Genomic DNA, 144,179 nt, shown 5'->3' with positions numbered 1-144,179 from the left:
AAAAAATAAGAAAGTGTAAGACACATGGAAAATACCTACTGAAATCCACAGAACTTTTCTCTAGAAGTGTTCATAGCAGAGAGACTCTCGGTTTAGGCTCTTTGTCACAACCATTATCATAGTAAAATAACGTGGATCCTTATGATCCGTGAATATAGAGGTTGTATTTGTGAGTTCAATGGAGAAGCTGCATGGAGAGCCTGTGTGGTGAGTCTGTAGGACTTGGAAGTTCTGTATATCCTGTTATATAAATGACACATGGTCTGATGGTATTTTTAACAACAAAAGGACATAACTGTGTTAGCTGAGATTGCCTAAATTATAAGAATACTATGCAAATAGCATTGCAGATAGGGTGAAGAGTGAAAGTGCCATTTCTAGATAACACCTAAGTAGTGTTATTACAATATCCATATCAACTGTAGAAGTGGGTGATCTGAATAATACATTTTTTGAAGATATGTGCTGTTTCCTCCCCAATATTCAATTCTTGGGAGACATTAACAGACACCAGGCTGGACCCTAGTCCTCTACTTCCTCTAGAAGCAATAGACCAAGCAGACAAAAGAAGCCTCAGCCTGTTCCAGAGCCCATCTGCTATTTCAAAGCTTGCTGCTTTTCTATCCATCCTTCCAAAGCAGTGGAGAGACAGAAAACGTTAAGCAGCACGGAATGGGCTGCAAATCTTCCTGTGCTCATTTTATACCATGCACTGGAGAGGTAAAGATTTCTTGCTGCCCTTCCATCAGCTGTAAACCAGAGAAGACCATCTTCTTTTTCATCCTTATGTGGTCATAAAGCAATTCACAATATCATACCCCACAGGGAGATTAAAAGCAATTTGGTCACTCTAAATCAAGAAGAGTAAATGAAGGGGAAATGCTGGTTTTGAGCAAAGATGTAGAAGCTACCAGGCAAAGCTTGGCAGTTGAGGACCAGCAGAGGGTCTCCATGCCTGGAAGAAGATGCTTTAATTAAGGTGCCAGATTTAGTGTCTGGTTGGATACATAATTAAAAGATAATATCATTTATAATGGAATAATAAAATTAAATAGTAGATTTTTTAATTACTTTAGGACCAAGTTAGTACTTGATACCCCATAGATACGCGTCTGAGATACTGATAACTGAGCTTGCCATGCAGAACAGATGCACCCTACGTCTATGATAAGTACAGCTAAAACCCCCTCAGATGTAGTTGTTTTCTATTGAGAGGGAAAGGAGCTCTTCTGCTGATGGCAATTGTGTTCAAATACCTTTTACCCTGGTGGCTAGTTTACTGGGTTACAGCTTTGCTGGCTGCTCAGCAGATATCAGAATGAAGCAATTCAGAGGAATTTAAGGAAAACGTGAATGATTTTATGTGTTCTGCTTGTTTTCCTGCCCACTCAACCTGCCCGCAAGGCAGTTCTGCAAGTGGGGTGACATCTGTTTAAGAGTAAAAACAGGATTAAACATTGCTTGGACCTGGGCTTGGTGGGCCCCTCACTGAGAAGAAGCTATTGCTGTCCCTCTGTCTGGAGCTGACATTCTCATAGAATCCCCGACTGGTTTGGGTTGGAAAGGACCTTGAAGCTCATCCAGTTCCAACCCCTGCCACGGCAGGGACACCTTCCACTAGACCAGGTTGCTCCAAGCCCTGTCCAACCTGGCCTTGAACACTGCCAGGGATGGGGCAGCCACAGATTCTCTGGGTAACCTCTGCCAGGGTCTCACCACCCTCACAGGGAAGAACTTCTTCCTAATGTCTTACCTCAATCTCCCCTCTGTCAGTTTAAAGCCATTCCCCTTGCCCTGTCCCTTTGTCAAAAACCCCTCTCCAGCTTTATGTCAACCCATTTAGGCACTGGAAGCTGCTTTAAGGTCTCCCCTTAAGGAGCCTTCTCATCTCCAGGCTGATCAAGCCTAGCTCTCTCAGCCTGTCTCCAGAGCAGTGGAGACATAGCTTCATCCCTCAGAACACCTCCATGTCCTCCTCTGGACTCATTCTTACCAGAGTTTCTTTCAGAGGTTTTCTTCCTGCTCTACCCGTGCACTTGGCAGACAAAAGGCAATTTTCTCCAGGCTCATTATATGTGTCTCTTACTTCATAGAATAGAATCACAGAATAGTTAGGGTCGGAAAGGACCTCAAGATCATCAAGTTCCAGCCCCCCTGCCATGGGCAGGGACACCTCACACTAAACCATGTCACCCAAGGCTCTGTCCAGCCTGGCCTTGAACACTGCCAGGGATGGAGCATTCACAACTTCCTTGGGCAGCCCATTCCAGTGCCTCACCATCCTTACAGTAAAGAATTTCCTCCTTATATCCAAACTAAACTTCCCCTGTTTAAGTTTTAACCCATTACCCCTTGTCCTATCACTACAGTCCCTAATGAAGAGTCCATCTCCAGCATGCCTATAGGCCCCCTTCAGATACTGGAAGGCTGAGGTCTTCACTCACCCTTCTCTTCTCCAGGCTGAACAGCCCCAACTTTCTCAGCCTATCTTTATATGGGAGGTGCTCCAGTCCCCTGATCATCCTTGTGGCCCTCCTCTGGACTTGGTCCAACAGTTCCATGTCCTTTTTATGTTGAGGACACCAGAACTGCACACAGTACTCCAAGTGAGGTCTCACAAGAGCAGAGTAAAGGGGCAGGATCACCTCCTTCGACCTGCTGGTCACGCTCCTTTTGATGCAGCCCAGGATAACGGTTGGCTTTCTGGGCTGCAAGTACACACTGCCAGTGACTCATGTTCAGTTTCTCATCCAGCTGTATCATAGCATATCTGTAGCTTGTCATCTTTCAGGGACTTACCCTACTTAAAAAAAATAAATAAAAATACAACAACAAAAAAACACCAACACCAACAAAATACACCCCCCAAAATTGTTTTTCTTTTGCATCTGTAGGAAAAGGCTAATGCCCTCCTTCTTATGTCTTAGGAAATGATATAATCGGGGCATGATGTCTCAGTAAATTCTTCCTGTTGTGCTGTCTAACCCAAACACTGTGTGCCATCCGCGTTAATGCACCTTAGGGTATAATCCTTTGTCTGTAGTTCTGGATATAGCTGGTGACCAAAAAAATAAATCTCATTATCTTGCTCTAGATAGAAGGCTTCTTATATCCCAGGTGACAAATACAGTTTTACAATAAGCTGTGTGAAATGCCTAGCTGTGACTCGTATGAAAGATGTACTCGTTACTGCAGCACACAATGCTGCTTTGCTTCTGTGTGTCTGGGACATGTTAAGACAGAAACACATTTTAGTGGTTCTGTGGTTCAAATATTGGAGGGGCGTGTGAGAAACAAACCTTGCAAGTCAAGATCCAGCCCTCCTTCCCCCTTTCCTCCAACCTACTCCAGTCCTTCCCTAATAGTCATCATTCTCAAACTGATGTGGTCATTTTCTTTCTCAGATCCCATAGACTTTCCCACTCACATAATTGTTTGTCTCAAGACAGTTTCTCCAAGCAGAGAACCACTTTGTTCTGCCTCCCTCTGACAAAATCCTTCACTTCTCAAGACATCTTCAGGCAGTTTCCCCATCAGCTTGTTCCTCCCCATAAAGGGTTGCTGGAGAGCAGTTGCAGTGTAGCCCTTCTCCTCCATTCTCTTGCCATTTGAAACAGAGGACTTTTTTTATCTTGAATATAAAAAATTAGGCTAGGATTGCTTGAGGGGAAGAAAGTTCTTAACAGCGCCATGTTAAATCTGATTGTCTATTCAATAAGATAAATACAGACCATATTGCATGTTAACAGTGTTTAATACTGATTCTTCATGGGACTGGGATTTATCTATTAAGATGGCATTGTACCGTGAAACATCCTTGTCAATAATTGAAGTAAATCAAGTTTAAGTAGTGGATTTAGTTTGGTTTTAGGTTGTCTAAGCAGGTGAGTACACGTTTTCAGTCCCAGGAAGAATGATATATTATCAGCTTTAAAGGACTCATCAACTCAAGGTTAGGTAGGAAGCTGTTTATCATGTTTTACCAGGAACAGAAAGATTACACAGGGGATAGGGAAACTGAGTGTGTTATATGGTTTCAGCATAAAAAGAGAGGGAAACACTAGTCAGTCATGATTTAGCAGTGATCTGCTATGGAATAGATTTTCCAGCTGTTGCAGCTGGCATTGCTTCTAAATCTGGGTTCAAGTATATTTAACCCTGATAATCCTGGCAAATACCCAGCCCTGAGGAGCAGAACTTGGGAGTGTTGGGTGATGAGAAGCTCCCCACAACCTGGCTTCAATGTGTGCTTGAGCCCAGAAACAACTGTGTCCTGGGCTGCATCCCAGCAGTGTGACCAGCAGGTCGTGGGAAGGGATTCCCCCCTGTGATGTACTCTGGTGAGAATCTGACCTGTGCGCAGCCATGGGGCAACAATACGAGGGGCATGGCGAGGCCCTGGAACAGGTTGTCCAGAGAAGCTGTGGCTGCCCCATCTCTGGCAGTGTTCAAGGCCACTTGGAGCAACCTGCTCTAGTGGAAGGTGTCTCTGCCCATGGCAGGGTGTTGGAAATGGGTGAGCTTTAAGGTCCCTTCCAACCCAGACAGTCTTGGATTCTGTGATAATAAATCAGCTCTTCCTGGTGTGTGGCAGAAGGGTCAGATCACAGCTTCCTTTTCTCCTGCTCTCAGCTCTGAGCCCGTTCCCTCCAGCACACCAAATGTTGTGCAGATCAGAAACACCAGCTCCTGTCATGTTGCAAGAGATAGCCCTGGTTGACACAAGGGGTTAATGTCACCTTGCTTCAGCATGTCCTCAGTAAGGGAAAAACTGGTTTTTGACAGTCTGAATATGACACTGGAAGGCATGCTAAAAAGATGCTACTGTCTCGGCAAAAAATAGTTCAGGAAATTTGGAGCCTGTTAGGTTGGTATTTAATTTTTGTTCTTAAGCAGTGCAAGAAGGGCTAACTAAAAAAGGGGAAGAGAAGTATTACTCAAACATTCTTCCCTTGGCCTCTGAGAAAAATGTCCTTATCTTTTCATGAAGTGTATCCAGCAGCAGTGATTTGGCATCGCATACTGAAAACGTATGGGTGCCTCCTCATTCATTAACACTTGGAAAATTCTTTATGTGAACCATAACTCGGAGCACTGTGGGAAATAAATTAAACGTAAATTGTTACGTCCTCTAGATTCTAATTTTATGATAATGTGCTCTTAGCAATTTGGGTAAGATTATGGGGTCACCTCTCACATTCTCTAGATGGATCTTTTTGTAGGGACAAGGTTACTCGATTCTCCTGTGTCGTGTTTGGAACCTCAGGCTAACAGCCCCTGTTTTGTGAAGGACTACAGCAAACCAAGCAGAGACTTTGTACTGGTAATTTGTAGCATCTAAAAAATTGAAGTCTGATTCACCACTTACTCGTGTCAGGGCTTCTCATCAGTTCCAATAAACCAGGGTGAGCATTTCTCTCATCAAAGATGAATTTTCATGTTGTTTTGTTTGGTTTGGTGGGTTGGTTTTTTTTCTTTTATTATTTCCTTAAACAAAGAACATGATGTTTGGGAGGTTAAAAAAAGGCATCCTGTTAGTTTTGTCCTTTGGATTGTCCATCAGAATGAATTCAGTAAGTGCTTGGGAACTTGTCAATGCCTCTAGCTTCAACATGCTGTTTACTTCAAATATGTTCATATCTGTAAGATACCTACAAGATGCCAACAATATGCAGAGCAGCAACTCAAGAGTCTTACCTGCTCCTTAGTTTCAAGAGGTCTTAGCAGCAGTCCTTTTCTCAGCAAAAGCCCTGGCTGCTCAGGTGCACTGCAGCAGTGAAATGAGCTTGTTCTATAGGGCTGATACAGGGTTAAACTGAAGAGGTGCAGCTGATGCAAATGAAAACAGCCCCTTTCCATTACTAACCTGGGAAATTACTCTTTTTCCAGTGGGCAACCAGTGTGTAGTGAATAAGGAGGAATGTGATGAGCAGGAAGAAACATAATCTTTTCTTTCATCTTGATTCCCCTTTGGAAAGTGCAAAAGCTACTGAGGTGATTTGTTGCTTGGGATCCACTCCCGTGTTTTTCAGAATGATTTAAAGCAGCAAAGTGTGGGTTGAATATAAATGTGCTCTGACTATAATTGTGAAACAGAACCTTCCTCAGATGTAAGCAGGCTTTGTTTCACATCTTAGCCATCATCTTCCTCAAGACAGCAAGCAACTCAATGCCTTGTAAAAGTTTTAATAGATTAGAAACGTGCACTAAGGTGCAAGTTCTGCTGGGCCACTGGAGAAACAATCATATTAATAGAATAAAACCCTTCCACCTCCTTCTTAATGAGGTGACTTCAGTACGACTTGTAATCCTTATCTGGGTGCTCAGCTTTAGGCATGTAAATATTTTCCCAGGGGTATAAGCCCCTTGCATGCCTATGCGTGACAGTCAGGGACTTACTGGGTCAGGGCCTGTGTGGTTGAGGTGTTCACCACAGAGGCTTGGGAGAGAAGTTACGGATGAGCCTTGCAGGCATCATGCCAGCTCTTTCCAACCCTGAAATACCTCTTTTTCCCAGGAGGGGTAGAATCAGCCAATATCCCCAGATAAGGAACAAGCTTTACACTCTCCATGCACAGGGTATAAACTGCAGTGCTCCTCCGTGTGATGGAAGGAACTGGTGAGCAACATGTGAACTCCGAGGCTGGGCCGAATATTTCTATTTTTCCTTTATAAAAAAAGGCCACTGAAGTAATAGGATCACAGAATCCCAGGTTGGAAGGTGCCTCAGGGATCATGTGGTCCAACCTTTCTAGGCAAAGTGTGACCTAGACAAGATGTCCCAGCATCCTGTCCAGCCAAATCTTTAGTGTCCGACGTTGGGGAAATCACCACTTCACTGAAGAGGTTATTGCACTAGTTGATTGTTCTCATTGTGAAAAATTTTCCTCTTGCATCCAGTCAGATTCTCCCCAGGCATAACTTGTGCCTATCGTCCCTGTTTTTTTCCATGTGACTGCTTGTAAAAAGGGTGTCTCTAGCTTCTTTGTAGCCACCCTTTACATACAGGAACATGGTGATAAGGTCTCCCCTGGGCCGCCTTTTCTGAAGGCTGAACAATCTCAGCTCCCTCAGCCTTTCCTCACACACAGTCCATAATAAGATTCTCACAGACTTCAGTGGGTCTTGCAGTAAGCCCATACTTTCCTTCTGTACGTTTTTTAAAAATCCTGTAATATTTATTCCAAAAAGGTCCAACCAAAGTACCAAAGTTTAATAGTAACATTTGGTTTCATGTGGGCATTTCTACCTGGAGCTCGGTAAAACTGATTACAACTTGCAGCAAGAAAACAGAAAAAAAAGGACTTTCTGACTTCCCTATGTATCAGTGTTTAAAAAAAACGAGTATTTTCTGCTTCACAAACATGCTGAATGAAATGCATGTCCCATTTATCACTTAAATAGTAATAACAGTGTCCGCTGCATGCTGCAGGCTGGATTCTGACATGGGTGGATTGACAATGCTCGCTCAGCGGAAGCAAAAAACAGATCAATAACAAAATGTTGCCTGGGGGGCTTGAGGTGTGACAAGTCAACCATGATTTCGGAGTCTTGCTGGGACCCTTATTAAACTCATTTGTACATCTGAAAACAACAGTTGTCTCAGTGGGTTAAAGGTAGCTGCGTGTATTGGTCTGAGGAAGGCTTGAATCCTCTTTGCGTCCCAGAGGAGCACGGCTGCCCAAGAGCAGCCTGATGCTCTTTTGGAAGAGCAAGCAGCAGTGAACTCTAAAATATAAAATACTTAAAAGGCAAGGTTTTGTTTTATTTTGTTTCCTCTGCATAACAGTTTATTTGCCAGGGATGGTATGGATGAGCACTGAGGCAGGAAGGAAAATTATGTTTACCTGTCCTCTCTTCCTTCTCTTCCTCTCCACTTACTCCCCACTAAGTGATGGCAAAGAACCACCTGGGTGAAGGAAATAGTTTGTTCCTTCTCGATATTTTGCTGGAGGAAGTGATAATGAGAGAGTGCGTTGCCTTGTTTCCTGCTGAACCCAGGAGCTGCATGACTGCAAAGGTGTCGGGAGAAAAAATTTGCTCTCTTAGGGCAGCAGTGACTCAGGTTTCCATGTTTTCCCTTGTTAGGGCTGTGTCTCAGGTGTGCTGCTGGGCAAGTGACCACGCTTAGGTCGTGGCTGCTGCCTTTTGCCAAGAGGTGTCCCTAAAGTCACAAGGTGAGTCACAGGTCTTAAGAGAATTACCAAATATCTCAAGTTGGAAGGGACTCATTGAGTCCATATCCCTGCTCCTCACAGGACTACCTAAAAGTAAACCATATGACTAAAAGTATGGTTCAGATGCTCCTTGAACTTTGACAGGCTTGTTGCTGAGACCATTACTTTTGGGAGCCTGTTCCAGTGGCCAATCACTCTCTCAATGGAGAACCTTTTCCTAATGTTCCATCTAAACTTTCCCAGACAGAGCTTCATTCCATTTCCACATATCCTGTTGCTGGTCATCAAAGAAGATAATATAAATGTTTTTCTCATCTTTCAGGCTAGACATGGAGGAGTGTCACTCATCTGAAGATCAGGCAAGATGCCTTGGCTTCTAGGCTTGAACACTGGGTGCAGGCAGAGGGCTGGAGGAAAGGCTGAGTGAGTTTGGGTTGTTCAGCCCAAAAGCTGATTGAGTTTGGATTGCTCAGCCTGGAAAAGAAAAGACCCCAGGGAGACCTTATTGCGGACCTTATTTCAGTTCTTAAAAGGGGCTTATGAGAAAGATGGGGAGAGACTTCAGCGAAGCCTGTTGCAATATGACGAGGGGTTTTATTAAACTAAAAGAGGGGAGATTCAGGCTGGATGTGAGGAAAAAGTTCTTTACAATGAGGGTGGTAAAACACAGGCTTAAGTTGTCCAGAGAGGTGGTGGATGCACCATCCCTGGAGGCATCCAAGGCCAGGCTGGACATGGTTGTCAGCGATCTGATCTAGTTGAAAGTGTCCCTGCTCATTCCAGGGGAATTAGACTAGATGAGCTTTTTGAAGGTCTCTTCCAATATGAACTATTCCATGATTCTAGGAGCAGCTCAGAAAGATGCTGAAGTGCTGGCAGAGGCGCCTGTGTGGGCTCGTGCTCCTTGAATGAAAGTGTCTCACCCTTCTGGAAATGCTGCTGTAGTGTCTGACACTCAGCATGCTAAAACGAAACATGGGCTGCTCTGAAATGCCTCCCTCGAGCAGGCTGATGGGGAAGGGTGATGACCTCCCTTTCACATGCTGTTTCTTGCAACAACTTTTTTTTCTTTCTTTATTTCAGTGCACAAGGGTAACAAGTGACTCTAAGGAAATAATTTACTAATACTCAATATTAGCTCCTTGCTGGATGTATTTGGAACAGGCTGCCCAGGGAAGCAGTGGAATCATTATCGCTTGAAGCGTTCACAAACAGTGTAGATGAGGCCCTCAGTGACATGGCTTAGTGGTGGCCTTGGCAGTGCTGGGGAACGGTTGGATGTGATGAGCCTCAAGGTATTTTCCAACCTTACTGATTGTATGATTCTATGATTCTAGCAGCTTTTCAGTAAGGAACGTTATGGGTAGAGTGGAAACTCACAGGGAGTAAAGTCTTTATATATGGCAATGAAGAGATGATTTTGCCTGTTTCTACCCAAGAAAGCACAACTCAGAAGTTGAAATGCTCTGGGCAGAGCGGCTCCAATGGTTATTATTTTTCAAAGTATGGGGTGATAGACATTGATCAGTCAAAAGGAAAGTCAATACAATTTGAATAGCGGGGTATGTATCTCTCTAAAAGCAGTTGGCAGGGATATGTCTGGGATGTGTACATTAGCTGAAAGAAGCCTCTGCATTGTGGGAAGCTGTCTCATAATGTGAGATGCTTCCTGCACTCACACAAGAAGGATCCACTGAGTTCTTGCAAAACAGCATGGTTGTTATCTGCTACCTGGAGCTGCAGTGCCTCAATTACCAGCATCCCATCTGTAACATCTGTGACTCAAGGTGAGCTGGACTGTGCACAGAAACCCATGGTTAGTGACTGAAGGGAAGTGAGAAGGATCTGGCTGTAAATTTTACAAAGATTATTTTATATTTACTGAGACCACTTCAGAGTGCACGCAGATACTGTCACAAAAGGTTACATTTGCAGAAGCACTTAATTCCATAGGGTTTAGGTATTGATTTACGTTTGAGTCACACAGTGTGAGCTTTGAAAACATAGGGGGACAATTCAACTAGGAGTATGACATCAAAGAGAAATAAATCAAATACAGGATAGCTTGAAGATGACCCAGAAAGGAGCACAACTTCTTTTGCTTTAAGGGAACAAATCTCTTAGAAAATAAAAAAATAAATAGCAATTAGGAAAAGAGTTTATGGTCAGCAGTACTCTGTGTAAATATATAAATAGCTTATCCACAGCATTTAACTTGGAGAGATGGAAACTTAAAGGGAGGAAATGGTAAGGAGAAACAGTCTTCACCCTAGTGGTGGAGTCATCAAATGTATTCTGGATACAGTGAGGAAATAGCACAAAGTGGCTTACTCCTAGTTTTTAGTGACTATATAACAGGTTTCAATTGACATATAGAAGAATTCCCAGTGGTTGTTTTGGAACTTCCATGCAGTTACAGATAGATAAGAATATATTCAGATCTGTATCTTCATATCTGCATACATAGAAATAGGATAATTGTATACTATATCCAAAGTCCATCGTTATCTCTTACTGATAATCGGTTCCTTAATTCAAAGTATAGTTTAGTGTAGTGTATAGGAAGTCAAAAGTTGAAAAGAAGAATAAAATTAATAAAGTTTTGTCTTCTATGTCCTAAATAAATTTTAACTCTTGATCTTATAATGGTGGAACTTAACAGCTGGAATATCTTCACCAAACAAATATATGCAGGAAGTCCCGTTTTCCTACTCAGAATTAAGGTAGATGGCAAACATGGTGCCATCCACCTTGTGCAATGTACATAGCTGAGAAGGAGCTCTTTTATAGAGAAGTCTTTAGAGTTCTACAGTTACCAAAGTAGTCAGTGCTGCAGCTTTATTACATACTATTCAGTATATTTGTATCCCTATTGATTTCTGGTAAATGAATGTTTTGGACATTACTAGAAATGTAGAAATCTCTCCAAATTTCACAAAGTTGCTCTCCATTATCTTAACCCTTCTCTAGCTAAATTGAAATAATGATTTTTTTTTTCCTGAGAGAAATTGCACAATGGCATTTGCAGTATCTTATCTTACTTTTCACTTTGTAGTGCTATCCTGGTGCTTTCTGTTCTTCTTCAGCATACTAAAGGACAGTTACAAATAAGAAATAATCGTATTCAATTAGGTTTTTAAAAGCAAAAGAAAATCTTATTTTGCTACAGAAATAATCAAAGAGTTGTAGCAATCCAAGAATTGCAATATTCTCAGAACTCTGGACACTTTCACAGACGAGGTGGGTGCATCTACACCTATAAATCTTAGCTATCAGAATAGATGGATAGATGAATGGATGAAATTGGGCTATCTATAAATAGATGAATTGGCCTTTTCCAGATGTCACCTGGAAAGACATTACAAAGAGTAATCATCAAATCACCAAGTAATCACAAAGAAATTATCATTTTGCTTCCAGAATAATGCCTTGGTACTATTCGGAAGGCAATTTATACAGGGAGCAACAAATGGTCATAAAGAACAGTGATGAACTGCATTTACTTATTATTTTCCTTTCCAAAGAATTCAGATTCTGTTTCTTTATCATGAGCCTTAATTTCCTAAACCATGTTTCCTGGGTTGCTTCAGCTAGTAAGATATTTTCATCTTGATTATTTGAAGTGATCACAAACCAGTGCAAACATTATATTACAGGAAAATATTTAGTGGAAGAAGAAAATAATTTGCTGTTTAAATTGAATGTCTGTGTATTGAATAATAATCTGCTCTAGTAATTAGCTTTCAAAATGGATCTAGTAAGATGGATAAAGTAACAAACTAAAAATAATTTGTTCTGCCAACCTTCATGTGATTTTAATTTCCAGTATGTTATTGGAAGGAATATTTGGTGAGAGGGAATTTCTGAAGGATAATTCAGCAGGACACGTATAAGACAGAAGAAAGAAATGTTATCCTTTAAAACTGGCAAATTGTGTGTGGAAGGTTACCTTATTTTTCTTCATCTATTCAATATAAACCACCTAAATATTTTCTTTCTGTCTTAAGTAGAGTGAGAGGTGTTATCATCAAGATTACGTGGCAGAGATTATAAATCTCCTCATTTTACTTTTGCCAAACTTCAGTCACGGAGGTGAAATTTCCTGTGCTTAAAGTCTTGTGAAGGCTGTTCCCAGCATTAGTTGGGAATAGGTCAAGAAGAATGCCATCAAATGGAGTTGCTTGTGCCCTCATCATCAAATTAATTAAGCAGTCCTTGCTTTTGTGTCTGCTTAACATGTAATTTCTGACATGAGAAATCATCAGGTTTAGCTTGCAGTATACTAAACTGTTAACCCTTACAAAGATATTTTTCTCTTTTTATGGAAAGACTAAGTCAAGAACTACTTTGTGTAAATTAGCATGATCCCAGTTATTTCAATAATGAAAGCAAACCTACTTCCCTCCCTTAATTATTTATACTGTAATATCCATTATAGCTATGAATATTGTGGAATTAATGATGCTTTTCTCATTTATACCAGCAAAGGCATGATATACTGCCCAATATACCTAACTTAATTGGTATGGAGTGAATGTTGCTCCCTTTAAACAAAGGTAAACTTCTTGCTGTGTGATTTATTACAATACGTGGTGTGGCTCCTGATTGCATGTAGGACCTCCCTGACAAAGCATCATTAACAAGAAGCCCCACATGTGGTTTAGCTCAAAAAAGGGAACTTGTTCTCTGTCCAAATAATTCCAACCTTATGCTTCCAGTCTGCACTGAGCAAAGTACACAGCCAGCTACATAGTGAGCAAGCACGTGTGTGCACGTGTGTGTGCAGGTGAGGAGAAGGGCTAGAAGAGGCAAAAGAGAGAGGGTTGCAATTAATTTGAACACAGCTGCTATGGGAAGTGAAATTACTTCCTTTTCCTCAACAAGCAAGAAGTTAAAGGCAAATTATTCCAAAAAACCACCCCAGTAGTAATTATGAAATCTTCTAAACCGAGTGCAAGCCTCTGACCCTCTTGGCACCTCTGAAGCGCAATAAATATTTTATGACTGTGAATAGCATTAATAGCATGTAAACCTCACATGCACGCACACACACACTATTCCTCAGAGTGAATCAGCTCTCGAGCGTACCAGACTCCAAGGCACTATTCCCATGCAGGAAGCCTGTGTGCTTATGGGTGTGTGTGAAGCAGTTTTCAGGCTGGAGGAAGAGCTGTCCATAGCCTCCCCGGGTTTGAAGAAGATGGGCATTTCATTGGAGAATTTGGGCTAATTCAGATGTGTGCCAAGATGTCAGCACTGCTGGATTTTAATGCCCCGTACATGATGAATAATTTCATTAATCAAGCACTGGCTGTTTACTTCCATTAAGCAATAAGGGACTCTGAGAGCGGATTTTAGTTGAGCATTATTCTGCCTTTTTTTATTCCCTTAGACCTTGGCCTGATATAAAAATTGAGGTCAGTTGAAAGGCACACACCGATTTCCACAGGCTTTGGATGGGACTCTGTAGGGACTGAACTGAATTTACAGATACAGTGATAAGGAGTCCTGAATCCCTTTCACATGCCTCTGACCCTCAGAACAGAATCTGGCTCTACATGTTATGTTCATTAGCCATCTTATACCCCTGTGGGAAATCTTGTGGACTGAGAGGAAATAGGACATCAGTTCAGGAAATATATGGGGCCAGAACGGAAAAGCTCTGTTAGATAGAGTGAACGCACTCTCTTTTGTAGGACAATTACAATTATTTGCCTTGTACAACAATTTCTTTACAGGGTCATTTAAATGGTTAATTAAATTGTAAATGAATACACTTATCTTCTATTTATTAGTACAATTAATATAATTGAGGGAACGATGCAGAAAAGAAAAAAAAAGATAAATAATGGAATTAACAGTTTGATGAGGAAGGATGGTTTTGTGGTTAGAATCTCAGCTCTACTTCTGCTCTGTTGCAGATAGTCCAGATAGTCATGGATTACTTCCCTCTTTAAGATGGGTGTAGTAATCTTTGCTTTTCAGGTATTGTCTCTTTGGATTGTAATGTTTTAGTACACCTTTGGCTTCATGCTTGTAAAACCCAAGAAGATGCCAGCCGTTCTTGGGACCCCATCAAGAAACCTGCCATAGTCCTTTAATTTCCCTCTTCTGTTGGAAAAATTAAGGGATTTAGGGGATCTCATGGAGCCATTTTTCAAACTTTCTATGGCCAGTGTAAAAGGGAGGAATTGGGAAGGTTTCTACAGTCTCTTTTACAATGGAAAAAAAGGAATCAGCTGCCTTTCACTCCTAGTTTGATGTGGTTAAGGAGCAGAGCAGTCAGGCTGGACATGCCCTGGCTTTCTGACTGCTCTCTAGACCAGGTTGGGGTTGATTATTTCCATTCTCACTCCCTTTTGCCAGTTTAACGGCTGTTTGTCATAGCCAGCTCCACTCCTTTGGAGTTCTCTCACCTTCTAGATGTTTTTTCCCACCTATTATGCTGCTTGTCTGGTTTTGATTTGGGACTGATATGATGTTAGAAATGAAAATGACGTGTCAAGCTACCAGGAGGAGATAGACACCTGGAAACCTGCATAGTTTTTCTGTGTCTTACAGGAAATATCTCTGCTTACTTCTAAGATGCACATGAGTAAAACTTAGCTTATTCATGCCAGAGTTTTCTGGGGCTTGGACATTTTGGGGTTTTGGGGGGGATTTTTTTAATAATTTGCAAATAACTGTGTCATATCCAGTGTTCATATGTGATGTTGGAACTGTTTTAACTCATAGTGTGGCACTGGATGCTGCATTATCTTGGCTCTGGAATTTTTAACAAGCTTTAACTTCTCTGGTTTCCGTTCCAAGAGGTCTGTACTTCAGCTAAGGCGAGCCATGCAGAAGGGAACTGAATGGCTTTTTGTTAGTGTCCGGGTCACCTTTCACTAGACCAGGTTGCTCTAAGCCCCATCCAGCTTGGCCTTGAATACTGCCAGGAATGGGGTAGCCACAGCTTCTCTGGGCAATCTGAAAAATGTCTTGCAAGCATACTTGTCTAAATGGTTTAGTGTATTTGTCTAAATGGTTTAATATCCATAAACAGTGAATGAGAAATGGAACCAGAGTTTAAACGCAGATGTTGGGGTGTGATGAGGTGATGGAAAGGAATTAAGCCTTGGAGCTGGGCCTTATCTCAGGGCACCCCAGGCCTTGTTATGAACTAAACATCACACCGTGGCCCTGGGGCAACTGGTGCCTCTTAGCTTCTGCTCTCCTGTCTTCTTTTCTCCCACCTTGAGAAGTCCCCTGCTCTGAAAAGCCATGAGGTTGCAGGTGCCCTTTCCTCTGACATAGACCAGCAAGGGCAGCACCATTAAGAGCTGAACCCTGAACACTGTGGAGCAATCACTGTGGCTTTGTATGTAAGGGGGCAAGGGAAAACCTTCTGGTGGTGTTTGCAAGGATGTGCCTTGGGGTCTGGATTATGAGCATTAGGCAATATGCAGAAGAAGCCCATCTCTTGACCATAAATGCTGAATATAAGACTGGTGCCAATTCTTTCCCATATGCTTAAGGATAGTTCAGGGTGTAATCAGGACATCTCTTTGACTGAATGGGAGAGCTAAGAGTTTTTACCCTGACCTATTTAAAGACTAAGGTTGTTGCCCTAATTTCCTATATGTTTGTTAATTTGGTTGGTTTTGGAAGGATTGCAGAAATCTCTGTGGTTGTACTTGCCAGGTATGCATGGTTGTGGATAGGGCCCAACAGTTGCTATGCATTAGATCATGAGCTGCCTGTTCCAGCAGTTGTGAAGTACATAGGGTAAAAGTGATGGAGGAGGAAGTCTAAACCACCCCAGCTTATAGTTATTAGAGTTCTGACTACAAAAATAAATATAATTAAAGACAAGTAAAAGGCTCAGAGTAGCTTTGGCTGCTGAGTGTTTGCCCCTATCAGCCAGATTTGTATTACACATGATTACAATGTAATAACTAGGCCAAATGCTTGAAGAACCAAAACCAATCCTGTATGGCTCAAAGTGGTAATACCTTGATGGATTTTAGGAGAAGCAGCAGTAAGGACACTTGTCTCCTCTATTGACTTGCGCATTAATTAATTTATGAGTGGGTTTCACATTTCCACATGGTGTTGCAGAATTACAGTAGAATTAATTACTTGGTAATCGGTGAGTCCCATTAGGTGAAACAATATGGACTTGTTCAGTAGCTTAAACATTATTCAGCGTTAGCGTAGCAATTGTATACTCATTACAATGATGATGCTTTTATTTAATATACCTTCAATTAGTTCTGGTTCATTTTGATCTCTGCCTCCAAAAAAAACATTCAGTCAAGAGCTGTGACAAGAGCAGAATGATGAATATGCCAGGGCCAGCACTGCTCAGTCCTTCAAGGGTGCTGCACAGGCTATATGAAGGTGAACTTTAGAACTGTTTGCCTTAGGTGGTTCTTTTCCTTGAAACATCATCTATAGAGTATTAGCATGTTTTCATTCCTTAATAGAAACAACATTCATGATTCAACCATTTACAATATTACCTTTGGAGCTGCAGCACCAAATTAAGGTGAATAGGGCACACAAAGTCTTTCCCATATGCTTCCTCATTGCCTGGAATACTCAAAGGAGTTTGCCTTTGTTATAGGAGAAGAACTCCATCCTTTCAGCCAGTTTCTACCTCTCCAGGTTTTGGAGGTCCAGCAGACCGGGGGCATAGTGGTGGGGTGGGGGACATGTCCCCAGGTGGGAGCCCAGAATCCATCCTGACAGCAAAGGTTGCTCACAGGGATGGACCAGGCGGACTTGCCTGTTTCTGCCTCCACTGGAGACCACTCTGTAGAGCTGGACCACAGCATCTAGGCCTAATAAAATCTGCAGTTCAGCTCCTGTGCTGAGACAGGTTGAAACTTAAACATGGAGGATTTAGGTTGGATATTAGGAAGAAATTCTTCACTCTAAGAGTGGTGAGGGTCTGAAACAGGTTGCCCAAGGAAGCTGAGAATGCTCCATCCCTGACAGTGTTCAAGGCCAGGTTGGACAGGGCTCAGAGCAACCTGGTCTAGTGGAGTTTTCCCTCTCCATGGCAGGAGGGGTTGGAACTGGGTGATCTTAAGGTCCTTTCCAAATCAGACCATTCCATGTTTTTATGATTCTTTGTGTGGGTCACTGGGGGGCTTTGGGTCACCTCAGAGCAGCATTGTATTGCCAGTAGCCTTATAATCACTTCTGCTGTGCTGATACCACTTTGCTGCTTGTCTTTGCCCATGTTTAAATCAAAGCTATCATTATTAGTCTGAGAATTAGAAAAACGAATAAAGGAACCAGTTCTTATTCCCTGGAGGGTGTGATTTTCAGAGAGGCAGTAATGGATACAGAGCCTTTCCCCTTTCAAATCCCAGCAAGGGCAGCCATGACTGAAAATCATTACCATATGCTATTGTGTCTGTCATCTTTGTGAAATGTGTAAGTATACTGGACAGATTCCTATTACATAAAAGAATATTACAGGGGGCATGTTCAGAGCCTCTGCACGCTAGCTGAAGATAGAAGAGAGGAGCACGGGGAAAGTGAGATCTCCTGAGAAAAACTCAGTCCTACACTACACACTTTTCTGTGTGATGTTTTTGAATGCCCAGCCTAGAAAGCTGCACTTCATACTCACAATCTGTGCATGCAAACTCTTTAATATAGCTTCTTCTGGGCTCTCAGGACTGATGCAAATGATGTGTTTCTGATTAATAGCACTCTGAAAAACATGGATCTCAATTTCTTGTACCCACTCGACTTACACAGTGACAGTGTGAAGTTCTTCTCGGTGACCTGCCCCAGAAATGCCACCTACTAATCTGACAACTGTTAACCCATCTGAGCATAATGCTCATGAATTTATTCTCTGTTCATTTGAGTTCTGCTGCTGTAACACACAGATGAAGAGTTTCTTCATACACTTCATGCACACTTGTCCTAGGAGATTGTGCGAGTACTGTGTACTTCACATTCATTTGCTATGTTGGTTTCTCTGGCAACTAGAAGGTGCCTTTGATCCCTCTATACCATCACTTTGTTTTTTGCATTTTGATGATTTTATCATGAATTCATATTTAATTCATGCTGAAGTGATGCAGTAAGTGGCAACACTCAAAGAAAAGATACTTTTTGCAAAATCAAACTATATTCATTTGAACTCTGGATGAACTACTCCATGCCTTTGAAGTGGGATATATTAATGAGGACAGATATTAAGAAAAAAGGTACTTACTCTTAAGTCACGTTTGTATTATCTGAGGTTGCAGTGCAGGTAGATCTATCAGATAAAAACTAGAGTGTGCTTTTAGTAAACTTCTAGTTGAAAAACACTGACAAGTGACTAATAGTTTTGTGTTAGCTTTTTGATTCTTTTGGCCATTTTTATCTCTGTTACTGCTGCTTCATTATGTACTCACTGATATACACGAATTTTATGGACAAAACCACATGTATAATTAACATGAACTGCACAAATGCAAGACACATTCAGTGGAGTGGTAACAAAAGCTGCCCCATCCCTGAAAGAGTTCAAGGCCAGGTTGGATGAGGCTTGGAGCAACCTGGTCTAGTGGAAGGTGTCACTGCCTGTGGCAGGGGGCTGGAACTGGGTGAGCTTTAAGGTCCCTTCCAACCCAAACCAATCTGGATTCCGTGACTCTTGTGTCTTGTTTTTATGAGCCAGCTTGAGCTAGCCTGAGAAACTTAATTTTGTAGGAGGTAGAGGACTACTCTTCTTTAAAAGCAGTCTTCTTCCCCATGGCAGGGGATTGGAATTAGATGATTTTTAAAGTCCCTTCCAACTGACACTGTTCTATAATTCTATCGTTAAAATGATAAACAGGTATTTGAAAATTTTTCAAAAGTTACTTTCTGACCAAATTTGCCTCCTGCAAGGCATATCAAGTGGATTAATACCTCCTAGCCCTTGGCTATGGATTAGATATGTTGTGAAAGCATGTCTCCTGTTGCTCAGAATTCGCTCTGATGGACAAGTGTGGCATGTGTGCAAGAGAGATGGTAAGAAAGTGAAAGAGGGAGAAAATAAAAACAGGTGGCAAGGGGCCCAGAAACAGTAAAAGTCTGAATGAGAACACCTCTATCAGTTCTGCAACAGCAGCTTAAAGGCCCAAGGAGAGAAATAGATTTTGTAAATCAGCCTGAATATTTTTTACAGGGTGCAGTATGCAGCTTAAGAACCCAGGTGGGAAAAATAGCTTTTGCAGATCAGTGAAGAAAATACATTTTACTGGCTACTGTTTAGGAGCAGGGAGATGTAGGATAGGGAAGACCTTTTACAGAACAAAGAATGAATACTTGTCTATGTGGGAGGGAAGGGGGTTGTTTTGGTTTAGGTTTTTGGTGTGGGTTTTATTGGTTGTCCATAAAAAGCTACATGAAGGAAGCCACCAGCATTGTATAACCCTTTTTACTGGTTCCTATAAAACCCATAAGCCTTCCTTATGTTTAAAACATTATTTATTGATGTGTATTTTTCTATTAACTAGTCATTTGTGCATATAAAGCATCTCTTTGTAGAGCAGGCCTGTTACTGATTCTGCTATATGGTGATTTTGGAGATGCCTTTTGAAATAACAGAAAATAAGTAAATACGTTGGGTGGCAGCTCTTGTTTTTAAATGAGAAACAGAAAGATCAAGCAAAAAAATCTTCAGACAGCAGAGGTTGGAGCCATACAGAAGACCCAGCAGTTTTGCTGTTATGTGACCCTTTTGAAAAGCACGATGCCTGCCATCACAGGCCTAAGGAAGGTCCTGCCCTGAGAATATAGAAGGATAACAGTGGAAGTGCAGCTTTACCAGATGAGAGGGGGTTTTTATTACTAGTCAAGGGAATTGGTTAATAGGTCTTAAGGAGCACTGAAATTGGAGGGAGATGTTTACAAAGTTGTAGCATTTTTTGTTTGTCTTGTCTGATCCATCTTTCTTCAAGATGGACAGGAACTGTGCACAGATTGGGAGCAAGATAGACTGGCAAAGAACATACTGAATCTGCCCACTCGTTTCTTATGTCAGTAAGAAGCTGAATAGAAAAGATCAGAACATTGAGACATTTTTCATCTTAAAAAAAAAAAAACAAAACACCAAAAAAAAGGACAAAATACTCATTTGGGTTTTTTTGGCAAAACTGCATGTGGGGATTTTCCAACCTCTCTAAATTACTCTGCCTTGGAGCAGGTTCTCTTGTGCTTGCTTGGAAGCTGGGGCAATTTTTGTGAGAAGGGAATTGTCTTGCTTCTGCTCCCCGCAACATAAGTGCTGCAGGAATAGTCACCATGACAAATCAAATGATCTAATACTACTGTCAAAGGAAAACATTATATTAGCCAAGATATTTCTGCCTTCTTTGGGACAGGTTATTGATGGATTGTCTAGGTGTCTGGTGCCAGGAAGGGGTTTGGGAAGCCATATATATTCCTTCTCCTTTCAAAAGGATGTTTTTTTTTGTTTTGGTATCTGTTGTCCTGAGGTCTGCCCATTTTCCTACATCAGAACTGCTTTTGAGAATTAACCTGGTATTTCCAGGCTAATTCGTATGGCTTCGTTGAAAGGAGAATTTCACCTAAAAAGTGGTTTTCTCAACAAGTGGCTGTTGTCATCCATTGAGGCCAGCCCTACTCAAGTATAAGCGCAGCAATAGTTAAACCTGTGTGCACTCAAACCTGTGTGCACTCTCTTAGATTTTGGAATGGATGCAGTGAAATATTGCACTTTACCTCTTGAAGAAAAAACATATATAGTCTGAAATCTCAATTTCCAGCAAAACAGCCCGTTTGTGGTGGGTTTCAAAGGTTTTATTAAAGGTTTACCACCCTTTAGTAAAAAAATAAGATACCCACTTAGAATCATAGAATCAACCAGGTTGGAAAAGACCTTCAAGATCATCCAGTCCAACTGCTCCCCAGCACTGCCAAGGCCACCACTAACCCATGGCACTGAGGGCCTCATCTACACAGTTTGTGAACACTTCCAGGGACGGTGATTCCAGCACTGCCCTGGGCAGCCTGTTCCAATGCCTGACTGCCCTTTGGGGAAGGAATTGTTCCCAATATCCAGCCTAAACCTCCCCTGGTGCAGCTTGAGGCTGTTTCCTCTTGTCCTGTCCCTTGTTCCTTGGGAGCAGAGCCCAGCCTCCTCCTGGCTCCATCCTCCTTTCAGGCAGTTGTAGAGAGAGCAATAAGGTCCCCCTTGAGCCTTCTCTTCTTCAGACTAAACCACTCCCCTCCCCCCAGGTCCCTCAGCCGTTCCTCATCGCACTTGTGCTCCAGGCCCTGCACCAGGTCTACTGCCTTTCTCCGGACCCACTCCAGCACCTCACTGTCTCTCTTGTAGTGAAGGGCCCAGAACTGGACACAGGATTTGAGGTGCAACCTCACCAGTGCCCAGTACAGGAGGATGATCAATGTCTTTGTCCTGCTGGCCACAATGTGGCTGATGCAGGCCAGGATGCCATTGGCCACCCTGGCTGCTGGAAAGTGCTGTATGAGCAGAGAGCACTTCCAGTAAGGGCTGACCAGCCCAGGAGAACAGCCATGCTTGAGTGACTCCTGTTCTACTTCCAGCAGGAGAGGCAGAGCTTGGCTTTAAAACAACATGAATCTCAGATTCATGTCTATGTTTCTTAGGCATCTTTTACATAAATGTAAATTTTGAGTAATTCTTTTATTTTTTTTCTTGCACCTTTAAATTGTGTACAAGGTTATACTGATCCAGTTAGTTACAGAAACCCCACATTATTGAACTGGGTAGCTGATTAAAAGAAACTGCAAGAAAGTAACTCATAGGAGGCATGGGCTGACTTCTCGCTTGCTGCAGTACCAAGGACCTTTTTCAGCCCTGGTTAGAAACAGGAAGGTACATTTCATTTGTTTTCTTTCTGTGCTTGTGGCTAGTTGCCAGCTTGTCAATGAGGTGCTCTAAAAAGGACATTGAATCATGACAAAAACTGTCAGTACAGCTGTGTTTTTCCATCAGAATTGCAGGAAGCAGTCAGCTTCATGTGGTTTTGAAGCAAAACGGTATTCAGGGTCTTGCTGGCTTGAATTGGTGCCTAGGTTTGTTCATAAAGTTCTAGAAACTTTTTGACTAATGTTCAGATTAATAGTTTGCTGGAATCATGGAGCCTGGATGCCTTCATGTTGTTCAGATACTGATTACCCTAACGACTACCTTCACATGCTCTTCTATGTACAGGGGTCCTTATGTCATGTCAGATCATAGCATTGGGAGATAAGAGAAAGGCTGTAGGCTACTTCATTTGCAGCTATTTAAATGTTTTAGTCTTTTTGGTTTTTTCCCTTCTCTTCAATGCAGAAATGGGACTTCAGGCTTGTCTTCTCTGCAGAGCTAGATAAATGTTACGCCTTTCAGTATGTGGTAGCTCTTGCTGCAGGTAGATTTACATGAGTCGAGGCAAGTTGATTTATCTTCATAAGTGGCTACTCTTTAGAGTTCTCTCCTGTGGTGGTGCTCATGCCTAATTTATTTGGAGTTTGCAATGCTCTGACCCCTAGACGGAAAATGATACCAGCGTGGAAGTCACGTAATTCAATCAGCTATAGTCTGCAGCAAGGCAGGATCCTTCACATTGTCTGCACAAGTCTGCTTGTCACAGGCACTGCTATGATAGAAATAGAAGTAGCAGCTACAGCTGAGGAATTCTTTAGGAAAACGAGACAATGATTTCATTTCTCTTTTTGGCAGGGTCCAGCAGGGTTCAGAGAGATGTGGGAAACCTTTAATCTTCATGTGTTAAAATATTCTCCTTCAGCACGTTGTTGGCAAAGCAGGGAATGTGACACTTGCAGGGGATTCAGGTGTGGCTGAGGACAGAACAGCTTCAGAGAGAGTATGAAACGGCTCATCTTCTGGCACTGTCAGTCATGCAACCCACCGTTTTGTAAGCCAGTCACATATCACTGGTGATGTGTATTAATCCACTTTCTGCCTATGCCATCACCTCTCATATTTGCTATTCCAGTTTCATTCCTTTTTTTTTTTTTTCGGTTTTTTTTTTTTTTTTTTTTCAGAAGACCACAGGGGAAATAGATCTCAGTGACAGTAGATGATAATTTTGCTCTATGCACTCTAGCTCATTACACAACCTGTGTCTTTCTAAACCAGAAAGGATTTACATCTCCTCCTATCGTTTCTGCCACACTCGGATTCAGTGAAAAAGCTTTGGGATGGCTTGGAGTAAATTTAATTTTCCCTGCTGTTCCACGAGGTGTGAATCACTTTCCAGCAGATGATGTCACTGCCAGTTTACAAGTTTTTCTTCCTGTCTTTCTCTGTAGGAGGAATCCTAAGGACTCTCTTTGTCATGGTAATGCAGTTAGGTGTAGAGGGTTATGCAGGGCAGGAGACAGTCTTCAGACTGTTTTATTCTTGCCAGCACAGTTAAGAAGCCAGGTTTGAAAGGTGGGACATGAAGTGCCACATTCAGCCTCTGGCTAATGGAGACTGGAGGATTTGTCCAGGTTCGGTTCTGGGATACTGTGAAGGCTTGCTTTCGGTGGCACCTGTGAGTGTAGGTTGAACAGTGAAGAATTTTGTTTGGTTTTCTTTATTTCTGACACAGAAGTTGAATTACACTCTGGGAAGCTCTTCCCAAAGAGCAGAACATTTTATTCTGTTTAAAAAAAAAAAAAAAAGTGCCTTTCAGTGTTAAGAACATTTCATGCCCATAAATTTTGAACTGTGGGTTCCTGTGAATTGTTCTTGACTCCTTGCTCTTGATGTTTTACTAGGATGATGCATGTGATTGTTTCTGCTTTCACTAGCTTCCCCAGCTTTTCAATAGGAGGAGAATAGTTGGTGAATGCTGCTTATTCTTCCCATACAACTGATCTTGTAGAAAGAATAACAGCATACAAAACGAAACAGTTCTGTATGACAAATGGAATTCATGTAGAGAGGGACATGTATATAGAAATGGGAAACCAAAGTATGCAATCCTAAAAATATTAATGCATATCACCTCTATAGTCTCTTTGATGCTCTAAGTACCTTATTAACCCCAACAAAGAATTGCTGGGCTGAACTCTTGTCTCTGTTTTATAGGTGAGGACACCAAAGCACGATTACCTGCAGAGCAAACTGGCATTGTAGCCACAGCCTCCTTCCTAACCAAGGACCCCTCACTGCAGAGGTCTTCAAATAACAACCAATGAGCTGCAGCAGAGCAGGACAAGCTATTAAAACCAGTTAGCAGGATGGAAAATCAGCACGTATGGGAAAGTTGGTGATCCGAAATGAACTTGTCAAGTGAAAGGTAAGAACATTGCGTAATTAGCACTGAAAGAATAGAGATTGTTCACAGATTATCAGTGTTTATTAGTCTTAAGGGGCAGATATTAGTATTTTCTGTAATTCAGTCATACAGTTCTTTGCATATATTCTGTTTTGTCCTTTCTTGGATGCATATGCTGCCTTCATGTTAAGTTTAGCATCTACTTCTAGTCTGCTCTTTATATATCACTTATTTGGAGAGTCAGTGTGGAAGAAGGTAAAAGTTCTAGATTGGGAAGGATGGATGGAAATTACTCCTTAGTAACCTAAAACAGGAGCAGATCCCAATTTACCTTTTTTTTTCTTTTCCCCAGAGGCCTCAGTCTTGGGAACTGTATTTGCATACTATGCAGGTTTGGATGGCTGGCTCTTAAAGACCAAAGGTAAGCTCTTGTTGAGTGCTTGAAAATGTATTTAAATCTGCATGGTCTCCATCCAGCTAGCAGAATATCTGAAAGGATTAAACAGAACTATTGTAAAATGTTGCTGTTAGGCAAAAAAGAAAGATGCAAGTAAAATTCATATTTGCATTGAATTCTGTTTGTTTGGCTTTATAAGCATATGCAGCTCAGCTAAGTTTATTTATTCTTGGCTTGCTTCTTTTCATGTTTGAGGGCATGCATGCCTTGTAAATGCATTTGCTTACTCCCATGATGATGCCAGACGTTAAAAGGGTCAAGCTAACTTTGTGGCAGTGAATGCATTTTCTGATACTTGGTAGTTCTTTAAGTGTCTCTTAGGCAAGTATCAAGCATGTTATAAAAATTGTGCTTAAAGTGGTACCCATCCGTGAGCTAAAGAAATATTATTTTACAGGTAGTAGCGATAAATGGAGAGAGGCAGGTGTTGATTCAGTAAGCTAGTTAAGAAAAACCTTTCATTCTTATTTGGGTGCAATCCCTTATTGTGAGTAAAACACATCTGTTTCACCAACTCCAAGCCCCCCCTCCTCTCCCACACCTACCATCGTCATTCTTGGTAGAAGCTGTTTGGGATCCCTGCCTTTTTATGTTCTTCCTCTCAAGTAGTTAATATCATCACAATGGAAGGTATCTCTTTGCATTAACAAAGAACTTTTTATGATTAACTACTGTTTTAACTTTGTTAACAAATGTATACTATTGTTAACAAAATGAATATACTCTGCAGAGTGTGTGGGATAATTGCCATGACACACCCCGGGAGCCAATGTGCTGATTGTGCCTATGCCCAGGCATCTGCAATTCTGAAGGTGGCTGGTTCACACAGCGCTGTTTCCATGTAGCATTTATTCAAGGGGACTTCCTAATTACAGATGTTCAGCTCTTACTTTTAGCATGCATATTTGACTCGCAAGCAGTGGGAGCGAGTTTGTGGGCTTTTAACATCCAGAGTACTTCTGATGCATTTTCAATCATGGAGCGTTGTGTCATTGCCTTTCTATAGCCGTGTGTTGACTTGTGCTTGTTTGTAAGCCATATTTGGGCAAAAAACAATACAAAACGTCAGATCTCTGTCCATTAACTTTCTACAGTTTAGCTTGCAGCAAGCATCTGGATTTATTCTAGGTATGTTTTGTAGGGGAATATTTCAGAAAATCTAGCCCAGTGGCTCCTGTAAGTTGTGTACTTAGTTGCATGACCAGGTTACCCACCATAAGACTGTGTTGTTTGACATATGTTGTTTGTTTGCTTTTGATTTCTCTCTTCCTTTTGCCATATTATTGGATTTGTAATGGGTAAATCAGTATCTTCACACTGTCAAAATCTTGTGCAATTACAGACACTTAGAAGAAGTTTCCTCATTTGTAAACTGTGAATCACATTATGTAACAATTTTTAGCCACATGATAGTTTCTTCCCCTTGACAAAACTCCCCTTACAACTCCCCATTTGCTGATTTTATTAGAAATGCTGCAGCAGAAGTATGTGTGGAATCTAACTCCTTAGGGAAACATTTACCTCTTAACTCTTGCAGTCTTAATCTTCATTCCTCCCTGTGTGGTGGTGATGTGATGAGAAGTTATATCTTCAACCACTTGGTTTTTGACCCATGACTTAGGCAGCGCTCACTTTCTCCAGTGTCTTTTGCAGCTATGTTCTGTTGGCATGCTCTGGGACTGCTTGTGCATGCCGCCCGTAATAGGTCTTTCAACAAGAGCCATCTCTGTGTATCTGGAGGATGCAGAAATGAGCCCGGCCTTGACCAGGTATAGGAAGTAATGTGAGTAAATTATACCTGGCACTTCACAACCTGGGCTTTTATGGTTTTATTCATGCAGGGAGAGAACATGCTGGCCATTTGGCCCAGTGAAGACTCTAAAGGTGCCTTTATGAGCGCTCCTTGTTGTGACTGACATATCTGAGGTGTCATCCAGGGCTTTCGTGATCTCTCACGAAACAGGCTCATGAGCTTTTGCCTTCCGTATATTGCTCTCAGAAGGCTAAAGCAGCACAGTGGCCATACATTGCTTACATCTTTCACGTGGACTAGACAGCTGGGCAGTGCTGAGCATTGGTGGCTTTTCTCTAGCGGGACAGTTTTTTTCTCTGCTGTAAATACTGGGCTTGCAGACACCAGCCAAGACCAAAGATATTTCTATAAGCAAAAAAACCCCACAAACCCAATCGAGTTAATGGTACAATGGACAGAGACAGAATAAAACAATGATGAACAAGGCAGGCAGAAAATTATTTGTGGCAGGATAGCTACAGGAGAAGTGATCAAACATGAAGAAACGGCAGGGAAGCATCTGTTAGTGCTTGAGATTGCATCTTGGGGGGAAAGCCAAGTAGATACTGATGATCTTAAAGGTCTTTTCCAACCTAGTTAATTCTACAATTCTGTGTTGGAGAGACAAGGTGAAACATGTAGTCTGCGAATTAGAAAAGGAAGCTGGGTGGACATGAGATTAGTTGGGAAATCTTTGAGGTGGAAGAGTAAGACAAAAAGCACAGTAGGTAGGTGGCTATAGCATACAGATGAGTGGTGGTTCTGAGAGCTTCATAGTGTCTGTGGGCAATTCAGAGAGACTCTGCACAGACATGCAGGAGACACTGGAGAAGACTTGATAATACTTGGAATTCATTAGCAGACTTCAACCCCAGAGTCTCAGTTCTTTCAGGGTCTTCAGATTCCTGCCCCTACCTGACAGTAAGCTCTCTGATATTTATGCTTCTGTTTCTGCTTAGAAGCAAAGCTCACTTTGGAGGCACAATGGAGGTTTACAGTTGGTCTAGCCTTCTGATCCCTTTGACAGGAAATACTTAATTCACTGCAGGTGGAGCCTAAATTGCCTCACATTTCAGGCAGGAATCAATAGCACTAGGTACTAAGCTAGTACCACAAAGAGTGGCCCATGGACTCAGTTGGACAGGGCCTCCAGCGACCTGGTCCAGTGGAAGGTGTCCCTGCCCATGGCAGGGGGTTGGAACTGGATGACCGAAGACTGACTGGTCTTTTCCAAACCAAACCATTCTATGGTTCTATGACTTAAGATACAATAGGGTAGCAAGATACTGAAGTGGCAGTGACAGATGGAGACTTAGCTCAAAGGAGAAAGAGGGAATACTTTGATCAGCCTCTCTGGAGTGAGATTGGGAAGAGACACCACCTACTTCAAGTGGCATAGACAGTCCAGGAGAAATGCTGGGCATCTCTCTATGCTCTTGCATTCTCTTGGAAGTTGTCTCAGTGATTTTCATGCTGAAAACGATGTGGTAGTGCATGCTCTGTCTCCCCCACTCTTGCCTTGTTAGGCATCTTTCTTGCCAGTGGGTGATGCTCCAGGAGGGAATTGCACTTCTTCCAAGGAAGAAGTCACCAGTAGCTGAGTTGTTAAAAGCAGCCATGAGACATTTTTGAATGATAAATGTCAGTGTTGCAAGAATGGTTGTCTTAAATGTGGCTGTTTTCATGGGTTTAGAGTGTTACCTTGGCCATGTGACACTGACCTGTGACTTAGGAATGTTGTGTCTCTTCTTAATGAAGAACATAGTTCTGGATGTTTCTTTTTTAAAGGCAGAGCACTGTAATCTCCAGACCATTACTCTTATTTCAGTGTTGTGTATCTTGAGGTCCTGTATTGTATACATCTGCATGAGCAGGAGGCTTTTCTTTACTGAGTGCCCGTGAAATACCTATTTTTAGAGGACAACCCGCTGTTCATCCTTGGTTATTTTCAAGCTCCTTTCTGTAACTCAGTCCTGTTAAATTGTGTTAAGCACAATGGCTGTTACTGTGTATCTTTAAAATTAGTTGCTTTTTCTCATAGCAAAACAGGCGTTGTAAGAAAAAGGCAGTGGAATTGGGGTAAAGGCAAGATCTGTTATTTGAAGCCTGGGAAATCTTTGAGTAAGGTTGAATACAGTGGTGGTGCCTACAACCTGTGAAAGCGCTTTCACAAATAGCTTACCCCCAGTGTCTGTGGAAACAAATCCTATTCAGCATGATATATGAAATCATAACCCTCTGTAGTATAGGAATCAATGGAACCATTCATATAATAGATGACTGTTCGGGCTTGTGCAGACTCCTGCTCAAACATAATTGGCATCCGTGTAATAAAATACTGAACACCAAGGGAAATGTTTTAGATGTTTAAGAGCCATCACGTGCTTTACTATAGGAGATTGACATATGACTTTGTAAAGCAGAATGGGCTAGCTAACACTTGAGTTACTATTAAAGTATTTAATACTGTGTTAAAGAAATACAATGATTTTAGGTTTTCCTTGTGTTTAATGTATCATCAAAATCAGCTATCGGGGGTCTAGTGGGAATAATAATAGAGCATCAGATTGAAGCTGTGGATGCCTCTTCCGTGGCAGTGTTCAAGGCCAGGTTGGACAGGGCTTGGAGCAACCTGGTCTAGTGAAAGGTGTCTTCCCGTGGCAGGGGGTTGGAACTGGATGAGCTTTAAGGTCACTTCCCACCCAAACCGGTCTGTGATTCTTTGATTGGCAAGCCAGTGTTTTTACATGAAGTTATTGCTCAAAGACACAGATGCAAAACACAGGGTTGAGAGTGCAGCATTGCTGACAAGCAGAACTGGGTGAACAGTTGTACAGTGCACTGTACATTGTAAGCTCTTCTGAATGGAGCCTGTTTTTTGCTATATGCCTACATGGTGTTTAGCACAGCTGAGAGTCCTTATCTCAGCTGGAGGCCCCTCTAGATGACACTGTAAGGGAAATAATAATAATAGTCAGCAGCATGTCTTAACCATGTTAATAAATTCCCTGTTTAGAAAGAGGACCTGCTAGCTTGTCATTTGAACAGACTTGCAGCCTCTTGATCTTAACCCTGAAACTCTTGGTCTCTGTCTGTTCAGAGAATTATGGTAAAATAACTCTTTCATAATATCATGGTTTTATGGTAGCATTGCTTCCAGCACCCAGAAAGCAAGTTTAAAACTAGCTCTGGTCTGCCAGCATACTGCAGTCCACAACATAGGCATGCTAACGTTAAGGGTTGTTCTTGCTCTGTAGGATGATTCTTGCACACATAGAGTTACACTGAACTACCAGAACTCTCCTCTTATGTCAGCTCTGCTCATGACCATCTAGTTTGTCACCTTCCATTTAACTGATCTTTCGAGTGAAGCAAGAGAAAGCAAATGAACACAACTCACAAGTGAGCAATGCTCAGCACATCTGTCTTGCTCCACAACATTCACTTCCTTGAAGGAGTGTGCTATTTCTCTTCATTATTAATGCTTTTGATTCTACCAAAGGAAATGGCAAAAGGAAAACAGTGCTCTGCCTTTCGAGTGTTGCATTAGGTAAGCTGGTACTTCTTACTCTCCAGTTCTGAAAGGCGGCTTAACCACACCAAGCAAATTGGTTATTTACATTGTAATGTGGTACATGCAAATGATTTGTATGTGGTATTAGTAATTCATGGGGTATTAATACCATTCTTTGTGTAAGAGGTGGATGGTCCATCTTTCTCAGATCCTTAGCTGTGGTGATTCTGCTCAGCCCTGCTGAAGCTTTAGAGGAAACTTACTCATAGCGGAGGCACGTTCTACCTTTTGTTTAGTTTTGTGTGGGGTTTTTTCTTCTTCATCAGTCTTCTCTTGTTCCTGTTTTGATTAAGGGGTGGGTCATTTTGTAGCATGGAGGTGGCTGGTCTCTTCTCCCAAGGAACAAGGCATAGGACAAGAGGGAAACGGCCTCAAGCTGCACCAGGGGAGGTTTAGGCTGGATATTGGGAACAATTCCTTCCCCAAAGGGCAGTCAGGCATTGGAACAGGCTGCCCAGGGCAGTGCTGGAATTAATATCCCTGGAAGTGTTCACAAACCATGTAGATGAGGCCCTCAGTGCCATGGGTTAGTGGTGACCTTGGCAGTGCTGGGGAGCAGTTGGACTTGATGATCTTGAGGGTCTTTTCCAACCTGGTTGGTTCTGTGATTCAACATTATAGCTTTGCGTCTTCAATTTCACTATGAAATGTCTCTCTCCTAAGGTGAGGCTTCTGTGTAAGTCAGGCTTAGAGGAGGTTTGGTATGGATTTGATCTCAAGATAATTTGGTATGTTTGGACAATCCATACTAAATCAGAGCTGACTCATGTGTCTAGTAGAAAAGTGAAGTTAAGAGAGAGAAGGTTAGAAGACTGTTTCTTGCTTAAGCATCTTCATACAATGGGGATTTGCCTACAAGTCAGAATAAAGCCCTGACTGTTTTCCTTGACATGTTAGGCTTTCAACAGAAATGGATATATAGGTATATCTGTTATAGGACTTTTGTAGTAAAAATACAGTAAAAGGTGCAGATGAAGATTATTTCCTATCAGTAGTCTTTCACAAAGGTTGCATTTTATTAGAACATTAGTGACATTAGAGCTGTCATTATTTATTTAACTGTTTCTTTCATGGTCACATACGTGATAGCAACAGGATTATTAGTCAGTAAAGACTTTTACAGCATGTGTGAAAATACACTGATATCTGTTGCAGTGCACTCAGCAACCCAAACCAGATTTTTTGGTTTTAAGTGATAAATTGCCATTGCATTATAGTTTGCAATTTCCTTTCCCAACTTAGCAGGTTGGGAATGAGTAGCACACTTCAACTTCAGATTGGAAGAACAAGGATTTTGCAAATTGCACAAACTGCCTAGCACAAGGAACTATTTTTGAAACTGTTAATGTGCTCTTTATGGATTGGTGAAAGCCTGACAAAAATGACCCCTGCACAATGCATTTCTTTTGAAGTGGATGATGCAGTTTTTAGCAAGCAGATTCTTTGTCAATTCTTATTACAAATTTAGTTTAAAAATGCTAAATAACTGTTTTGTCCTATTATTTTGTGCAATAGCCAACCTAGGGCAAGGATGCAGATTCAGGTTAGAGGTGAGTTTCTGGAAGCATCATCTTTTGTTCTGACTTCCCAGACAACCTGAACTCTGGTTTTTGTCTGTCTTTTGTTGTTATGAAGAGACTGTGGAATAAACTGAGGAGTTTGAGACCCAGTCCTGCAGCCATGGCCCCAAATCAACAAGGGTAGAGCCCGCAGCAATGAAGGACTAAACCCTGAGATCTTGGTCTCCTCTCTGCCACTATTATACCTCTGGTGCAGTGATAAAATCAGGTCTGAGAGCAGCAGACAGGGCTGGAATTGGGCAAGGGTTTCAGCTATGAGGATATGTTCATGTTTGCCCTCTTGTATGTTTTCTTGCCTGAATACAGACTGAGGTGTAACAGGAGGAGCTGTCATGGACTCTAAGTTGAACTGGTTTGCCATGGGTTTAGAGGGACTTTGTTTCTGCTCAGTGAAGAGTGGCATGCCACAAAAATCATCAATTGCTAAGTCACAGGCCTACAGGTAGCTAGGATTAGCTTTGATTCAATGCTTCCCTGTGATGCCATAACTTAGTGTAATGGGAAGTCATTGGCTCTGCTTTCCTCGGCAATGTTCCCTCTGTGGCACGAAGGTCCTTGCTGATGGGGGGAATGGCGTCTTTGTGCTGCTCTGTGCTGGCAGTGAGAGATTGTCTTGTGTGTAGTCCTCAATAGTCTCCCTCCTGCCAAGCGTGGTAGGTTTTGTGTTTGCGAAAGGGGGATTTGTTCTTTTGACTGCTTCTCTCTTCACTGTGCAGTTCCTCTGCATTGGTTTTTCCTCAGCTTATTGCTAATCCTTCCCTATTCAAATCTTTGCTTCCTTGGGAGAAGGATGACATGTAGCTTTTCTTTTTCCTTTTGCACCTTGCTGTAACTTAGATAAATCAGATGCTGTGCAATTGTGTATTGTGCAGTTGTATATCTTGCATTCTGTTACAGACTCAGTGAGTATGCTTGCAAAACACTATCTTTGGTGCAGCCCTGCATGCCGCCAAAGCAAGGGAAGCACATTCAGGCATATGCAAAAGGCCTATTTTGGCTATAGAAAATTCCTTGCAAATCCTACGAGCAGGTTCTTCAGTCTGCTGTGGTCACTGATCACGGTGTCCATTCAGATGTCAGAGTGATTCACAGCTGCCAAAACAGGAATAAAATGTCATTTTGAGTCATGGTGACTCATTTTTATGTTTTTTTTTAATAACTCAGTCAAGTGTATGAGAAAGTCTCATGAAACTTAATTGTGACTTGAGCCTCAGTTCAGGAACACCTTCTAATTGGTTTCTCTGGGACTTCAGAAATATTTCCTGCAGTTAATTGTTGAAGTGGGGACAAAAGCCATAGGATTTTGTGGGTGCTTAATAGACGCGTTCTAGAAAGTCTGCAGACATGAATAGTCCTGTAGCTTGTGCCATTCTTTAATAATTCTTCACACTTTATATTTGCCTCTTTTTTTTTTTGTTCTTTCTCTTCTAGTTAAAAAAAAATCATTGGTCCACCCCCCCCCCCCAGCTCAGTGTGTCTTTTCCATGTGGGGGTCAGATATAAAACTTACAGCCTCTTCTTTACAAAGATGAGCTGGGAGAATGGTTAAAACAACTGGTGAAGAATTCTGCACAGTACAATCAGGCAGATTTTCATAGGCATTGGGAAATGCTCTGAGAGGCACTGGAGGAGCACAGATCAGCTTGCGAATCTCTCAGATACTACGACTGGGTATGGCGTCTGTCTTCTTTTCCATCTTAACCAGTTGTGATGCCATTAAAAGTCAGTGTGCTTCCCAGCAAAAGTGGTTGTGTTTCAGAAATGAGAGGAGCAATTGCTGTGTGCAGTTGGCAGATGAGTTTGTAATGTGCTCGGGGATTCTTTTCCATGCTGTAAATTCAAATTACATCTCATCATGTGCCTAGTTAAAGAACCACGTATGTCACAATAGGGAAAGAGAAAACCAGGGACAGATTGTGATCCTGTTGGCAATTATGTAAGTTTAGACCACTTCACTGTCATTTCTTATCCCAGGATAAACAAAAGCAGGGTAGGGGGTCTTTGGGGAAGAAAGCTACCAAGCAAACATCCCACTCTCATGCTGGACGATTTGTGAGAGAGCAGTTCTTGGATTTCAGGTAAACACTAGGAGCAAAGCAAAATATGTGAACATCACTAATAGTGGAAACAAGTCACAGAATCATAGACTCACAGACAGGTTTGGGTTGGAAGGGACCTTAGAGCTCATCCAGTTCCAACCCCCTGCCATAGGCAGGGACACCTTCCCCTAGACCAGGTTGCTCCAAGCCCCTGTGTGAAACCTGGCCTTGAACACTGCCAGGGATGGGGCAGCCACAGCTTCTCTGGGCACCCTGTGCCAGGGCCTCAGCACCCTCACAGGGAAGAATTTCTTCCTAATGTCTCATCTCAGTCTCCCCTCTGCCAGGTTAAAGCCATTCCCCCTTGTCCTGTCCCTACAGGCCCTTGTCAAAAGCCCTTCTACAGGTTTCTTGTCAACTCCTCTAGGCATTGGAGCTGCTCTAAGGTCTCCTCAGAGCTCTGTGGAAACATATGTTCTGAAATGCTGTCATGAAGTAGAAATTGAACTTATATTCCAAGTAATTATGAGTGATGTGGAGACCTGAAGAAATTATAAATGTCAAAACCTAAATCTGATCAAGTCCTTAGGGTGTATCAAAAAGTGTAGTGAACCCATGTTCCCTATGGCTTCCCCATCTTTTTTTAATCTTTCATTATTCGTGTTTAGCTTTATTATTATCATCTTTTTGCAAGCAGTGGTGGGTTTAAATAGAACATATGTATTCGACTTTTGCATAGAAAATTGTATTATTCCAATGGATGGAATTATGAGTTTGTTTGTGTCATCTCAGGAATGAATGTGTCACTTCTCCTGGGCATATTGGTGGCTTCAAGCCATTATGATGGCACCAGAGCCCCTGGTGCTTTACAAAAGGAAGCGATGAAAACTTTCTTGTCATGTTTAAGCAGCAGGGGAATTTAGGGATGTTATCCAGAATGCAATTATTCAACTTGGAGCACAGCCAAGGCAGTGAGACTAACAGTGTGTTTAATCTTATGAATAGATGGCATGGGATCTTTAATGACCATGTTTTGTCGGTATCTTGGATTTATTTCTCTGAGCGACAGTTCTCATGGTGCCATTCTCAAAAGACATGAAAAAAATCTGTAATTCTACTTGAGTTTTGTTTCAGCTGGTCTTTTTTTAAGGAGAGGTGCATTTTTTCTGCTTTATTCCTAACCTGTTCAGTGCAGCCTTGTGATGTTGGGGAGCTAGCCTTGGGAGGAGGCAGCTGGTCCGACCCCATGCCATCCATTGATGGGGAAGCTGTTGCCCTGGCAACAGGAATGATGAGAAACCAGGGAATGGCTCTTTTCCAGTTCGAGTTTCTTTTTCACTCAGCATTACAGGTGCTCATTAGCTTCTGAGGTAGAATCATATAGCTCCTATCAATCCAAACTGAAGCTAAGTGGAACAGTGTAAATGTCACCTCAGTTTTCAAGGTTGTGAGCTTCTGAAGCCTGCTGCTATCAAGATTAATTTTGTATTGAAAAGTATGAACACACTAGGATTTATTTTTTCCCCTTTGGGAATTATTCATGGCACTGTATCAAAACAAAGCAGCGAGGAAAGAGTGAAAATTGACACCCTGGCTTTATCTCATGCTTTGTGTGTGCAAGAATGAAGTTTGAAGGGGAGGTTTTTGGCTCAATTAGAGTGGAGCTGGTGTACATGGTGAAACATATACCTGCCTTTTTGTTAATGCTCCTGAAATTTCGTATTTCCTTAGGAAAAAGAGGAGTTGAGAGACGAGAAGATGATGATATCCTGGCTGGCATAGGGAGTTGACAGCAAAGGCACGCTGGTGTTTTGATGCTTTTGCAGATGAGACCTGTGAGTACAGGTCCACAACACCACGTGTAAACTTTTAGCCAGGACGTTGTCATTTCTCTGACATTCTCCAAATGTTTTTCCCTTGTAATGTCTTTGTGAAAATGACTACATGAGTTCTAGGGCAATAACAATGAATTCAGACCTTTTTTAACATTGAGGGAGGGACTTCCTGGATCTGTTCTGCTTGATGTAAGAAAAGATCCGATTTTGTTTTCTAATGTTTGGGCTAATAAATACAGATATGACACCAAAACAGGGAATTAGCAAAACAGTGATTCAGTAGAACATAAAACAGAATTCTTGTGTACAAAATATTTGAGTAATTTAATTCTTTAATTCATAAAGTTAAGAGCAATTTTTTTTTTTTTATTCCCCATGAAGATAGTATTTCCATGAAAGTTCTGGAAGATTTGAGGACTCCCTATTACCACTCCCAGAATAGCTGCTCCTCCACCAGTGTGAAGGTCCTACTACTTGGCTGTCATAGTATCATAGAATGGTTTGGATTGGAAAGGGCCTTAAAGCTCATCCAGTTCCAACCCCTTGCCACAGGCAGGAACACCTTCCACTAGACCAGGTTGCCCCAAGCCCCTTCCAGCCAACAACCCCAAGTCCTTCTCCTCAAGGCTGCTTTCAGTCCAGTCTCCCCCAGCCTGTGTTTGTGCTTGGGATTGCCCTGACCTAAGGCAGGACCTTGCAATTGGCCTTGTTGAATTCTGTGAGAACTTGCATGGTCCCACCTCTCCAGCCTCTCCAGGTCCCTTCATGGGGAGTTGTGCGGAAGAAGTCTGAAAACTGGTATTGCCTAAGTATGACTGGATTTAGTGTTACTGTCAGGTGGAAATACACAGTTATCTGGGCCTCAGCTGATACAGCTTGGTGTGGGTTTAGAGGTGGCTAGAGCGAGTTGCAGCACCTGGAAGCCTAATGTGAAAAAGGTCTTTGTGAGGAGCCTTGTCCTGTTGCCCAAATCCTGTGTGTCCGGTTTGAGTGTGTCACAGATCAATGCACTTCTCAAATTCCAGCTGAATTTCTGCTGATGCCTGGGGTAGCTTATGATTCTGAGCAGACTGTAAGCCGCTGCTGACTGACCAGGTAGGATGAAATACAGGGAATCTGCACAGATTTCAACAGCCTGAATATTAACCCTCCAAGGAAATTCTCCATTAATACACTGAACAAATAAAGTTATAGCTATGAATAGGCACCATAAAGCTGTCATTTTTATAAAACAATTTTTTCAGAAGCCCTATGCTTTCAAGCATTATTGTGATTACCAGCTATAAATCTTTATAATGGCTATCACGTTGTTGTAGACAGTATAAATAACAGCTACTTGCAGGTACGCAGAGACCACCAGTCTGGTCTTTGGAGATGGATAAAACCTCAGCTATGGCATGTATTTGTTTGGGTTTTCCTCCTGTGAAGCGTTAAGGCTGTGAAATAGGTGTATATGAATGGCTACTTTATCTTGGATTGAACAGGACACATTTTTATGCAACATCAGGCTCAATTCATGTGAAACTAAAGCTTTTAAAGCCTGTGGACACTGACCTCATTCAGAAAAGGTAGCATTCACCCTCCTGCCCAACATGTTATTTTGCTCTAGTGCCATTTCATGAGTAGGCATTTTTCAGACTTGTGCTTTTCGTTGGCTATGGCTTTGTAACACACAATAAACACCAGTTAGGTGTATTCAGTTAGAGGTTCTCTTTTGATGGTGGGGGTGAGAGGGGGGATGCTGTGTCAACAGTTTATGGTTGTGATTCACTACAGCAGTTCATGTAGCCTGTAAAAATAAAAGCAGCATTAGAACAGGGGAGGAAAGAAATGGAAAGAAGCTTGTGGCCAAAGTCCTGGCATCAACAGCTTAAATCTAAACATTAACCTTTCATTCTCATGTGTGTAGGTTTATTCAGTGAAGTGCAGGGTCTTTTCAGTGGTCGTTGTTGCTTTGCTTTTGTTTTGTTTTAAACTCCAGTATTTTAACACATACTTTCCTGGGTTATGGTGTAACACATTCTTCCCTCTCAAGCCCAAAGACAAGTTGGATATTTGGTTTATTCCTAATCTCTTCCTAGGGTTTCCCAGAATGAAAACTATGAATGTATTTGGTTTCCTCTCCAGCACTGTTATGCCTGTCTCATAAACTATACTGCCAAATTAAATGTGATCAAAAAAAAGAAACCCTTCATAAAACTGCAAACAAAATGTGTTACTTGAAAGGCTTCCAAACTCTGTGCTCTGCTTCCACATTAGAAATGCACTGTAGATCAATTTGTTTTCTCATACTCCTTTGGGGTTATAATCTGCAAGGCAGGGATAAAGGTGAACATCTGAATGCAGCATGGCTGTTGTGAGCCATCATATGCAGCATTAAGAAGTGAAGTCACTTGTGCATCATGTATTCAGTGGGGTTTCAGTGACAGTAGAAATCTGTTTCTCGCTCTGTTTGTTGTTTGCAGGAATGGCTAGTCTGATAAGGCATCAATTATGTCTGTCTTCTTCCTCACAAATGGTTATTCCCCAGACCTCAGAAATCTTATGTATAGTCTTTGGAGGAGTCCTGGGTAGCTCAGGCAGGAAATGTGTTTCAGGACTGGCTGCAATCTCATTGCTCTGCTCTGGTGCTGCTCTGATCATCATGTTCATCATCCCCTGTTGATGAGAAACACTGGTTGAGGCCATGTGAGAAATGCTGGTGGAACAAGACACCTCTTGAAGTTCATGATACCTCCTTAAGTCCCATGCAGTTTAGTCTTCTCAACAAATCTGACCTGCTTTTTCATCAACGATGGTAGTACTGGATGAGGTCATTAAAGCACAGTTTGTAAGCAAAATACCTACTACAGGGACCCCCTCAATCCCACCCTTCTGTTGGAATAAATAGAATTGCAACAAAGAAATTCAAGGACTCAGACCTGTTCACCAAACCCCTACCTAAGGTAGAGTCAAAGATAATTGTTTAAAACAGTACTGACTCAGCAAGCTATGGGGGACGTTGCCACAGTAGGTATTAAATTTTACCCTTACCAAATACAGGGACATACAACAAGTTGAAAAGTGACACTTACCTGTCCTTCTAAGGGTTGAATGGAACTCCAGCTATCTATGAAAAATGTCCATTTGTCCCTTCCTCATATACTTTTTTCTGCTGCAGAACTGCGTTTACAGGATAGCTGTTCATTACTTAGGCACTTATCCTGCAATGCAAGTTAAACAGCCTCTCAGATTTTTGGGAACCCTCTGGGCACTAGAATCTTGCTTAAGCTTTTTGAAGTCTCTGTCAAAACGGCAGCTGAGAGATGAAAGAATTGCTCTCTAGCCGATTGTAGGGATGAGGTATAATGAGATGCAATTTGCCTAAATGCAATTGTACATGATGAATGTCATGGTGCAGCTATCAGCAGAAGTCTTGCTTTGAACAGCCACAGACACCTGAACTATGCCAGCCCCAAAGCTAGTTCTAAAGGAGGGGAATGGAGTTGCTCGTGCCAAACCCAGCTTGCAGGTCAAGAGCCTTCCCCAGAGCATCAGTAGTTCAGAAATAGTGCTGGCACTCGGGGATCATGAGACTGCCCTTGCTATACATTTATCTACAGGCAAGCTTGAGGGGAGGGAGAAATGTTGCATTTCCTTGTGGGAGGTGTTGAGCTGGATTAACAAGTTCCTAGTGGGTGGAGGTGCACAGCACCTGCAGCTCTGTTAGCTTCCATTTGAAGCTCAGCTTTTTGGAAAGCTCTTCATGTATGTCACTTCCTTGGAGATAGTGTTTTGAAAAAAGAAGTGCTCAAGCATCAGAAGAAATAGAAACCATCTAGGATGGGATCTTTGCGCTGCCTTTGAAGAAGACATTTCTTATGCAGTGGATATTGGTGAGGCTTTTTGTTGAAATTATTTGTAAATATATGAAATATAATCTGAGAATTAAAAAAGAACCCCAAACAATTGAAATGCAAAGTTCATTGTCTCAAAATGACTGATTTTCAAACAAAAAAGGAAGAAATAAACCCCTTTTAGAGTTGTCCTCATCCCCTGAGACACTTGTGATCCATGAGCTCTTTGAATCAGTCCACATGAGGCAGAGATGCTTTCTAATTACTGAGAAATTAATTTGCAACCCAGCTCTCATAGCCTTTTTGCATACAGTCAGCACCTATCCTGTCCTGCACACATTAGCAAACTGTGTGTGCTGTCTGTGGGTCCCCATAGGATAATTTAGAGATACGCATGAAATTACCCATTTTGTACATGTTTTTAACACATTTTAAAAACCGAAAAGAAGATAGAGCATCTGCCTGCATTTGGGGAGGTGGGTGCAGAGGATGTTCAGTATTTGAGAATCCTTTTTAAACATAAAAAGGGTGACATTAGGTTTCTGGATCATGGCTACTGACCTAGCTGTAGGACTTACCTTTATATATATAAATAGTGTAGTCTTACACACAATCTGAATACTTCACAGATTACCTCAGCCTGTTTTAATTGCGTTTTTGTATCCTAAACTATTACCTATTATAAATTAGGTAAGGGGTGGTTCCCCCAAGGTCATCTGGTTAAACTCCCTCTTAATAATGAAGGATTATTAATACACTGTATTTTCCAGTGGTTGTGCTCACTTTCTTTTGAACACCTTGAATAATGAGGTTTCTGCTGCCTATCATGGAAGGTTATTTCACATGGTAACGGACCTTGCCAGTAGGAAGTTTTTGTTATTTGTTTCCTAAAGCTTTTTATCACCTTTCAAATACCAGAGTGAGTCATACGCTCTTTGATAACTGTCTTGAAGCATCTATAATGCATCCCCGTCCAGAAGATACACACAAATTTCAGGAAGGTGAGGATATAGCTGAACAATGTCATAATGCATAGTTTCTACTTGCGTATTCAGTTAAAGAAAGAAAAGGACACAACAGTTTACGTCTACTTCTGGTATAAAAATAATCTACTTCTGCCCAGAACTAAAGGAGGTGTATGCTTAAGAAACTTGATTTTGGGGAAAGTAGAGGACTACTCTTATGTAAAGCCCATCTTCTCTGGAGTGTTATAAATGCACATTCTCCAGTAGATTTCGATAATGTTGGGAATGTTACACTGTGACAGCTGGGGGGCATGAGAGGGTCACAAAATTATATCCTAGAGATACGCTTTTTTAAAGCTTTATACAAAATACAGTTTTTACACTAATTCTGTGATGAATTAATAGATGTTATGGGACCAACTTGTATGTGTTGTTGGCATAATTGAAAAAGAAGAAGAGACTGACCTGAATTCAAATAAGGAGTTTGAAAATGTGATACATCTAGGCTGCAGTGTCTGAAATGGTATCTCGTTTACTTCCCATTGGTCTATGCTGGTGTGTATTAGCTACAGAGCCATCACCTTTGGAGGATTAGGATAAGAACTGAGGATGTGCACACTAAAGAAACAGGGCTTGGAGTGATGTTTCATCTTGGTTTACGTAGCAGAAGGGGAAAAAAAAACATTTTGCTTGCTTTACAACACACTTCATGGATATTAGATTGGAAGTTACAGATACCCCTGGAAGGGAGCTATAAAGACAGAGCTGCAAAGGTTGTGAACGAAGAGTTTTATATGGCCCATACTGTGATGGGAAATGTGGGGGTTTGAAAGCTGTGTGTGGAGGGGGAAATGGGAGAGCGAGGAGGGGCTGTGGCACAACAAGCTGCAGCTTAGCAAAAGGCAAGCAAGAAATCTGTATGCAAGGAGGAGGGAGTGAAAGGTAATGCAAGGAGGGAAGGCCTGTATTTAGCCTGTCATTGTCTCTGAAGGTTTGTGTCACTTGGCTGAAAAAGGAGTGATTTTGCAGCTAATCTTGTACTTACAATACAACCTTGTGTGTGTGAGATGAAGTTAAATACCTAAAAGCAGCAGCAGTCATATTTGAGGACTGCAGTTTTCCTTCATTTATGTGTGCTGGGTGACCTCTAATCACAAGAAACCTTGAGATGTGGAGCCTTTGACCAGGTATTTGCCAGAATAAATGATGCCAACTGTAATGGGTACCTTGAGGCAAGACAGATTTGTGCTGTTTGTAGCAGTTAATGAAACACTTACAACTTACCTCACATTGTATAAATTATTTATTTGTCTTCTGTTGTCTCCTTCTGCAGATCTGTTAGAAAACAAATTAATTTGCAGACTGTTCATAGAAACGTATTGTAGAGAGCGTTGAAACTCTTCTGTTTGTTTTGGATGCACATCAGATATCTGGATCGAGGAGATCCGCATTGGGTACACAGGTTATTTGGTTCACTGAGTAGATTCAGGTTATCTTGACGGAGGAATTATAAACGTGCAAGACTCTTGTCAGTATCTTCAGATTAAAACCAGTATTTTTTAAGAAGTTAATGTCAAAAAAGTGAGGCACTTGAAGAAAAATTCACGAGTAAGGGAGATGCCATATTTACTATGAACTATTTAGGGTTTTATTTCCCCACAAAATACTAAAGCAGGAGGGCATAATGAATTATGAAATACATTCATCTTTGGCTTAAGAAAGCCCTAAATGTGTTGTACTCCTAAGTACAGTACTTCTGGCTGACAGCTTCTCTACTCTGAAGGCTCAAGGCCAAGTGAATGCATTATTTATCCGAGTTATATTTGTTGTTTATCCTGAAGATTATAATGGGATTTATATATTTATGTATTTTGTGTGCATATGCACGTATTTATATATAGAAATAAAATGATACATTCTTTTTTCCTCGTGAAGTAAAAATGGGAAATACTGAACATTCATCACTGTGAAGCAGGGGGACGGGGCAGTGCTTTCCATTAGATTTACTGGAATTGAAAACCAGTTTTAAAACCGTGTCGCAACACGAAAAGCTGTTACTTTTGATGCTTATAGAGAGAAGGATATTGGTATATTGAAAAAATGGGAAATTCCAAGCACTGGTGAATCCTTGAATGAGAATATCAGGGAAATCTTGCCAAGCAAATGAAGATGAGTACTGTCAGATAATGACTGTCAAGCGGATGAGATGTAAATGATGCAAATAAAGTTGAGCAGTGTTGGGTGACGATTGTTAAGTGGACATGAACGAATGGAGATAAATGATGAGAGGCGATGAATGTTGAGTAGGCAAGAAGCAAATGAAGATAAACAATGGCAGGTGATGTTTACTAAAGAGCTAAGAAAGAGAATCAAAATGTTGTCTTATTTAGATGGCTTACAGATGGTTTACTCACACTGGATCCCTGAGTAAAACCCCTTCTTTCTGGGCTTGCATGTCTTGAATTTTAAAACACTGCTGATGCATGCCATGGTCTCCCAATAGCTGACCTACTCCTTGGATTTAGTTATATTTGAGATATGCCCCTTGCAGTGAGCTTCTCATTTAAAGAATAGGGGCATTCAGTGAGTTCTAAAGGAAGCAGAAAGGCTTATTAATGCTTTTTCATTACATTCAGGCTTTTATATATGTGAATCACCCTGGGGCTTTATGACTACCTATTCCTCCATTGCTGAATTTTATATAGAATTTACTCCATCTTCTTTTCTTACAACAAACAAACAAAAGCCACTTTCTTGTTTCATTCAGTAATCTTAGGAAGGACTACTGCATAGAATTGTCTTGTATTTTTTACTTATATTGCATCTAAACTGGATCAAACTTAGAAGCTGAGTTGTAAGTCCTGGGTTTTACTGATGATAAGGGAGCAAGCTATTGAGGTCCGAAATGGCAGGCAGCTGGAGTGGTCAAAACCCACTTATTTGAAAAGAGCTTCAGTCAGATCATCTCAGACATCTAAGCCAGAAAACCTCAAGAGACAACTTAATTGTGCTTCCTTAATTTTGGAGTGTTTGGACTCCTGTATCACCCAGTTGTTCCCCATGTGTTTATGTTATATCCTGTCTGTAGCATCTGCATTGGTTATGGCAATTAATGTTACCTATTTATTCTTATTAAAATGCAGTGTTTTCTATTTTAAAGCAAAGCACAATGCAGCACTTGCCAGTAGTTGTCTTATGGCATTGAAAATACTGAAGGATTTTCCCATAATTGCATTGTTCCAGCCTTTCCCTCTTTGCCTGAATTAGCCACAGCAGATTTAAAGTCTAATTTATCCTGGTTGTTTTTCTCTTCCTTGCATGGGCAGAGCAGGCTGTGGAGCTGGTCCCTGATTCGTTCCTCATCTATCCATGGCCAAGTCACCTACAGGTGTTAATTTTCCATCAGACTTTCACTCTGGGTGACTCAATTTGATAAGGCTGTGCTGCTTTCCTCCATGGTCTCCAGTTAGATGTCACAGAAGCAATGGGCAGGATGCGATTCATACAGGTTCCTTAGGCTGTTTTTTTCAAGCCTTGTATTTTTCCACGTCAGTCTGCTCATGGGCACTTCATACCTATTCTTGAGAAGAAGCAAAAGAAAAAGCATTTTACCAGAAATAAAATGATGAAGAAGAAGCGTTTAAGGTGTTGTCTTTGTAGCATCTTCTGCAACGTCAGGAACAGGCAAAACTGCATGTCTTATGAAGCTTCCTTGTACATGAGCTATGTAAGAGGATGCAGGGAGCTTTATCTTTCCCATCAGGTATGAAACACTGAACCAAACACGCTCTAGGAAGAGCATGGGACTTGAAACGCAATTCAAGTCTGTTCTTCCACCGTAAGCAGTGTTTCAACAACAGCTCTAGATGTACAGTCCATCTTCCCCAGTCCTACACAGGTCCTCAGTTTTCTCAGTATCACCACCCTTACCAAAGAACCAGAGCAGATTTTTCAGTCTGTAAACCTTGGGATTGCTGGGTCAAATGTAGCCCTGGGGCTAAAGGTGCAGCTCCCAAGTAGAATCAGTTAGCAGTGGATTTTCTACTCTTTGGAAATACAGTAGTTCAGATTTTTAACCCTAACCTTGATAAAAAAGCCAACATATGAAAGCTTTTGTAATTCTTAGTGAGTTGAAATGTTTCAGTTCTTCTTCTTTAAATACCAGACTTTTAAACAAAGCAGTTATGGAATAGGCAATTAATCCTTCCATTCTGAAATGGTGAGAAAAGGTGGTTTTACCATTTACATGCTCTTTTTATAGTGTTTAAAAGAATTTCCTTCAAGATCATCTACTCAGTCATTTTTGTTAGCGAAGATTTCTGTTGAAGTTATTTTGTTGCCAGTTCTCAGTCATTGCAGGGAATATTTCTTTTAAGGGTCATTGGCTCCCTATATTACTGTGGAGAGCTCTTTATTAAGTAATCTTTATGATTCACTGATACCCAGGAACTGAGTTAACTGGCTCCAATTCACTGTGACCTGACTTATTGGAGCAAGTACAGTGACAGATTTAAATGCTTGTTAATCATTTAAATATGCAAGATATAATTTAAATATAATACGATTATATAATTTAAATATAATCAATAATATATCATTCAAACTGAAAGAACCATGTCAGTGAAAAGATATTAGTGTTTATTTAATTAGCAGTGAAGTTTAATTATTCCTTTAGTTTATGTATTTGTATAAGAGTTATCATTTTGTCTAAGTTTAAGCAGAAGCTGTTTAACATCAAAAGGTTATGATGTAAGTACATGAATAAATAATGCCAGTCAACAGTATGGCTGTCAAGTCCTGTCCTGTATTGAAATACAGCAGCCCAAAAATTTGAAAGTGTTATCTACTGTAGAAAAGCTAGGTTTAGGATTTCATGCTCAAAGTTGTCTTTTGATGGGTAGTTGAAAAACTGTGGAAAACTACTTCTTAAACCATTTCCTTTTAGAAGTATTACCTTAAAAAAGGCTGAATAGTCTTCTCCACAATTAGTGGAAAAATATAGGGGTTGAATTGGGTTGAATTCCAACGAACAGCTGCAAATCCTCTACAAGATCCACAAGAATTTTCCAGTCTCAGGAACACCGATAGAAGTTCATGTACTATAACAAAAGCTTTTGTCATTGGCTTAACTTCTGTCAAATTCAGTGCCACTGGGCTCACTTCATGTACTCTTGTTATCTTATTGCTGCCTTATAAAGGGTGTAGTCTTGCATAATACAAAATGGTCCCTCTTCGTTAGTGTTGGCATGTTACTCCTTTGAAAACAAGGATTTTGTATGGTGGGTTTGTGGACTCTTAATACAGTGCAAGCAGATTCCAGGTCAGATCCAGTGTGAATGACATTTTCTTTCTTGTTCATGATTATAGGTGGTTAAATGTCGTCATTAATAGATGATATTTTGGTTCAAGAAAGCACCGAAGACATTAATTTGCAATACTGTAGTACCAGCCAATGACTTTTTTGGTTTAGTCATTTTGAGCTTTGGTGCAATGAAATTATGGAGCATTTTTCTTCATAATAGCACTGTGTGCTCCCAGCCTGGCACTCAGACATTTGAATCTGAGTACCTTTCAGCTCAACATCTTAGACAAGTATGTGGATGGAGATTGATCTGCATGTTAGGGATGTTGCTCATCACCGTTTTCTGATTTTTATATCACTTATTATAGAATCATAGAATAGTTAGGTTGAAAATATCCTGAAGATCATCTAGTTCCAACACCCCTGACATGGGCAGGGACATTTTGCATTAAACCATGTCACTCAAGACTCTATCCAACCTCACTTTGAAAACCACCAGGGATGGAGCATTCACAACTTCCTTGGGCAACCCAGTCCAGTGCCTCACCACCCTCACAGTGAAGAACTTCTTCCTTATATCTAACCTAAACTTCCCCTCTTCAAGTTTGAACCCGTTACCCCTTGTCCTATCACTACAGTCCCTAATGAAGAGTCCCTCCCCAGCATCCTTGTAGGCCCCCTTCAGATACTGGAAGGCTGCAGTGATGTCTCCAGGCTAAATCTACTATGAAAAAGGGGAAAGTTGTGTATTTTTTCTGTCTCTGATATTTCAGACCACAAAACAGCTAGTGTAGGAAAGTTAAATATGAAAAAGGGCAATGTCTTAAGTTTATGAACTTGGCATTCTTTATTTATTGCATGACCTTTGATAGGAATGCCATGATTAGCAAAACAAAGTGCATATATATGATGTTGAATCAACAGAAAGATGTTGAATTATACTCTGATTTTTAGTTTCACATTCTTTTATTCTGTGGTATAAGGCACCTTGGTCTGCTGCTGTTTTGTGGGGTTTCTCTGTAGCTTTTTTCCCATACAGTGTTCTTCTTGCCACTCTCTGACACTCCACCTCCCTGACACCTGTAAAAAGAAGTGAGATTTAATCAATTATCGCTTCCAATATCATCAGAAAAATGGAATTGAAACAGCCTCAAGCTCCTCAAATGATTCATACTATCAAAACATTAATGCTTTAGAAAAAGACTCTTCCACTTTAACCAGTTGACAGTATATGAAGAGAAACAGGGAGTAATCTGGACTGTAGTCTTGGAAGAGAAGTTCATGCAGGGGCAGCTTTGTTTGCAAAACCACAGATGCAGAAATTGGCAGAAATTTGCTCTGTATGTCTTTTTTTTTTTTTTTTTGTATGTGTACCCCTGATAAACCTTCATTTTAATGTCATCTGTATCCCCTACAATTAGGGTAGCAGCATCAGTTATTGCTGGCTGGTATCTGCTGCTTCAAAGGATCTTAAAAGAAAAGAGCAGATGACATAGTACAAATGGGACTTCCCATGCTAGTACTGTTGAAGCCACCCCATGCAAATGTTTGAAATTAAGGGGTCCATCTACTGACACATTAACTGTTCTCCCTTAGACACGTGTGTGGTAGAAAGGCTGATCTGCTGGAATAAGGATGCAGCTTTTCTGTTCAAGCAGGGATGAAAATGGCTTTAAGCCTGAAGAATAGGTCTAAGTCTTGAAGTAGACTGAATTTAAGTGATAACAAGCAGTGTTAGGCTTAAGGTGTACCAAGAGGTCTAAGTTAAACTCTTTGGCTAGTGACAAGATACGCTTTTATTAAAATGTGCATTCTTCAGTTCTTAATCTCTTCTTATTGTAAATATGAGAGGTCTCTCATATCCTTGGCCTTAAGCTTTAAAGTGCCAAAAAGGAAAGTGATCCTGATGGCCCTGTCAGGGTGATTGCCTACCTGAATGAAACCGTGACTAATGAGGTCTTGATACTGCACTCGTTATTCAGGCAAGGTTTTAATTAACTGAGGTGTCAGTTCCTTAATGTCTTATCCTCAAGCACCTTCTTTCCTCTGTGATACTTCCCTTTAGCTTCCAATTTCAAAATTGATTACATTGAATGCAGGTTCCTTCATTTTGTTATAATAAAAATCTTTGCTATTAAGATAAATGGAAGTTGTTTCCTTTTTCATCTTGTGATGTTTCAGTGCATGCTGCTGGCACAGTGAAATAATAAGTATCTCATAAGCTTTTTCTCAGGTTTAGAGAAGGCAACAGAATTACAGTCAAGAAGCATCTTTTTTTATTAGTGTTTTTTGTGTTCTTTTCCTCTGGTGCTAACTGGTTGTTAGTTGAAGCTTATGGCTGCCAAACCCTGTAGAGTAAAACTTTTGAAGTAGCATCTGTCTCTTCTAACAGCTTGCGTGGATTGCTGTGGGAATGAAATTCCTTTTGACTCGCCTCCAGTTCCAAAAGAATTTGTGTGTTCTTATCTATTAAGAATGAGTCTGCAAAAGATGTATATGCAAGCCTGTGTGTGATAGACAAAAAGGCTTTACCTAAGGCTTAATCTCCTCATACTACAAGCAAATCAGTGCTGTGCCCTTGGAGTCATCTGAATCCCAGAATGCAGCTCTTTTATAAACTTATAAATTGCATGAAGGTACTGTATGACTTTTTTTCTGTGCACTGGAATAGTGTTTTGTTCTATAGAGCACAGCAAAGCTGCGTAATAATGAGCTAGCCAAGGTTTCCAGTAGGTTTTTTTTCCCCTTATTCAGCTGGTTCAAGGTAGGATACCTTCAGCCTTTGCTGGCATTTGTATTATGACTTTCTTTCTTTCTGCTCTGTATAGCAGCTGGAATTCATCTGTGTGAAACGTCACTGACAGCTATAGAATTTCCCATTTAAAAAAAAATAATCAGTTTAGGTTTACCTGAATAGTATTGTACATTAGATACGATTGCAAATGTCAAAGGAGCTTCTGTTCTGAGAGATTAGCTGTAATATTCCACAGTGTATTTGGCACACAATGAAGTCAGTGGGTTTAGGCTCCTAAATAGAATAATTGCTTTGAAGTAGTTTAACTGTCAATACTGGGAGAGGCAGATGAACCTAAGAAACATGAATTCTACGTTTGGTGTGAACATACGGTCTTCACAACCAATGAAGCAACATTAGAGGGTAGGCAATCCTTTTTAGTGCAAATGAAGCTCTAATAGCTGAGACTGTATGAGTGCTTTTCCCTTCCAGGTTCTCCAGGGCTTGCTGCCTACAGAAATTGGAAGTAGTAGGACAGCAGTCACAGATGGTTCCAGCTGATGGATCTGTAAAGCCCCGGATCTAGGTCTGCTGAGTCCTAGTGAGTCAGCTCTGCAGTTTTCTGTCATGTCTAGCCAGCTTCTGTGAGGTTGTGTCTGGCTGTGCAGGGAAGCCCACGCCTGGCTAACAGATCAGAACAGCATGACAGATGTGAGATGACCTCATATGTACTTTTGTTCCTGCCCCAGCTGTGTTCTCACAGTGGTAGTTTCAGGCAGTTTTGTGGGTGGCTTTAGCTTTTGCATTCTTATTTTTGAGCATGCTGTGTTTTATTTAAGCTCTGTGTCAGTGTGGCAGTAGTGTTGCAAGGCAAGTCATTAATTACATGTTTTCCAATTCGGCATCTTAAGCATTCACAAGATAGCATTTGCACAATTAGTTATCTTTACAGCTAAGCTGTAAGATGTTTTAGGTTTTCAAAGAAAGAGCCTCCTTCATTTACTTATGCTCTGCAGCGGTGGACCACAATTCAGCAGTTGACTTGGGTTTGTACAACATACTGACCAGCTGAATCATAGAATCATAAAATCATAGACTCTTTTGGGTTGGAAGGAACCTTAAAGCTCATCTACTTCCAACCCCCTGCCATGGGGTTTCCACTAGAAACCACTAGACCAGGTTGCTCAAAGCCTCATCTGAAAACGAGGGCAGGACTTCATCTGGCAGGTCTTTTGTGAGCTGTCCTCACAGTGACGGCAGTCTTTTTCACAGTGATTTGTTAATAGTTGCACCTATGAAGCTGAAAGACTACTTGTCATCCTTTCCATTCTCTGTGTAAGCGTATGTGTTATTATGCTTTAAATGCTTCCTATAGGTATCTGCAACTTAAAAGTTTATTATTTCACATTGCCTATCCAGTCAGGAAACAGAATCTAAGCCAGTCAAGCCATTCTGGGGTTTGGAATAAGAGACAGGTGATACAGTCTTTCTTTCCTTCTCTCTTGGGGAAGAAAAAGGCTTATGAACAGCTATTTCTAGATGTAAGATCAAGTCTTCCATATGCAGAAATCTTCATCTGGACTAAGACAGGACATGTTTTCAAATGAGGGTGACAGAATAAGCTAGTTTTACATTCAAGTTGCCACTTGGTTGTGTGCTGAAGATACTATTAGGGCCAGAAGGAAAATTTGAGCCTCATAGGCCCATTTGCTGGTTAGGTATTTTGGCTGGAAAACGGTTCTGTGACTTGCTGCTCTGCTGATAGTAAATCAGTGTTGGCCCTAGGGTAGAATCATAGAATGGTTTGGGTTGGAAGGGACCTTCAAAGGTCACCTAGTTCAACCCCTCTGCAATGAGCAGGGACATCTTCAACTAGATCAGGTTGCCCAGAACTAGTTTGAGATGGATACTTGCCCCCATCCTGTCAAGAAAGAAAAGGGAGAGAATTCCCTTTATGTGTGTATTATGGATGTTATAACCATCCTTTATTTTAGTTATATCAGTTCTCAACCTTATCTTGGCAGAGGGGTAATAACAGAGGTGTGCTGCTTTTTGGGTTTCTGTTAATATTGCTCTGTGATTGTCTAGGGAACAGGACTGTAAGGACTGAAATCTGTGCAGCAGACTTCCCCTCTGCATGAACCAGTCTCTAACAACTTTATTTTTCTTCTCCCCACACTGGGTGATTCCCCACCCCCAGAAGAAGTGGCAGAACTGACAATCTTTGTCCTGCCACCAGTTGTGTATTAAGCTGTGTGCCCAAAGGCTGTGAATGATGATCCCTTAACAGACGAAGAATGTTTCAAGTTTGTTTTTGTGCCTGTGAAATTATTGTCATTACCAGGTGACTTAGAGAAAAAAACTTCTAGTGAATGAATACCTTCTGTAGGTTAAGTATGTTTGTGGGCAGTCCTTGATACTTACCATTATGGTGTACAGGTACCTCAGATATTAGGGTGTGATTTCTCTAATACTCTTCAGAAATTGTTTCTTTTCTTTCTTACAGAGAATGAAAGGGAGCCAATTTTTACTTAATATTAACCACTTAATGCTGCTGCTTTTGTCTGATAAAAAGTCAAAGGAGGAAAAAAAGGAACGACAGACTATCTGAGCTCTAGCTTTGGACAAAGGCTTGACGGCTTTCCACTTTGCCAGGTTAATGAAGGAGGTGATGGGCTGTGAGAGTTGCATTAAGCATGGCAGGCTCAGTCTCCAGGATGGAGCTAGGAAATTGTGTAGTGTTGTGAATGGGAGCATAGCTTCTGAAGCTGCTGCCAGATACTATGCAGAAAACTTCTCCAGCTTATAGCCTCTAGGTTCCCCTGCAGGCACTTGTGCATGACAGTCCCTAGGCCAGCATTGTAGATACTAAGACAGATGCACACTCAGAAATGTGTTCTCACCTGAATTCATGTGGTTGGGATGCATCTGCTATGCCACCCCTGGGGTCTGGTAGTTTTTCCTGATCTTAAATTTCATTGAATAGCAGTTGTCACTCTTCACTATGTGGCAGCTGTCATCAGGTTCCAGTGGTCCTGACACTACAGCTCTTTTACTCTTCCATCAGAAAAGCCTTCATCCCTCTCACAAGAGTGGAACTGTATGCCTGGAACATTGCATAGCACTGTAACATGGTAGAGCAGGAAAGGCACTTCATAGTCACTTCAGTGTTCCGGGAGTCTTCTGCTGCTGTAAGTGCAGTTGCTCCATACTGGAGGATGTGATGAAGGTGCAGCCTTACTGATTTGGAGCTTTGCTTCCCCATTCATGGTGGAAACTTACTAGATGGGTCCTGGTACAAACCTTCTGGTTTGGTTTCACTTGCAAGAAAGCCAGTTTGCATGCATCAGGAATGCTCCATGATGTAAACCGGGAAGATGCTGTGTGCAGACAACTGGGCAATTCATTTCAAGTGTGGCCTCCTTTCTGAAATAAAATGCTAACGTGAGCATATATAAGGTGATCCCATCATTCTTTGTTGTGAATTCTTTGTGCTTCTTAGAGTGTATAGTTGCTCTAATACCTTATTACTTCTCATTGCAAGAGTCCTAGTATTACCTTCATTTGACAGTCGCTGTTGACAGTTCAGCTGTCATTAGTGCCAGCAGAAGATACGAATATGTATGTTTGTATGTATGTGAAGCGACAGAATCCTCAGCACAAATGAGAGCATCAGAAGAGAGTCTAGAGGAGAGAATTCAAAGGTTAGTAGGGAACCCAGTTCTTCTGCAGTCCTTACTATGTGGTCCAACCTGATTCATGTCCGGAGAGCATTAGCCTGGGATAGGCAGATATTCACATGGTGCAGTGAGAAAGTCTAGGAAAGTCTAATCAATAAATGTATTGCTTGGTAAGGGTTTGTTTTATTTTTCCAGTTAATCTTGCTGTGTTTGTATTATTCCTCTGTTTTGCAGTTTGTTGGTAGCACATTTCCTGCCTTTCCAGTTTAGGAAAGAAACAGATTATCACCTTTGGGGAGTCTGGCATAACCAGTTCTTCACATACCTACCTTCTCCTTCCCATGTATCATGTAAGAAGTGGGCAGTGCAGGTAACATCACTGCTATTGTCTCCATCCTATGAACCCCAGCAGCCTCTTCCCAGGTTCTGATGGACCCTGCCAACCTGGACTATTGCTAACCAAAAGTTTTGTACCTTTTAAACCACACTGCAACAGATCTCATATTTAGCATATTTTGTAAGGTGCTGAGGACTAGAAGATTATTGAGTTTCACTTCCTCCAGCATGTTTTGTTATTAATGAGTTTAACACCTCTACTTAATATAGTCTTGTTTGGTTGCCATTAGAGACGTGACATCAGTTCAGCCTTAAGAACTCTCAAATTATTTTGTCTGTCTCACAGGTTAACTGTCTGATTACAGATAGAATTTGTAGGTCCAGCTGATTCATCAAGCTAATTAATTTAATTGCTTCATCAAGATTAGCTGTGCCAAAATATTAGATGGCAACCTTGGTACTATGCTATAAAATGGCTAGATTTTAAAACAGATTTGAACGCTTATTGTTCAAGAAGTCCAAGAAAAATACTTGATGTTTTCCATTAGTAGCTGAACTAGAAAAGGTGAAGAGAGGGTATGGTGGGTAATAGGCCGGGGGGGGGGGATATATGTAGCTTTCCAGCTCTGAAAAAAACAAAACCAAAAAAAGCTTTCACACTTGATCAACCTGTTTAATGCGACCTCAGATTGGAACATGTTTCTTCTCCCTTAGTGAAGAGCATCTCTCTTTTTTAATATCCTTGGTTTTCATATGATCTAAGAGAAAATTCCTTGTTTCGTTATGACTTCTGTTTAAAAACTGAATGTCTGTATTTTTTCCTTTTATTTTCTCTTTGGCTGATAGAGTTCATCTATTCTTCAACCATTCATGTGTGTATGAAAATATTTTGCTCAAGCATTTGTGAATGCTGCAGTGATTTTTGTTCACTTTTAAAATCATTTATTTTTAAACTCATATTAATATTGTTTAGACAGGCTACATTTGTTGTGGTTGGAGAAAAAGAGAAGCTGAAGTTTTGCTACACTTAAAAGGAAACTCATCAACATTTAATTTCAAATCAAGGAGAACAGTGAAAGAGGTTGGACTTTTGCAGCCTTGGTGAGGTATTAGTAGTGGGAAAATGTGATAAACTTTGTTGCTTAAGCCAGTTGGCTCAAGTGTTACCTAAACAGGTTTTATCTGTTCATAGACCATAACACCTGAGCTAAATCATGCCAAGTAATCTGTCCAAATAAGGCTTTCATTTTGTGCTTCGGCTCAGCCTTGAAAACCTTGTTATCAATACAGAAAGGTATTGAAAATGGGTTTAGTTTTAAATGAAGATTAATTTCATCTCTTTCTCAAGGATCTTCCCTCCCTTACAATTACAGTGCAAGATGCACCCTTCCACTCTTGCGAACATACAGTTTCTTTGAACACGAATAAGTGATTTTTTTTTTCCCCACCCTTCTCTCATCTCCCTAATGTTATTTGGCTTTATTGTAGATCTGAAGAAAATTATTTTTTTCATTAAATACTGAGTTTTAAAAAGGGAGATTATATATATCACTTTGTTAGCAATGATAGCAATCTTTGCTGTTGCAAGCTAACTTGGTAGTGTTCTCAGATCAAAGCATTTCTGAGGATGCAATACTCTTCCTACAGGCTCTAGAACCACAAAGTGCAAAGCACTTTATACTCAGTACTGAAGGGGAGGAGTGTCATCAATGGATGAGCCTTTCCTTTTTTTGTTTTCTCTGTATTTAGACACAAGTAACTGCACAAATGTTAACAACATTCAGAATAAACTTTCACGTATTGGGATAGCTTTTTACCCTCTGTCCTGGGCACTCTGTCTTGCTCAGGCTATGAAAAGCAGTCAGAAGTCACTGGCTCCACCATCCTTCGCTGCCTCTCCACACATCACTAAAAGTAGTTTCTTGAAGTGCAGGCAGAAGTGGCTGGTCCCATGTGGTACTTCCAATAACTGACACAAGCCAAAAGAATTCTTCAGATTTCACATGAGAACAGGCCAAGAGCAGCTTCGCTTAAATAACTGGTTTCTTGATGATTCTCCACTGTAAGTGTTTCAGTATAGGAGTACATAATATCTGTTATTTTTCTACTAACACTGTTCCTTTTATGTTCAAATAGAAATAGCTTTGCCCAGCACATATGCACAATCTAAGTTCTCTGGAGCAGAAACCAGCCTTCATTGTCATCATGTTTTGAGCCTAAAAGTGAGACTTGTAAAAATCTCACTCATCCTGAATAGTCCTTATTCAGCCAATATTCCTGTCCAGTTGTGAGCACTGACAAGCTTCTCAGGAGCTACCTCTTCATTAAAAACCAGCTATGTTTAAGAAATTATTTGTTGTAAGCATTTGAGACACTGCCAGACCTCTGTGTTCTGTAATAAGCAGTTGCCGCATGTCACAGCTGGTTTCTTTTGTCCTTTCCCAGTTTCAGGCTCTAATGGTTTAATCTGAGACCTGCTTGGGAATGGTCCTGTCTTGCCAGAGGTTGACTTTTCCCAGGTTAAATCCCAGCCAGAAAGTTGGTATGAAGTTCCCTTTGTTTCTGCACCAAATTTATCATGGTGGAGTGCAGCAAGTGGCCTATCTGTCTTCTGGGGTCGTTTCAAAATAGATGAAAATGGTACCCCATGAATGGTACCCAAACTTCTGGTTCACACAAGAGGCTTCCACTCATGGAAGACTGACATTAGCTCAAGGGAAGATGTTGTTCCAGTAGTAAAGCATTCTTCTGAATCATGTATGGCAAAGAGAATAGTGTGTTGATACTGGATGGTGTGGAGCCATCTCAGTTCAAAGGTGATCATTTTTACAGAGAAGGTAAAAGTACCATAGCTTTCTGATAAAGCAAAATCCCCTTTGTACTTAGTAGAGTACCAAGAAGACTTTCTAGATTGCGTACTGCACAGTATCATGCTATTCTAACTTTTCTTCTTCCTTCTCCCTTTTAAATTATGGTGTGTTTTAAAAAAATGGTAGGTAGATACCACATTTCCTTCAAAGATACTTTTCTCATGAGACAGTTTAATTGCATCCCTGGCAGTGTTCAAGGCTAGGCTGGACAGGGCTTGGGGCAACCTGCTCTAGTGGAAGGTGTCCATGCCTGTGGCAGGAGGTTGGAACTGGGTGAGCTTTAAAGTCCCTTCCAACCCAGACCAGCCTGTGATTCTGTGAAATAACACCACTCAGCTTCATGGAGTACTTAGTGATTGCATACTCAGAGCTTATGGTTCATAGCAAATAGATGACCTACTTACACAAAAAACATTCTGAAGAGTCCTGTAAGCAATGAAATGGAGGAACTGTGCATGTTCATAAATAGAAAAAAAGGTAAAATCTGATAAACAGAAATCATTAGTGTTTCTCTTCACAAAGATTAAACCAGAAAAATATTGAAGTGTGAAAGTAGTGAAATACTATTATAAGCTATCTATCTGGTTATAGTTTCTATGAGTTTTAAGAGTCTGTTGTAGGGAGCTTGAAGGTTGGGTGTGTTGATTCTTCTTTTAAAGCATAAAATCTGAGCAAAAAGGAAGGCACAAGACATCAAGGGGGTGTTTCAGTGTCTATCAGAACCACTAGGAAATGAGTCATTTGCATTCACAGGGTGTGATGCATCTGAGGTTTATGACTGAGAGAGTGTTGGAGGATCTTGGGCTTGCAGAGGTAAACAGGCTGAAGCTTAAGACACAACAACACTGAAGACAGCTCAGACTGGGAAATGGAAGAACACGGGCTGTGCTTTTTTCTGACTATTCTTAAAGAATGCAGGAGGTGTTTGTTTCCCAGATACCATTTCAGAATATTAGGAGTCCATGTGTCTCAAGGTCAAGGTGTAATAAAGTCATAGACTTAAAGGTAGTTGAACAGGAACTTCTATGCTGTAAGACTGAAGTATTGCAGGTGTCTTCATGTAAGACTTGTACTTACAAATTATGAATCTTATTTTAATCTGTTATTTTACAAGTACTAATTCGAGCTCCAGAATCCCACCTGTGATGCCATTATGATGGCTGTTTTTGAAGCCCAAAGCTCTCCTATTCCAAACACCCCTCAGCTCACTCTCTTCTGCTGAAGATCTCAAGACACCCCAAAATATCCATGAACACGCAATAAAAAGGCCTGCCACTCTTAGCCATAAATCCAATACATGCAACAGATTGTAAAGGCTGTTTCAGGCATCATGCTGAGAACTCCATTCAGGAAAATGCAGAGCTGAAGAGAAGAAACCAACTTCCTTTTAGGACCAGTGGGGAAAATAGAATGGAGGGAGGAGGAATCTCAAGTTTCTCACCTAAATACATGCCAGAAAGGCAATGTTTAGGGTTTTTTCCCCACTGTCTGAGCTTTGTTCAAAGGCTAATGAATAAAATCCGTTACAGGGAACATCGTGCATTTTATATGGTAACTTGCAGTATCACTCTTCAGCAAACTAGCAGGAGGCCTAAGCTAGCCTCTGGGATTTCCAGGTGTACCTTTCGCTGCAGGTTGCCCCAAGGGTTTATCACCACCACCAGTTTATTTGGATTTTGTCATTTTCGTAAAAGCCATGCATCTTGAGACTGTCAGATTCACTTGGCTCTGTTTGAAACATCAGATGAGATTAAAACGAGAGATAAGCTCCTAACTACAAAGCTAGAAAGGCTGTTGCAGAAGGGAGGCATAATGTAGGAAATGCACAGTGTAAAATGCACCTGAAAGCAATCTTTTCTCCAAAGTACCATATAAGATTGTGAATGGTCTGAGATGTTGTAGCCGAGGGCTGATTCTACAAAGCCCCAGTCAGAGAACAGCCTTTGAGAGCAGATGTGTGAAATGACTTTGGGAAGGGAGCAGCTTAGTCCTGCTTGCCCTGGGCACTCTCTGACTCATTTCCTCTTTTTCCTTGATTTCAGGCAGGTTTCTCGGGCTCACTAGCACTCTATTTCTGTTTTATCCAAAAAGAAAATTACCTGGATGGCACAAATCTCTACTAGTATTTACCCTGTTTCTTTTCACTAATTTCCTGGTGCAGTCATTTCCCCTGTCTTGGGGAGCCTTCTCTAAGCGTGCATTGCCATTTTAGTCCTTACTTAGCACACTGCTTCCAGCTGAAAGCCTTTTTAGCCCTCACTTAGCACATTTTTGCTGGTTGAAAGACTTTATTTTAAATGATTTTTATTTTACTTTTAAGAGGTTTCTACCTTTTCTGGACTCACAAGATCCCATGTATATCATAAGAAGTAGTCGTTTTGCTTCGCATAAATCCTATTAGAATATGCACCGCTGAGTTTTTCGTTGAGATCGTACATAACAGCTGCAGTGTTCAGACAGTTGTTTAAAATGATGGTGTTGCCAGTTTTGGTGATCCTGCTGTGACAGAATGACTGCTGTTAAGAAACATTTGTGCCACGGGTGGGATTCCCTGCAGAAGCAGATGTGTTTACCCCCGGGCAGGTGCAGAAGTTGTATCTAAGTGAAGGAGGTGTGTGGCTTGTAAGAGGGAGAATTAGGGCTGTATGTATTTCCATGTATCAGTTGCTTTCACAGGTGAAGGTTCCACAGACTTTTGACATTTAAGCTTCCTTGGATGCTGAGCCCACTGCAGTGCATCCCTCACTAAGAGTGGCAGTTCTCCCAAAGGGAAAAGGCATCTACTCCATAGTGGTCCAGCAGGCTCTAGTTTATCCTCAGCCTAATGAACTATATAGAAACTACATGGCCTGACTCTGCAAAGTAAGTGTAAATCAGGAGTTCCTCCACTGAAGTCAGTGGGATTATGGCACTGTAAAAGTGACATATGTGAGAGGAAAAACAAGCTATAAGATGAATGACTGGAGTTGTCACTGAGCTGCAGAATCTCTTGGCATAGTTGGTCTGTGAACGATGCTTTCAAAATCAGAACAGCAGAAAAAGGTTTAGGGGAGACATCAGTAAAGCAACAAAGCAGAGGATCTTGTTCAAAAGAGGAAAACAAAAGTAATTCTAAACTTTCTGAAGAAGCGATGGTTGCTCAATCAAAAAGCAAGAGTGGGTCTTTTCCTTACCATCTGTTTTAAAGGCTGGGGGGAAGGGTAGCTTTAAATTCCCGACTCTGTTGAAATCTTTTTCTTCTCCTTGTTTTCCTTGTTCTCACTTTCCTGTGAAATTATGCTAAGCTAATTGCCACTCTACTGCTTGTGGTAAGAAAAAAAAAGAGTAATCTTGCTTTAGCTTTTGCATTGCTCTCTCATTCTTGCTAGAATTTCTTTAACACAGACGTTGCAATCAATCCTTAAAATTTCCTTCTCGAGGGACATAGAAAAAAACACAAACCCAGAAGAACTCGTCTACAGCCTTTCTGAGTTTCTTAGAGCATCATCAGTCTTTGGAGCTGCTTACATCTTTGTTGCTTTGAATAGGCTAGAGCAGCACTACTGTGATGTTGAGTGCTGTGATCTGTTTTAAGTTCAGATGTGAAGCAGAGTTCTCGGACAACTTACCTGTGAAGTGAAGATTGAGTGAAACCTCAGTGCCTCAATTCATCAAGTACGTATCTTGTGCAGGCCAGTGTTACATGAATTTTAGATGGTACTAGATGGTTTAGGGCCCTTTGAACACATTTTGCCCTGGTAAGTTAAATTGTGATTCAGTTGTGATTAGCCACACAGCCTCTCCAAGTAGATGAGAAGTCTTGCTGAAACCTTCCACCAACACTCTTCCAGTTCACATAAGCTACCTGATGGCAGAACTGTGATCTACATTTCTGTGAGTGATACCTGTTTTCTTTGTGTTAGGTTTTAATTCTTTTGTTTGCAACTGCCCTTCTCTCCCTGTTTATTTGAAGGCAGAATGCATATTTTAAAGGAACAGCCAGCAGGGAAATGCTGCATTTTTCATTGGGGTGATACATATAGAAAGTGAGAGACTGCCGAGTCAGGCACAGTTTGCTGTTTGTCGCTGCCTAAAAGCATTAGCAATGTGAGATTATACAAGGCACCTGCTGAAAGATCAAAAGATCTTGCTTGAAACCCTAGAGAGTGATATTAAAGGCAGAATTTTTAGTCTGTACTCTGCACAAAAATAGAAACTATTTCCTTTTTCTGAGAGCTTTTGTGGCTTGACTAACAAAGGCAGGCATGGTTTTACATGGCTTGTCTCAAGCCTTGCAGATTGTCCAACGTGATCTTTGAAACATCTGATGAGGAGTAAGGTGGGGGGGGGGGGGGCTGTTGCTGATACTGTTTCATATTGAAGCATAGAGTGGTCACATCCTTTATTGCTTTAAATCCACTTTGTTCATCTTAGTGTGGGCTCAACCAGCGTTGCAGCTTTGACTTTGAAGTGCTTTGTGTCCTGATGTACATGACAGCGCTGACTTGAGTGCCAGGGTACTCGGTGTAATGCAGGAGGGGAGCTGGGTGCTTAAAAAAATGAACTAGTGCTTTAATAGCTTGGGCTAACCAGCAAAAAGTGCAGGAGGGAGGAAGACAGCTATGTACTGCAGGAGAGCATCCATCTCTAGTCTGATTTCCTTTCAGTATGAGAAAGAGTAGAGGAAAGCATGTAACAAAACTGCTGCAAACATAAAAGGTGGGAATGAAGTATTTTGTTCATTTTCCCTAAAGTTAGAGCATCTGCTGCCATTTTGTAGCTGACTCTGGTAACTTGGTGCTGCTCTGCAGTGTCTGAGTGACACATGCTTGAAGGTTTTCACTCTGCTTTTACTTGAAAGTAATTAATAATTTATTGGGCTGGAGTGCAAAAGAACACAACCACATCCTAATGACTAGTGGGCGTCTCCAGGAGAAACATGAAGCGGGCTCACATCCCCACTCCAATATGTACTTAACATTATATATTCATTGAAACAAGCTCTTGCTGGGTCAGCTCCTTCCTGGGAGACTACCGAGATCACCAGAATGCAGTGGTTCCTACTCATGTGTAGGTACTCTTTCTCTCCCTACTCTACTCCTCATACAAAATGGAATACTTTATAGTATAAAGAGTATGAAAGCACCAACCTTGGAATACTATATAGGATGGTAGTCTGACTCTTCATTTTGGCAGTAGGGGAGACAGGTTCAAACCCTTTCAACCACAGGATGGATATTTGCTACTTGTGTCCTGTGTGCATGTGAGTGAAAGCAGGAGGCCCTTATTCTCCAGTGAGGGTTTTATATGCAATCTGACTGAATAGCTGTGCTCTGTGAAAAACTGCATGCTTCTGGAAAGAAAGAAAAATGCAGAGTAGTCATAGTGGTTCATTTGGAAGCAGCTCAGCTGAAAGTCTAGCCTTAATTTCTGAGCTTAACCACTTTGTGAATAGCCAAAAGCAAAAGGATGAGGTTTATGATACCTGTGAAATTGTCATGTAAATAAGATACAAAGATAAATTCCTCCCTATTTTCAAATCAGATTTTCAAAAGAACTTGAGAGCTTTTGTTCAGGAAACTTGTAAAAATTTTCAGTTACTGTGCCTAGGCTGAAGTAGAATCCTAGAATGGTTTGGGCTGGAAGGGACCTTAAAGCTCCTCCAGTTCCAACCCCCTGCCATGGGCAGGGACACCTTCCACTAGAGCAGGTTGCTCCAAGCCCCATCCAACCTAGCCTTGAACATGGGGTATCACTGACTTCTTTATAACACACAAATATTTAAAATTACTTTCTTTCCTGCTTTAGAAGTTTTGCTTTAAGTCTTGTTTCTCTGCAAAATGGCTGCCTCAAATAGAAGGCTGTGAGTACACTTCTTGTCGGCATGTTTTGGCCGTGTCCTTCGATCTGCTGCAGTTGCCAAAAGCAATCACAGCAGCCACAGATGCAACCGCAGGAGGGTTCTTCAGTGGAGAGGGATTTCCTCGTGGCAAAGCATTGAGGTTTTTATTCCGCTGTCTATTCTTGCTGTTCGGGGAAGTAAAGATCTGCAGCCAAAGTGCCTCCGAGCCCTGCCAGTCCCTGCTGCTGGAACAGGCTGTTGGAGTGGTGGGTGCTCAGGTATGAGTTAGAGCAGCTTGTTTGTGTCTTCTGCTTTTTGCCAGACTTGGGACAGTTCCCACCTGCCCCCAGAAGGCAAAGAGTGTAGAGAGGTGGCTTAATTCCCCTTGAGTCTGGCACAGTATCGTGACTACTGGGTCTGAGAGCGCTCCTAGTGCTCAACAGCAATTTTCCAGTGCTGTGAACATGACAGCGTCTTCTTACCTTGCAAATTCTTCCATTGGCAAGTTATTGCCCTGGCTCCAACCGAAATGTCTTGTCATTGCAGGAAGAGACTTTGTGTGCATTTGTAATAGCTGTTTATGTCACTTTTGAAAGACTTGGGTTTTTTCTATATTCCAGTGTGAACTAGATTTTAGACTGTCAGGGGTCTGAATGGGTGCAAACATATGGTGGTAGGACTGATGACTTGAGGATGGTAAACAGAGAAAATGAGAATAAAATGACCAGCCCTAGGAAAACAAGTTATGAATATTAGGAGACAAGCCTTCAAGGGAAAATAGCAAAGAATAGGACTAAAACAACCCACAAAACCCAACCAGACCAACCAAAAACCCCCCTAAGTCTACAAGAAACAGAATACGTGGTAAGCTAAAGAATTTTTAATGTATATATACATGTATAAAGAATGCTTTTTCAGAGCTCACTAAAGAGGTAGGTGCAGGCTCGTTGTGCAGTCTTTCTGCTCCTCCAGGAACACAGGCCTTTAGTTCAAGTCAGTCACTCATTTCAAATATATCACTTCAGTTTGGGAGTTGGCACATTGCAGCTAAAATCAGTGAATGTGTTTTAAAGAGCTTTTTGGCTTGAATCGAGATTAAAAAGTTCTTTCTAAACTTTTTTTCTTTTATAAGCACACATGATGCTTCCACATTTGTGGTTTAGCACATTATTTAACCAATAGGTTCTTGGCTGAGTGATTGTATAATGCAGGAGATATTCCAGGAACTGGCACTGTTTATCTGATGGGAATAGCTGTATTTCAATTCCCTTGGTTTGTGTCTGAGAGCATTTAATTCCTTCTGCCTCTGCTGTTGTCAGAAGTCATCCTTTTCCTTCCAGATCCAGCCAGCAACTGTCTGACAGAAGTCTGATGATCCCCTTTCCAAGCGTATCATCTCATATTCTTTATATGAGATATTTTCTTACAACTCTGGAGTCTAAAGAGCTATTCCTTTTTCATTTTATATGTGGGCGATTGAGGCAGGACTACAAGCCAGGACCTAGGGTCTTTACAGAGCAAGATTCCTAGGTTGGAAACCACCCAGTTGCTCCTTTTTTTACTGGAAATGGAGAAGAGAAATGCTTGAAATTACCTTAGTATGTTGATGTCACCTTGTCAATCAAAGCTTTTCTAGAAGGCAGTCTTATGGGTAAAAAAAGGTGGGTGAATGGGGAAGACATAGAATAACAAAATCTCCTTTAAATAGAATAGAATTCACTGCTGGCTTGGTCTTAAATTTATTGTTCCGTGCAAAGAAATGTGCGTATTAGTGCCTATTAGATGGTTAAGTGTTTTTCTTTGGTCATTCTCATCCATTTGGAATTATCGAGGGTACAGACAAATAGATATTAATGGGCTGTAAGAGCTATTGTTATTACATTCTGAATGCCAAGTTGTGATGGTTCCATTTCATTCCTCCTGCATTTATACAGCTGTGAGGTGGTTTTTTAGGGCAGATATTTATTTTTTCTACTATCTTTTCCCAGCTGATCCTTTTTAACATACGGTTGTTGGTTTCCTTTCAAGTACAAAATAAATGTCAATTAGTCCTTTGTCTATTTTGTGACTGATCCTTGAATCTCCAAGGTGTAAAATCCAAGTAGCTATGCGTGTTGTGCTGATCTAAAACTGGAGATTCTGGCCTATAATATTTATCTGCTTTATGCTGGCAAACTTTGAATCTGATGAAAGAGTCTGCATGAGAATAGAGCTCAGCTAGTGCAGAAGAGCAGGGGAGGATTAAGCACATTTGTCACCATTACCTTTGTTGTGTCTCTTCCTATAAACAGAGCATTCCTTTTAGTCATGTTCCTGCTGGTTTCCTGGTGTCCACTTTGAGATGAAACAAATCCAATTTGATTTTCTTTCTCCGATCTGCATATTGATACAGCTCTGCCCTCATCGTACTTTTTTTACCAGCTCATCCTTGCTAATATGCTCTTGCAAAATTTCTCATAAATGTTTAATTCCTAACCATCGAGTACCGGAATAATTTTCATGGTACAGAACTGTTCCGCTGACCAACTTACCGGAGTAAAAATGCTAATATGACCCTTGGGTCAGCCATGCAGCTGTCTTTAATGCAAATTTAATGCAGTGATTCCCCTGGAGATGGAAGGTGGTGGGCTTACCAGAGCTGCACTGAATCAAGGTATCAGTATTTAGCATCTCTTCGTTACTAGGCTACTGTTCACCTCTGAGACCAGGAAAGATGATCACAGAAATGCACTTTTACGTTATCCCTCACATACACGATTGGCTATGCTGTATGAAGACAGGATTTTGCAGATTTGATGAGAGGTTTAAAAATAATAAAGGACTGGATGGGAGGGGGGAGAGGGAAGGGCAGATGACCCAGGGTGCCTGTGTACCACTCTGCTCTCCAGTTGTTTCTCTGTAGAAAACCCACAAAAAGCCCACTCCATGCTCTTGATATCAAATAAAACATCATATTTTTCATAAGCTGAATTGATGCCTTGGAGAGCAGCCAACAAGGGAATTTTCCACTTGTGCTGCCTTTGCAGCCTCTTTCAAACATGCTGTTAAGCAGCAGGGGCACATACGCACTTCACTCCCTTTTCTATTATGCAGCTATGACACATTAAGCTCCTTGGAATGGTATTCATATTTTATCAGCTCTCCTAACTTCAGTTCTTTATTTATAATGTGCTCTTTTCTTTTTTTTCCATCCTGAATATCCAGATTTAGTAAAGAAAGAGACCAAAGCAGTTCAAGAAGGGAAAAAAAACAACACCCCAAAACCCAACAAAAAACCCACAACCCCCTCTCTGAATTTAATCATACCTTTCAGATGGAATGAATGTTTTCACTCAGCTTTAAAGAACACACCTGATTATTATTTTCTCTTTACATACACAGCTTGCCACGGCACCCTCTGCAGGTCACATCTGAATTGCTTACATTCAATATAGTATCTTTGCATTCAAGAATAGCAGATTTTATTCCCTAAACCATGCTGTTTAATCTCTATCTGTGTCCTGCTGAAATGCTGAGCTTCCTGCACAAGAAAATACTAAGTATCTATGCAGACCTGTGCTGATTTGCAAATGCAGTGATAGAGGCTTGACAGAGACTACGGAAAACAGTGCTTTGTAGCCTTGTTTTTATAAGCCCAGGAAATCTCTTTAGTGGTATTGAGGAAAACATTAATTAACTGATCCCGATATGACTATCTGATAAAGTTGAAGGCAGCCTGTAAATACCAACAGGAGCTGAATTTACTACCACTACTCCAGTAACCTGAGCAGCTAGTCAAAATTAAAGACCCTGCAAGAACACTCTGTGTAGGTGGAGGAATCGGTAACACGAGCACGCGATATTTTTGGTGCAATCTCAGTGTGTTTGTTTTGTAAATAAGTCCTGTTTTTCAGAATACAAGAGAAACAGCCATCAGAGATTTTCCCTATTCTGAAATACCAGCCTTGCTACTCCAGTAAGATCTGTCCTCAGGAAGCCTTTCTCTCTCTCTCTCTCACTCCTGCCTCCTACTTCCATCATATATTTAGACTTGTTTCTTAGCCCAGGCTTCTACAAGGAGGAAAACATTTCTCCCCAGCCCACATAGGTCAGCCCTGCCATGACCTGAGCCAATAGCTGTGGCCAATGAGTCCAAGGCACAGGTGGGTTTTTAGATGCTGAACAAGAGTAATAGCTCCCAGCACAGGTGCCTTGTATGTGAAGGTAGTAAAAACATTCTTAAAATCAATGGATACATGAAACAATGTCTTCATTTACCTATGGATGCCAAGAAATTAGTGAGATTCCAGTGTCTCTTTGGTGAGACTGTCTCAGGGATGGCTGGGGCTGGGGCAGGGAGAGTTGAACATGCTTTCTTTGCTCTCTGAAAAGGATTTTGATATTAGCATTATTTGAAAAGCTTGCATGTCAAGAGAAAAGCCAACCACTCAGAGGTGGCAAAACTAACCAAAAAAATGAGTGCTAAAATAAATCTCAGTCCTTCCCGCTTGGAGGATATTGCTAAAGTAAAAGTCATAGAATCAGCAAGTTTGGAAAAGACTTTTAAAAATCATCCAGTCCAACTGTTCCCCAGCACTGCCAAGGCCACCACTAACCCATGGCACTGAGGGCCTCCCCTACATGGTTTGTGAACACTTCCAGGGACGGTGATTCCACCACTGCCCTGGGCAGCCTGTTCCAATGCCTGACTGACCTTTGGGGAAGGAATTGTTCCCAATATCCAGCCTAAACCTCCCCTGGTGCAGCTTGAGGCCCTTTCCTCTTGTCCCATCCCTTGTTCTTTGGGAGCAGAGCCCAGCCCCCTCCTGGCTCCATCCTCCTTTCAGGCAGTTGTAGAGAGTGATCAGGTCCCCCTGAGCCTTCTTCAGACTAACCCCCCCACCAGGTCCCTCAGCCATTCCCCATCACACTTGTGCTCCAGGCCCTGCACCAGCTCCGTTGCCCTTCTCTGGACCCACTCCAGCACTTCAATGTCTCTTTTGTTGTGAGGGGCACAGAACTGACCATTGAAACACTGGTTATCTCTTAGTGGATGGAGGATGAACTGCATTACGTTTGGCAGAGCAATAAGAGCGTACATGTGGCAGGTGTCACAGTGTTTTCAGACACCCCACCCTCCCCCCAGTGGGGTAGGGATGCTGTTCCTGGGGTATAAAACAGGACCAAAATGTGATGGCAGGGCGGTAGAGCACTTCTTAAGTATTGCCTCAATACTAAGCACATGCACAAACCTAGGGGCTGTGAATAATTGTTTGATGTCTTCCTGGAAAAGAAGGGTTAGAGGTAAAATGGGCAGTCTGAAAAATCCTTTGCCCCACTGTAAAGAGGCGAATCTAAAAATACAGTCCTTTAGTGGGCTTTTGTTTCACTTCTTAGGCGCTGTGTCTTCCATCAAAGACTTTCAGGAGTTTTGTAAAGAAAAAAATGAAACTTGCATTTTAATCTCATGGATCTACCATCAGCTTTAGACAGCACTGTAGCATGCAAGTGGCAATGTACAACTTGAGTTTCTTTGGAATGCCATAGTCAAGGAAACAGTGCTTTTCCCATATAGTGTACCAAAAATGCTCCTTTGATATCCCTTCTCTCAGTGGGCATTTCTTAAAGCCCTTTGCGCCTGCAAAACACTTTTGACATTTTCTCACTTTAAGCACAGAAAAATGGATGGTGCAAGATGGAGAATTGAGTCCTCCAGGTTACAGAAATAAAAGGAAACGTGGCTTTACTTCAAGACAGATTTTGACCTTGAGTAGGTATCATTAAATGTGTTGATTTAATTAAAACTTACCTGTGTGTTTCTCAACTTTGAGGACCAACTTTCGGTTCAGTGTTCTGCTTTATGAAGCAGTTGTGAGAAAAGACTTTGAAGGATATTAACTCATTTAGGTGTAAAGGTTCATAACCTCTTACAGCAATCCTCCTGTCATCGCCAGACAGTTTCAGCTGTATACTACAAGCAGAGTTGAACATGACTTTGAAAGATTTGAGGAGGATGCTTCACACTCAGTGATAATTCTAAAGTGCACTCATTGCCTGAGTTGTTTTGTTATTTTTCTTGCTACTGACTTTTATAGGTTAAGCACTTCAGTATCTCTTGATTAACAGGCGAGTCAACGAAAATACTCTTTTTGATACCATATACAGCATGTACCTGTCCAGTACATACATGAACAGACAAAACTAAAAGAATAAGCAGTCACAGATAAAACATGAAGCCATGAACTCTGTGTTAGACTCCATCACAACAGAACTAAGCTGAGATCCTCTTTAACTTCTCAAAGTGGGAAGTATGGTGAATACTGCCATTTGTGTGAGAGTAATTCCAGAAACAGGAGCTGACCTCTCACATGGTCCTATACCAGTTTACAAGGTTTTCTCACCATCTTGTGTCATGTGGATGACTAGAATTCACTGAGAATAAACATTGCTGCAAGATTTCAGAAGAATTGCTTCTTAGACAATGTAGTTCCATGGATTTTCTTCTGAAATCCGCTGAATTTGTCTCCATTTTCAGCAGTATAGTGAGGAACGGGACTTGGCACTTCCCTGGTTTTGCTAGGAAATAAGAACTGTCAGGTAACAATTCAGGAAATGTCAAGGTCAGTAGGTTTGGTTTTCTGCAGACAGGCTGGTTTTTTGTTTCAGTGATTTTTTGTTAGATTTGAGCCAGAGCTGTGGAAGGAAACTACAGAAGGAGAGAAGGAAATAGGGATCTGAGCTCCTGGCTTCTTAATGTAGGATCAAGCTTCTTTTATGTCACTCTAATTTGTGAGTTGAGATCAAACATTTTAAGATAATGAGTGTAGTAAATCCAGGGAAAATTCTTTGATTGCTCAGTGGTGCAAGGGTATTTTTTGGTAAAAGAAAAGGCTCTTAACCATACTAAGTAAGCATCTTGATGAACCATTTAGCTTCTGCATTTTAAAGGTGAGATGAGCTACAAAGTTTTGATTTTTTGGGCCAGCTAAAGTGATCATGGTGTGTAATTGCCCTGTTTTACATGTGGCATTCTGATTAACATGTATGTAATGTCTGAGCTGAAGTGTCCTGGTGTGAAGTGAGTGGCCTGAGCTCTGACTATCATGCTGTCTTGGACCTTGCTCATTCTTACATCGCTGAAGACTGGCATATGCTGTAATGAAGAGATAATGCCTGAAATAACACAGGCATGACTCAGAGCCTGCTTGTTAAGAGTGAGAAAGTGATGGGTAAAAATGTATCATGTTTACATCTAAGGTTATTTTGTTGAGGAATAGAATTGCATAATAAACCAAAAGTTAGATGGATGCAAAGATTTGATTTCTTTAAACTATTTTGTTAAGCGCAAAATACAGCTTAAGCACTTTTAGCAAGAAGTCTTCTCTGGTAAGGACAAGCAGAATCCATGAAGTATTTCTGTAAGTTTAAAAGGAGATTTAAGTAATTTTAAAAGGTTTACAGGTTTGAAAGCTATGTTATGCAAGACTATTATAGAGCTCATTAATATAGATAGAATTGGTCTCAAGCTGCAAGACTGAAGCCTGAGGCTTTGTTTCAAATAACCTTAAATGTGGGTTTAAGCTGACAGTAAAAAATGTGCCTAACCTTCCTTGGCAAGGAGGGAGGAAGCAATCCTGTTGCAGAAAGAGGCTGTATAAAACATAGCAGGAATGTTGATTTGATGCTTATACCTCCTTCACTAAATGCTATCCACTTGTAATGCAAACAGTCCCCCACTGTTTCACACAGGTAGTAATTAGAATTGATAGAAAACCAAGTTGAGAGAAAAATAAAGAAAAAAAAATACAGCAGCATTGTTAATGATTTATGGATGGTTCAGTCTCATTTGCTTCTCCTCTTAAGCACCTGGTTTGTGGACAGCTTGCAGAAGGGAGCCTTGAGGTTTAATAAAACTATGGAAGCGGTTTAGAGGTGTTGGCTAGTATTGCCAAAGAGAAGGATAATGTTAAACAAGAAACTTCTAAGTCAAAACCCCAAAGTATGGCAAATATGAAAACATGAAGTGGGAGAAGAGGAAGAAAATACCTGAGCAGAGCTCTCTGCTGTATGCAAGACTGAGTTAGGAAAGTCATCTTGTTTAAAGCAAGATTGACAATGTCTGTGCTGCCCTGCACAGAGTCCGACTGAAAACAGAAAACTGATCCATCAAAGGAGAGACCAAGAAAAGGAGCAGAGAGACAGTTGGGAGAGGAATCAGAAGACGAAGACTGAAAAGGCTTCGAAGGGTGGGGTGTGTCTTTGAGGAGAGAGCAACCAACAGTGTTGAAAGCCAGCCGAGTTCAAGAAAGAGGAACACGGAAAATTAATTAATACAAAATTAATTAATTCAGAATGAATTCAAAATTTCATTTTGAATGAACATTCACTTGAAGGAAATCTGTTGGAAATGGCAAGCAGTTTCAGCAGGCTCAGGCAGGTTTTTTTGAGGTCTAGCTGAATCATTAAAATACTCCAATAGAAATAGCGAAAGGCTGAATACTCATCTTTGAAATTAGTTCATAAATCCTTCTTGTGGTAGGAAACAGAAAATCATTACTTAAATTTTCTCTTCTACATAAATGATCTGGTGTTGACTTAATGGCAGTAAGGTACGGTCAAGTCCAATAGGAGCACTGCTCTGCTACCAATTCCTCTTACACCCTGTCTTAATAAAATATCTTCTACATGTTTACCTACCAAGTGAAGCCTTAAAAACTAAATCAGCTTCTTAGATGAAATGAAACCACATCAAATTATTTTGTTTAGTATTGCATTAACTTCATGTTGGACCAAGAATGCATCAGTGTGATTCAGTACACATCCTCTTCCCTTGTAAGGAAGGAAAATCTACCTTGGTTAACAGTGTCTGCAAACAAAAGCCCTTTTCTTTTCGCCTGATGGTGCCATTAGGAGATTGTTTGAAGTAATTAGAGGATGTAAATAATTATGAGGTCCTGTTAGCATTCCCAGATTTATTTTTTTTAATTATTATTTTTATTTTTTAGAAAAAAAGTAAAGGCCCAAGCCTGTGCCCAAGTTGTGTGGTTGCTTTCACAGCACAGGGTTAATCATAGAAGCACAGGCTGGTTTGGGTTGGAAGGGACCTTAAAGCTCATCCAGTTCCAACCCCCTGCCACAGGGGCACATGTTCTACTAGACCAGGTTGCTCCAACCCCCGTCCAGCCTGGCCTTGAACACTGCCAGGGATGGGGCAGCCACAGCTTCTCTGGGTACCCTGTGCCAGGGCCTCAGCACCCTCACAGGGAAGAATTTCTTCCTAATGTCTCATTTCAGTCTCCCCTCTGTCAGCTTAAAGCCATTCCCCCTTGTCCTGTCCCTACAGGCCCTTGTCAAAAGCCCCTCTCTCCAGATTACTTGTTGGCCCCTTTAGGCACTGGAGCTGCTCTAAGGTCTCCCTGGAGCCTTCTCTCCTCCAGGCTGAGCAAGTCCAGCTCTCTCAGCCTGTCTGCAGAAGCAGAGCTGCTCCAGCCCTGATTGTTCACCCTTCCGAGAGCCCATTCCTTTTCAAGTCAGAACTTACACACAGGTGTGAAGGTGCTCACCTGAGAAAGGACCAGAATTCTTGCTTTGCACCTCAAATCTGTCTTTACACTGCCTTCCTGTTTTACTGGGGAATTTCAGCACCTGTTATTGATACTCAAAGTATTTTTCTAATGTCTTAAAACAACTAATTTTCTTAGGGTTAAGACAGGTTGTTAAATGCTAATCAATATATTGTTTTATAAAACATGCTTTCCAGCTCGTTTCTTTATCAGTTTGACTTCAAAGCAGTTGGCTTTCCAGCTTCAGACTTTTCTAGCTTGTCACACATTTGTACCTCAATTTTAAAACCAGAATGGTTAGAATAAAGTTCTGTAAAGGATATGTGATTGTTCTGAGATCGCCTCGGTAACAAAATAATGATATTTATTAGGGAGTCTATGACCATAAACCAGGAAGAATTTTATATGCTTTATAGAAAACATTTTTCTAACAGATTAAAATGTCTTGAAGATCTGTGAAATCATGTAGAATGGCAACTTTTTATTTATTAAGCTTATTACCATCTTTACCTTGAAGCTTGTGCAGATACTCGTATTGCAGATATTATTCTCATGAAACAATGAGCAGCGACCTTGTCTGTACCTACTAGGAAATAAGACGGTTTAGGACAGTGCAGTAATTGCCAATGGCAGTGTAAAAATAATGCTTTGGGAGATAATGACCACCTCCTTATAATGATATACTTCACAAGGGTATTAGTATTTTATGGATCTGGAGTATTGTTTTTTCATCAGCAGACATCTATTGAAGATTGTGTACAAGGACTTAAGAATTTGTTGTGAATAGAATAACAGGGCTTCAGACCTGCAAGGTGCATGGTACACCCTCCACATTTTCCTCTCTGTAGTTGCCACCTATGAGCTTCCAACATGTAGGAGTAATTCTGTTTATTACTTATTATGTGGAAACGTGCATTTTCCTGATTGAATCTCATTCCTTTTCTGGGACTGCAGGTTCAAGCTCATCATTTCTTTCTTTATGGTACTCAAAATCTCTGTATTGATTATCAGGAATTTAATTAGAATTCTCAAGGTTTTCTATAGTCATTAGGGAGAATGTTGAGTAAGGTACTTGAAATTGCTCTGGGTGGAGGAATATGAGCTTTCCTTAACAACTTCATGATAACATCAGACTATCTTCTTGGTGCTGACACCTAAACAAGCTTCCAAGAATTCGGTTTTCAGTAGATATTAGACTCAAAGAGACTTCTTTGGAGCTCACACTCTGGCAATTACTGTGTTGGAAACAATAGCAATACCATGTTGTCTAAGCGGGGGTTGATTCCTATGCATTGAAAAATGAGAAAAACCTCTATGGCCTTTGAAATTACACCTTTGTGACCATGAAGTTATAGCCTAATGTTTGTCTAGCTCTCATTTGAGTTCACTTTAAAATAGGTAGGATTGATACATCAATCTCCCCAATGTCTTGTACTTTTTTGCATTCTAATCTACATCCATTTTCCCGAACATTTAGCTGTGGCTGAATCCTACTACTTCATCTTCTTCCAAGACTTACCATCTGCTTCAGAATAGATATCCAAGCATGAAATGGCTTGGATATAAAATTATGTCATTTTGAGGACTTGGTGAGCAACATTTCAAGTTATTTTACTCTATAAAAAGAAAAAGGGCTTCATTGTGTGCTTATAGAAATACATCTTACCTTACTTCATGCAAATGTGAATGAATGAGCTCATTGTATTGGTTTTGGTAAACAGGGCTTCACTGAGTGGAGAGGATGGAAGCAGGCTGAGAAATAAAGTAGTTCTGCAGCTTTTTAGATGTAGCAAATACACAGATTAATGTACTCCAGTATAATACCTTGGGTCCCTTCTGGACTGTCGCTCAGGGCCCAGATACCTGTGGTAGATAGGTGCACTTTTGCTATCAAAGCACTCAGAATTTAACACTTCAGTGAGAAGCTGTTAAAGATACACGAGAGAGGCAAGGGAGAGACAGACATCACTCCCTTAATACCTTTGAAAACTCCACATTGTGATTAATTTTTAAAGGTTCATTGTTTCAGGGAAAATTTCCTGGTGTTAATAATAGGCTTCAACAAGCTTAATCTCTTTCTTTAGTTGCAATGTCAGTCCTCAGCTGCCGAGAGACAGGTCTTGATTGTTGTTGCTGTTGACTGTGGGTGTTTATAGAGTTGCATTTGAGAATTTTCAGTACAGATGTAACCTTGTGTGATATAAGGGTGACAACCTGAAAGTAAAAGGAAGGGCAAGAAGAAGCCTGCTGTTAATAAATGCTATATACACTGAATTATGATTTTTAAAAGCAGTTGTTTTCTGTGTATGCTATCTTTCCTTGCCAATTATAGGGAAACACAACAATTTATTTAGGGGCGATTCAGTAACAGAGCTCATCAAAGGATGTATTCTGGAGATTGAGGGAAAGAGAGAAAAGCGTTGATAATGATAAGATGACCAAAAATGAAATCAGAGGTTGCCTGTCTGCCTTCTACTGAAGTTGTGATATGCAAGTAGCAGCCAAGGAATAAAAATGAGACTCATTGAGAATAATATTTCTAACTGTGGCATGGCACATGAAAATGTGATCACAGGGAAAGTAGGTCTATGAGAAGAACATGAGGCCTTTGGAGAAGAAACTGAGGGGGAGCATATGTAATGATTGTTGACGATTAATGACAAGGAGCAGCAAAAATATACTAACGAAAACCAGTATGGAAGAAGATCCCAAATGTTCATTTTACAGGGTGTTTTTGGGTGCATCTCTCTGTCTTCAGGCTGGAAGGTATGATATAAACTCTGGCACAATGAGAGTTTATACTCAAAAGTCAGCTTCTTCTAATCCCGGTGTGGAAAAGCACTTCCTTCATTAAAGGAAGAGTGGAGAAAATAAAACATAAGGAGTTTACTATTTTGCGTCTATCCATATTTATTTCATTCCATATATATGCATGAAAATGTAATGTAAAGATGGAATGTGTGAGTATTCCAGATGAAGCTTACAGCAAATACAGGCTTTCTGAGATCTATGTAAATCTATTTTTTGGAAGTGAATAGAAATGTTTCAGAAGAAATGGCTTTATTTCTCCTGTCTTTGTATTTGACTGAAATAAAATCGGAACTTACAGTTCTGAGAAAAGCAAGAAACAGGGACAAGGGAGCAGATGTTGCAATAGTCAAAAGGGTAGCAGGAAATCAGAATCTGAATCTGTTTGAAGTAGCGTGGCTGGTACAAATGGCTAAATAAAACCAAAGAGACTCTGTCCCTCTAGGATAAAACAGGAAGATCTATAAAGAAATCTTTTCTTCAGGTATGACCAGCCCTTCAGAAGGAATCTGAAATAGCCCTTGTGGCAATTCTTTTGACCTGAGACAAGGAGAGTTGAGAAATGACTGGGGAACCATGTGCATATGAAAAAAGGAATCCGCCCTTGTCCTACCAGACTTTAAGGACAGCTTAGAAGCAAGTTTGGACTTGGAAAAGTTGTTGGTCATGCTGGGCAATGCTTTTAAAAACTGTAAGTTTTGTGAGCATCACATATAGCCATTAGTTTTGTGTAGTCTCTGTGTACAAAAGATCTGAGTCATGCATTTGCCTCTTTAAGACCTTTGAGGTCTGTGAATTCATATTTTATATTTCCCCTCTCCTGTGAGGATAACAAATCTTGTGCTTTTCTACTTCTCTTTCACTCTTGAGACTAGTGAGGCTGTCTCCAGAGAACCTCATGGAGGCAATCTGTCTGCTTACCTAGGAAACATTTTTGCTAAAATACAAAATATCAGGATTCCTTGTATTTTGATGGCCTCAGAGTCACCAGCCCGTATTTCTCATGCCTGAGCAGGAACCCCCTAGATAATTGTGTATTCTGCAGGGTAAGCAGAGATCTCAACAATCATGCAAGCAAATAGGAATGTAGCCCAATACCCAGGCTCTTGTGGGCCCAATGGAACCATGAGCCTTTGTCTGAAAAAGAATATTGAGCCAGTAGCAGTATTCTGATTTAATTGCTCTTATTTACAGATCAGAGAGTACCACAGCATGAAAATTAAGGCATTTTTGTCTCTCTGTTGGTGACTGCATTCATTCTTTTCAAATGCTTTCCAGAGCATGTGCTCTTCATTTTTACAGATTCGCTAGCTCACTCTGTTCCTGAAGGTTAGTTAGTGATGCTGGTGCTCTGCTTTGGGGATGTTTTCAGGGCTGTGTGCATTTTACCAATAGGGTTTGCACTTTATCCAGAGGGAGTTATATGCATTTTTATGTGAAAGGGCAGTTTGGTTTACTCAGTTCCACAGTATAAGGCAAAAATATATTGGGATGCTAAACCTACCTCTGTGATAACAATATAATAGTTCTCATTTTTAAGTGATGACAGAAAGAGGTTACTGACACAGTGTCACGCTCACTTGCCTAACCAGATCTATGCCAGGCTGCATTTATCTCATTTGCTGTCTCAGGGATAGCTGTGTAATACAGTCAAGCTTCCCACATGCTTTCTGACTGTCTAGCAGTGCATTTTCAACTGGAAGCCATGCAAGTTAAACATTTGGCATTTTGAGGGGTCATTCTTGTTCCACAGGAGCTGGTCATAAAGTATTTTTAGGGGTCATTACTATCCCTTCTTGCCATAATGAGGATAGCAGATTTTTGCAAGACAGAGGAAGAGAGAAGAGAGGAGAGAGCCTGTTTCATCTGCATAATGCCCAGCAGGATAAATCCTTCCAGATATTTTTGGTTTAAGAGTTGTAATTTTGAATAATACTTGCTAGGAGCCTAAGCAGTGTTTTTTCCAGAAGTTCCAAGGAGAAAGCAAAAGCAATTTGTGATTTGGGTAGATAAAAAGGCTTTTTTGAATACCTGTTTTTGCTCTTCCCTGTGATTAGTATCATTCACAATGCATGCCTTATGGTTATGCTGGTTTGTTACGAAGATGCTGCAGGGACTGTTGTCCACATTACTGTAAATATGCTAAGTTGGTTAGTCTTAGAGACAAAATGCCTCTTTATAAATTTGATTGTTTCCCAAAATTGCTCTTGTTATGATCAGAATGGCTTCCCAAATGCAAAGATGATTAAAAAAACTGAAACAAAACCATTACAAAACCCACACAACAGAACCAGCTATGAAATCTGTCTGACCTTATCAATGTAAGCTATGTTGACAGGTCTCATCTATGGGTACATGCAGTTTTCCCACCAGGCATCAGTCCTTCTTAGGTCAGCTTCTGTCTTTGTCAACAGCAGATTTAATCTGTAAGAATGTCTTCCCATAATGGAGAAAAAGTTCTCAAAGCCCCAGTCTTATCTTCTTCTCATTACAGCAAATGTAATTTTAAATTTACATCTGTTTAAAAGGAAAAATAGTAAACATTTTGTCAGCAAAAATGATGTGCTTTTATCTGAATCTTTTGGGTGTCATATTTCTCTTGCCTGCAAGATGGAAAAGACATACTTAGATATTCCACGTACTGTTACTTGGAACCTGCTGCTGATATTATGAATTTCTATGATTATTGATACCATATGAATTTATACTTGGAAATAAGAGCAAACATTCAGTAAATTAAATGTGTACCATAGGCAGGTGTATGGAAATGCTTTACCTCTAAAAATACACGCTACAGACACGGCTGTCTGTTTATTTGAATACTGAAGAGAAACATGGGTAAGTTGCCCATCCCAAGTGGTCATGAATTATCACCATAACATTAAAGGCTGCGCGTCTTCTGTATTGATGCTAAAATTGATACCAAGTAGTCAGATAATCAAATGATACTTCTCTTAAGCAACAGGAATAAAGAAACAACTAAATGAATTCAGATGGACTCTCCTCCTTCCTCAACATAAGCCATATCATCAAAGTAAAATGCTCAATTAATTAGTTGTGTGACTTCTCAATACATCATGCTAATGTCATCATCCCACAGGCAGGAAACAGCACCTGCAACACTGTCAGATTACAGGCAGTGGTGGACAGATCTGAGTAGGAAAAATTGGCTGGAGGCATTTATTTTTCCAGTACTCCTACTATAATTTTATCTGAGGAAATGAGACATAAAAATACTAGAGTGACTTTCTCAGAATTATCGAGTAAATAAGTAGCAGAGCAAAGCTGTGACATAGCATCGTCTAAATTAAATGTGTTTATCTAATTTACCAGACAAAGCTTCCTTCCTGTCTTTTAAAAGGTCATTTTGATATCTAAAAAAATAACTTTTCAAAGACATTAAAATTATGGCCTTTTTGTGAGTAAATCATGGCACACATACTAACCTGTTTGACAGAATGTGGTAGCATTAAATGAGATGTATATCCAGAGCTGATGCTCCTTTTTGATGCTTCCCTGTCACTTCATCGCTTCCTCAGGGCTTGGGCATTTCTTATTTTTAATGGTATTTAAAGCAGTCTGAATTGTTATGTGCTGTTTCCTTTGTGGGAAAGAAAGAGATGCTCTTAGGTGAGCATCTCTTTTTGCAAACTGATACAGTCTAGGTTTTGTGTCAACCCAGGTCATACAAGCATTCATTTACTTTCTAGCACTAATTTGGCATTCCAACACAACCTTTATACTAAACTAAGGAATTAGCAGACATTTTTATTGCTTTAAAGAAGCTTAAAGATGCTTTGATCCAAGAAAGCTTCAAGTACTCACCTACAAATGAAGTGATCAGCATGTCATACCATTCAATAGCTATGAGATTTTCCTGCCTGTAAGTGTCAGGCACAACAAATGATGGGTGACTTTTAACAACTCGGAATCTCTGAACTCTCTTCTTCCACTTAACTGAATCAAAGTGAACTTTTTGGGTGCTTTTACTAGTAAGGCAATTGAAAAATTAAATTGGGAATGGTGTGGGTGGTGTCAGAGAATGAGAACTGTGAAAAGCTTTTTCTACACATGTTTTTAATTTTCCTTTCACCTGTAAAAAGATGCTTTCCCAAGGCTGTAATAAGCCAAATTCTTCTTTGGTATATTAAGATTAACCTCTGTTGGCCAGCACCCAAAATTTTCCTTCATAACACCATGCTGTTAATTTGTATTTTGCTAATGTTTTGCTTTTCCACTTACGAACCCCCTCTTCCAGTGTGACGCTTGGTGCTTGATATTTAATAATTCTAATTCCAAGCAGAATAAGAGGGCTGGTGATAGGATGGATGGTTTCATAGAGGTAAGGTTTTAAAGATGGGTTTTTTGTTTGCTTGCTTTGTTTTGGACTGTGTTTTTTATGGGAGCCAGCCTCCAAAGGATGCCTGAAAAATATTCATAGGCTTTCTTTCTCTCTAAAGCCTGTAATAGTGTTTCTAAATGTTGATGTGTCAAATAAACGCACAAATGTTGGACCAGTGTCAAGTAAATGCACCGATCTCTATTCCTATAACAGCTGTAAAGAGCAGTTAGCTGCTAGGGAAAGCAAATTTTTGTCTTTACTAGCCAGACATTCACTGTCGCATCAGAAAGGTTATTTCCTTACCAAGGAAAGGCAAAACTTTTCAGCAGTCAGTAATATACTCTGCCTCTGTTTTGTGGTGTGCTAGATCATACTGATGGTCTCTTCTGGTTTAAAAACCTGTGACTTTGTGCCTCAACCTTGCAACTTTTACTTCAAAAGCCTGATTTGAAACCAGAGAGTTCTCCTCTACTCCAGGAGGTAGCATGCTTGCCTGAGGGCATTCTTCCTCTAGATAGGTTCCCTTCTCAGGGGAGAGGGGACAGATTGGCTGTGGATCGCATTTCTGGATGTATTTTATGCAAACACTATTTTTCTGGAAGATTTACTTCCAAATCTTGTATTCTCTTGCCTGGTTGCCACGTAGACATGAGCTTGAATCTTGTACTCTCCATCCCACTAGCTTCTTGAATGAGACAGTGTTCCTGCCTTTTCCTCCTTGAAAATAATGCCCTCCCCTTTCAGTGCAGATTGTTTTATGTCACTTTAATTCATTTAATGTAACTTTTAATAATTTATGCTTACTGAGCTATTACACTAAAAAGTGATTACTTCAAATGACATTGCTCTGTGAAACTGTTACAGAAGGAACGAGTTCAGTAGAGGAATCCACGTATTATTATCACTCCAATTTTAGTTGAATAATGTAATAATTATTTGAATTAAATGGTTTATTAGGTACAGAATACATCATATTAAATCACAACAAGTAATCCAGGCTGTGGACTGCAAGATGGGTTAAACTCCTGGAAGATAAGTATGTCTCTTGTACTGTACTGCTTCTCTGTATGGAAGAAGCTATTATGAGAAAGAGATTTCAGTTGTCTCCAAGAAAAAATAGGTGAGAATCTATTCTTTCTCCTTTATACTAAATTTAGAATGATAGATGTAATAGAATATTAGCATCAGGCTCTTTCCCAATTTAGGCACACTATTTTTCCATTGATTCAGTAGTCTGTAATGGAAGGTAAGTCAGGGCAGAATTCCTTTTCATGGGTTGTAATAAAATAAATTATCATTATTCAGTAATCTTGAAAATAGTTGAATCCCTCTGTGAGAATCTGAACAGAAGACAGCTACAAACCCTTGGTCATAGTCATGTCCAGGACATCAAGTAACTAAATTAGAGAAGGGGCTTGACAGGCTTGAGAATCTGGCCCATGCGAACGTCATGAAGTTCAACAAGGCAAAGTGCAAGGTCCTGCCGCTGGATCGGGGCAGTCATAAGCACAAATACAGGCTGGGGAAGACTGCATGGAGCAGCCCTGAGGAGAAGGACTCGGGGTATCAGTTGATAAGAAGCTTCCTGTGATCCAGCAGAGTGCAGTTGAGCCCAGAAACCAACTGTGTCCTGGGCTGCGCTCTGGTGAGACACTGCCTGCAGTCCTGCACCCAGCTGTCGGGGCAACAACACAAGAGGGATGTGGAGCTGTTGGAGTGAGTCCAGAGGGGACCACAGAGATGCTCTGAGGGCTGGAGCAGCTCTGCTCTGGAGACAGACTGAGAGAGCTGGGCTGGTTCAGCCTGGAGAAGAGAAGGCTCCATGCAGCTTCCAGTGCCTGAAGTGGTCAACAAGAAATGTGCAGAGGGGCTTTGAACAAGGGGGGAATGGCTATAACCTGACAGAGAGGAGATTAAGATGAGACACTGGGAAGAAATTCTTCTGTGAGGGTGCTGAGGCCCTGGCACAGGGTGCCCAGAGAAGCTGTGGCTGCCTCATCCCTGGCAGTGTTCAAGGCCAGGCTGGACAGGGCTTGTAGCAACCTGGTCTAGTGGAAGGTGTCCCTGCCCATGGCAGAGGGCTAGAACTGGGTGGTCTTAAGGTCCCTTCTAACCTAAACCATTTCATGATTTTGTGATTCTGTGACTTCACAGCATCTTTAAAATTAAGAAAGAAACTGGGGGAGAGGAAGAAGGGGGGAAATGGAAAAAGAAAAAAAGTGGAGCTTTCCAAAGTCTTCCTCACTTTAAAACATTTTGTAGGCGAACTCATTAAAGAAACCTTCAAGCTCTTCTAGCTAAAGCTGATTTGATGCACAGGACTTTGGGTGGGGTTTTTAACAATGTTAGGCCATACATAGGAAACAAGCTTATTTTTCTCTGTCCATACAAGAAAAGCTTATTTTGGTCAACTGCTTGTTGAATTGAGTTTTTACTGTATTTTTTGCCAATGGATTTGAAGTTTTTCTATTATCAGTTCTTCTTGTTTCTATTATTGCTATTATTATTATGATATAATTTTTGGTTTTCTATTATTTCTGTTGATTTGCCATGCCCTCTGGATTATTAAAACCAGTTTGAAAAGAGCAGGTTAGGAAATTAACAGGAAATTAATGTCTCCCTTCAAAATCTTAGAGTCTTCCTACAGGATGTAGATTCTCTTTGACATATACTCCTGGAGCTCTTTAATTCAATTGGATTTGTCCAGTTTTCTTTACTCAGCTTACTTTTGCAGCTTGATGTACACAAAACAAATTGGGCTGTTGTTATGGTTGCTTACCTCCTTCTGGCAGTTGCAATGGTTAGCTGCCCTTATGATTCATAATGGTTTCCCATCTGCTGCTTGCTTCTGTTCAAGATGCTGTGCATTTTTAATCTTTAAATTGTTAGGTCTGTATTAGTTTGGGGATACATAGTTCCCTCAGAGAATCTCCTAAAGACAGGATTCTCCTACTCCTGTTTCTTCCCGATGGAGGTTGCTATTCTATGAAAAGAAGTATCTATAGTGTATGGAAAGGGGTGATACATACACTAAAATCCTTTTTGAAGAGGAAAATCTATAACCTGTTGTCAGTATGGATCCATATCCATCTTTCAGAAGCGTATTTGCAGAGTGGACAGCATCTCTTCCACCAGCTACATTAGTTGCCTTTAACACTTTCTTAAAATAGTAAACTGGCATCAAAACTGCAAGCACTGGAAGCAGATATGGGACCCAGGCAAAATAAAATGTTCGTGTCATTTATTTAGACCATCTTGAAAGTAGTTACAGGTCTTAAATCCTTCCGGTTTTGGGGTGCTCAGTCTGAGTCATTGAAAGCATATTGGGAGTTACAAAGAAAAAGAAGCTCGTCTTCCACTGTAAGGTGTCTGAAACTGCACAGATTTTAAAAACCTTGGCTACAAGCATTCAGTAATTTGTAAGATTTCTACCACTTGATCTAACACAGAAATGCAGCTGTTCCTGTAGAAATCCATTCAGTTAACAATTAAGAAAATTATAGGTTATTCTTGAAACCACTTCCTCCCTTCAGGAATAAGGGCTTGCATATATATATTTACACACACACATATATGCAGATATATATACATACTCACTGTCTTAGTTCATTCCCGAAAGACATAAATAACTCCCAAGGGATAACAGCAGCCTTTCCTGCCTTTTCAGGAACTCACCTCAAATCATGTCTAAAGGCTTTAAAGCACCTTCATAGGTGAGTCACAGCACATAATTCAGGGGAAAAAAGAAAAGCTGCAAACCCAGTTCACATTAAGATTGCAATTGAACCATACAACTAAAGGCTACTGCAGCTGATGAATGACCTTACTTAATATTTGGGCCTAAAATTTGCTACTTGGTTTATTTGCTTGCTCTACCTACAGAAAAACCACAAGCTGTTTGGCTCAATTCTGATCTCAGTTTCACACTAGTTTTGCTGAGATCATTATTTATTTCATCATGGAATCGTTTATGGTTATGTGATTTAGCACAGTAAGCATTGTGGGTTTTTATTAACCTATGGGAGCCAACAGGTAACAATAACAAAGAGTCCAGACATATTACTCAGTTCAGCATCTCAAGATGCAGCTTTAGTGGCAGAAGGCTTTGCAGTGTAAGGTGGATGTGTTCATAGGTTCTCTTTTTGACCAGTGACTTGAACTGTGGTAGTGGTTTCACCACTACTTACTGTGTGGTCTGTACACACAAAGTGTGCAGCAGACTCCCCATAGCAAGTTTCATGAAGGGACCACAGGTACTTGGAGTGCAGCAGAGGCTGTGGCTCTGACTTAGGCCCTTGTCTGGGCTGTTGTGGCTGTATCATTCTCTTCTCCCAAGTAACAAGTGATAGGACAAGATGAAACAGCCTCAGTCTGCACCAGGGAGGTTTAGACTGGATATTGGGAACAATTCCTTCCCCAAAGGGCAGTCAGGCATTGGAACAGGCTGCCCAGGACAGTGCTGGAATCACCGTCCCTGCAAGTGTTCACAAACCCTGTAGACAAGGCCCTCAGTGCCATGGGTCAGTGGTGCCCTTGGCAGTGCTGGGGAACGATTGGACTGGATGATCTTGAAGGTGCTCTCCAACATGGTTGAATCTATCATTCTGTCATATAAAGAGAGATATGGGAGTGTCGCTCCTCGGCAGCCACGAATGGTAACTTGCTCATGGAAACAATCACAGATCATTGTAGCATCCCTTCTGAAAATATCTTCACCAGCTGTCATCAAAATATCTGTATTTGTATACAATGGTTTTATATATAAATAAATGTTATTTTCAGTATTTAAGTTTTAATAACCATTACTGAGTGGATAGGTTTGAGCTGTGTTTACATCTTCTCATCCTGATAGGAGAAGCCTGAGGCACAATACCTTGTTCTCTGTCCATATTTCATCTCTGTCAAGGGTCTAGAGACTGTTCAACAGCTAGAGGTGGGCAGGAGGATGCTCCAGCTCTAATCCTCAGATATCTTCCCTTTCTTTACCTTTTCATGGGGGCTGAGACTGGAAAAGAGGAAAGGCAGGGTCAGGGTTCCAGCTTCACATGCTGTTTTGGCCTTGTTTAACACATGCATGTCGCAGCCTCAAGGGTGACTCAGGGGAGAGTCAGGAAGATTTGGGGGCTCTTGGAATTATTTAATCTTTGGGTTATTTAATAGTTTCTTCTATGGCTCAAGAAATGCATGCTCTGGGCAAATTCTTCCTTTCTGAAAGCTTAAATCCATGCCACATGTCAGAGTATAAACAGCTTTTAAATATGTGCATATTTTTGCTATGTTTTCTTTAAAAACTATTCTCACAGAGTAACAATTTAATCTTCATAGTCAAGCCATGCATGAAATCTGAATGTGTCTACCTGATGCCCTACTTGTGCTGTAAAATGGGTGTTCGGTAAAAAGCATTGGTGTAATTTGAGACCATTTTTCTATAAAAAAAGAGATCTCAGCATCCTGCTGCAGCCTTCTTACATGAACTCCTCCCTACAGGTTTCTGCCTGCTTCTATTTTCTTGATCTTCCTGATGCTAATAGTAAATCAATCAGAGTTGACCATCTACTCAAGTTTATTAGATGGTTGTCTGTGTTTAAAAACTGATCAAGAAAAAGAAGAATCACTTTTGATGCTTCCAAGTTTTGGCAGTTTGTAACTCAGCTGATCTCAGTACAGCCAAGGACCTGCACTCCTTCATTCAACCAGATGTTTTGCCAACCGGTTTCTTAACTCATTCAATTCCGCAGCTTCTAAGTAATGGCTGTATCTTCTGCTGTCTGTAATTTGAATCAGATGAAGAACCTGTTTGCTTCCTTGGTAATGGTGTATCGGGCACACTGCACAGTGATAACAAGCCCCATTTTAAAGACAGCTTCATTATGCTCCCTTCAGGTACTGGCAAGGGCTGCAGGTGAGATAGGGGGTGAGATGGATCACTGAGCTGATCAGATATGGCAATCCTTGTGTTTTCTGCCTTCTCAAGGACGACAAGATTTTAACCAAGCATAAACAGCTTAGAGCTGCCTTCTAGAAATCTGGTTTATACGTATAGGGGTTGGGGAAGAAGGTGCATTCCCAAAGGTTGTGGGAAAAGTCTGCGGCATGGATGCAGAAGATGATGATGGATTTATATTTAGCTAACAGGCTGTAGCAGCCAGTTCAGTGAGGAGCAGAGCTCAGAGTCTTTATTGCTTTGTAAAAATAAACAAGGATGTCTGTTACTTCCTGTTTTCAGAGGGATTGCCATTTTAGAGAGGGACAAGCTGTTTAGGTTTTTTTTCCCAGTCTTTTTATTTATTTCTGTTTAAGGATGAGGTACCTGAAAACGGCAAAGGCATATCTTACATGAATAGGTAGTTGTATGACAAAACTTGCTTGTGTACTTCTTTTTTTAATGGATATGTGCAACATATTTGAGACAACAGAATTAGCAGAATTACTGGAAGAAAGTGTTTTCCTTTGGTATTCAGAAGAAATTGTAATGGAAGGATAAATCAAATTGTGGCATCTAATAAGGAGAGGAGAGTGCCTAAAAATGTTGAACGCCAGGGGAAATAAGGTATCTTAACACCATTAGACCCTTTCATAAGTCTGCATAACTCACCTAGGACCATCTTTAAAGTTTAAATATCCTTTGCTAATATAGCTTCCAGGCTGCAGCTCAGAAAAAAAGGCCCCAGTTGGGGGCAGTTCCATAGCACATACTTAAAGAGAGCTCTATGGGACAGTGATTTGCTAAGTCATGTATGTTCCCATTTCCCAGCCTGAGGAATGAGCTCAGATAGCGATTTCAGTACGAAAATCTTTTGTTTTCATGTGGAAAGCTTTGTGAGCTTCAGAGAACTAGTGCTAATGAAACATGCATAAAGAAACACAGGGGTGCTTTGATTTTTTTTTTTCCCCCTTCTAATGCTGTTTTGGAATGTTCTTACAAAACTCATTGCTCAAGCTGTGATCTCTTTACCCCAGAAAGAAGCTCACTATAAAATGAGAAGGCAGAAACAAGAACCTATTGATGGATTAAACTATAAAAACAAGTGATAGCCACACTTTTAACAAAAAGCCTGTTAAATATCCTTTAAATCTAATCTTGGCAATTGTAGAGTCAGAAATTTAGAGAGAAGAGTATTGAGAGCTGGAGGGAACACAGAAAGAAAATAGCTGTGACAGAGCCCTGATGGGGGTAAGTGTGACCAGGAGGCTAGGAGCCCACTGGTACCCAGTCTGGCTGAGCCCTGGAGAGGAGAGCACCCCTCCACCAGCCCATGGAAGCAGTCTCTCTGACACCTCCTGCTGAAAAACTGCAATGTTGATGGCAAAAGCAAACTTTTTAGATGCCTTTTTCTTTTTTGAGTCCATTTTTTAGATGGATTTGAATTTCTTACATAACATGCCCATGGTCTGTGTTTTCAAAGGGGTGCTGAAAGAAAAGTGTGTGACTTCATCGAGTTCCCAGTGATGGTCACATCCCTCTGGGCTGTTTGAAGTGCTTGATTGAGATCATATGTTCTGCTTGCAGATATGGTGTATTTACTCAGCAGTGTGCATGCATATAAAGCAATTTGTGTGTATGCCAGTGTGTATAAATATATGCAGAGATATTTCAAATTATATAAATATATTCATATAAAATTATAACACTCTATTTTCCCAAGGAGACATGCCTCAGTTTGACACATTATGCCGAGGTACCTCTGTTGTGACATGGTGTTAACATTCATGTCACTGTTGCTTATCGTCTTGTGCATTCAGTCCGCCTTCCAGCTAAATTGGCATGAAGTACTCAGTCTGTGGTACCATATAGCATCAGCATTTGTTGGATGACATTCTGTATGTGCTGCTTTAGTTTCAAATTTCCTGGAAGTAGTTTCAACTTTGGAATTTGACTGTTGTCACCACTTCTGTCCTGTTAAATAAAATGCATTGAATATGGTAGTCAGGCATTGGAACAGGCTGCCCAGGGCAGTGGTGGAGTCACCGTCCCTGGAAGTGTTCACAAACCATGTAGATGAGGCCCCAGTGACATGGTTAGTGGTGGCCTTGGCAGGGCTGGGGAATGGCTGGACTGGATGATCTTGAAGGGCTTTTCCAACCTGGTTGATTCTATGGTTCTATGTCCGTGGTCACATGTTAATATTTTGTAGAGGATGTTGTTTCCTGGTCCCTTGAAACATTTCAGTCACTCACATCACCCATTTTCTGCTGGTCTTTGTGGGCGTGTAATGAACAGAAAGAAAAACATTAATCCAAAAATAAAAGTCCGGTGTTTCATGTTAGTGCTTCCAAAGGAGCAATGATAAAATGAAGGTTTTCGTATGACCTCATTTTGACAAGTGGCAGTATCTCAGCTGCAAGCTCATTGTGTTTCCCATCTGGCATGAAGTGGTAATGACAGTCTAGAAATAAGTGTTAAAACTATTTTTGTCTTAACAGGTTATTTGTTTCCATTTTGACTAAAGGTTGGTAGAGGGCTGATAGTTACCTGATGAGAAAAATTTGCTGTGGTGGTACTGATAGATGTGCTTTAACAGGAGGCATGTAGCTCTGACTGGTTTGGGTTGGAAGGGACCTTAAAGCTCATCCAGTTCCAGCCCCTGCCACAGGCAGGGACACCTTCCACTAGAGCAGGTTGCTGCAAGCCCCTGTGTCCAACCTGGCCTTGAACACTGCCAGGGATGGGGCGGCCACAGCTTCTCTGGGCACCCTGTACCAGGGCCTCAGCACCCTCACAGGGAAGAATTTCTTCCTAATGTCTCATCTCAGTCTCCCCTCTGTCAGGTTAAAGCCGTTCCTCCTTGTCCTGTCCCTACAGGCCCTTGTCAAAAGCCCCTCTCCAGATTTCTTGTACACCCTTGTAGGCATCACGTGGATGCACACAGCAATCACTGTGAGGCTCAGAAGGAGGAACTGGTGCTCCTCAGGCTGCACAGGACTCCTGGAACTTCTAGTCAAAGCTGCCTTTTAATGTTTCTCAGTAGTAAAGGGTCCAAGCACCATCTTAGATGCCTTTGAAAGCCCCAGACTTCACTATTTCAGCTGCTTCTGCAGAACTTTGCCTGCAACACAGGTGTCACTGTATGAACCTTACGTGAATCCTTAATACCTGAGATGTTATAACAAGTTCCCATGTCTCTTCATTCCACGTTCATTAAAAGCAGTAAGTGGTGGACTTGACAGAGCTGGGGGAACAGTTGGACTTGATGAGCTTAAAGATCTTTTCTAACCTGGTTGATTCTATGGTTCTATGATACTGATGGCAGCATGGTTTGGTGTGAGGTATCCCTGCCCATGGCAGGGTGGTTGGAACTAGCTGATCTTAAGGTCCTTTCCAACCCTAACTATTCTATGATTCTGTGATTAGAAGATCATAATCCAAATATTTTTTGTAAGTATGAAACAATAGATGAAGACTCTCTTTGTCACAGTAATCTCTAGAGTAAAGCATTGTTGCAAATAAAGCCAGTTACTTGTTAATGTCAGATTTGGAATTAGTTCTGGTTGTGCATTGTAGGACATTTATTTTATTATACAAGCAAAGGTCTCCTATTTCTGAATCGGTTTTATTACTGTGAAGTTGTGAAGCTGTTTGGCTTTTGTATTTTCAATCTGCATTGCTTTCAAACTTGACAAAATTCCTAAATATGAGTGAGAAAACTCTTCCTCCTAGGGAGGAATACAAGATAAAGAGATATATTTTTGCAGCTTGTTCCAAGAGAGAGAAAATTGTCATTAAACAGTAAAATCTGACCTTATTCGTGAACAGGAATCTGGGCCTTGGGTAATATTCAACATGCGCTGATTTGCAATGAAAGGCGGTCACTTTGGGTTCCCTGTCACAGTAGGGACTTTTCTAATGGGACCACTGCTAATAGGTCTCACTTTCCTGAAACAAGGGAGCCAACAGAATGACTCTGTATTATAAACAGCTGAAATATTCAGCCAGTTATGTCTTCAGTGGCAGCTTTTTATGGTCTTCTGTTGGTTTTGGTATTAATGCACCTATTGCAGTGTATTGCACTGGAATTGCAGTTTGTTGGGTTTTGCACTGTTGCAGAATCTCAAAGCTGTTAGCATGTGTTGATTAGCTTTTCTTGATTATTTGCTAACTGGTGTAGGGAACAAGAGCCTTTTAGTCAGCCAACAGACAATGCATTCAGAGAAACCTTTCCAGATCCTTTTCTGGATTATTATCCTTCCAGGGCAGCACAACTAAACATTAGAACAGTAAGAAACTCCAAACAGATCATAGAATCACAGAATAGTGTGGGTTGGAAGGGACCTTCAAAGGTCATCTAATCCAGCCCCCCTGCAATGGGCACGGATGTCTAATGAGAGGGAGATTGCTAGCCTTTCCTCCCACCCCAGGTCATAAAAGTGATGTCTCTGTAGGAAAATTATGTGACTGTTTCTGATGTCTCTTTCTCTTTTGAAGTGCACAGAATCATCTTTGAACCTTTTTTTTTGCCTCCTATCTCATCCCATCTGCCACTGCTCACCACAGTGTCAGAATTGGATGCTCCACTTGAATCCTACTTGGGGGGGGTATCACCCATCCTTTCAATTTCCTCCTCCCCTGCCTGTTTTGGAGGCTCTTACCTTTCAGCTTGGAACTGTGCGCTACTCTTGTGGTGTCTTAAATTAACAACACTCCCCTAGCTCCCACCTGAGTCTGAGGTTATTTTTTTCCTTTCTTTTGTCTCCAAAGCCCCTGTGCTGCACAGACTTACCCTACATCTCTCTCTTCAAATCTTTCTTTTCTGCCTTCTGCCCTTTCCCTATCTCAGAAGCAGCACGAAGCAAGGCTCCTAATGAGCTACTCCTTGATCAATTTAAGGTGCATGCCTCTAGCTTATTCTTCTTGATTTCACTGCTGCCTTTGACAAAGATAATCACTCTCACCTCCTCTGCTTTCTCCCTTCTCCTGCCTTTTGTGATTATATGATATCCTGATGATGTGTTGTTGACTGGTCACCTACAAATCTGGAGCAGCAAGCACTCCAAAGAACAAATAGTTCTGACACCTGCAAGAGAGAAAACTATTTTTGCGCTCTCTCAAGAGAATACTTAAAATCCTTTCTACATTCAGCTGAAGTTCTGTTTGCAAATGCCTCTGGATTGAGAATAATTACAAAAGAGCTTCTGATATCCTGTGAATAGTACAATAGCTTCAGATTGCTCCACTGAGAATTTCCATTGAAATCAATGGGACTATTACTGCAGTAAACAATGAAAAATATCGGAATATGGTCAAAATAAAAACTCTGTGAATTCTTGGCTATTGCTTTATCAGAAGTTTCACATTAGGGATTGCCAGTGGGACTTCAGAATATTTTTCCCCTTTGATGTTCAGAACCACAGATACTGGAAACAGCATGATTGGGAAATGCTGATTCTGAATTGGTTGAACTGCAGCTCCTCCAGCTGATTCCTCTTTTTCTTCTTTGGGTTTTAAGAAAGTAATGTTTTCTTTCTTATTTGAAATAGTCAACTCTTTCACGTAGGGAATTTCCATCACTTAATATTCATAAAGTTTCATTCAAGTGGAAAGTTCTGTATTAGTAATAGATGATTATCGTTAAGAAGTTCATTATGTGCAGGCAAAGTACAAATGGGGATACCATTTTTATGAAGAATACCATAAGGGTGTTTATCCCCATTCAAAAGCTATCACTCCTGTGCTGAAATTAATGGAAAGCTTGCAGTGCTGAAAGTGATGGAAAACAAACAGGCAGGGTAGATAATAAGGTTATAATAATGTTTTGGGGATTTACATTGTTTAAAATGAAAGCAGGTCTTCAAATGCCTATAGAGATGATGCAATTACATACCTGTTAGAATTTAGAGAATCAAGAATTCTCTACAGTCTACTGATTATTAAACTTGGGTAGCATTTGTGGCAGCAAGATATGATACACATATCATTTGAAGTGTGTATCATAACTCTTTGATTTAATATAATGTTCACTGAAGTTAGATCTTACAGCATATCTCATCTAGGGTAAACTGCAAGACCAGAAAAGCCTGAAGTACACGTATTTGTATATTGCAGTTTATGTGAAATTCAGAGTCAGTCTTCCTTCAAGGTTTAATCTACTCCTGTTATTTCCCTCAAGGTTTTTCCCTTCTCTTACAGCTTTATTGGGTTTAGAAAGATCTCTGTGGTTATATCTCTTTTTTTAAGTGCACTAAACTTCAGGTAACCTTAAGGTATCAATAAAAACAAATTTTACATATTTTTCTTTAAAACTTTAATTGGGCTGAAACCATTTTAATTTGGCAACATCCTTTTGATGAGTATAACTTACGCTCATGTAAGGGTCATGAAATACACAGGGCTTATATCAAAAGTCTACCGAAAAAACAGGACTGTGGAGGTTTCACTGTGTTCAGGTAAGGGACTGTATATGTATGAGTGGGTTTGTGTGTAGGTACATACATGTGTTTGTGTGTGCATGCACTTTTACAAGTACAGTCAAAGGAATCAGCTTTTTTATGCCCTGAGGATGTTGAGAAAGTCCAGCCATGAGATTATTGAGTGTTTCTTCTCAGTCTTATGAGGAGGTCTGTGTGTCACACAAAACCATTAGTCATTGTTTGCTGAACATTTGGCTGAAACCCAGTTAAAAGATCAGCAGAACTTTCCCAAATTCTTTTGTGACTGCAGCTCCCTACCATTTGCAGTGATTCCTGCCCACACAAAGTGAGTAAATAGTACTCTTAATTCCAGCTGCTGAAAGTACAGAATTCTGGTTTTCTTTTGATTTCCTTACCAGGGCAGCAAGTTAACTCATAGGAAGGAAATAATGAACTTCTTCCTTTATCGGACTTCTTTATGACCTTGAAATGTATTTATTCTGCATGTATACTGAGCAGCTTTGTCAAGAAATGTATACCAAGCCATGATGTTGTTATCTGGAATGAAACCTTTGCTATATCTACAAGGGTATGCAGTGATAGGACAACGGGGAATGGTTTTAAACTGACAGAGGAGAGATTAGGGAGAAATTCTTCCCTGTGAGGGTGCTGAGGCGCTAGCACAGGGTGCCCAGAGAAGCTGTGGCTGCCCTATCCCTGGCAGTGTTCAAGGCCAGGTTGGACACAGGGGCTTGGAGCAACCTGGTCTAGTGGAAGGTGTCCCTACTTTGAGGGACGAGCTTTGAGGTCCCTTCCAACCCAAAACATTCTATGATGATTTTAGGATTTCACTTACTCCTTCCCCAGTAAGTATATTACTGAGAAAACATCTTCATTCTTACTAATCTAGAAGCAAACAGAAAAAAAGGCACAGGTGTGTTTAGCCACTACTGTGGTATCAATTATAGGGTTCTCAGCTGGTGTATGCTTTCAAAAGTGCGTTGGTTTCTATCAAATCATGGTAAATTACATCAGTTAAGATATTCTTTTTTTGCCCAGGATCCAAAAGTGTCTTGCTTCTTTTTCTTGTATACTATTTATGCTTGTTTCATACAGTCACTAAATATTAGTAAATTCAATTAAAAGGAAATAACCAGATTTAATCTGTATTCTCTTCCTGCTAGTTAAGGATTTATTTATTCATTCATTCATTGAGATGCTCTGCAACAGGATAGATTTGACAAAACATAACTCGCAGTATTCATTGTCATCCCTGAATTACTTCTTTGGTTTTATTTATGGGAACCATGGAGGGAAAGGGAAAACAGAGAAGAAATCTTTCTTTGCTGACTATACTAATTATGCAGAGAGCCAGCCTGAGTTTTTATATGAAGATTTACGGATATATTATTTGATTATTTCTCTGAACCTCTCATTTTTGATCTTCCTGTAGAATTATCCTGCTCTCATGTTTTTCGTTTTTATTTGGAGTACAGAGTAGGTCAGGTGCAACTCTTTTACCACAGTTTCTTTACCCACCTATTCACAGTTACGCTAAGCCTCTTTCAGCACTGCAGTATGATATTTCTCTCTCATGCTTGATTCATTTTATCATGGAAGATTTATGTGCATAATAAATTTGGGGTTACTTTTTTAATGCTGAAGAAATTAATACATTCTATTTTCTGTGTGAAAAGTGTGCTTTGTATCTGGGACACTGAAACAGAAGGTAGTTAAGGCTGAGGATGGTTTTAGTTCCAGTGGGAGTTCATTGCACAGCTTTGGAGATGCCCCAGAGGAGACTAATGTCTTGCTTGAATGATCAGTATATTTGCAGCAGACAGTTGCACTGCAATCAAAAAACAAAGGCATGAACTATATGTCCTCATTTTGGAGATTTAGTAACCATCACCTCCTTGCTTTTACCAAGACGTCATTGGTAAACCACAATTTGGAAAGCAGCATACAGCTTTTCTTTGACACTTGAATATTCCTAGGCTTCGAGGCTGAAATCCGAGGGAAGAGGAATCCACAAGGCTAGCAGACTCAGAAATCTGGTCCTCTGTCACCCTGGTAGCATTTCAGAAAGCTATTACTGAGCCTTGCTCTTCTGATTTTCAGCCTTAATGTATTTAGTAGCCACTTCACACTTCAAATTGTTCTTTTGCCAGCACTGACTTCTGTAGTGAGTTAGCCTCACTCTTTCTGTTTACCCAGAGGTATTCATAGGCAAGAGTTATAGCTGGTCACAGGCTTTGTGAGGGTAAGAAGAACAAGCTGGGTTCTCCTGGTTTGCCTCTGTAAGATGGACTTTTCATCTGCCTAATTATCTCTGTGAACACTGGAAGTTCACAGGAATCCTGCCACTGAGTTTTATATGCTGATCTCTGTCATCCTCTGTTGACAAACTCCTGACTGCTATTTTGTGTTAGCTCCTAAGTGTATGAACTTGCAATCATGATTCATTATTTCCACTTTTGAGGTAATTTAGGTTTCTTTGGATGGAATCTCTACTTCTCTGCTGATAGTACCTTCCAACTTTTTGTCCTCAAGCAGGTTTTAGGAGTCTATTCTAATGGTTTGTGCCAAAGATGTTTAAGATTAAACTGATCCTGAGATCCTCTTTGAGGGGACCACTGGCAATCTGCTTCAACTCCCATTAATATAAATGTTGAAATCTTTTCTTTAGGTTCTTTAGCTATCTTTCCGTTTCTGTCGTTCTGTTTTATATCGGTTTGCTGTATGCCGCTACGTTCAGTGGTTTTATGAAGACTAAATACATTTAACTTTGTCACAGGACAATGGGGAATGGCTTTAATCTGACAGAGGGAAGATTCAGATTAGACTTTAGGAAAATATTCTTTACTCTGAGGGTGCTGAGGCCCTGGCACAGGGTGCCCAGAGAAGCTGTGGCTGCCCCATCCCTGGCAGTGTTCAAGGCCAGGGTGGATGGGGCTTGGGGCAACCTGGTCTAGTGGAAGGTGTCCCTGCCCATGGCAGGGGGGTGGAACTGGATGACCTCTAAGGTCTCTTCCAACCCAAACCAGTCTGAGATTCTGTCAGTGTATAAAACCAGCTTCTTCCTTCTCTTCCTCTACCATATGGCCTCCACAAAGAAATTAATTATAAATTATCTTAATTTTAAAATTCTGCGTGTTTTACCTGAGCCATAGACATTTGGCTAACACCACTGCTGGCAGAAATTACACATTGACCTATAAACTATCCTGGCAAATGTCACTCTGGAATATTGCACATTGTCACTGAGCAACGTAAAGCAATGTATTCTTGCACACAGGAAAGGAGATATTTCTGGTTTGCTAAGGGGAAACTGAGGCATAAAGCTGTTAAAAGACTTTAATGCAGAAATTGTTCCAAATCTTTTTAGAGTCTTTGCAGCAAGAATACTCCCAGGCATACAAACAAAACCAATCAGTGATGTTCACCTTTCAAGCCTTGAATGTTGAAGATTTATAGTGGCATTCACCATAGCTCAGAAATTAGGAGGGTTACCAAACAAATGCTCTGAAATACAGTTTGCAAAATGAAGACATTTTAACTATTGCTAGGAGCTGGTGTATCACCACCACCGATTTTGCATGGACCAGACATTTCACAAGGTAATAACTTACAGTCATTTCCAACTGATTTCTCAAAAATCTCCAATGCTTTTGACCTCATCTAAATCACTGTGTCTTTGTACTTGTTCTAGTTTCTAACCCACCTACATTTTTTATTCCTTCCCTTTTGAAGTCAAGAATTGGGAAAACTTGTTGAAACTTGGAATTTTCAATTTGTGCATATAGTTTACTATATGCCCTTTCCCAGCTGTCATTGTATTTGCCTTCTTCATAGCACTATTCCTTATCTTAAAATGAAATTAATTTACTCCTTCATCTCTTTTCCTCAATCTTGGTTTTTCCTCCTCGTAGGTAATTTCTTTCTGTCTCTGTTTATTCAATGAGATTTCAAGCCTCTTCACTAATGTACTTTTTTCTCTGAGCATTTGAAAAAGTTCTCCTTAGCCTTGTCACTTGTGTTCTCCATGAAAGGCATCTGTCATTGGGTACCCCATGCCGTGGGGTTTATTTCTTTGGGTTTTATTTTTATTTCCCTGCTGCTTTGTTTGAAGTTGTACAATTAGGGGTCAGTAAAAATATCTAATTCTTACCAGTCTTTGGGTTTATCTTTATTGCTCTAAACAGGCTTACAGGCTGATTAAGAGTCCCAGAGCAGTATATCAAGATACAGGAAACACTCAACACTCCTCATTAACATTTCCTTGGTTTTGTTAAATGAAAAGTAATTATGAGCACCATTGTGTCATGCAGGTAATCATTATCTTGAATATGTCTTTGGGAAATAAGATAGCAGATCAGAGCAGAGCATTAAGCTGTCTACATCTATTTGGATACAATAACTATAATCACAGCCAGGAGACCCAAATGGCTCACAGTGCAAGCAATTTTCTGCTATTTTTCCACTTTTCGACTTTCCGGCATGCAAGATTACAGAATCATAGAACAAACTAGACTGGAAAAGACCTTTTAGACCATTAAGTCCAACCTTTATCCCAAGACTGCCATGTCCACCACTAAACCATGTCATTGTGATTGTATAAATGTAGGAAGACACTGTTGTGTTTCTCTCCAGTGGACATTTTGTTTAAGCCGCCCTCTTCCAAATAATGGAATAAAAAGCATTAATGGTGGTTCCATTAACAGCATTTTTAAAATGTGCTTTTACTGTCCTTTTAGTTTTTCAGAAGATGAATGTTGTCCTGTGATCCCAGTCTCTCTGAGGCTGAGGAATCCTTTGGAATATGCTCTGCTTTTCCCATGGGCTTTGCTTCACCTGGAAACACGGACAAGAGGGGGCAGAGCATGCTTGAGGCTCACTTACAAGCCTCAGTTCAGTCTGTATTAGCTTGAAACTGGATAAGATTTAAGAGATCCTGCAAATATAAGAACTTAAGACACTGGGTCTCTTCTCATTACATTCTTCAACCCTGCCCCTGCTCATCTGGACAGCCAGTTTCATTAAGCAAAATCAATCTAAGCAGTGACACATCTACAGATTTAGTTAGAGATTATTTATGAATTCAGGGGGAAAAAACAACCCACAACACTCAAATTCAAGTTATTTCTATTTTTTCTCTCAAATTTCAGCCCGTCATTGTTAACTGAGATTATATATCATCTTTCTTCACTCCTCCACCCTTATTTTCTAATGGGCCACAAAACTTGCGTTCACCTCTTTTGTCATCCTGATACACACAAAACATTTGTCTCCTTATTTTTCAAGCAAAAGAGACATGCAGACAGAACCGTGTGGAGTGGATTCCTTGCAGGCTCTATGCAAGGGTCTCTGAGTGATGCACTGCTTTTCAGTAAAGGCTCTGAATTCTTTCACAACACATCTGTTCCTCTATCCATTCTCAATCAACCATATAAAGCTTGTTTTGCTCTCATCTTACTCAAGAACTTTGAAGCTGTATTTCATCCTTCTGATCTAGCTGTCTAATGCTTTGCTTTCCCTCGAGAGTACAGGCATTTTATGTGCCAATGGAAGTGATAGATTTAACCACAGGGCATGATGTATGCAGACAGTAGGTGTCTTGCAGTTTTCAATGACATCTATCACCTTTTTTCCGTACACAATGTTTATTCCAGTAGGTCTTTTTCACAGAATTTAGTCAGTTTGCAGAGCTGTTTTTATGGTGCTGTGCATCCTAGTTCTATGTATCACTTCTTACCCAGGATTACAGTGGAAGTGAGTCTTCCATAAATATCTCGGGGCACAGGAAAAAGCTTGAATGTAGCAGAGACAACATCTGCTAAAATTGGATGTTTATGTCATATTCTGTACTGTGTATTGGTTCTTGATGCATTGTATTAAACTGTAGAAGTGCCACATCAGATCAGCTATGCTGTGCCATGCCTCTGTTACGTGAGTTTATTCCCTTTAATATTTAAAGTTTTATTTGCCTTTTTGTATCTTTGCATTTCTGACCAGAAATGAAGCAGCAGTTGACTTGCATTTTGACTCCAGCAGGGTGAATCATGAGTAAATAAGCCTTTCATTCCCTGCTTTACCAAATGCAAGCAAGAAAAATGAATGTATACAGTGAGCATTTTACACATATCTTGGGTTTTTTTGCAGAAATTATTTACCAGGGAGATTTCATTCACCTAAAACATGCCACCTTCCAGGAATCACACTATTTACAAACCCTAAGGTATTATCACAGCATGGCATTTCAGCCACTTCTGTCACCCAGCTGCCTGCCTGCAATGTGGATGAGCCCTGTTGCAGACATGCAGGTTGCAAGGAAAGCTGTCTACTTTATGTTCTGTTAATGCACATAAATCAAGTTAAAAATCCACTTCTGTTTTTCCATTGTTGTCACACAGTAGGTGGAATTCCATTTGTTTGCCTGCCCCTTCCAGCTCCTCCTCAAATGCATCCTTAACTGCTGTTTTCCCGGCGAGTGTATTTTAGAATAATTGTTGCTTCTATTTCTTTTTGAATACCAGTTTTGAAGCATGGGAACTGCAACGGTTTCGGTCTGACAGACTCAGCTCCCTTGAGTTATAACACCAAAGAGAGAAAATTCTGCCCAGGAAAGCCTCATGAACTTCAAGTGCGTTAGTGTAGGTGGGCATGAGCAATTATCCACATAGCTTCATACAGACTGTCGACAGTTAATTAGAAAAGTAAGACTGAGACTTTCCCTTACAAAATAAGAAATTTATTTTTTTATTTCCCTTTGCTGCCCAAAATATCCTCAGCTCCCACATTTTTCAGCATTGGTAGTCGGCCTGATAGAAAGTTGGGGTGTCAGGAAGCTTCTTTGAAGTGTTAGGAGTCTTAAATACAGTTCTAGATGTTATAAATTAAGACTATGGGAATTTTTGGAATTGATTCTTGATGAAAACAGTCATTTCCCTTTACTCTTACAAGTATATGGTAAAAAAGACCTGAATTGGGATGACACAATTCATGTTTTTAGTTTTTTAATTCTTATGTGAATATGCAGAAGGGGATTTACATGAGAACCAAAGCGGAATGCCTTGTGTGGTTAGTAAGCAATGGTTCTGTGTTTATTCCCTAGTACTTCATATATTATATACTCTCCTCTGGAGGTGGTAGTGGACTCTGCCTGCCTGGGGAGCAAAGCAGATAAAAGTTATGTCTTCTTCAGAAGTCTGTGGGGCCCAGCACCTTGCTAATGAGGAGCTGCTGGGGACAGCATTAGATCCAAGGCTCTTCCCTGCCTCCCTGGTTAGGGTTTGGGGAATCCCAGTTGCTTGGTGCCACAAAGGGGCATCTAGGTCCCCCCGCCTGCCAGTGGTTCTGGTAGAGATATCACATCCCTCCCTGCCAGGAGAGGCACATTCATCAAAAGACTTTTGACCATACCTCGTTGAAAAGTGTTTGCCATCTTTTTATGACACTAACCCCAAAAGCCTGCTTACCACAAGGGTTTATGTTGCGTCAGGTTTCAAACATCTCTCAGGAAAGGGAGTGACCCTCACTGAAAGCTTTCATACAGGGAAGAGAAGAAGTTACTGTGGTACTTTAGAGTGAACACATATATGAGTGAAAAGAGCAAGATGTGCAGCTCTGAACTTCGCCAGTGATTTAGTCTGAGCTCGGAACTCCCTTAGTTACTAGACATTTCTTTTTTCAGTGGGCTTATAGCAGTGTGAGACAGGAATACCTTCTTCTGTCTCAGATTGCCTACCTATAAAATGCAAATTACACATTCACACCTACCTTGGAGAGGAGTCTTGTCAGGAGTAATTAGTTAATGTGTGCGGAATTCTCTGAGCTTGTAGAATAAAATTGTGCTGTATTACATACTGTTACATGCAAAATACAAAACCTAAGTGTGAAATGCATGTTAGCGCAGGGCTCTGGATGCTCTCTCAGAGTAGCCTGGTTACATGTTGGCATTTTCACAAAAATAGTCACAAAATTACTTCAGTTTTATTATGTTTTGGTTTTTACCATTTGAGTCACAGTGGTTCTTCTCCATAGACGACTACTTGGTGTGTATTGATTGTGAAATGCATAACAGAGGTTTTAACAGTCTTGGACCCTAGTAGTCTCTGGGGTTGCTTATGTTACCTAAGCTTAGGCATCTCACTGCCTCTCAAATGGCTGTGGGACACAGGTAACTGAACTGAAACCAGTTTGTAACTCTTCCCTATCACTTTTTCGGATGGTTTAAGGTAAATGCAGGCAACCATAAGCAATCTCTTCTAGCTGAAGGAAGATGATACAGGCGGAAATTTCAGAATCTACCAATCCCTCTTCCATTAGACCTGTATCAAAATGTTGGTCTCATGATGATTCCTTGAGACTTTGGAAGTCTTCCTGACTTTGGAGTTGGGTATCCTGCAGTCCTTTGGTATTGGATCATGCAAAGGAGAGCTGGCATTTCGGCAGTGCAGTACCATGCAGTCAGCACTCAGGTCAGTAGCACAGATGTAAGCTGTTTGAGTTAAGAGGAAAACCTGTGGCATGAACTCATGCTCTCTGCAGATCTGGCACTAGAGAGGGGTGAGGAATGTGCTTCTGCTCCTAAATTGCTAAGCTGTTGCCTAACTGCATTTCAATTCCTGCTTCTGGCAAAGGTTTCTGTTCCAGTTTCTCCCTTATGGCCTGCTTCCTAGCAATCTCCACCAGTGCCTGTTTATTATTCTCCCTTTGCTTCTTTCCATATTCATCCTTCTTCTATGCCTCCTCACTTGAGCGTGGTAAGCGTTTCATTCATTCTCTTCTACCTAGCTGAGTAAACCAGTATTAGGAATGAAAGGAAGACAGTTTTGCTGCCAGGGCTCAGTAAGGGCCACATTCAGTTAGAAACAATGAAGGAGTAACTGTTCTCCTGATCTTCTGCAAACTCCTCTCTCAAGTCTGTGCACATGGAGCCACTCCATGGAGATCAGGCAGTGCTCAGGGCAGGCAGGACCTTTGAGAACAATAGCATCTTGTCACCAATCTCAACTCTTTGTATAATAAATGCATTCTGAAAAATAGCTTTTGTCACCATATTGAGAAGCATGGGTGCTGGTAAACTTCAAGTTAGATTTTTATTTCCTTCTTAAAATTGCTTGCTATACTGCAATTCATATCAGCCTGCTTTCTGGAGATGGAGACAGAGTACTCTACTATACAGAGCAGAGCCAGGGGCACACGCCTGCCCTCTGTTTCAGGTTCTGAGGACAGATTGCAACTCTTTCTTACCACTGGAAGTCTGACTGCATGTTTGCAGCATGACTTGGTCCATTTCACAGGCGATTTTCCGTTTCCCTATTGCTTAAGGAGGTTTCTTTATGCATAGTGTACTTATTTTGCTTTTAAAACCTTGCAAAACAAAGTTTTATCTCACTTTATCTCGCAATTAATCCATCCTGAAAGAATTTGCTAGGTCAGATTGTCTAGTGATGTGTTTGTTCACCAGTCTGTGAGGTAATTGATACAACCTGTATGAAGACAAAGTAGCTAAAAGAGTTGGCTCTTTTTCAACTGAACCTGCAAGATGCATTAGGGACATTGCACATCCCTGCTGTTGGCAGTAATGCGGAGAGAATAGATGACAACTACTGAGAAAAAGAATCCTGACTCATTTCTGGTTGCAGGAAGAGGGAAGCCGAGATTTGAAGTATTAGAACACTTGCTGTAGCAGAAAATGCTCCAAGGGCCAGGCAGGAGTAACCAAAGAAGAGATCCCAGGATGCTCCATGACTGTGAATTCCCTGTCATCCACCTATAGGCCATTTGTCAGCTTGAAAGCTGCTGCCTCAGTGAATTTTAAAGCCTCGAGATCTTGTGCATGTTTTGAACAGGATTACATCCGCAGCCTCTAAAACCAAAAAGGCTGTGTAAGCTTTTTATAAGTGTGTTCTCTATCAACATCTTGGGTGCCTTGGTTGCAGAGAACGTGCTCTTTACTGTAGTTCAAAGCTCTTCCTCTGACTTAAAAGGTTTCCTAGACATCTGTGATAAACAGTAGAGTGATTCTGTATTTTACTGTATTTTTAATATGACAAGTGCCAAGAGTGATCCAGCCATGTCAAGAGTTTGCCTTGCTTGGGGAATATAGCATCTGTCAATCAGTTTCCTCAGTAGGGCTTCACCTGCCAGGGAAAGATAGTCCTGCCATGCTGCTTGGGCAAAGGTTACTATCTAAAGCATAAATAGGCTACTTTCTTAAGCTGTTTTTTAAGTGGGACAGTTTGATCTTCAGTCAACAGCAGAGAAATATGCCTCAAAACATGCTTTAAAGGAAACGGCAGTAACTCCAAGTGTGGTTTTCTTGCAGACTAGAATTAGAAGGGAGCCTTCTGTGCACATTCTCTTTGATTATATTGATCCAGAAAGTTCCTCAGTAAGCCTGCCTGAATGAAACTGAGAGTCTGCCAAGACTTCTGGCTGAATCATTAAATCTTCTGCCACCTGAAAGCTATGCTGGAGTCCGAAGTCCTGCTGTGATGGTCACAGTCTGCCAGGTCACTTCTGTCCATGTTGCATGCTAATCAACTCATCCTGAATTGCTGATGGTGTTAATATATTCTGTATCTAGTCAGAATGGTTGTCTGAAATGCAGACACCTGATTCATGTCACAGGAGAGGTTCACCACCCAGGAAACTCAAACGTATGACTGAGATACCAGTCCATCACTTATCTCACACCACTAGTACATCAAGCTCTTATAGCGGAGAATAACCAGTACATCTTTCCCGTTACTTTGCCATGACACCTTTGTCCTCTTCCTAATTGGCAAATTTTCTTTCCCTAACAGCTGTCATTCCACCTACAGAAAGAATTAGAGTCCAGTGAACAGAGTCTTAAGAGAAATGATTGCCAGCTTCAAAGAGGAAAAAAATATTTTATGCTGTACGTACAGACAACAGTGAGAATTTAGGTTTGGCTTTCTTTTGATTTTCTTACAATTTAAAAATAGTCAAACTGGTTTAAACTTTAAAGACTTTCAGGCATTGAGCTAATATTCCAATCACGTTTCATCTTGGAATGAATTTTTAGAACAGAGTTCATAATGAAAGTGAGCGCTGATATGACATTAGCCATCCCAATATGAACAGTGTGACTATAATCTCCACCTGAACTAACAATGAGATTGAACATTGGGTCACATGGGGTTATTTTAGCTGCCATAAACTCTAACTAGGTAAGACTTGAGTCTGCAAGTGTGAGGGAAAGACATCTAATACAGCTAGGCAAGGTTCCAGTTCCGTGCAAAATGAATGTTCATATACACCATCCATATAGGTAGGAACTCGTGACAAAATAAGTTTTCCAATAATCTAGAGGAATAAATTAGACTCCTGTGTGGGATGATGTGCTCTGAACTTTCTTTGTGATCTCATTGGCACAGCATAGAAGTAATGAAGGCAATTTCATTGTCATGCTGTAAAGCAAGTAGAAGTGAGGCTGGAATCCAGCCCTGGCATTTCAGCTGGTGTTTACACAAAATGAGCAAATAATCAAGGTCAGCCTTCTACACCAGGACTTTGCTCTGTGGTGACAGAGTTAGAAATAAGTGAGTTTCCATTCCATGAAGCCAAACCAAGGCAATGAACAGCATGAAAAACAGAGAAGTTATAGAGAACAGTGTAAGTCAAAAACACTTTCAATGTCAAAATGCACCTCCATTTTGCTGTCTTACTCTACAACCCTACCAGAAAGTTTGAGTGTGACAGGAGAATAAATACAAGAGAGTTCTTTGTCCTGGTAACTGTGGAAACATCTGTTATTTCAACAAGCAGAAAAGGCAAAGGATAATTCTGAAGAAGCTTGTAGCCTCCGTGGCTCAGTAGGGGGACAGCTTTGGGAGAGCTGGGGTGTCTATTTTTGCAGTTGTCTGGACTGACTGCATTTTGGGCATGAATAGCTTCCCAAAAAGACTGGTAAAACTGCTGGAGACTTGTGGACTGGTTGTTTATCAACTCTGCCTGCTGCAGTGTCACATAGCAGCCATGAAAAAATAATTTGACAAGTGGAAATCTCCATCCATTCATTGTCTCTGTGAGATGCTAAATTTATGGAAAGAGCTCCTTTCGATGTTTTGCTCCCCTGAAAGCTGCCCTTTTCAAAGAAACAAACAACAATTCAGATGATTCTTTATTTTTCAAGTGAACTGTCTATATTTCTTCTTAATCTGGAAGAGAGAAAGGAGAGTATTCGGTATTTGAAAATCCTTCAGCTGAAGTAGATTAAGTCTCATGGCTGAAGCGCACTGTAAATGTCAGGTGAAAAGGGTAGACTGGGACCAGGTGGTTGCACTCCACAACCCCCTTTAACCATCTTTGAGCTGATGCATTTGCTGCAGGAGTTACATATTATTTATGTAAACAATGTTTCAAAGTTATTTTCAGAAATGAAAAAAAAATTAGAATCGCAGAATCCCAGCCTGGTTTGGGTTGGAAGGGACCTTAAAACTCATCCAGTTCCAACCCCCTGCATGGACAGGGACACCTTCCACTAGGGCAGGTTGCTCCAAGCCCCATCGGACCTGGCCTTGAATACTGCCAGGGATGGGGCAGCCACAGCTTCTCTGGGCACCCTGTGCCAGGGCCTCAGCACCCTCACAGGGAAGAATTTCTTGGAAATTTTTCTTTGGTTTCTGTTATTTTTGACCTACTGGCAGCACATGAATATTAGTTTCAATAAAGGGCTTCAGAAGATTATTCCTGTAAGAGTTTGGGAGCAGACACTCATCAGTCACACAGATTGAACTGAAATGTGTCAAATCTACGTCACATTCCTTTTTCACTGCTGTTGATTCTTTGAATCCTCTTCGGCAACTAGTTTTCATTTCCTTTTCTGTTCTTTGAAGTACCATGCTGCTGCGGCGGTCTGATTCTCAATCTGGGGAAGGGAGGCTGGAGAGCAGGAAGGAAATGGTCTCAAGCTATGCCAGGGGAGGTTTAGACTGGGTTTTAGGAGAAATGCTTGCCCCGTAAGGCCAGTCAGGCATTGGAACAGGCTGTCCAAGGTAGTGGAATCACCATCCCTGAAGTGTTCATAAACTGTAGATGAGGCCCTCAGTGACATGGTTTAGATGTGGACTTGGCAGTGCTGGGGAACTGGCTGGACCTGATGATCTTGAAAGTCTTTTCCATCATAGTTGATTCTAGGATTCTTCTGCAGTACAGTGCTTGGAAATTTGGTATAGTATTGGGATCATACTGATGCTGACCACTCTAAGACCAGTCCTTACAGGAAGGCTTTTCCTTCAGAGACTGGGTTATTACCTCATGTTTTGGAATTACCAAGTTTCCCACATATCTGCAAAGAGATTTGTGGATTCATTTGCATTTAGACAGCTCTCTGCCATAGATTACAGGTAATTTCAGACAAGTTCTTCTTTTGTTTGTTAAACTCTAACGGAATAGTGGGAGGAAAAAAGAAGGCCAGTTCTGCTAATACGTGGAACTAACCAAATAAAAAGAGAGGGAAAGCTGATGGTATTTTCCTGAGTTGATTATTAAGAGACCCATTCAACGTGTTTTGCAGAGAAATTAAACTAAATGCCAAGTCTTTGGTGCTTTTTAGCAAATATTTGTATTAGCAAAAGTATCTCTTGATTGCACAGTCAAACCTGTCCCTTGCAGAGTAGTGGTAAGCTAAAGGATAAATTCCAATTGCTGAAATCACATCCATTGAAGACTAATGTTGCCCTTAAAATTAGTACTATCTAAATCTGTAATTTTCTTTCAGATGATGAAGCAGGAAAGTTAAATACTACCTGAAATTCATAAGAAACATCTTCAAAAATCGTTTCTCTAAACTTAGAAGTTACATTCTTGCCTCTTAAGGCTCTGTTGACCATTTTATTCCAAGTACATTCAGAGTTTTAAAAAATGAGGAAATCTTATCTCTGATGGTAATATCTTTATAACGTATTAAAAAGTGATACCTTTAAGATGGTATATTGTGAATCTGCTTCACATTAATTTAGAGATGTTACTGCAGTTTTATGATTCAGCGTTTTTATTTCTCAGGTAATTCAGGATAGTAAAAATAAGTTTGAAAGCAGCTTAGTGCAAATAAGAAGAATAAAAAATCAGCAGCAATAATGAAAGCTAGCTGGGAGATTTTTTTTTATCTGAGCCTGATAATGAATCCTTCATATTTTTTACTCAGGCTGAGGACACAAAATACACATTATTTTTCCTATTCTAGTGAAATTGAGGTGCAGATAAAAGGTTTTGGCAAGAGTTTTAGGTAAAATTCTCTCATTTCCTCTATCCCTTAATTCAATATCAATACAAGTTGTATTTGAACACCTCTGTTCAGCATCTATGACAGTGCTTGGTAGATTAATTTTCCAGATACAAGCTCCAAGCGCTACTTCTGAATAGTGATATTCAGAAGCTGGAAACCATATACACTGTATTCCCTTCTAGAGGAAAGTTGTGCTATTTTGCCTTTTTAAAACTTTTGACTTTAATTGCTTTGTTTCTGGTCTGCTCATTTACAAGCTGTGTTTTATCACACAGTATAGATATGGCTCATTCAAACTCTGCCTTTTCTGAAGCATATGTTTACCCGATGCATGTCCTGTATGGTTCCATTATGTATAAGACTTGAAGAAGAATATTCTCATGTTAACTTTCATTTTTACAAATCCATGTGTGGTTAGACTGGTTCTTTCCTACCTGACTTCTGTTGTCTCATTTATATTTGACCAAAGTGGCTATTAAAGCAGATTTATTGTTCTACTTTCCAATTATCTCCCCAGATATGCTAAGCTGAGCAGGGTTTTTTTGTCGTTGTTGGGTTTTCTTTTCTCTTTTTGGCTTTTCAGGGTTGTTGGCAATGGTCGGTGGCCTTCATTTTATTCAGATTAATTTTCAATACTTTGTTGGTCAAAATCGAGTTCCACTACCAATATTCCCCATGTGTATTGAGTAAGAGCAAGATTACATTGCCTATGCTTCTGTCACTCTGTGTTTATAGTGGACGATGTTTCTTTCCAATCCAGTCTTTGAACGGCTCCTTTGGGCAAACTTTTAAGCAACTTTACAGAGATTTATTTTTTCAGTTGGAAGAATTTTACTTAATGAGAAGTCTGATTTTCAGGTTTAACCTAGTAAAGAGGCATTACAGGTCAACACTTCTTCTGCAAATGTTTCTTGGAAAACTTTTTTTAATGGCTTTACACTCGGTACTGTAGTCCAGCTTAAGCAAGATTTATTCTTTACTATAGATAGGGGTTTTAGAATGTATTTGTCCTGATTAATTCTCTTTAATAATAGCTACAGAACAGATAACTTGCTCTACATGTGATAACAGGTTTGGGTTTGGGTCTGGGTTTTTGTTTCCTAAAGAAGGTTTCTTTGTATTTCTGGACAGATTCCAGATTTTCATATAGCTTAATTGTTGCAACTAATGGAAAAAAAAGAACATTTTTAAAGCACAACTGTGCAATATTATTTCTCTCTGACATGGGCTGAAACACTCCCTCATCAGTTTTCCTTGGGACAGAAAACTGCAGTTTATATCCTATCACTCTGCTTGTCATTTGCAGCCTCACAGACTATGAGAAGGTGCAAGAAGGCAGTCAATTCTGCACTACTTTCCTCAGTCATCTCCTAGAACAGCATAATAGCTGTGCATTGAGCCGATGAGTCATCCTTCTGGCTGTTGGTTAGTCAGCACTTGGGCCGTACATAAGCCATGAGCAAAAGTAATCACTGACTAAGCATAGGATGCAAAAAAATGATTGTGAACGTTTTGATTAAAAGGTCAAGTGCAAAGCAGATATGATGATAAATGGAAAATATTTTCTCTAAAATAAATAAACAACTAAAATCGATTCCATAGCCTTTATCATAATGTTGAAATTGCTTGAGCTAATTATGATAAATGAGGCTAAATGGAGTGTGCCTCCTGACTGAAAATACTCCCGCAATTTCATTGTGCCAGCTCCAAGTTTGCCAGAGCCATTAATCATCACAAAGATGTGCTATACCCTCTTGCTGATGGGTATAGGAATTTATATATATATTTTAGATATATGTGTGTAAAATTGTGTATATGAGGGTGTATATTTGAGGGTGGTGAGTCACTGGCACAGGTTGCCCAGAGAAGCTGTGGCTGTCCCATTCCTGCCCATGTTCAAGGCCAGGTTGGACAGGGCTTGGAGCAGCCTGGTCTAGTGGAAGATGTCCCTACCTGTGGCAGCGGTTGGAACTGGATGAGCTTCAAGGTCCCTTCCAACCAAACCAGTCTATTATTCTGTGATACGTATTTTTATATATACAACTTTAATATCATTGCATTGCCATCTATTTCATATTAAACATTTTCCACAGGGGTGAAATGGTTATGTCTTCTTTAAACAGGGCATGGGATACGGAGGAAGCCTCAGGACAACCTAGAAACCAAAGTAGTGACCCATCACAGAAATAATTCATGGAAAACTTACGCAGGTGGATATGTGACTATACAGTCTGTAGAGGACCTGGGTGATCTAAGCTGAACACGTAAGTTGTTTTAATATACATCGTGCTGTTAATTTGTCATTTGCAACTCTGAGGAATTTTAATATTGATTGTACAAGAAAAGGTAATTTAAAGATAAACTCTGAAAAGTAATTCTGTCATATGCTAGAGCCTTTAGAGCACATCTCCAAAGTGCTTAATATACCTAAAGAAGACAGGGAAAAATTAGCAAGGAAGCAAAAAGCATTTGTGAGTTGAATAATGAACACTAGAAATGCTTTACCGATTTGGGTAACAGGTTTAAATTTTAGGTGGTAGATAGAGTGAACACTAAAGTAAAATTCATTAATCAGAAATACAGAAGACTGGCTTTTGAGCTGAAAACGTTCACCTGTCTGCCACATTCTTAAAGTGTGCTGAGAAAGGCAATTCCAAATGTGAATTCCTGAATGCTTAGGTACACCACAGCACACTGCCATTGCTATGAATGTCAAGGTAGCACAGTAATAAAGCCTTCCAGTGATACAAGAGTAACATGCATGTGTGAACATACATAACATCAGTTTATATTTGTGACAATTCAAAAACTTCTCTGTATAGGCACTTTTTAGAACGTTAATAGAGTAAAGATATACAAGTAATTTTGCAGTCAATGTAGATGTGACTTTATTTACTGGATCTTTGTAGCTGTGTGTCAAACATAATTGCATCTAACATTAGGAATAGATTTACTTAAAGCAGCTGTTAGGTTATATGATGGAAGCTCTTCTGCACACTCATTGAGGAGCTCAGAGAGATGTTGGGAGGAGGGGGAGCCCAAGTAATACCCTGACTGCTACTGCCAGGCTCATCACTGGGCTGTGGGATGCATTATGGGATGCAGGGAAAAAGCAGTTTGGGATTGTGCAGGATTTATTATGGTATGTTTAGGGGAGGAAACTCTGGGAGGTGTTCAGGTTATTTAGGGAGGAACTGGTATGGGAAAATGAAGGAATAAGGTCCTAAAAGGCCTGACTTCATGTAAATAGTGCATGATATATCTTCCTCTAACATTATTAACCTTCAAAACTGTCAACTGCTATTGAAAGTCATCATTATGAAAAAATGTATCAGAAAAAGATGAAAATGGAGATCCACACCTCATGTAGAAGATGTGCATATAGTCCAGTGATGAACACGGAATTCCAAAACTGAATTTTTGGAATTCCATGTCACCTTGCATAATTTTACATAATTAAATATAACTGGATAAATGCATCTTTTTTTTGTTTCTTCTGTATTATTTAGGTCCACTTAATTTCCTGGTAGGCATTTCAGAACAACTGGTATTGCTTCAAGGTTCTGTTTGTTTATGCAGAATCCTACAGCTGGAACATACTATTTAAAATCTTGGGTTTAACACTATAAGTCTTTGTTTCAGTGCAGGAAGGATTAAAACTGCTAATCCATAAACATGAGAAATTACATTTCATTTTGGAAAGAGCCTAAGAAATGTTGGCCTATGTCCTCCAAGGTGCTTAAGTACTTAAAACTGTAGTTGGGCTTTTAGTGAGACTTTGAAAATCACCTACATGGCACTTAGGAATTTCAGAGGGAGAGATGAAAGCACTAATTCCTAATTTTTTGTAGTGTACCTATTCTGTGTATAATACCTTTGAAAACCTGGATCTGAGGCATTTTTTCAGATTTTTAATCATATCGCCCCTCGAAATGGTTCATTTTTGTCCCTCTGTGAAATGGTAGGGTAGATAGGAGTGCAAGCATTACAAACACAGCATCCGACCTGAAAGGACCAGATCTCCATTTATTTTGAGCTCATTTTCTTCTTCTCATGGGTTTTGCTTGCTCTCCAACTCATGCTATTTGCTCTTGGAGTTTCATGGAAAATGTATTTTCCAGGGTCAAGGCTCCTGCTGTAACCTCCACGCACCTCTGCTGTAGCTTTTACTTGGCTTCTTAAACAGCTTTGGTGTGCTGTACTACAATAACCGTATTCACTTCTCATCTCCACTGCTTCTTCACTCTCCCCAGTGGTTGCCTCAAGTTTCCCAGAACAGTATGAGTCAAACAGTGCCTTTGCTCTTTCAAACATACTTTCTTTCTTTCTTTTTCCTGCTTCAGAGATTAAATCTAACATCATCAGAATATGAATTCTTTTATATTATTAAAATGATTTGGTCAGCCTTGGTTTTGGCTCATGAAATAGCTTGAAGTGACCTGGTCCACTTTGGGTGGCATAAATCCTGACAGCAGCTGTGTTAATACAGTTTGAAGAGGTTAAAAGAAACATTTAATCTTTCTCTGTTGCTTACTTCCAAGTATTTTGTTATGTTTTCTGCTGCTTCTGGGCTTATAAATCAGCTTGTATCCTCTTGCTGTTCCTGTGGAGAGGCGCCCTCCCAGTCCATGTTGGAGCTTCTTTTGTTGCAGCTGGAGTGTTTGTGCCCTTTGACCCCACGTCTCTTCAGAGATGTCTCTTAAATGAGACTTTCTGCCCTGATGGTTTCATTTTCCTCTTATGTTTGTCCAGCTTTTCTCTTCTTGAAGACTTCAAGGAGAGTCTTGAGGGCTCTCTCTGAAGTCCTAGGCAGCACAGCTGCCCCAGCAGACCAACCCAAGTCTTAGGATAAGCAACAGTCTCCTGAAGTTACCTTTGTGTTCCCCAATTCCTTCCCTTTCATGAAGGTGGGATGCAGGTCCATCTAACTCCAGGTTTAAACTTTGAAGAAGGGAGAAATGAGCACAAGCCTATTTAGTTTCAAGGAGAAGATTTGTAGTGAGAAGTAGCTGGTGAGAAATTCCCAATTCATACTCTGTTCCACATTGAATCATTTGGCTGAGATGGAGAGTGTCCAGGTGTCCAGGAAAGTCTCTCTAGTCTGAGTCAAGAGGTCATAGAGTGAGAGCAAGCTGAGAAGAGGGATTCCTCTTCAGGAAAATCAGGATGGAGAATCAGGGAGGAAAAGACGCTTGGTTCAGAAATTTGTATCAAATGCATAAGACAGTGAAATAGGGAGAGGAAATCTGAGGAAACATCTTGTGATTAAAATATTTACGTACAGTGTCTGGAAAGGACAGCACGTGGTGAAATCAACAGGCCATCTTAAAGCACTTTTTATTCCCCCTTGAACGAGAGTTTTTTAGATAGAAAGTCAACTGTGAAATGAAATATATTTCTTATTCACTTAAATTTCCTATTTATCAGCTATGTCACCTACCGTGCCATGTATCTCCTATGCAGAATCCAAATTACCATTTGCTAAATCAAATAAAAAAACAGTGAATCAAATACATTGCCTAGAAAATCAAATAAATCCCAATTCAAATACATTCAGGACCAGTGAATTGTGTGCTTCTAAGTACTGTTTTGTTCAAATATAGAGCTCTTAATACCGAAAGATAAATTTATTTGTTTACATAGGTACATATGTTAAAATATTAAGATTTATCTTTCAGCTACTTCTAGAGATACCCTTAAGCAGCTGAGTGTGCTGTTAATGCTGGAAATACTATTTTCCTCTCTCTCTGTATTAACAGGAGAATGGTTCCTTGTACCTCTTCCTCTCTTCCCTAGACAAGTTTAAGATGAAAAATTAGCAACGAGGAGAATCTACATATGAATTTATGGTAAGGTACAACAAATGGCAGCTTATACAACTCATGTTACAGTTTTAAGACTGTCTGATGTATCTTATTCAAAACTTAATAACTTGAAAAGGTAACAGTGTATTTTGGATACCATACTAAGGTATTTACTTGCTAAGTTTTAGCCAGTGCAGTACCCTACCATACATTCATATGCAGATTTTCCTCAGCTGTTAATTCTCATCTTAAACTTGTCTAGGAAAGAGAAAAAGTACAAAGAACAATACTTCAGTTAATAAAGAAAGAGAAAAAAAGTATTTCCAGCATTATAGAGGTTATTAAACTAAGCAGCACATATCTGAAAGAAATTCTTTTATATTCCTTTACTATACATTTTCAATATCTCAAGAACCTTTGTGAAATACAAAGCTATTTATCTAGCTTTTTATCCTGACCTGGGTGCTCTTCTGTCCTTGTTCTTGCACTGAAGAGTTGGGAGTTTGACAGGTGGGGATTTTTATGTCGTAGGTTCCTTTTGAAATAGTAATTACAATACATTAATAAAAAGGCCACTAGAGAGTATTGTATGATGTATAAAAGAGGTTCTGAGTAGCACTCACCTAATGATTTAATTTCCCAATACCAAATAAAAAGGCACAGAAGAAATATTCCCAAATATTTGGGAAATTAGTTATATCCATCATCAATTTGATACCTAACTTTGATAGCAACTTTTTCTTAAGAATAAGAAATGTCATAAATCCTTTTCTGTTTGTTTTGTAATTTCAGTATTTCACTGAATGGCCATTTTTAAGCGTGTGATTTCCTTATATAAGCTGTCACTTAAGGGAAGCATGCCTTCTCTTTCCTCTGAGCTTATTTGAATATCTGATAACTCTGTCAAACAAATGTGTTTGTATGCATCCTTTTGTACATCCTCTCCCACCACTGACACGCAGGATCAGTGATTTGGATAGTACATATGTAATATTGAAGAACAGTGTGCACGTTTCAAAATGGGTTGGAGCATTAAGTCATGTAGGTTAAAAGTTTACAGGTGAAAATTAGTGACCCAAAATGGTATCGGTTTGCTGTGATATCTATAAAATCAGAAAGCTTCTTTACAGGAACTGTTAGGAATTCCCAGATCAGGTTTTGGTATTCTGCTGCCTGTGAGGCACAATAATAGTTGTGGAGAGAGTTTAATTCTGCTTCTCCTGAGTCAGCTTTCCTGTTAAAGGGGTTCTGTCTGGACAGAAGGTTACTGTGAATGTCTGTTCGTCGCTATTCTTCCAGGCAGGCAAGATGTGTGGCTTTAGAGTATTCTGAAACCGCAGTCAGGACTGGTGATGACAGTTTGAGCCCCTTTCCTTCAGCCTCATTTCTCTCTTTCTTTCTGAGTTACTACAGTGTATGCCTACCTTAAGTACCTGACAGGACAATGCTGAACATTTTCATAAACATGAGCAAGTGATCTGACAGAGATAAGTCTCGGCTCAGTTCTGGAAGACAGTTCATATATCAAGGAATTAAAAGTAAGATCAGAAATAAAAGTTCTGTGCCTAACATGCAACATAGGTGCAACTGAGACAGTCACATTGAGAAGTAAGATGCTAAGAACTCTTCCTATGTATCTGTTTGCACTAGTGAGATGCTACATAAATGCTGTGAGGATGCGCCCCCTGTAGCTAGGAATTCATCCAAAGTGGAAGACTCAGCAAACTGACTCCTGACTGCCCAGAGGTTACTTCCTGTACAGTACTTAATCAAGAGCCTTGGTTCTCATAAGATCAAGAGGCTACAGATGCCTGGTGTGTAGCATTTCATGGGATGTCTACAGATAGCTTCCTCTCAAATCATGCTTCACAAATCCCTGACTCCCCCTTAGCTTTGTCTCTATTCACCTGATTACCTGATGTGGTCCTCTCTTTACACTTGATTGAAGCTCTGCAGGAGTCTATAGGATGCCATGAAGTACCTGGATTCATTAGCTCTAAGCTGTTATGACCACAGTCACTGTAACTGTGTTCTGTGTTTCTGTTCCTTGGCTCCCTTGGTCCTCCCAAATGCAATAGTGACAGGCCCTGCTCACACAGACAGGTTTCTCAGTGCATGTAAAGCTGTAGGGCAGTTCAGTAGAGAGCACTGCAGAAACCACTGTGTGAGAAGCTGGGTGCAGGCAATGGTGGTACGATAAACTGACCACACAGCAAGCAGTGGCTTGGGAAATGCAGCCACAACTCCTGTGGAAAAGAGGAGTTTGTCTGTGGTGTGTTTGTTTTCATGTTCATGGCATAAACAGCCTTGGTGGTCTGGCTTAAGATGGACTATTTTACTTAATATGATTCATTTTCCAATCTCAGTGCTTTGTGGTTTTTTTGGACAAATTTCATTTCTTGTGTGCAAAAATTGTGAAAGGGTCCTGATTTCGTTCTAGCAAAGTCCATATCCTTCATACGAGGAGATGTAAGATATATGCAGAACAGCTCAGGGGTGCAGGTCAGCTAAGTGAGTCAGAAGTCTTGGGAATGTTCCATATTAAAACCTGTTCCCCAGGCAGGATTCAATAACATAACATTTAAAAATGAATGGCAAGGCAGGAAGATCCTTCCTTAATGTGTTAGGTGCTTACGTAAGGCTTTTACTGTCTGCTGTGGGGATGCTAGAGTAAGTTAAGAAAACCAGTCTTTTGGATGGGGTTCTGAAGAAAAGGCCCTTAGTACACCAGTAGACCAAACCCTTGGAGTTAGATGTGGCTTTCCACAAAACTAATGTGATAGTGCTATCCATTTTTCACCTCTAACATTCTCCTTCTGAAATGATATGTAGTTTTGAAGGAAAGTCAAGTGCATTTCAAATAATAGGACATATTCTTGTAGCCAGGAGAATTCACTTATTCGAAGAAATACGAATTCGATCAAAAAAGATCCCTACTTGTAGACTATAAGAAGCTCATTAAAAAAGGGAAAGAAATTCTACCAATATCCAGGATACTCAGATCTTGATGAGACTTAACAATCTGGGAATTTCACTGCTTCTGCCATTCATTTCAGCTATGTTTGTGGCCCGACATTTGGAAGCAAGTGATGAAAAATGAAAAGAAGAAATATAATATTGAAAAAGTCTGATCAGTTCCATGTTTGCTCTTCCTTCTGAGCAGAAGACTGAATAGGCCCATACATTGAAATAAACTTGACTGGATACTACTGCTGCTAGTTCTAAATTACCAGATGAAAAATCTTCTACAGCATCCCTTCTGATACTACCTAATTTAACTTAATTGCCTGTCTGTGGACCCATATAAAAAATTAAGAATCAGACAAAGCCTGCAGTATTAATATTGCACCTAACTATTTAATCCTGGAAATCGTTCTTCTAGAGCTTGACTTCCAAGGACAACTGCTATGAAGTTCTGTGCAGGCTGTGTTTGTGCAAAAGGAATATTGACTCCTCTACCTCACCCAGCTTGTTTAGTGTCTTTCTGCATCACACTCAGAACATGCGCTATACGGAAGAGAGCTTAATCTGTAGAAATGCATTTTACAGCTCTCTCTGATACCTTGTGACGATGTGTTCTGTATTCAAACCGAGGATTTCCTGGGGTTCATAATCCATAATCTCATGATCTGAGTAGTCATTGATGGAGTTTCATTTTATTTCCAGAGGCTAGCATAGGCATGGTACTTAGTTATACCAAATGGTGCATATTTATGGAGCATGTTTATAGGAAGAGCATACTTACACTGAAGTAACTCATCCATCCATAAGGCACTGTCATAGCTGTCCTCCATGAGCTCAATGCAGTGAAGTCCATGGCTGGATGACAGTGCTAATTAGCATCTTGGTGCAGTTGATCGGGGAATGCTTTTCACTAGTGAAGTGATTTGCTCAGTTATAGGTTTGATTTAATAGGTAAGGGATCCAAATAAGTTGGTTGTGACATTGATGCAGTGTATAGCATCTCTAATTTGATAGGTCATTAATCAGGTTTAACTAAGTAACGAATTGCAGCTTTCATTAGCTCAGAAATAAAATGTTGTGGGGTCTGGACACTACCTACCTACATTGCCTTTTGTCAGTAATTACATTGTTCAGGGGATCTAAGCTTCTACTTTGTGACTTATTCCTTAAAGTGCCACCATTAAAAGGGGGTATTTAATGGAAGGTGGGACTACATAGGGTGTGCTAGTCAGCTGCTCTGTCTTGAAAAATCATTTTCTGCAGGGAGCCCAGTACTTCTATCAATATCAGTAGAGTCATGAAATAGTTCAGGTTGGAAGGGACCTTCAGAGGCCATCTAGTCCACTCCCCTTACAGTGAGCAAGGACATCTTCAACTGTACCACATGCTCTGCTGAAAAGGTGTTCCTAAATCTAGATACACCTACAGCTTTCTCAGTTTATATGGTCATACAGAGTTGGGTTTTGATAGCAGTGTGTTGTGATGTTGGCTCACTTGATCTGAAAACTACTTTAATTTCTTTTAATTTTGATACCTTTTGTTAGTTCAGTTAGAAGAGCACATGGCTATTTGACAGAACCTCTGATTTCTCTGAACACTAAGGGTTCATCTTTGTATGCACAACTGAGCACACGTACTTATAAATATTGGTCAGTATTTTAAAGCTTGCACAGAGTCCAGTGCAGTGGAGATGTGTTCCAGCATTATCAGCCAAATTTTCACAGTACTGGCACACTGAAAGTATAACACATCCAGAAGATCTAAGGTCCCAGAGCTTTCCACTCGAAGACCATCCAACACTCCTGAAAAGTATTGAGCCAAAATTGGTTTAACAGTGCTTTGACAATTGAAAGTATTTGCATCATCTTGAAAAATAAAATATGTTGATAAATGAATTTTCTAAATACTTACAAAAATTATGAGAGATGAATCAAAAATCATTAGTATATGATGTGTATTGTCTTCTAGCAGGCAGAAATTAGAATCTTCATCTGAAGGTCATGAGTGATTTGTGAGATTATGGAGCTGAACAAATTTCCTTCATTCTTCATAAGTTATCTATCTTATCATTATAACCTAGTGTAGTATTATCCATAAATGTGTCTTGGAAGAGTAACAGTCATGCAAAATAGTGGCTAAGTCTCTGCATTTGAAGATGTTTAAATGTTAACCAACACACAGTACACGCAAAAAGAAAAAACATAAGCTAAGAGTGGTTAGGTATAGAGAAAACCCCAATCATTGGACAAAATTCAAAGATGAACATCTAACAAGAAGTCTGAGTGGAAGATGTATTTTATTTATACTCTTATTTTGCTGGCTAACGTGTTTCTAAACTGAATTTGAGATACAGTTTTGAGCGTGCTTGAACTTAGGGAAGAGGGATGAGTGCATTTCATTATTCTAGGACATACTTGATCAAAACAAACAAATACTGTATGGAGATCCAAGCAGGAAGCCAGAAGTGGAGGGGGTGGAGGGGGATTGATTTCCAGATAGAACGGTCCAAGAAATTTAGAGATGTAAATGCAGTTAGGGGGAATGCATCCTGTGCTGCAAGCTAGCAGAAGCCCTCAGCACCCTTCAGGCCTGTGTAAGCCCTGTGTGAAGGCTAATTAGCTGCATAGCATGAATTTTCAATCCCAGATAAATATGCATTTTACAAACAGTCTGCAGAATGAGAATTATTTATTGGACATGTTTGTGAATAATTTGAAGTGTAATATGAGCTCAGTCATTTTTAAAATCCATTTACAGACAGTTTACAAGTGGGTGGGAATAAAGAATCAAGCTTAAGAAATACTTGTTTTAACCCTCCCCACCAATTCCTAGCTCAAACGTGCTTCACGGTAGGGGAAATAAGGACTTGCACTACGCTGGGGACGCATAATGTCTCTAGAAATTCTTAGATGTGCCACAATAAGATCTTAACTATCTTGTTTTTAGGATCAGAGCATGTTTTCCTCTCTGGGGAGTGAGCTCAGTTTTGGGGGAGCGTGTGGATAGAATGAGGTTTTGGTGATACGTAAATCCATTGGCAGGCTCCTTGTTCATCCTTTTCCACTTCGAGAAGGTTAATAAGAGCCTGATCCCACAGAATCTAAAATCAGTTCTATAAAAAATGGATGTCATAAGGATGCTCACTTAATTTTGTTCTTTTCAGAAGCAGAATGAAGTAAACCTTTATAGTCTCTAGTAAATGTTACAGGATGTTTATGTTACGGGATACATGTCAGGATGTTTATGTTACGAGGTACATCTTGAATGCACACATATTCATGCATTCCCACACATGTACTTTGGTAGGAGTCATAAGACCAGTATACTCCTTTTCAGGCTGAATATGGAGCAACTGGGCCCCTCATTTTTGAATAAATCATCCTGAAAGGACAGGTGGTTCTGCTTTCAGGTATGTATTCTAATTTCTACCCATAATTAATTCATGGCTCGTTTGTACTCATTTGTCGTTGTGCCAATATTTTACTGGTTGCTTAAGTAATCTTTCTCTCCCTTCATGTTTACATACCCAAATATATTTATAGGGGACAGTCATATCCCCTCTAAGCTGTTGTTTTGAGAAGCTGAACAAGCCAAGCTCTTTTAATCTCTACTTGTAAAATGAATTATCATTTATGTTGCTCAAGCACACTTGCTTACTGTGAGGTTATTTTTGTTCTGGCCTGTGCTTTAATTGTTCTTTGACTTTCTTATTTGTTAGGAACAAGCAAGAAAAAAAATGGGGGAAAAAAAATCACAAGCAGTATTTTCTATGCCAAACCAGGGCTGGGTCCCTCAATGTTGTTTGTGTAAATGACAGCTGGATAAATGTGTGCAAAAGCTGATACACTTACATTACTAGAGTGCATCGGGGATGGGCTCGTGTAATACATAGTAGTATTGTGGATGTTAGAAAGTAGCAGTTGCAAATTCCTACCAGGAAATGCCAACTCAGGAAAACAGTTCCTTTGAACAGCTATACTGTGTAAGTTACATCTTTTGTGTCAATTCAGCAGGGAAGATTTCTGAATTCCATGACTGTAGTTGATGCAGATACAAAATTACTTCCTCACTGTAAGTTACAGTGACTTGGCGCTGAATGAAAAGGAAGATTTCCCTTCTGGTGGATATTCCAAAACTTCAACATACGTGTTTTCTCACAGATGGTGACTTGATTGCGATAAAAAGCCTAGCGTAGAAAATATTCATAACGAAAATAGCTGATTTGGTTTGTATTTCAGCTTGCTTGCTTTCTGTAGGTCAGATGAAAACCAAACATTTTCTAAAGTTCTTGTTTTATTTTGGGAATGATGTACACCACTTTTCATCCACTGGTGGTAAAAACCTTTGCGCAAACTGCAGTGCCCCCATGTCCTCTGCCAGCCCCAGTGCTGGCATGTCACTGAGGATGCAGAACGTCCTCTCTCAAAGGGTCATTCTGTTGTAGGAGTGATGGATTTGGCTGATCCATAGCAATGCTCATGAGGGAGAGAGAATGAGCTCAGAATTCCACCTCCGTGACAACCAGTGGGCATCTGGTTAGCAATAGATTTTAATGCCCAGGTAGAACAGACTTCTGCTTAGTTCTGTTTTGTGCTATCCTAGTGCAGTGCAATGTCATGCAGCTGTAGCAGCAACAGAAGAAATATGGTGATAGTTATTTGGGATGCCCTCTGGATTTAAACTTTCTGCTTGTCAGAAATTAGTAATGCCAGTGAAGCTTCAGGCAACAATCACACCAAAGATGGGGGTTTTTCTTACTGGCTTACTGTTTCCACTGCCCTCTTCCCTGGCTGCAAGCTGTACTTCTGGCTCACCATAAATTATACTAATTTCTTTCCAAAATTCAAAACCAGGAAGAAATTTTGGACATCACAATGTGGGGTACAGAAAATAGCCCAGAACCAGAAATAGTGGGGGTCACTTTGCAGGCACAAATTTCTAGTACAAAGGAATATTTCATTTGATATAATAGAAGGAGGCAGATAGAAATAATCACAAGTCTTCTTCCCCACTTCCCAATTTCTCAAATCCTCAGGTTAGCTCAAACAAGAAATTCTCGTATTTTGTAAGTCTAGGCTATATGTAGTTGTAATACCATCATGTTAAGTTAAATGTCATCTATGAAATAATAGAAATAACATATAGAAATAAAATACAGAATAATGTAATAATAGATACAAAAAATAACAGAAGGGTTCAGTAAGACTCAGATGACAATAAATAATGAGTCAAGTGCCTCATATTTCCCTGCCAGCTTACAGACTTTCTTTTGACCTGTTTTACATCCATGCTTTTAGATCATTCACTTAGATTCTTCTTCATTTGTGTACTTTTAAATGCTTAGATTTAAGAATGGTGGATGAAATGCAGGTTAAGGCTTAGATTAGGTGGGGATTAGACAGCAGGAAAGTCAGTGGTACCAGCTCTCTTGGGATTTCCACAGTAAGTACACAGGGATGGTTCTGAGTCCCTTCTTTCCTTGGGACTCAGAGTAAGGAGCAGATTGCAGATATTTCCAAGGAAAAAAAATAAGGTGTGATCCCCGGATGTTAGAACTTCACTTGGCAGCCGTCATAATTATTTGGTGGAAAAGAAACTGGAGACAGAGCAAACTCATTTTCTTCTTAGGGGGTTGCCTGGTGCTGCTCAGGGCAACGCTGGTGCACCTGAAGAGATGGGAAATAATACCACCTGCTTGCTAAAGGACTGAACTCGGATCCTAGGAAATATTTAGATAAGGCTCATACACTCAAGCTCAGTCATTTGGCTGACCCAAGAATTCGGCTAGCCCTTTGCAATTCTTACTGTCTTTTCTTCTTTTCCCTATCATCTCATACTCCAATCTGCAATGAAAGCTACACTTCTCTTTAGTTTTCTGTGGGCAAGCAAGGACTGATGGAAGCTGCAGGAGTGATAGTTGTTACAAAAGCACACTAGCAACCTGAAGAACCTCTTCTCTTTGTCAAACATTTCACTGGAATACTGTGATAAAATAGAAATGCATTTGGATTTAATCATAGAGTAGTTTGGGTTGGAAAGGACCTTAAAGCTCATCCAGTTCCAACCCCCTGCCACAGGCAGGGACAACTTCCACTGGACCAGGTTGCTCCAAGCCCCTGTGTCCAACCTGGCCTTGAACACTGCCAGGGATGGGGCAGCCACAGCTTCTCTGGGCACCCTGTGCCAGGGCCTCAGCACCCTCACAGGGAAGAATTTCTTCCTAATGTCTCATCTCAATCTCCCCTCTGTCAGGTTAAAGCCATTCCTCCTTGTCCTGTCCCTACAGGGCCTTATCAGAAGCCCCTCTCCAGATTTCTTGTTGGCCCCTTTAGACACTGGAAGCTGCTCTAGAGCTTTCTCTTCTCTAGGCTGAACAAGCCCAACTCTCTTAGTCTGTCCTGTTCAGGCTTCTCTGTTCTTTTTTGTTTGCCAGTAGCTGGACTGATTTTTTTAATGGATGCCACTATTTCATAATGCTGTGCTTTGCATCTTACTACACTCATCACACCAAAATACAATATAACATGCTTAGCAAGGAGAAACAGTTACTGTAAGAAGTTTTTACAAATAGGCAGCATACAGTCTTAGCAGGCAATCCCCAAACATCAATACAGTGTGTTCTGTATTAGGTTTCAGAAAGATCATCAGTCTATGAGAAGTAGAAACAGCCCTGCAGATTTCCATTTCTTGGCTTGGCATTAGCAGCCATCCTGTCAGACTTGGCCTTTAGAGACAGATCTGATCTACCATAAAACAGGCTGTTCAACAGGTGCCTCAACAGTGGCAGATTTGCAAGCTACTAAAAATACTTTCTTGAGCAGCCTTTTGTGTGGGATGCTGTATTGGTTTAGTCTTAGCCATCACTTTCATTGTGGAATACTGCTCGCCTGATTCCTTTCTCATCCTTGTGTAACCTATTGACTGCGACAGTGCTGATCTGAACACCAGTGTCAATGAATTAAAGAAGATACTGTGTTTCTAAATAAGTATGTGAGTCACTCCAAAACCAGTTTGATATAGGATGGGCATTCAACCAATTTGCTTGGAGTGCGCTGGGTCAGAGTCCATCAGCAAGCTCATGCTGATTCCTTCTCCAAGCAGTTTAGCTGATGGAGCAATTGACCTGACAGAAACTTGTTTCTCTGCCCATCCTCTTACTCTGCAAATAGCTCATTGATTTCATGGAGTAAGGTGCTGAGAATTTCTCTTCCAAGTCTGTTCTGCAGTACTTCATTTGGATCACTATAAATTAGCAACTCAGGTCATCTGCCCATTCTGGGAAATGGGGAAATGTGGTACAATGAGACATGTCCCTGCAGATTACTTTGCCTCTGGGTGTGCAAATACCACCAGAAACTGAGTGTTCTCTATGGGAAGAAAAAAGATTACTGAGGCTATGCTCCTCAGTGTGCTAGCCAGAAAGCAGTTGGAAATGACGCTACCTTCCTGACTCTTAAAATTGATGCACCTTCACTGTTCAGCCTGTGAGCCAACAAAACAGCCTCATTAGCAGTACCAGGTTTAAAATAAGATGATTCCTGACACAGGCTTTCCTGGATTTTCCTTTGGAAGATAAACTGGTTTTTTGCTAGGAAGAAGTATAAATAGGACTTGGAAATAGTTGAAACATCTTGTTTGTTTAGTTTTGATTTTTGCTGATCTTCATTTCAAAAACAGAGAAGCTGATTTAAAGGTTTTTCCTTTTAACTGTCAAGAAACACAGTATTTTTTAAGAAATGAGTGCTTTAGAAAGGAGGCACTGACAAGCTGTCTCCCCTGCTTGGTACTGCCTGAATATCAAAACAGTTATTTAAAATGCCTGATCTAGGAAAGAGTTTTGTTTCACCATCCAAAACAATAAATTATTCTTTTTTAGTATGTTGTTTTCTTTTCCAAGGTATTTAGCAACCTGGCATTTTAGTGATGGCTGCACGGCAAAGGACCATCATATGTCAACAGCAGGCCTGTAGCTGTCTGTCTTTCTTTTCCTTTTTTCCCCCTCATCCCTATATATCTCAGATGACCCCCTACATCATTATTTTTGTAACATGAGCTAGAACACTTCACGCTCCCGACCCTAAGAGGAAAATGTGCTCTTATTAAAAATGAAAACTACCCAAATGCCTCTTTTTTTTTAACCTACCAAATTGAGAAGCCCCAATTAATTGCTGCTGCCACAACTTCTATGAACCCAAACCCTGAATGCAGAACTAATTGAGCTTCTCTTTATATTGAATAACATGGGCTGAGCAGGAGGCGATGTCAGTCCTTGATTACCATTAATAACACCATTCTAATTGCCCTGAATATCTCGCTGTAGCTGTCAGCAAGGTGGTGCTCAAATAGACAAATAAACATAGCATGTTCTGCATACCCAGCATGTTCTGCAAACCCTTTGCCATCAGGACAACCAATCTGGCCAGCAAACTGGCAGTCATTGTCTGATGCTTGCAGGTGAAGGTGCTGCAGTGCTGTACTCTCTATGACATAGGGCACGTGGCACAAAATCACACTGTGAGGACAGTGATACAGTTATTTATGTTTTAAGGAGATAGAAGTGCCAGATTTTGTGGCACAGCCACAGTTAGCTAATTAGCTGCATCAGTAACACAAGGCAGTCTTAAACAAATATTTGCTATTTAAAAGAGGTTTTGTTGAAGAGCCCAGAATTTCACAGATTTCAGTTTAATATAATCTCCTACCAAATTCACCTGCACAGTTCAGCTGAAATAGATGAAATTGATCTTCTTTTCCCATTATTTTCTTTTTCCCTTTTCTTGACAGAAGTACCACATGAATGAGGAAGTGTCATTCTGGATGAACTTTCATTATCATCACATGAATGAGGAAGTGTCATTCTGGATGAACTTTCATTGTATCAGGAAGTCTGATTAGAAAGGAAAGAACAGCTGGGCTACATATTTTATGAGCTTCCTTTGAAAGAAAGCTTTTTGAACATACTGCTGTCAGTCAGAATCTCTCTAGCTCCCTCAAGTTTCCTTTTCTCTCAAGCAGTATGTCTCAATAATAGGCTGTAGAGAACATACCAGAAAGAAGAATGTGTTGAAAAACAAGGACCATTTTAACATATACTCTCTATTTTTTTCTCTAAAAGAGATGGGTTTTTTTTCTGTCTTGACCCTAGTACTAATCTTGTTGGAGTTACACGTCCCTGAAATACTGGTTCCTGCTGCAGCTGCACAATTTCAGATCTGGTGGTAGATGTGTTTTCATCAAAGGACTACTGAGGATGTATTTATGCCCAGCAAGTAAAGACCTTGCTGGAATTACAAGAGTGATCTCAGAATATTGTTTGAGCCTGGAAAAATTGACTAAAATATAATAATAAGGCAATATTGACTTGAGGGCACACTACTAGGCCGTACTCAGGACATGGAGGTTGGACGACTTCTCACGGAAGAAGTGGCAAATCATCATTTCCTCCTTTTCAGTTCTTCCAAAAGAACAGACTAAGGGCATTTGTTGACTCCCTTTGTTTGCTTGTCTCAACTGTGTTGGCCTGCATGAGAGCAGCTCTGTCTGTTGCCCACCCCAACTCAGGCAGCTTTTTTCTAGTTACATTTTCAGGACCCTTCTGGAGGCTGCTGCACAAAAAAAAAAAAAAAAGGAAAAAAAAATCTGCATCTATAAAAAATAACCTTTATATATATTTGGATCAAATAATGCCTCTGAAGAAGAAGAGAGATTTGCTAAGTCTTTCACTCTGCTCGTGTGGCGCAGCCCAAGGATGACTACATAACAGAGATGGCAGGAATATCTCTACTCTTCTTAGAAGCCAAGTGAATTTCATGGCACAGACAGGAAGATGGTTAAACAGGATATTTTCAAACAGAATGTCATTGAACCATAGTCAAGAGTCAACTCTGCCAGAGCAGCAGAGATATCTCAGAGCAGAGACAAGGGTGTCAAATTCGTACACTGCTGTATTCCCTTTTTAATTCTCACATGCTAATTGCATTTCTTCCATTCACAGCTAGAGCATTGAGAGGTTGGCTCTAGTTATAAATACAGTTTTTGAATCTTTTAGTATCTTTCAGTACATAGGCAAATTGGGTTTTTTCCAGTGAATCTGGAAATCTTTCAGAAAGGAAGCATGGTTGCATCTTAAGATCTCACACCTTAAAATGTTAGGTAACGTTGCACATCAGAGAGGGATTAAACCTTATGCTCTAGAGTTTTTGTTAAGCTGTTTTTAATATAGAAAACATGGGCAGATATTTTTTAGCACACTTTCTCCTGCCCTTACCCTCGTTTTTTCTGATACAAGGATTTTGGCTTTGAAACTTAGCTGCAGACAATACCATCACTGTCAGTTTTGCCCCTAATGAGCTCTTACTTTATGGGAGCTTAAGGTATTTTGCAGTGCCAAAATTAAACAGCACAAACTTTGAGTTACTTGACTCCTTAGCTAGCAGCTCTCAAGTGCCTGTTTTCTTTTGGTTTTTAATAGAAATATAGCCAGACCCCCGCCCCAGTTTCTGACGATCAATATGACACAGCTTTGTGGCAACTCGTAGTGGTTTGTCACTGACATCTTATCAATGGTGCAGTCCAAAACAGTAAACATCAGAGTATTTGTACATACTTTATTGATTATCATTGTGTTTTCATTGATTGCCTGCCACTGCAGTGCAGTTGTGATGTTTGGTCATCTGCTTTTTCAGTGATGGACTTCTTGACCTGAAAGACTGGTCAAGCCCTGGGGGTGAATTTTGCAGTCTTCTATACAACTTGTCTCATGAGCATTAACCCACCAAACTCACTATTGGGTGAAAAGAGCAGGAAGAGAAAGAAATGCAGGAGGTGATAGAAGGATAAAAAGAAAGTTAAAGAACGAGGCATCTTGTTGTTTCACATGTATAGGGTGATTGAGTCTTCTTCCAAGAGCGGTGTTAAATGACTTACGGATTCCCATTCATGAGAGGCTGAGGCACTGAGGAAATGGGAAGGAGGCAGTAGGAGGGGATTTGTGGAGAAAAGAGCTCTCAAACTGCAGGGAAGCATTAAAGGCTTGTATTTGCTCTGAAGCACCCACTCAGAAACCTAACTTCAGATAGCACAATATAAATACAAGATAAAAATATTTAAGATATAAAATGGAGCATTAGTCACAATGTGATGATGTTTGGTACTTCATTGTTGATGTGCTTCCTTAAGAATGCCAGTTTCATATGGGCTTTCTTGTGATGCAGAAGAAAACAGAACATTAAACTGCTGACTTTGTCCTTGCTAACTCCATAAGTACACATAACATTTTATGTAAGCAGTAAGTTAACAAGGAAGGTGTTGGCTTTATGAGTATACATAACCATTCACAAGCATATTTTAGTTACATAAGGCATACTTCTATTTGCTTTCAGGAAAATAAGGGCAAATAAATCACATTATTTTAGTCGATACCGTCATAGCAGAAAGTGTTCATGTTCATGTTTAACATGCTGATCTAGAATGCAGTTCAGAAACACTCAGATTGGCAGGAAACTTCTAGTTTTGAAATCTAATGATGACTAAATCTGTTTGCTAATATTATTTTCAAGCTGTATGTTGTTAGAGGCACAACCTAAAATGGGAGGGGAGGACAAAGGTGGCTGAACAAGTACAGCTAACATGCTGTGAAGCAGAAATGTTATCATGTAATATGTGTTGGTAATGTCATTAACTCTCTGATCTTCTGCCATTCAGAGCAGGGGGTGAGAATGGTTTGCAGCAGCAGCTGAACAGATAAGGAGAAAAAAAAATGCCAGGCTAAAACTAGCTCCTGCATTATTGATTATCTGGAATTTCCGAGTTATGATTTATATAAGTCAGTTTCCCCACACCTGTTTGCAAAAATTTGCCACTAGAAGAAACTACTTCTCATTACTGACTTGTGAGAAATGTCTCTTAACTCGGAGTGTGGGTACCCTAATTCCAGTTTAAAACCATCTCTTTTCAATTTACTTCCATCCATTTTTGAAAATGGATTAAATGAATCCAAAATAAGGCAACCTATTTTTTCCCTTCTTCTCTTCCCCCCGTCCTAGATGGATGTCCTATCAGGAATAGTCACTCTGTCCTCATTTCAGGCTCTAATTTATCCAAATTAATGCAGTTATGTTTGAGAATTTGGTGGCATCAGACTTTCCTTGCTTGAGTCAGGACAAAAGCAGTATCTTTTGCGCTGTAAATTGTACACAACCTCACTTTGCTTTACAACAATCACAGTCGTAATTCAGGTGTTAAGGATTTAAAAGACACCCTGCCTTGGCAGAAAGATGAATTAACACATCTGTTTTATTCTGTTAATCTAGTTTGCCCATATTTTAATACAGCAGTCAGACAAGAGCTTTTCAAAATAGTGCCTGTGTTTAAAGTAATGTATTAAGTTTTCTTTTGACTCAGAAGATTAGAGAGCATTAGAAAGCTTGTTCATCATTAGCTTTGTTCCAGTTTCTTCCAGTAATGTTAAACATAACAAAACCCCAAAGCCCCAAGCCTGTTCCTGTTGAAAATATTGCTGTTGGTCATCAGCTAGTACTTCAGGGGTTTTATGCATTAAAATATTTTAATAGAGCCCCAAATAATTATTTTCAAGAGTGTCTGAAGGGCGCTAGAGATCAGTAGCAAACAGTAATTTAACTGAAAAAGAATTTAACTTAATGTCACACAGTGCAAATAATGGTATGAGTTACACTGACTAATTGCTATTTGAAAAAGAAAACTGGAATTTACATAGTCTTTTAATAGGCTGCATTCTCCTCTTAGAATCAGATCAAGCCTTGGAAACAGAAAGGTTCTTCCTTCCTTTAAAAAGACTCCCTTTCTGCCTTCAAAAAGTGCAACAAACTGGTTTATTCATAAATGTGTTGTCAAGATGCCCAGTGTCTCCATATTGCCCTCATTGTCAAGCAGCAGTGTGGCCCTGTGTTATGAGGTCAAGGCTCCACTATGCCCCGTGGACATTTCTCATGCCGAAAAAGACCCAGAGATGTTGCTGGTCCCCTTCTCAGCTGAACTGGAGGAGAGGCTTCAGCCGTGGCGAGAGTGAGCAGCAAGGTGTTTGGTGTCTCTGCCTCCAGCTTTAGCATAAAAATTACACAGAAACAGATGTATCTACAGCATCACAAATGCATGCTAATCGTATAAGAATAGATCCCAGATGTTATCATATAATGAATGGGAGCTCACACTGCAAGGATAGTAATTGGTTTTAGTGGTAGCACTTTAAGGGTCCCAAAGTGCTCTCTGTTAAGAAATACTTATGAGAGTCATGTTAAAATATATATCCAAGGGTTTGTTGTTTTTTTTTTTGGAGCCTTTTACGACAATCAATCAATGTATTGTTCATTGTTTCTTGAAAAAATTGTATTAATATGAAAATGTGTCTACATCAGCCCAAACCAACTAATTATATTGCTACTACTAGTGAATCAAGTTTTATGGTAAGGTTCAAGTCTACAAGCTGGCCTTGCCATTAGTAGCAGACTTAGTTTATAAAAAGCATGGTGGTTCTGTTCCCACCTGTGACTACTAGCCAATCATGGAGATGATTTTTTTTGCCAAATGCATCAGTTCACCAGATTACCTATAAATGTCTGCATGGGTATGTCAGAAAAAAGACCATGCTCACACCTTCAGCAGGCAATCCTCTAGGCATAGAGGTTGGGATTCCGCTCCAAAGCAGGAGCAAAATATCCCAAACACAGGAAGCATCTAATTAAATGGCGCATACCCTACCTTCTTGAGAGCAAAAGGGTTTTTTGCTGACGTGGGGTGATAACTGCATATTGCGATGACTGACAGTCATATTTCAGTTTAGTTAAATAGTGGTGAGCTTGATACGGAAATGCTTTTGCCATATGTGAAAGAAAAGCTTCATTACTTTATCTAGGATGAAAAAGGAAAACGTGAAAGCTGCATGTCATTTAGTTCTGAAAAATGACCTGACCAGACGTCAAAATTATTAAGCAGCAGCATGACAGTCCTTGGATGCCAACCCTCGAAAACAAGACAAGAAAGACAAGGAGGTGTGTGGACTGAAGCTAAACTCTGTGTGTGTTCTTTAAGGGGTAACAAAAGTCTGTCTCTAAATACTGGCTTAATCATTTGCTTCCAGCAGTCAGAAATATCAGCTGAATTTTGCCAAATTGTGTGGAGCTGGAAAGTTTCAATCTGTAACTTTGAGGATCTGTTAGTTTGGTTTTTTCTCAGGAAGGGCTATCTTGGACATATTCTGCAGAGGTTATTTATAAAATGAATACACTTTTTAAAAGGGATTTAATAGGGGAGAGCTTTGTTTGCCCATTACTTGCTGTGCCCCTTTGTGTTCCCCAACAAAGTCCATCGGTTGTGTAGGATGGACCAGAAGTGGGTAATCATGTGCAAAGGCTTCATTGACTGTCATGTTATTGACATGTCACGGTCTGAATGGCCCCAAAGAAAGAGCTCTTACACTTTATCCATGTATAGGTTATGTACGGTCACTTACAATCTCACCATAATGTTGGCAGTAGAACTAGATAAATAACTGTTCCATTAAGAAACTCTTAGGAGCCTTTTTATCTGCAAAACACTTTATAACCATATCTCAAACTCCGCCTTTTTGCAGATAGAGTACTGCAAGGAGATATTTATGCAACACTGATGGAAGAATAAGAATAAGCAGGTAAGTCCTTATATCCTGTATTTGGAATTGAATCTCAGAACAACAGTCTTTTTAAATGCTAAGTTCTACAGTCCTGCTGTTCATTCTATTTCTATGCTAGCAAAACTAATAAGAATGCTGGTTTATATCTGTTATCCTACTTCTAATTGTTTCTCTGGTATAATCAGATCATCATTGATTGATAAAAACATGAATCTTGCATTTTTCTATGAAGATAATTGATTTTCGTCATTTATTTCTGAAGCAAAAAAAATACAAGCTAATTTCTGCTAAAACTTATAAACTGTTTTATTCTTTGCCTTTGAAAGTTAATTAAGAGCAAATTACTTTTTTTTAGCATCTTCTAGCTGTAGCATTTCATTTATGAATTATAATTACAGTATTTATTATCTTTCATCATTGGTGTCAGTCAGCTTCCAGGAACCTACAAGTTCAACAGAATATGATGTTTGAAAGCTGTATCCAGAAACTGAAAAGTTTCTAGAAAGAGAAAGAAAATAATAGATGATAGTAACATAGTAGATGTGAGAAATCTGTCAAAGGAACTGAATTTTTGAAGTAGTTTTATCACTCTCTTGGAGGAACCTATTAGTTCCTCTGGGCTTTCTTTTGGGCCTGATTCTGCCAATATTACTTGATTCAGTTCTTGCTAATACTAATGTAAATCTCCATTAACTTTATTCAAGACTAACTGCCTATAGTGATGCAGACAGAAATGAAGTCAGATACCATGTAAGAGCTTAGGCCTCTTGGGAGAGGAGGGAGAGCGGTTATGATAAGACACAGGATGAAGATGACACCTTGCTAATACAGGTTTTGAGCTTGTGTCCAGCCAGCTGAAAGTATGGAGAGGAGGACCTTGTGTCTGTCAGTCTGTTGTCCTGTGATCTTACCCCTGACAGTTCCCTCACAGACCAATGAAAGGAGCATACTCCTAGCTTCTAGTACAGATTTTCTTGAAGTATTGATGTTTAAAGGACTAGAGATGGAAAGAAACATGAAATGGGACAAGATTAGACAGGCTTGTAAAGCCTGACACTTGACCCATGAATTTTTCCATCCTATTTTCTCTTCCTGCCCTGCTGAGGTTTGGGAATGAGAGAGGAGCTGGGTGGGAATCTGGTATTCTTTCCATAATTCTTTTGAAAAATAATATGTTACAAGAAAGCTGAGATCTTGCTTCAGATGAGTGTGGAGGATGGAGGATGAGATAGGTGACCAGGGGAGGCAAGGCACTATTCAATAGGATTATCTTTAGGAAGAAGAGCTCATGGCATTCAGATGTAAGGGTGTATATGTAGGTACAGGGGGCAGGTTGTCAAAGAAGATTGGCAAGGTTGGAGGACTCTCTGTACAAGCTAGAGGGTGTGCATGTGTGTGCGTAGAAAAGATAGAAAGAGGAGCTAAGCTGCCTATCAAAATTGCCTAAAGTTGATTCCTGTCAAACCAGCTTCTCAAGTAGAAGGGAAGCATTCAGGCAGCTGTAGTCTCCCCAAGGACCAACAGGACCCACCAGATAGAGCAAGAGAGACATTTTAAATGCTAGTGGAGTGTCACAGTTTTTGGTTTCAGTTTGCCTTCAAAATATGTATCAGAGTATTTCAGCTACTTGTCATCTGCCTGTCAGGACAGATATTTCAGACCTCCAGAATGAAAATGCTGATTTGGACAGAAATCCTGACTTCACCATGAAGAGATCAGAGGGAAAACAGGAGAATTTATGACTGTGCAAGTAGGCTTGACTTGAATTTGGGACAGGGTGGCCAGCAGGTACCCAGAAGACCTAATTCTCTTCTACCTTTGTTACTGCTGCTGCTAGATGGGGGACAGATCATTTCACTTTCTTTGCCTCAGTACCTTACCTGTTAATTGGCATTATAAAAGATGTGTAGTAGTGGTGAAATAAAAAGGGGTGTAAAGAAATAGAAAAAGGCTATTTGATAGTCTTTGAAATGTATTTTGTTAACCCTAGTGATCTAAGTATGAAGGTCATGATGATACTGATGAATGCAATGCAATTCCCAACTTTATCTCAGTGTGTGGATGAGATTCATTTAAGATCCACTCTCCCAATATTTCTAAGAGCAAATAACCACCAGAAGACTAATCTTGCCATGGTAATGTGGCATTGTGAAGTAATAGATGCCACTATGTTTGTGTGAGTCTTTGACATACCGTTTCCAACACGTGATGTGCTGCTGGTTTCCATTTGGAGGTTTACTTTGCAGAACAAATAGCATGGGAACTCTGTTGCCCTCTCCTTAAATGGGTCCAACATTACAAGGTCCAAACAGTAGGACTCAGCTGAGCACTGATGTACAGGAAGCATCTTTCTCATGAAAAAAAATATGAGCTTTGTGCTTGTTACCCTCAGTGCTGCTGATTGCTGGGATGCTGAGCTCCAAAATCAGTTTAGCAGTTGTGGTGGTGCAGAGCTGTGTCAGAGAGTGGGGAAGGTTCAGTAAATCAGGTTTTAATTTGCATTGCCAATAAAAAATCATTGCTTGTCTTCAGAAGGAAGTTGTGTCAGAAGCAAATTGGGTTCAAAAGCTGCCTATGACCCAAATTCAAAATCCTAATGCTGGGTTGATTGCAGAGAACTGAATCTGAAAATTCAGACCTGTGGTTCTGTGTTGAACACATACTCAAAACCAGTGATGGCATAGGAGAACATGAACCATGCTGTTATGTTAGCAAAAGTGAATGGAAGAAAATAGAAATGGAAAATAATACATAAAAAAGGCAGATCATCTGAAGTATTTTATAAGCTATGAGTCTGAACATGGTGCAAGTCAGAACCATGCTTACAAAATAGCATAACCTGGTGTGTTTTTTTTCCTCTCACCCTGCTTCTGCATTCTTAAGTACATCCTGACTACCATTTTGATGGGCATGTCTGTGGTCATGTCTGAATTGAGCAAGAGTTCTTGTAGAGATCCCCAGACTACTCTAAGTGTCCTCAGGAGCAATATAGCTATGCCAGCCCAAAGCAGAGTCTGTGTTAGCTAGTGCTGGCAAGTGACAGGTCTTATTAGTGTGCATGGGGCACACTATTAACGTGTCTGTGCTGCTTTGTCTCTGGGAGAGCATCTCCTTATAGTATTGCTCTTGGGAATGTGGATGAAACACATGTGGTGCTAGTATAAGAATGTCTCTGCATGAGATAAACAGACACAGAATATAAATGTGTGGAGAGAATGTTTTATATCTTCTTTCTGTAGTCTTTAAAATACTGTGGACTGCTCATTGTGGAGTTATTTACAATTGAATAAGGAGGTGGTGAACCTACAGGCACCTGTGTGGGGATATGTTTGTCAATACGATGAACCAGAACTCCAGAATCCTGACACTGAAATGCTTTGCTTAAATAGGTTTTGTGTGTCTATGTTCTTTAAATTACTCTTGGCTGTAAGGTCATGTTTTCGTTTCACCTGGAGAGAAGGTAGGCATAAAGGCTCTTGCCTCTTCTAGCCCCCATTAGTCATGGTCATGACTTAGCCCAGTGACCTACGTGTTAAGAAACCTATGCCCAGGTAAACCTGAGGCTGACCCTTCTTAGCACGTTGCCTCCTGAATGAGGGAGCTTTAGACTAGGAGCTTCTAGTCGGAAGCAGCTGGTGTTGGTAGGGTCACAAGCAAGATCACAAGCTAATACCCTCTGTGCCCATAACACTTTTTGGATTCAGGCACTGAAAATACAAGGTAGAGCTTCCAACCCTTGAAGAGAAGCACTGTTTTGTGCTCTCCATTGTGTTGCGTGTTGTTCAGGGATGTTTCTTTTGGTGCTTCTCTTTTTTACACAGCCCCTAATGTAGGGCTAAGCTAAATGCCACAGTATAGCCCTTGGTAATTCACCAAGTAAAAAGGAAATGTTAATATTACGATGGTGTGGACGCTAAGTAGTAATGCACCTATTAAAATGTTTGCTGGTGGAGCTTCTCACTTGCTGGCAAACACCACAACCCATATTATTCAGTGTGTATTAAACAAGCTGTCACCTAAGCATATTTGTGAAAAATAATACTGAACTTTGGGTATTTTGAATGCCTGCAGCATTTAATGTCTGCTTGCTGTATTTGCCAGAGCCAGCATAAAGTAAGCGTACTAGACTGCAAGGACAGTCTCCTCCTGTCAGTTAAGGTACACATATATTGTCAACCCAGAGCACATGATGCAGATTGTCCCTTAATTTAAAAGCACTGTACATCACAGCAAGATCAGGTTTTGAGCTCTTAAGTACATCATAAAAATCCACACCAATAATTGTCTGAAAAATAATCAACAACTTTAAAGCTTAAATTTCTGGGATGAAAGCTAACAATCTGTGGAGACAAAAACATGGAAACTTTCCATCCTCTCCCATCCCCAACAATGCAGGTAAAAGTGTGAAATTTGGAATAGACTATAAAACTTTTTACCTGCAGACTCCAAATTCAATTTAAGCAACCAGTCAGGGAAGGTAATTAGCTGACAGCTGTTCTGTGTAGGAGAAATTAGCTAATGAGTGTAGTCCATTTTCTTCTTAGCAGACAAGTACCTGCATCTCATCCAGAACGAGTCAGTGCCCTCCCGGGTGGTCCTGCAGCAGCCAAGGACATGCCAGCCATGGAAACAGAACTCACCCCAACGTGCCAACACACACACGCATACAAGGTCATTGGAAGAATGGAGAAGAAACTCTTCACCTCTTCCATGGAATCATAGAATCACAAAATGATTTGGGTTGGAAGGGACCTTAAAGCTCACCCGGTTCCAACCCCCAGCCATGGGCAGGGACACTTTCCACTAGACCAGGTTGCTCCAAGCCCCGTCCAACCTTGACGGTTGAGGGAGCTGATGCCCATTTCATCTTCCTGCTGGGAAGGCCTGCATCAGGAGGAGGGTTTTCACCTCAAACTAGTACTTGCAGTGAAGCTGTAAGTGAGGCAATACCTCATTTGGGAGAAATAAAATCAGGCTGTCGCTCCATAATACTCTCTCTGCAAGACCCTTCACTTAACAGTCTTTAGACTCAGTTTTCTGTCTTTACATTTCGATAGCACTGTTTTCCTTTCCCCATCCTCTATCATCTCTGCCTGCGGATTCTTGGCACAGAAGTCCCTGGCCCCTTCTGCATTTACTTTTCATTATGAATGGGTGGAGGCAATGTTGGCTCAGCTATGTTAAAGTCTTTTCTATCCCCAACTTTGGGGCATTTTATCTTTTGTGTTATTTCTGAGCTACGGTGTTTCACAAAAGTAAGTCCTTTATTTGATTTTGTCTTGCTTTAATTCATGTTGTGTGCAAGTACAGATGTAATGTGGTCATGTTGGCTTCATGTCAGACAGGTAGAGAATTCCTGATTTTATTCCCTACTATTTCTCCCCATCAAATCTATCTTAGTTTCTATTGTACATCTTCTCAGAGCCACTCAAAGGCATCATTACTGGAGAACTGGTTTTGATCACTTGAAGCAGACTTAAACACTTTTTCATTGATAGGCAGACATTACTTTGTTTCTCAATAAAATAAGTGCTGTTCTGACATTTAAATGTCATTTTGACACACTCTTGACCTATATGCCTTTGTTCCTTTGACAAGCTTCAAAGCTGATGTCATATTTAAAAGTCTTTAAATCAGTCTTAAAGGGAAAAAAAAAGATAACAATTGTTATCTAAGATAACATTCTAGGGACAACTATTTTTTATAAGCACAGAGAGGCAGTGATTCTTGTTCAGCATTAATACCTAATCAAGATTACACAATGAATCTTAGGAAAATCACTTCAACTTTGTGAGCCCCAAAATTTGCTTGGAAAAAACAGAACAAAACAAAAAACCCAACACATCATTTCCCAGGAGTGAACTGCTCCAGTACTATACATGTTCTTTGAGGAAAAGATTCCTTTTCTTTCCTATTATCAGGAACTAGGAAAGCATCACCACAAATAACTCTTTATCACCAGAAATCACTTAAAGAAAACTTTCTGAATCAGTAGAATTTGGTTAACTCAGGGCAGATCAGTGACTCCAACTGGTACATGAGCAAGTCTGAGAGTGATATCTAAGATGTGATCACAGTTCTAGGGTCTCCACATTTTTACAAAGGGGAGAAGGGCAACTGGAACTTTGTCAACAGGAAAAGTTTCAGAGATGAGGCCTGATTACTACCTGGAAGCAAATGGGACAAGAGCACTTAAGGTCTATTTTTTGTTCACTTTAGTAGGATAGCACGAAAAAAAGCATTTATTTGTGTTTGCCTGTAATCCTTTAAAATAACAGGAAGCAAATGTTTAAAAACATAAACATCTGTATAATGCTGTCATTATTCCAGTCATTTCTGGATTACACAGGAGTAAATATACATGACAGTAATCTTTATACATTTATCTGCTGCTAGGCTGTGTATTTTATCTCCTGTCTTTGCAACATCATTTGCAATCTTCTTCTTCCTGCTCATCATCCAATGGGCAAGGTTAGATCAGTGCTGTTTCTGACAAAGAAAAACCCAGGGTGGCGTATTTGCAAATAGAAACTGCTGAGCATGGTCACAAAGCACAACAGAGAAGTCTTGCACACGAAACAAAAGAAATCAGTGTGCAGAATGTGTATGAAGAAGTAATTTGCATGTTTATGAGAGCCTATAAACTCTTTTATTGAATAAAAATAGGTTTTCAGCTTGTCTGCTTCTGAGTAAGTCTTAAATAATAAATTTTTTTTTGGATGACTGATTATAGGACTCCAACCCAAGCAGTTTAAATCACATCTCCTGTCCACTTTAAGAAACACAATGTTTTTCCAGCTTTGACATCATATATCATATTAAGTTTATACCATAATGTAGTGGGGGCCCAATTCTGTTAGCCTAGCCTGTAGTCATGAGACCTGTATTTTTAGCGTCATTAAAGCAGCCTCGAGCATGGCAGGATGAAGCTGTTCCTCCAAGAATAGCAAGTTACTTTTGGTCACCTGGTAAACATATTTGGTTATGGCTTGCAAGCAGGAAGGCAGGTGAGGGCATTGTCGCTGTACATGCAGAGAGTTCCCTTTCATTTACTATCAGGAACATTTCCAAAAAAATTCCTATTTTCCTTCTCAAAACTCTCCATAATCTAACTGGCAGGCTGCAATCCAGGGGGGCTGTGCAGGCATATCCATATAATCGTAGACGTAGATTATACTTTATTATTATCTCTAGGCTTTGTCAGATTATTTGATAAGCCTGTTTTTATTAATGCACTTACAATGGCTGGTGAAAGGCAGATGGAGTTGGCTAAATTTTCTTTCCTAGTGCAGTACTTGAAATTCAAATATGCTTAATTTATTATGCACGGTAGAGGCAGTATTTTTAATTCCAAGAATATCACAACTTTTTTCTTTTATTCTTTTTCTGTCTGAAACAATTAAAAGGCGGTGTGATAGCTCTTTAGTTTCCCATTTAGGAGTAATGTAAGCACCAGTACATCTCACTAATCAGACTGGCAGAAAAAAATCAAACATCTGATTACTGAGCAGTCTTTCTTCGTTTTCTGTCCTGGACATGTTTCTGTGCTGCAGAGCCCCTCAAACTGCCATCTCTCTTCACGCTCCTCAGACCGAGACTGAATTGGGGGGGGGGGGAATGATTCTTCTCCCTGAGGACACTGACATTAGCAACAAACAGTCAGTCATAAGGGATGCAACCAGAAAGGCAGAAGGGGAAAATGACAGTGGCACTTCCTAAATATTAAAGAAGCTATTCTAAGACAGAAGCAGAAGTACGTGTTGGCAATATCAGAAGATGAATGGCTAGCTATAGTAAATTCCTTTTAGATAAAAGATTATTTTTCACTATTATTGATGTAGTATTTAGTTTTGGTTTGTTTTTTTTTTTGCTTTTATCTTTTTTCCTCCTTCGTTTCCCCATCCTTCCCCCTTTACTGTGATATTTGACATTGGCTTCCATGCTTTTATTCTGCTTATTCATTTGTTGTCCAAACTTCTTACAGTTCCCTAGGAGAAAAAAGCATCACCTAGACATTGCTAGCTGTTATGCTTGTTTTATACCTCTTGCTTCTTCTGAGTGTCCATTTAATAAAGGCACTTCTTGGGCAAATGCCAATTACTCATTTCATTATATTTCAAGCTTGAATACATTTGAGACACATCATGCCTGAAGTTAACTATCTGCCATCTGATTCAATGAAGGAAGCAGCCTACACATTCACTCCGTTTAGAGCAAGTCAGATACACTTGCTGCTTATGTAGCCATGTACCGGATTTGATTGTGTATTATTATTTTGTGTCTGTTTTGGTTTATGTCAGGATTACACAGTGAATAAGTTTATTTTGTACATCTCCAGGTTAAATGCTATACATGAACTGTCATGGTTCTCTTTGTATGCAGGTAGCACATCATCTGCAGTTCTTCATACTGGGGATACCAGTATTTCAAAGAATGTATCACCATCACAAAATGCTATGAGCATAAAATTCATATATGACTGCAGCGAGAGTCATCTTAATGTTTTCTTGGCTAATGTAAAGACAAGTCTTAAAGGAGGGAAAATTTACTTTGGCTTTACATTTGCAATGCCCAGGCACATTCGGTCATTTTAAAATTATCCTGGGTTGCTTAATCTAAATAGTAGTTTGTGTTCTCAGAAATAGCTTCTGACACATTATCGTGCTGCTGAAGCCTGTGTATTTAATGAGTAAAAGAGAACCCTTTTCAAAAAACCTCGGCTACTTTGCATGGGTATTCATCATTATCATTATCACCAGTCATCCTGGTGAACACCAGGAAAGCTGCGTATTAGTCACTGTGAAAGGTGCTAGGTTGAACTATACATCACTGCTACCTTCTAATAGACTTTGAAACAGGATAGCGTGATTTACATTTTTTTTGCATTTTGGAAAAGCAGATGAAGGCTTTTTTTTTTCAAGTCCACAAGCATTCACTCTGCCAAATTAGCACTGATTCTCTGCCAGTTCATTACAGTGGGTACAAGGGAACTGTTAGGTAGGGAACACATTATCCTTATTTCCACATGGGAGTCAGCAGTTGGGGTTTGTGGTTGCTGCCCACTGAAGCATTTAGCATCCCCACCTGGAGAACCTGATGATGCGTCCTCCAGGACCTCATCCTAATGTAGTAGCATTACAACAGAGTGAAGGAGCTCAGTGGCAGATCCCCATCCTACCCATACTTCAACGTGCTTCTCTCTAAACCCCCAGATGCTGTAGTCCTACTGCCTGAAAGATTCCTTAGGCACATTAGCTCTGCCAAACATACAGCACTAAGACTGTAATTTTTCTTTGCCATTTCTACTGCTGCAGTAGTTGGCACTCGGTGTGGTACAAAAGCAGCAAAATAAAAGATAACCAAGGTCTTTGAAAGGCTGGCCAAACAGCCTCTCCTCAGGAAGGTGCTCCCTCCAAGTGAATGTATCTGCTCATTGCTAGTCTGTTCACATGCTGATCCAAATCAGGAGAGAAATTCTCAGTTATTTTGGGGAAACAGGAGAAATCCCAAAGTCCCTGAATTAGCAGGACTGTAAAAGCTAATGGGCAGGCCCAGAACCCCCATTTTGGGGGTTCATCACATTCTTAAATCAACAGATTTGAATGTGTCATCACCTCTAGCACATCAAATACAAGAATTTTTCTCCATTCAAATAAAGCACTTTTTAAAAGGGTTTTCTGTATCGGATCCTAGCAGCAGAGTGGGTTTCAGTTCAAACCTGTATTTCCCTTCTTGATTTTTGATGCTGTTATATCCAGATGCTATCTGAAAGGGCTTTCATAGTGGTCATGGATAAGTCATTTTGAATTAAATCTGGAATACTGGGGATGGAGCTCAGTGAATTATCAGCCTCTGATGATTCCAGCCTTTTGCCAGCCCCCTTATCTGCACAAAGACTAACAGGAGACTATAATCACATTATTGGCTTAACAGTAAAAAAGATGGGATTGGAAAATGAATATATATAAAATCTAACCCAGATATCTGACCAGAATGCTGACTGCTCATGCAAAACAAGTCATCACCCTTTACTACTTCCTGCTCTGGCTTCCTCCCTAACACTCAGAATGTTTCTTCCATCTGTTTTACTTCACGACTTCTTGCTATATTAACCATAGTTCTCTGCTATTCAGTGAAAAGTGAGAACTTTCCTTGGCATCCTATCTTCATGGTACTGCTGTTCTTGCTGAATTCAGTCTCACTGGCTAGATTCACATTTAACATCTAGTTGTGAATAGTCATCTAATAAACAATTTATATGCACCTCACTGAAATCACCATCTCAGCATCAGCTTTACTTCACCTTTATTACATGGATTAAAGATGTTCCATAAGAAAACAAAGCCTTCCTCTATGATGCTACAATAAGTTGTTTCTGCAGTCTGCTAGCAGAGTGGAAGAAATATGTAAAGAAGAAGAGAAGGTTATCAGAAGACACCAGCAATGATGGTATTAGTTGGCTGCAACTCTTTAAGAGAAGATTTTGTGTTCTGGGATTCTCTTAAGTATTTAAATACATCGTCAGTGAGACTGACATACTATGATCACTTAAGCCCTTTCCCATAACCGCCCCATTGTACTTTTTGCTAATATCAGAGCTTCCACATATGTAAGCCAAAAGTAATCGAGTCTCAGCAAAGTTTTAAATGAACTCTTCTTATATGTCTAGTAAATATAAGGTGGCAGCGCAATGATTCGGCATGGACATGGGAGGGGGCACATTCTTTTAGTACTGGAGCAATAAAGAAGGTAAAGGAAAGAAAGAAAAAAGGAAGTGTGGGTTGCTCAGGAAGTAAGTACATTTATAAACCACTCTCCTAATAAAATATTCATCAGTTTAGAATGTATTAACGTCAATATTTTAACATACTTGCAAAGTTAAGCTTTGATAATGATGTATTAGTTGGCTTTATTGATGTACTATTTAATCAGTAGAATAACTCTCCAAACCATGTAATAGGACACAGCCCCATATATAATGACAGATGGATGTGTAAATTCAATGGTTATAGGAATAATAGGCCTTCTGGGGATTTTGCTTTGGTGCTGTTTTCTTGAAATTAACTCAGTGCTATCTGTCATTCATCTTGTACTTGCTGAACCAAAGGGGTTTGTGAGTTGGATAAGAAACTGCTGAAGGTTTTCCTTTGTTAGAAGATCTATTGATTTTCTCTGTAAAGAACATTGAACTTGCATTGTGTTTTATGTCTGCAGTGCCAGGGTGCAGTATTCCCTATTGTAACTTTAATAACCGCCACGTGACTGTTTAGAAGGACAGTTCCTGGAGACAAGTAGAGAAAGAACCATTAAACACTTAAACACTGACAACAGAGCGTTTAAGCAAATGTGACAGAGAAGCATAATTTCTTTTCCCAGCTTTGAATCATGTTGGATTAATGACAGACTTAACATGAAGGGGTGCCTGTGTAAAGAACTACAACATTTTATTCCACCAAATGGTGGCATATCAAAGGATGCCCACTATCAGAACCTTTAGGACCACTACCATTCTTGTAGAACACCACACTGACCAAACTCTTTCCTGTTTTATGTGTCTTTTGCTACTCAGTGGACTGTCCCTAGTAGCTTTCAGGCATGTAAATGGCTGGTACCGTAACTGCAAATCTCTTAAGGTGGAGGAGGAAAACTGACCATAGATAACCAAAGACACAACGTTGCTATGTCTGATTAGCAGGAGAAGTTTGATCAGTATGTAACTTAATTGTAGGAAAACATGGATGACTGGGGCTTCTCAAATTCATGCTCTTCCCACCCCTTTCAATCTCATTTGTTCTTAGACATTTATATTCTTCCTACTGCAAACACCTGCGTCCTTTGGGGATCTGGCCCTCATGTTGGAAGTCAATGTGTGCTTTAGACAACTACACTGGCATATTGCCACTGACTATATTTGCTGTCCCCCTTACCTCAGCCATGTATAATGTCTTATAAATGGCATCTCAATATCCTTGTATTAAAAGCCTTTGAGGACTGTTTGGGGGAAGAAGGTAAGTTAAGCAGGAATACCCCTGAAAGTTATGCTCAGTGTTTCAACAGGGCAGTCTTTTTCTGGAGCTCAGTGTTGTCAGAGTCCAGCTTCAGCGTAAAGCTGTTCATACCAGCTAAGGGCATGGTCCTAAGAGTACAGGACAGGTTCCATCAGCTCCTTTTCTATTTTCATAGTGCAGTTCTTTCATTTCAGAGAGAGTTTTCTCATAGATTATTTTCCATTAAAAAAACAGGTATTTTTTCTTGATGCGTTAGAGGATTTATTATCCTGAAACCGTTATCTGAAGATACATTCACACTGTCTTTTAGTGAAGTCTCTGCACAGTTATGGTTACTTTTGCCACATTAGTTAGCTATGTCAAATCAAAGCACTGATACTAAAGGCAGTTAACAGGGGCATAGTTTGCATTTGTACTGCTCATGGGGAGGGGTCCAGAGGAACGGACTAAAATGACAGTATGGGCATGCAGTAAATTATTTGTTGATTTCAGTTTTATTTTCATTCATAACATTTGATCCAAACTCATAAACTGAAATTTTGCTCCTTTCTATCATACTTGATAATATTCTTCTTTAGTACAGGACATATAGTGTCAAAAAAGAATTTCTCTGTTGCTGCAGAATTTTATATGTTTGGTTTTTTGTTGTTTTTTTGGTTTTTGTTTTTTGGGTTTTTTGAATCTGGAAATTACAACAGCAAATTTATTTCTAACTAGTACTACTTTCTCAATATTTATAAGCTGCAGTGACAGCCAAGTGTTGCTGAAGGTGCTGAAAAGGAAATGATGGAGTGGTTTATTCCAGTACCACGCACTTGTACATCTAAACGCAGTAGCTGTTTAATAACCATGACTTACGTAATTGGATCTGTATGGGTAACTTATTCTCACATAGGAATGAATCTTGCCGTGGTACACTGATCAACCGGTTCATCGTTCAGCTCACATGAACATCCTCCTTTTCAACTTTTAATAAGCACAAGCTCAGCCTTTGGAAAAATCCTAAGAGACTAAAGGAACTAAAAGCCCCCAACAATCCAAAACCTTTGCACCAGCCTGAGTAGCCCGCTGGATGGGACACTGAACTGTGACTCTAGAGAAGAGTCTGCAGCAGCTGTGCTATGTGATTTGCAGTAATTAATAACACCTACAACATGTTGTAGCAAGTTTTCAGAACAGAAACTCCTTACTGTATCCCAATGCTTAGCACAATAGAACGTCATTTAGGGGTGAGATCTCTACTGGAACTGTAATCTCAGTAATTGTTTTCCGTTAATCAGTCTGAAACCAAGAGCAAGCTTTCTTGCTGCATCAGTGCAAAACTCTGTGGCATGTAAATCAGTGCAGAATGTATCTTGGCTGTGCTGGTATCTTTCCTTCATCTCTCCATTAAGTGCTACAGTGCAGATTCCTAAGTTAGCTGCTACTCATTGATGTTCTTCAAGACTCAGCTACTGAAAGAGAAAAAAAATCAGATTAGTTTCATATTCATGTTGCAAAATCTTAATCCAAACAGAACCTTAAATATTTGAATGGCCTTCCTTAGCAACAAATATGTTTGTTCTCTTTTCAAAGGCACACCAGAGAAGGACTTGAATAAATGAATTGCTCTTTGTGCCAAGTTAAGTGCTGAATCCCCCAAAGACTTTGTAGTTCCAGAATGAGGTGGACTAAACACAGAGAAATTACCTTTCTTCCATTCTTCATAGGAAGTGAAGTGGATTTCTGTGTGCTAGAAAAATATGTGTTGCCATTAAAGGATTTCTAGATTTCAAATCACTTTTTCCCTTTTTTGTCTGGCCCTGCTTTTTTACAAGGAAGTGCATATCCAAAAAACACAGGAAAAGCAGGATAGCAAATTGATCGGCTTAGTCAAGAAGCTTAAAAGGATTTTGCTTCACACAATTTTTGCCATGCAAGGTCAGACCATTTGTTTGATCACTGCTTTTACATCAGAAATGCTTTTCTTAAGTTCCTGTTGGAGCAAAGTTGAAATTTCCTCTTTTTTGTATCAGTGTTCCACTTTCTTAGCAGTGATTCTGGTTCATGATGAACTAATTCTTGTTTGTTTAGAAAGCAGTGGAAAATATATCTACAGAAATCCATGAGTTCCAGGAGGTTTTTTCTTCCCAAACCACAGACTCATACTGCAATAGTTCATATTCGCTTTTCTCATGGTTTTCTTTTTCCCCTTTCAGACTTGATAGATGAGGTGGCTAACTAGTACAAAGTAAGTTTTTCCACATTCTGAGTTGTGGCAATTCATTCTGAAGCTTCTCTTGTATCATTTTTGCTTGATACCTGAAATTCTTTATGGCTTTCTCATGTACTTTTATGCAATGGCAATGGATATACATGCTAAAATGTAGGACTGCGTTCTGCAGGTTTATCTATAGAGGAGCGACATACTTTCGTATGTGAATGCTCCATCCCTGGCAGTGTTCAAGACCAGGTTGGACGAGGCCTTGGGTGATATGGTTTACAGCGAGGTGTCCCTGCCCATGGCAGGGGGGGTGGAACTAGATGATCTTGAGGTCCTTTCCAACCCTAACTATTCTATGATTCTATAAGTAGGGGACATCTGAAATCTTGCATCCATGGGGAGGGAAAAAGGGAGAGAGGGACTGATGGACGGACAGATGGATGGATGGATGGATGGATGATAAGGCTTAACTATCACAATACAGTGCAAACTGATGACAGCTGATTAGGAAGACAGACTCTTCATAAGAGATGAATTTAGTTCTGTTCTCACACCTCTGGAAATCTACCCCAAAAAGCAGAGTATTTTCTTTGCCTTCATTTGTTCATTATTAACTTTTTTAAAAAAAAGGGGGGGCGGGGGGGCAAGGGCAGAGAGGACAGAAAGATGCCATTTAACTCCAAGAGCATTAAGAAGAGAAAAAGGAGAAGTAAAGGCAATCACAGTGTTTTCCTTTTCATCTTGCTCTCTCAAAACACAGCTTTCATGATCAGAAAAAAGCCTCTCCTCCTGCAGCTCTGGCTGTTGGTATGGTTCTGGCATTAAGTAAAATAGCTGAGTTTTGCAACATGGCACCCTTGATACACTCCTAACAGGATTACTGTAAAATGAAAGAACATCTGCTAAAAATACAACTTTAAAAGCACTTGAACAGAATGTGATTCCACTGCTGCAAATAGAGAAGGAACGATAGTATGCTGCCTTCTTCCTTATGTTGGTGATGCAGAGTAGGACAGGGGTGGATATGATAAGAAGAATGCAGACTTAGGTATTTCAGATCAAATGTCAGTCAGCTTGTTCTTCTCCAGTGCTTTTCTGTCCATGAATTGATCTGGAAATCTGAAGAGTTTTTACTTAATTTATTAGTACTTAAACTTTATCTAGCCAACCTAGTTGCAGGCTCTCTTACTACTTTGTTATTTGTATTGATTCTGGCCCCACAAGAAGCATAGAGCTATAACAGAATGAAGCAAAAGATAAACTATTTCTATAGGCTGTAAACATGAAGCCTTGCAACATAACCTAGCCCACTAATTATGGCTGTTAAGAAATAAAATAATCCCTCTGGGCAAGTCATTTACTTTATGCTCCTTCTGAAGCATCATGTATTGCCTACTATAAAAGATACTAGTAGGGGAATAGCTGAACCACAGAGCTGAACAAGCACAGGATTTCCTGGAATCTTTGGATTTTAAGGCTAAAATAGGGGAAGACTTGAGGGAAAATCATCTCTACACTTTGTGACTCCTCTGCTGTGGGTCAAACTGTAATATACAGTTAGCTTTGTTGTGGCCCTTGTCCACTCCTCATTTGTTTCCTATTTTCTCTAAAAATATCCTTTCTTGTACTTTTGAACGAAGCAACTATTTTAGCTAGTTTATAATTTGATGCAGCACTAATGTCCAAAAGCACTTCTTGTTTCCTTCGACGATTCAACTTCAGTCAATACCACTTTATGCCCAGGCTGAATACTTCAGAGAGAAAGTTAGTTTGCTGAGCACCTAATTTAGTTAGGTGTTTTACCAACCTGGTCATTCTAGGTATTCTGTTTATTTAGTGTCTGAAGTTTGTCTTCTGCAGGAAATGATTCAGAGCAGAATCCAACTTCAGAAAGCTACTAAGCAAGTAATGCTAAACAAGTTCTGTATAAGCAGTATAACAAATCACACAACCTAAAGAGGAAAACAGTGTTTGCTCTGATCTCTTTGAAATTGTAATC

The 144,179-nt window shown here is 40.3% G+C and overlaps 1 long non-coding RNA gene across 1 annotated transcript; it reads left to right on the top strand.

Moving 5' to 3' along the window:
• The first annotated feature begins 22,885 nt into the window (after window positions 1-22,885).
• Window positions 22,886-117,538, top strand: LOC133219644 (uncharacterized). Its single transcript, XR_009727480.1, has 5 exons — window positions 22,886-23,000; window positions 23,481-23,663; window positions 24,247-24,457; window positions 111,658-111,896; window positions 117,405-117,538. It is a non-coding gene; the product is annotated as an uncharacterized LOC133219644 (long non-coding RNA).
• The last annotated feature ends 26,641 nt before the right edge of the window (window positions 117,539-144,179 follow it).

Source organism: Neopsephotus bourkii, unplaced genomic scaffold (assembly GCF_033783945.1).
Source record: "Neopsephotus bourkii isolate Nb327-2 ecotype Australia unplaced genomic scaffold, CSIRO-AGI_Nbou_v1 NB_1373, whole genome shotgun sequence".
NCBI classification, from domain to species: domain Eukaryota; kingdom Metazoa; phylum Chordata; class Aves; order Psittaciformes; family Psittacidae; genus Neopsephotus; species Neopsephotus bourkii.
The sequence above is the reverse complement of the archived record's forward strand: the minus strand, read 5'-3'. Positions and strand labels throughout refer to the sequence as shown.